At 41.4% G+C, this 144,179-nt stretch overlaps 1 protein-coding gene across 2 annotated transcripts; it reads right to left on the bottom strand.

Moving 5' to 3' along the window:
* Positions 1-25,442: 25,442 nt before the first annotated feature.
* Positions 25,443-117,568, bottom strand: UACA (uveal autoantigen with coiled-coil domains and ankyrin repeats). Of its 2 annotated transcripts, none has more exons than XM_045810809.2 (17): positions 117,339-117,568; positions 66,565-66,698; positions 62,414-62,502; positions 58,924-58,988; positions 58,066-58,123; positions 54,360-54,430; positions 54,150-54,256; positions 51,510-51,691; positions 50,366-50,403; positions 47,615-47,683; positions 44,871-44,978; positions 44,289-44,321; positions 43,678-43,776; positions 32,596-35,334; positions 30,651-30,803; positions 28,722-28,787; positions 25,443-25,662 (listed from the first exon to the last, which is right to left on the bottom strand). In XM_045810809.2, the coding sequence occupies exons 1-17, from the start codon at positions 117,417-117,419 to the stop codon at positions 25,591-25,593; spliced, it is 4,164 nt and encodes a 1,387-aa protein (XP_045666765.2). In that variant the 5' UTR covers positions 117,420-117,568; the 3' UTR covers positions 25,443-25,590. The 2 variants fall into 2 exon arrangements, with proteins under 2 accessions (XP_045666765.2, XP_045666763.2); XM_045810807.2 differs by lacking the exon at positions 117,339-117,568 and adding an exon at positions 68,889-69,401.
* Positions 117,569-144,179: the final 26,611 nt, after the last annotated feature.

The raw sequence follows: 144,179 nt of genomic DNA, 5'->3' as shown, positions 1-144,179 counted from the left end.
GTCTTACCGTTTTTGTCAAACCCCAGTGTCATTGTTAGGGGGGCAAGCTTATTCCCCAGTTGTGTCTCGTTCCACATGGAGGATGTAACACTTTGTAACACTTTGGCCTCAGTCAGATTGGTGAGGAAGACGAAAGAAAGTGGACACATGAAGTCGAGCCTCTTCTGCCCTTTCTCTTGGGAACAGGTTGTTCCGAGGAAGCACATCATCTGCTATGTTCCTCCAAGAGCAAAATTTTGCAAGCTAATGCTTCTGGGTGGGTACGTCCATCAAAATCTGAGGTTCGGGATTAGAAAGCCTAAATAGCAGACTCACCATTAATAAAGGATCTACGTTGATGTTTATCTGCCTTATTCTCTTGTCTGTTTTCTCAGTATGTTCTGAAACTAGGGTAGGGTGGGAGGGTGCTACTTACTAGGTTCTCTTGAGCCCAGTAGATATACCCATTCTCTCCCGGAAGTAAACCATCCATCCTTTGTCTAAAAAGAAAATATTCTCATGTTCTCAAGCATTCCAGAGAGACTGTGGCTCTTCCGAATTGATTCACTGGTTCAGGGGTGCATGACACAATGCGTCCTGGGCAAGTTTGTCCACCTCATGGATCAGTTCATCGTGGGTTTTTGTCACCATTGATTGTGGAACAACTTCGTAGGATGCTCGAATCCAGAAAAGAATTTCAACAAAAGGAGTCTTAGTTGTGATAAGAAAGGTCAAAAATGAAGAAGGGGGCAGTGGAAAGGTGGGTACGTTGAGAGCATCTCTAATGAAAGAACAAGGTCTTGAGTCCCCAGTGAGGCACGACAGGCCAGAACCGAGCTCAAATTCCACCTTTGTGACTTTGAGCAGACACTCGGCCTCTCTGAGTCCCCGGTCTGTCTGGGGTGGTGAAAACAGAGACAGATGATGCCCGTCTCAAAAAGGCTATTAAATGAAGGTGACTTTGGGAAGTCTGAAATGTAGTGAATACACAGTAATGGTAAGTTTCTTTTTTCTTCCAGGAAAACCAACTGCCCCACATTTTCTTGATGGCCTTAGGAAGTCGTGGGGGAAGATTCTCGATGATACCGAGAACTGGAGAAATAGGAAAGTTAACAAAAACAAACAACTAACACAGAACGACAGAGTTTCGAGAAGGAATGACTCGGGCAAGCATCTCACGTAGGTACAACTTCCCGCTCTGCCAGAGGGCTCCCCTAACTGTAATTTGATTTGAGCCTGGCAATCGCTCTGGGAAACCGATGGGGCAAATACAGCCAGGTCCCTGGGAAGAGTGAGGAAATGAATGGTAAGCAATTAGATGGGATGGCTCACGACATTTAAGTGTCCACCGTCGTACTTTTCTTCTGTGGTACCTTCTAGGTGTCTGGGTTGCTCTGATTCCGCCCACGTGCGTATATGGCACTTGTCAGTGTGCAAGTCCCACATGGATTTTCTCACCTAGTTCTCACGATGAGGATTTCTGGACGCTTCACAGAGGAAGAGCCCAACGCCTCAGAGAGGTCAAGCAGCCCTCTAGAGATCACACGCTCATGCAGAGGCTAAACTCGGCCCTTCTGACATGTCCGGGGCTCACGGGCTCCTGGATTTTAACCACACGGAGGACATCAAGGGCCATGGCAGTGGGGTGGGAGTGCCGTGCATGCGTGCGTGGCCCGGCCCTCGTGGTCACAGCGACTGGCATAGCCAGCACTCTGCCCTGGGTCATTTCATGTGATCTGCAGCCGTGCTGTGATTTATCGATGGCTTTTAGTCCCCCCTAGGATGGCATGAAAATAATCAGATGAATAATGAGCTTGGGAAGACGTGTGAGCCAGCTCCCACAGAAGGGAATTCCACGCGGGGATCCTGCGTGGGGCTGCACAAGACGATGGATGTTTCTGTGGAAGGCTGGCCCTCATTTGCTCTTCTGGTCGCCCGTTGCTCCTCTCTGCAGACACAGAGAGGCTTGAGAGGGAATAGTTCTGGCATCTCCCTATTCTGGGAGTGGAGACGAGATGAGCATTGATGGGCGCGGGGATGACAGCACAAAACCTCATTCTGGCAAGAGGAGGCTACATTTAACCCCAAGGAAGCTGTCAGGCAGGCCGTCCCCCGAGGTGTCCGAGTGCCTACGTAGCCGCAGGTATGATCACGAGCCACGGCGCTTTCCTGGTGGTGCAGCCGAGTCCTTCACATACCTACTGCTGAATCACAGACCGTCCCAAAACTTCAGATTTAAACAGTGATTTTCTAGCTGACAATTCTATGGGCCAGCTTTGAGGTGGCTCAGAAGAGAAAGCGTATTTCTACTCCATGGGGTGCTGGATGCGGTGGCCCGACAGGGGTTGGAGGATCCAATGTGACCCCATTCATGCGTCTGGGGCCATGGTGCTGGCTCTCAGGGGGGTGCCTCTGTTCCCCTCCACATAGCCTCCCTCTAGCACGATGGCCTGGACTTGTTTATACAGCAGCTGCATTCCAAGCACCAAAAAAAGTGAATAGGCAAGTCCACATTGGCTTGGACTCGGAAGTCCCAGAAGGTCACTTGATCAAAGCAAGACAAGACATGGAGCCAGCTCCAATTCCTGGGGGAAGAGATGGTCTGCATCTCTGCATGAAGGGGCAACAAGGTCTCTGCAAAGGGGTGAGGACATGAGGGGCGGAATTCACTGGGAGCCACCGGGAGGCAGCCTCTAAGATGGAGTCTAGTGAGTGAACAGGATACTGATCTGGTGGGATCCACACCAGTGGGAGGCACAGGAAGGAAGCAGAAGGGAGCCAAGTGAGAAGCTGCAATCAAGTCCACAGGAAGCCGTGAAGCTAGAATGGCCCAACACAGCTGTCCCCAGGCCATCCGAGATGCCAGCATTTCATACCCTCACATCAAAGGTTGTGGGCACCATGGAAAGGGGCATGACCCAGGGCAAGGCAGTTTCTAAAGGGGCTGACCCCTAAAGGCTGCCTCCCCATGGGCTCCCTGCAGCTGGGAGCAGGCCCTGCAATGAAGGGGGGTCTGGGCAGCCATCATGGTGTCCACCATGTTCTACCATGCTTGCCTTCCCTAAGAATCTAGCTCTCTCCCAAGCTCCCATCTCCTTGAGCTTTCCACACCATCACCACCCTGAAGACAAAGCAAGATGCCTTGGATTCTCCTTGACACCTGGTGTCAAGGTCCTGGTCTACCTCTTCAACCTCCCCCTCCCTCCCTGCCCAGCCTCTCCTTCCCGTCCCACCTGGTATAGCTCCTAACCTGGGAGACCCGGTTTCCTCCCTTCCGCCCCTTCCCCTGCAGAACTAGTCTTGCCCTGAGACTCCTCTGCTCAAAGCCCTGCCTTGATCCCCGTTGCCTCAAGACCAGACCCCCTGGCTTCTGGAAGTAGCTCTAGGGGCTTCTGCCTTCACTCTCCTCCCTGACTGTGGGAGGCTGCTTACACTCTCTCGCCTCAGGGTCACTGCATGAGTTGTCCCACCTGTCTTGTGCTCCTTTCTTACTCACTTTTCCCATTCCCCTCTGCTCAGTCTTCTGCTAATCCTTTGCCCCTGGCAGCCTCCCAGAGCTCCCAAGCCCACCTAATGTGGACAAATGGCCTTCCTCCGGTTCCTTTGGCCCCACCATTCCCCTATCCCAGCATGCTGCACACAGATGCAGGGACACGTCCTCTCCCACTAGACAGAGAGCTCCACAGGGATGCCCGAGCTCCCTGCATCCCAAGCATGTTGCAGTGGCCCAGTCACGTCTTCTCTGGACTATGAAGGGGCAAGAAGAAGAAGAGAAAAGGGGTCTGCACCGAGGTCCTGAGTTAGACAATCCTCAGGAGATGAATGCCCTCAAGGGAGGAAAGAGCTGCTCTGGAGAATGGGCCTGGCCTACAGCCTGCGCCCGGCCCCAGTGGGAAGAGGCTGGCAGCCATATTTGCTCATCATGGCCATCTCTAGTTGGCTCTTAGCAAGCCCAGGGGAAAAGGCATTTCTCTCTGTCCTGATTTCTGCATGTCCATTCAGGAAAGGACTCAGAGTGGCCTTCCTTGAGTGTTCACACCATGACTAATCCTTGGGGCCCCCAAATTCTGATAGGTTGAGCCCAGTCAGATGACCGCCCCTAGCTGGGGAGGGGGTGGACAGAGTGCCCTCCTCAGATGCAAGTTTGGTCCAGGTGACGGGGGCCTGGAGGGCACCCGCAGGAGCTGACAGGCTGTGGAGGGCACCACTTCCTTTAAGGACAATATCCAGATCTCCACTCCCTCCTTCCTGGGCTTTTCTACCCTGGCAGAGTCTTTGACATTTCCATCCATGGGATAAAAAGCACAGCCTGTCTTCTTCCCACCCCAGAATAACACTGCCAACACAAGGCAAGAAAGCTGCCCATCATTTCTTGGGCTTACACTGTGAGCCAAACCCTGTCCAACGCTTTTTATGAAGATTGTTATCCTCATTTCCCAAGTCAGGTAACTGAGGCTCAGAGAATTTAAGCGGCTTGTCCAAAGTATTAGTATACGGCAAATCTGGGATTTGAAACCAAGTTCTGGTTCCTGTGAACACCTGGGTCTCTGCCCGAGAGCCAGACAGGGCAGTCCGGGAGCACCAGCGCTCCTGCCTCCCAAAGCAGCCCCCACCGCAGAAGGATGGGGCTCTGTGAATAGAACACCAAGTTCCTATTTCTAACTTCTGTGATTCACACTGCCTTGTACAAATACAGGACTAAGAGGGGACTGGCGGGCTATCTTATTTAACTACCTCCATGTGTGTTTAATTTTATTTTATGGGCCCTCAGGGCTCTGGTTTTAAGATCCATCCATGTTTCTAAGTGAACATCTGGTCTGTTGCTTTTCCATGCTTCTCGGCGTGCCTCCACCCCGGCTCCCTGCCCACGGCTACAGAGGTGGACTTCCAGATCCCAGCTCGCTCCGCAAACGACACTGTCAGCACCCACGGCCATGGCTCTGTTTTTTTAAAGGTGAGAAAAAGAAAAGGGCCAAGGAGTGGGGAGAGGCTGGCAGCCAAATGCATCCATCGTGGGCATCTCTAGTTAGCTCTTAGCAAGTCTGGGTTGAGGGGGGGGAGGGAGAGGGCATCTCTCTCCTAATCTCTGCATATCCGTTCAGGAAGGACTCAGAGTGGCCTTGCTTGGGTGTTCACACCCATGATTAGTCCCCAGGGCTGGGGCTTCCTGAGTTGGGTCACGGGACCTCCCCTGCTTTGGGATGGGTGGAGCTGTTCTTCACCTCCCTACAGAGGACAGATGGGATGGGGAAGGGACACTTCGTTCTTCCAAGAAAAAAGGAATTTTGGCAAAGGAAAACAGCAGGAGTCCTCACAGGGACTCAGGATCACTCCCAGGCTGGGACACCAGGTGCCGATCGATCATAGGGGCAGAGCCCTCTGTGGGGGCAGGCGCTGTGGGACTCCCTCTAAGGAGCTGGGGGGGTGAGTGCACATGGGTGGCCCGATGCTGCCGCTCCCTGCAGTGTGCTTCCACACAGGGGCTCGGGAGCCCCCGAATGCCTCTCTGCTCCCTGTGAAGTGCTGAGCAGGGAGCAGCAGGGCCCCCTCACTTCCTACACACCCCCTCTCCACCCCAGTCCAGCGCAGAGGGAGAAGGTGGGACCTCGCGGACCAGCCTCCGCCCATTCGCGCAGAAGCAGGTGCAGGGGCTCTGCGAATCTCCCGCCACGCTAGGCAGCTTGGCTCTCCACTCTGCTGAGCACCGAGTCCGATCCTCGCTGGTGGCTTAAAGTGGAGGAACGACACCCTGCTTCCATGGACTTATTTCTGATCCACAAAGCTACCCACGACCACCGAGGACCAGAATCCGGTGCATCGACAGCCCAGCTTCCTCTCCTTCTGTGTGGCCGCTCTGGGGGTATCCTCCAGGGCCTCCCAGGGCTCCCCACGGGGACTGAGCCGTCACTGCCCAAGTGCACACGTGCATGGTAGCTCAGGCTCTAGAAGCTTCCTTCCCCCCACCCCTTGCCTCGCTTCCCCGCTCCCCTGCCTGCCTTTCCCAGGATTGCTTTCCAAAAAAAACCACTTTCGCTCAAATCCTTCCCTCGGGGTCTCTGCCTGGAGGGACTCCAACTAAGGTAATGTGATAACCAAGAAAGTAGATCTGGAAAGAAACCTGGACGCAAAGTAGCAGAGCGGATAATCCTACAGGCTTCGGAGTCAGACAGTCTCTGTTTGAATCTGCCTCTACGAGTGTATAAACATTTAATATTAAAATGAGTGTTATTTGAGGAAGTGGATTTCAGAACAGAGCTGGAAACTCGAGGAACAGGAAGGTATGGGAGGCTTTTACAAATTCTGAGAAAACACAAATAATCCATTCCTCAGAGGCAACTCCAGAAAGGCTCTGGTTTCCCAGGATGTTGGGGTGGGGGGGTGGGGGGCAGGTGTTTAAAAGGACAAAGAGTCGAAGGAGCCGCCATGGCAAAGCAGAGAGAAGAGGCTCCCACCCCAAGCCCGAGCGGCTGGCACTGGAAGGCCAAACCCCAGAATGCGCTGTGACTTGCTAACAGCCCAGGGACGATAGAGAGGCTGTAGTTCATGTCTGTCCCAAAGGAACTGGAGAAGGGGGAAGGGACAAGCCCATGCCTGTGGCAGAGTGGGCTCCGCATGGGTGACGGGGAGAAAGCAGACCTGCTAAACTCACCTTTCACTCCTGTCTTTCCTATCAAGGCAACCGTTTTAAAAACTCTGTGAAGACAGAGTTAAGAGAAATCAACGCTCAGTAAAGCGCCTGCAGGCGTGGGGGCTCGGTAGGGTCACAGGCGTGGGGGCTCGGTAGGGTCACAGGCTGGTAGATGCTGTAAGGGAGGCTGGCTTGGGCTCTGCGGCCCACCAGCAATCAGGTGCTGAGGGCAGGTGGGCACGTGGTAACTAGGAGGGGGCCGCAGCGCTCTGTCCTTAGTCCCCGCATGCTCTGCAAGAAGCGTAAGGAAGATTCCAAGGGCAGTGCTTGTCACATCAACGGCTCTAAACCAGCATTCTCTCCCCAGGACTTGTAAGGTCTGGAGGCCATATATGGTTGTCACAACTGAGGTGTGTGGGGGGGAGGGAGGTGCATTGACATCTAGTGAACAGAGGCCAGGGAGGCTTGACTCCCCACAAGGCACAGGACAGCCCCCTAACAACAAAGAATTCTCTGTCCCAACACGCCAGTAGTGCCAAGATGGAGAGAGCTGGCTCTGGACGGGTGGTTGTTGAATGAATGAGTGAGCCGTTGAGTGCCCACCGCGGGCACTGGCACTGCACAGATGACCAGGACGCAGGCTCTCTGCTCGATAGCTTAGCCTCCGGTACAGGAGATAGAGGCCAGTGGCTGCTCACCGTGTGAAATGTGCGTTCACGGAGGGGCTATGAGAACAGAGATACAAGAACCACCAACCCCACCAGAGCCAAGACACCACGTGAGCTGGGCTTTGAAAGAGGAATAGAAGTGTGTCCAGGACACAAGGCGGAGCTGAAGGTTGGACGGAGGCCGTGAACACGCCTCTCTGCTGGGGACACCACAAGCAAGCCAGTGGGACTGGGGTGCTCTTGGGGAGGAATGGGTGGAGGCAGGGCAGGGGACACCAAATGCCATGGTAAGGCCCCTAGATGGAGTCATGCAGGTGCAGGGTTCAAGAAAGCTGTGAAGCAGATGACATCACGAGTAGATCGATCTTTTTAAAGTAAGAATATATGTATTGTCTCTTCAATTAAAACAAAAACTTCTTCCCTTATGTAAAGAATTACTGTAGCATTAATCTTATTCATAAATGCACTATGATGACCAAAACACGGTGGAATATACTAGAATCTTCTAGAACACACCAAAACATTGCCCCATCCATCCCCATCAACCCTTCCCTTTGCCCTGTATATGTGCCAGATTTTTTTAAGTGTACAATTCAATAATTTTTAGTGAATTTATAGGAGTGTGTGACATGACCATAATCCTGTATTAGAACATTTCTATCACCTCAAAGAGTCCCACGTGTGCATTAGTAGTCAATCCCCATTGCCACCCCCAGTCCCAGGCAACCACTACTCTGCTTTCTGTTGCTGTATTTTCACCATTCTCGACACTTCCTATAATGGAATCATATAATCTGTGGTCTTTCGCCTCTGACTTCTTCCATTCAGCGTTGTGTTTTGAGGTTCATCGTGTGGGAACACGGATCGGCAGTCTGTTCCTTTTTATTGCTGAATGATATTCCAGTCAGATGTCTATGTAAAAGATGATGCCGATTGAGTGAAAGACGGGGAGGAGGAGGAAGAACTGAGAAGCCGGGGACCCACTAGCAGACCGCTGTGGTTGTTTAGGTCGTAGACAAAGGAGGTCTGAGCCGCAGGGTGGCAGTGGGCCTGGAGAGAGGGAGGGACTGGAGGCCACAGGGACTGGAGGCCGGGTGGGCAAGGGGAGAAGTCTGGAGGCTGAGAAAGGGGCCGAGTGAGCTGATAGCACTCCAGGCAGATTCACAGCTGGCTGAGATGCTGGGGTGTGCAAGGACCAATCAGCCCTGAGGACCCTCCGGGGACCCGCTGAGAAGCTGGATCCTTAGGCCAGTGGGATGAAGACGCGGAGAACATGTCTGTCAACTGTGCTGATGACTCAAAGCCATGAGGGACAGCAAACGTGGGATGCCCCAATTCAAAAAATCTTGGCAGGCTCAAATGATGAGCCATGTCAGAATCTGGGCAGGTCTTCGGTGAGACCTAAAAACGCTGGTGGACTGTGGTTTTCTAGATCCTTGTCTGTCTTCCTGGGATGCTGGGAGCTTTGCAAGCACAGGATGGGGTCTGAAGGGGCAAAGGGGGGATCCTGAGAAACTGACCCCAGGAGCTTGCTCTTCTCAGCTTCCTACGGGACCAGGAGCCCCTTTGCTCCAGCAAGAGGGTCTGTGGCTGCCTGAAAGTCCCCAGGTCCCCGAGGTCCCCAAGTGTCAGGCGACTGCTTTCCTCCGTCCGACAAGCCTGGCGTGCCACTCCATGGGGTGTTGGGAAGATAGAGACCTCAAGTCTCTTCTTGCTGCTCTTTACTTGTGTGTTTCTCCCAATAAAGTCTGTCCCTTAACCCTTCCTGTGTTGTGTGCGGGAATTTATCCCAAGCCCCGGTACACAACAGGTGGCCAGCAAAGCCGCAATAGCGTGACAAGAGTGATTTCTTCATTTTGTATCATCCGTGCCGGCAGAGTGCTGGCCCGTGCTAAGAGTTTGATAGACAGCTGAGGGGCACGTGAGCGCACGCACCACCTGCCTTAAACGGAGTCGGTTCCCCTTTCCAAGGAGCAAGCAGGGATCCTAGCGCTACCATCTAGTCACTGAGCCCTAATTCTTGAAAACCGGAAATTCCGATGACGTGTACTGTCATTTTTTAACTACAGAAGGAGCATCTGCTCTCCAAGGCAGATTTAGAAACTATAAACCATATTAACTTTTTGATTAATTTCTTTCTCCCTCAATATAGAATGTATGTTCAGAATATTCCTCCATTCATGCCTGTACGTAGTGTGCCTACACACAGCCCACAGATCTTTACTACATAATTGGGTCAACAGCATCTTCAGTTTCAACTGAACATATTTCTGTCATTAAAACTCTTCGGAAATACCTTTTATAGTCAGGGCAGTATGTTCCACTGCACGTAGGTTACCTGATTTGCTGGTGCATCCCCCTCTCACTGCCCCTGTAGGTTGCCTCTGGGTCTGGGGACTGGCTTCGGGGATCCCTGAGCCTGTGTTCCCCATGTGGGGCTCAGGAGTCCTTCCCCGGCTACCTGCTTCTCTCCCCTTTGCCCTGCCCGCTCTCCTTACCTGCAAACGCCCCTCTTCCAGTTACCTTGCTCAGACTCCACGAGCAGCCCCCCCACCCCCACCCTGCGCCCCACCGCAGGGCCACGTCACCTGGGTTCCCATGTTCTCCCCACCAGCTGGTTTCCAGAACTGCACCTCTCCACCAGTCCTGGAGGCCATGCTGGTTGTTCCTGGCTCTCTCCTGCCCTCTCCTGCCCGCTTGCGACAGGTCTGGCAGCGGGCTTAACTCCCACAGTGCAGGAACGAACTGGGAAAGGACAGGCCCAGCCAACATGACGACATTTGACATATTTCATTGTAAAGTCCCAAACTTACTTCGTTCTCAGTTATCTGCATATTCACACTACAAGAGGCCTGATCTCATGGCCTCTGAAAATAGTCCCAAAGGCTTTACTTGGTAATAAGCCCAGGAAGAATCAATAATGGAGTTTGGTTGTCAAAAAATAGAAGGTGACTGCCATTTCCAGCCAGGAAATGGCCTTTCTTTTTGGCTCAGGACCAACAGGGGGATGTCATGGGAAGGCGGTTTCAGGTCAAAATAAGGAAAAAGCTTTGTAATGGGAGTTGTCCTCCAATGAAATGGACTGGCAGTAAGTGGCCCAGAGCTGGTGATGTTTAAGGGAAGATGGGATTCCCTAGGCCTCCAAAATTTTATTGCTACCCCCACACACTCATCACACACACTCTGTAAGTGACTAAGAGAGAGAGAGAACACTCAAACATCTGTGGAAAGTGTGAGCTCTGGTGAACCTTCATTAAGCAGCCCATGCCCTGGAGTCACTGGGGCCCAGAGGCCTTCCAAGACCAAGTGAGGTCCCAGCTGTTCCCCCGAGGCCCGTCCAGAGCAAACCCCAGGCAGGCTTTGCACCAGCTGCTTGGCAGAGTGGGCGCCTCCGGTCTCATTCACTAGGACAATCATGGGGCAGGGTGGGGCACCGTGTCCTCCACTCACCCTGGCCCTGGCAAGCAGAGCTCACAGGCCCCACGTCCCCTCCCCGTCGGCTCCGGGATGCTTGGCGGCTGTCACAGCACAGGCTGTGCTCGAAGCCACGGCGACTCCAAGAGACATGTGCCTGTCGTTCATTCAACGCACATTTCCTTCCTCTAGGCCTGTTGTATAGGACCGTCTGCCAGGTGGTCCCGCAGTGCCTGAGAGGACGGCTCCATTTCCCTTGCGGAGTGGGATCAAGAGAGCAAAATCTTGGAGGGCCGAGGCAGAGGGTGTGTGAAAGACTCTATCTGCCAGGTTAAAAAAAGAGCATGTGCAAAAGCAGGGAGGCGGGCTTGGGACAGGTTGTTGGGAAAGAAAGCATTCAATATGGCGAGTGGCTGCCTGGCTGGGGCCGAGGTGGGCAAGACGTGAGGCTGGAGGGGCAGACGGGGCTCTCAATGAGAACAGCCGTGCTAACGAACTTGGATGGCAATCTGAAGGCCACGGGGAGCCCCTGACAGCAGTATGAAAAGCCTGAAGAATTCAAGGACTCTGAGGTGAGTGGTTCCTTCTAAGGGTGAAGGACTATCTGCAAGGATGAAAAGCTTTGATCCCTACATTCTCCCTTTTTTTTTAAAAAAGTAGGCTCCATGCCCAGGGGGGCTTGAACTCATGACCCTGAGATCAAGACCTGAGCTGAGATCAAGAGTTGGACACTTAACCAACTGAACCACCCAGGCGCCCCAATCCCTACATTCCCGAACTCCTGGGCTCAGCTCACCAGCAGTGACCAACCGGAGACATCATACAGCGCCGAATGGAGAGGGTGATGCTTTGTTCTCACTGAAACACATTTGGGTTTGCTTCCTCTGCCCATGGTGCTTCTGCCCGCATAGCCATCCTGACACTCACCTTCTACACGGACTTCATATCAAAGACCACCGCGATCGCTTCCAAGGAACTCATTTTTCTGCAAAATTAGAAAATTGGTTGATGGTCTTCCTTCGTTAGTTTTTACCATGTACCAAATCATCCAGGGGCCGTTGGCCTAACAGAAAGGTGTGGTCACCTACTGAAAACTCCAGTTCCAGCATCGTTGGAGACACAGCACCTTTGAGGTGCAGGTGCTGATCCACAGTATGCAAGACATATATCTGTGTCTTGAACCAGGACTGATGCACGGTGCCCAGGACCAAGCAGTGGATACGGAACCAGCGATGCTGGTCAGTATCACATTGGTACTGACCTAGTCACAGAATGGTTGCTTCCCACCCCTCTCACGCAGAGCGCTTTTGGTGGAAAGCTTTCAGTCTTGAAGGAAGAATGCTTCCATCAGGAGACAAAACATGGCTTCGAATACTTGGCCATTTCACCTCCTCATGCTACCCTGGTGGTGTAACCGAGCTACTGCCTAATGCAGGAGGAGAAAAGGAAATTTGGATCAGAGAAGATTCCACGGGACTCCCCTTGACACTGTTAGGATCAGTGGTCAAAACGAACGGCAACCACAGCCAGTGGTAGGATTGTGGTATTTGCCCATTTCCTTAGAGTAAAAACTCCTACCGTGGCCGATTTCGAACTATCAATATGACATTACCGCATTAGGAATGTGTAAGTGGGAAAAGACGAACAGTAGTGCACCATTAGATGGCAATTCTACCACGTATATGAAAGATAGAAATGACCCCTGAAGGATGGGGAGTCATCAAATAATTAGAAAGTGAAGAGTCTGGGGTATTTATTACGTTGTTTTTAACATTATTTAATTGTGATTTTATATAATTTAATTCTTAATAATGGCCCTTTTTAACAAGTGATCCCCTCCATTGCTGAAAACTTACCAGTCTACTCTCACAAGGCAGGACAAGGTAAATCCAGCATGCCGCTGATAAGCAATTCCCTAGAAAAACGGTCATTAGCCTCAGACCCCTCGGGAATGGAAGTCTGGATCACCTTCCTGGTTAAATAATCCAAGCAAGGCTCTGGCTGAAGGCACAGGGAATCTTAAATATTGTGGAGGAGAAAAGTCACAAACACCAACTCTGGCCTTGGGTCCATTTGCAAAAACTAAGGCTAGAGTGGGTACCCATTTTTTCTTCCAGTCCACGTATGCATGTGGGTTGTAATTCATTTCCTTGTCTTTGCTCCATTGTCCCCAGCTGGGTAGTTAACTCTACAGGTTAGTCTCTAGGTCAGGTCAACAGCAGGGGAACAGCAGGCTACCCTAGATGGTAAAGGAGAGAGAGAGAGGGTATACTCCTCCATCATTGGTATTCCTTCCAGATCAGGACGATGAAACAGGAATCAACCAAGTTGGGGGGGGGGGGAACTTTAGAATCATTGCACCCGTTCTAGAATTCCTTCCTGCTGCAGAATCCAGAATCGTTCCTTTGGTATTTAAGCTGGAGCTGACACCTGTCCCAAATGGCACCATATGGCAGCCAGGACCTGGACCCAGGTGAGTCATGCAGTGGGGAGGGGGGGGGGGTTGCTCACAATTGCCACCCAGCCAACTGCTACCTCGCCTGTTACGTAATTTGTTTCCCAGTTTGTTTCCCGTCATGCAGCTCGCATCTTATATGGCTTGACTTTGCTTGGAAAATGTATTTACATTGAGTATACAATAGTATACATAGTAATTACATAGTATTACCACAGGGTAATGGTATCGGACACCAAAGGGAAGTTAGCGGATACTCGTGTTCTGCTTGTTTGATTTTTGGCTTCCCAGAATTTGAGCCCATTTCTAGAATTGGGAAATTCCACCCTATGAATCTTAGACTGAGACGGTGCTGATGACGCCCAGAACCCACTTTCCAGTCTCCCTCCCATTTCGCACAGGCAGGTGCAGACAGGACCAGGCACTTAGTGATAATGACAGTGGCATCTACACTGAACCAATTCTACAACATGGTTTGGCAGCATAGGCTTTGCACTTTGTCTTTCCCTCTTTCCAGTGATTCTATGAGCTTCCTTATATATATATATATATATATATATATACACACACATATATTTTCAATAAATTATGTTTATTCTTCAATCAGGCAACTGGTCTTGTAACTAAAATTCTTGGTGGAAAAATTTCAAAAAAATAAAAAATTAAAATAAATAAATAAATAAATAAAATCCTTGGTGGATACTATATACAGAATTTCTAAGGGGAAGTAGCAGAATCGCGTTCTAACTCTCGGACTAGTGGCCCAGGATGTAGGGCCACCCCCCAACAGAGTTCTGGGTCGAAGTGGAATGATGAGCCACTTTGAGCTACTGTGGAATCTTTTTTGAATGAGTCCGCTTCCAGCATCAATTTGCTACTTCCCTTGGTGAGCTCTGTGAACTCTCTGGCTTTAACCTCTCCTTCTTTCATATGGCTTGTCTCCCAGCCACAAATGTAGAGGCGGGAGAGAAGCTCTTATATCCGCAGCGGCATGCTTCTCCCCTCTCTTAGTTAATGCACACGGACTGACTGCGTAACACCAGTGGTGAGGGGTTCATAGACATGCATGCAAGCACATGTACAGCTCAACCACACAGTGTCAGAAAAAGCAACCTGAAATCCACAATTCAGAGAAAACAGTAAGAGCATGATTGGTCCAAATGCCAAGACAAACCAACAATTGCTCCAGGAATAGAACCTCATAAAACTTTAATGCTGAGAAGTACTTTTGTAATAATCAAAGCATCTCTTTTCCATTCAGGTCTAGATACTGGAGTTAAGGTATTTATCCAAGGTCATATCAATCATCAGGAGTGTACCCAGTACCCAGCACCAAATCTTACTTATATCTGTACATTTCACAAAACTGTCTACATTTTCATCATTGAATGTGTTAGATATTACCTAATGTGGGGGCACCTGGGTGGCACAGCGGTTAAGCGTCTGCCTTTGGCTCAGGGCGTGATCCCGGCATTGTGGGATCGAGCCCCACATCAGGCTCCTCTGCTGTGAGCCTGCTTCCTCCTCTTCCACTCCCCCTGCTTGTGTTCCCTCTCTCGCTGGCTATCTCTGTCGAATAAATAAATAAAATCTTTAAAAAAAAAAAAGATATTACCTAATGTGGTCACACACACACTGACACAGTGTCCAGTCGGATGGAGAGACTTTCTACACAAAGGCAAGCCCAACTTGCAACTGAGCCCACTAATCTTTTAAAGACACCCCTCACTTAATTTACAGTTAATTTCTCTCCCAGGACATGAAACTCTCCTTCTACAAAGTGCTGTTTTAGAAGGTTCTCAGCAGGCTTTGCACTTTGGAAATTTTACTGGGCTAGGTTTTCCACCACGGGCCCTGGTCCTCCTGCTGACCGTCATAGCCATGGCAAAAATTGGGCCATCCAAGCTCTTGAATACATCCCAATCCCAGCACAGAAGAGAAAGGATTGATATGGACCAATGTTTTCAATGTAACACAAAAACGACAGAAAAGGCCCTTTGATTCACCCAGGTCCTAAGGGCGCTGTCCTCTGGATTAGAGAAGTACTTGGCGGGGGGCGGGGGGGGGTGGAGAAAACCCTAACAGACTAGTTTTCCTTTGGCCTTTAGAAAGCTCAGAGTTGATTTTGCAGGCTAAGTGTAGTTATGATATGAGGACTTTACTCCTACCTTTATCTGAACCCTCGATTTCCTCATATAATTACTTTTACTGTCATATGTTTCCGTAAGTCATTGCTTCCTTTTCTGAAGAACAAAGTGAATTTGTTTTTATGATTTTAACATTGTGAAATAATCACAGAGTCACCAAAAGTTTTAAAGATACAGAGAGGTTTGCTCACTGTTTACTAGTTTCCTCCAGCAGTTACACTTTATGTAAATAAAGTATCCAGCCCAGGAACTTGATGCTGGTACAATGTGTGTATAGTTCCAGCCAGGTTATCCTGTGTGTAGACCTGTGTAACTATGTAACTTCCACTGAGGTCAACACCCAGAACATTCCACCCTCACAGAGACCTCCTTTGTGCCATACCTTTCTAATCACTTCCCCACTCCTAACCCCAAGCCCTGGCAACTGCTATTCTGTTCTCCATTGCTGTAATTTCGTCATTCTGAGAATATTATATAAGTGGGTTCATGCAGTATGGGAAAGTGAATATATTATTGAAGTACATTTATTTGTTCACTCATCTCTTCTTCTCTAGATCATTTTCATTTGCTATTTTATTCATACATTCACTTCTTCAAGTGGAAATTCTGGGCTGAGGCAGCCACTGCTGGAGAAATTCAAAGTATTCTGAGTACCCCTAAGTCCCATAGTTTATAATTTGGTTTAGGAGATAAAAGCCAGTAAAACGGATGTTGGACTTCTGGCTTCCAAAACTGTAAGAGAAAAAACTTCTGGGTTTTTTTTTTTTTTTAAGATTTTATTTGACAGAGAGAGAGAGAGTGAACACAAGCAGGGGGTGCAGCAGAGGGAGAGGGAGAAGCAGGCTCCCCGCTGAGCAGGGAGCCCAATGTGGGGCTTGATCCCAGGACCCTGAGATCACAACCTGAGCTGAAGGCAGACGCTTCCTCGACTGAGCCCCCAGGCGCCCCAATTTCTGTTGTTTTAAGCCACTGCACTCACATTAATTTGTTACAGCAGCCCTAGCAAACTGATACCTGCCCCATCGACTAGCACAGAGCCTTCCGGATACATGGCAAGTACTCAAGAAATGTTTTACGAACATCTTGAGTTCAGAATAAAAGGAGAGACTCTTCCAGGGGCACCTGGGTGGTTCAGTTGGGTAAGCGTCTGCCTTCAGCTCAGGTCATGATCTCAGGGTCCTAGGATTGAGTCCTGCATCGGGCTCCCTGCTCAGCGAGTAGCCTGCTTCTCCCTCTCCCTCTGCCCTTCTCCCTGCCTGTGCTCTCTCTCTCTCTCTCTCAAATAAATAAATAAAATCTTAAAAAAAAAAAAAAAAGGAAAGACTCTTCCAAAAAACAGGGATTCCTGGGAGTCTTCATGGATATAGGGTTGTTCCTTGAAGAATTAGGTGAATGAATTATAATGGCAAGAAATAGAGTAGGAGATCATTTCAAGTGGTGGGATAAAATGGGCAAAGCAAGGAGGCAGGCGAGTCCAGGACGATGAGGGCAATGACATGGGCCCAGTTTAGCTGGGATAGAAGATACAGATGCCCTGGCTCCCTCATTTGCCAGCCCATGTATGGGTTTTCGTTTGCTTTCCTCCAATATGATCAATTCTACCAATGTGGGAAACGTGTACAGATTCTCCTTCGAAGACTGCACGTAAGCAGGGGTATTCTGTGGTGTACTATAGAAATCCAAACAAGTCCCCTTGACTCCCCTGCAAGGAGGCTATTTGGAACCTAGTAGGATAGAAAGAAACTTTTCCCTCCTCTGGGAACTGGCTCTCTAAATTACCGACCAACTGTTTATGATTGTTTAGCTAGCGTACGGTAATGGTTCTAAGGCACAAAGTCCATTCATCAGCTTCGTGTGGATGTGGTAATTTACATAGCAAACCGAGAGACTTGTCCTCTGTCTCCGAGGACCCTAATACTCACTTCACTCCCGGCATCCAAGAAGAAAATATAGTCAATCCTATTTTATCCAGTATTCCGCTCAGACTCTGTTAATGAGCATGTCAGTGTATCTGCAGCATAATGGTAATTAGTGTGTGGTGTGGCTGATGACCCTGAGATACCATAAGGTCTTGACAGGCCTTATGAATTCTCAAAGTCAAAATCAAATTACTTCAATACGATCACTTATTTACAAGAATTCTGCATTAACCAGAACATTCCATTCCCTGCCCACATTAAAGAACAGAGTTTTCCATAATGGCAATCCCCAGCTGATAGGTTCCCCCAAATCCCTGCTTATTTACCCAAGATTGTCTTCTTTTTCCCCTCCAAGAGCAATTGCAGAAAGATCTGGAACTTGAGGGAACATATAGATTCTGAAGAGGAGGTAAGAGGTAGACCAACGGAACAGAACAAAGAGTTAAAAAAACCAGCCCCAGATAGGAATTTAGCACATTCCCAAGGTGGCATGAGAAATCAGTAGCGAAAACACAAATTATTGCATTGAAGATAAAAGATAATTAAATTAATCAAACTGGATAGTAATATAAACAATAATTAAACTGAATCTCTACCTCACGTGATTCCGTACAACGAATTCCGAGTGGATTATTTGTTTAATATAACCAATGATACCATAAAAGCACTAGATAAAATGTGTAGCTATATGTTGGCAAAGATGTTTAAGGCATGACCCCAAGGCCAAAACCACAAAAGATGGCCAAATCTGTACACAAAATTTAAACTTCTGAATGGGAGAAAAAACAAAGTTAAAGCACAACTGACAAAATTTAAGCGAAAAAATTGTCAACCTACACAGCAAAGAGTTAACAGCTTTTTGTAGGTGATCCTTTCATTAGCTACAGGGGTTAAAAGCAATTGCTGCCTACACGGTCCAATTCAACTAAGCACTCAACCCTAGGCTCTTAAGATGAGGGTAAGAAGCCTATTTATTGAATTCCCTGGACAAGGAAGAAGTTGACCCCCTAAAAATCCTGTATCATTATTTTTCTACAGCACCGTCTTCCTTGGACTGGATGCATACAATGGTATTAGAAAAGATACTTTACCAAAGCATTAACAATATTTATATCTGGGTTTGGGGCGAATTATGTTCTCCTTTTTCCTGACTGTATTTTCTATGTTTCTAAATTGAATATACTTTGCTTTGGAGATAAGGGGGGAAAGTTTATATCGGCTCAAGTTCTTAATTGCAAGAAACAGAAACCAATCTTGGCTGTTTTAACCAAACAGGGGATTTATTATTTATTATGAATGTACTAGGTAGCTCACTGAATTATAGAGAAGGCGGGAGACCAGACTTGGGCCCAAGCAGGCAGAAAGCTTCCAAATCATACTCCAAAGTCTGTCTGGGGAGAACTAAGCAGCTGTCCCAACCAAGCAATAGATGCTAATCTTTGGGCCACCTCCATCTCTGCACCAGGAACTTGATCTTGGAGCGAACCCAACTGTCCCTGCTACTAGAAAGGCATCACCTCTGCCTCTTACTGTCACTTACTGCCCCAAAGTCAAGGGCACAGTTAGCAAAATGACCTGGCCTGGGTCATGTGCCTCCATCCCGAGATGTCATGGTAAAGCAAATATCTGGCATTTTTAGCCTCTCTAGTGGGTGGACATCTCTTCTCTTCATCTCATTAAGGCTCATGAGACAGACAATTCCCTAAACATAGAAAGACAGTTCATAGGCTGGGTGGTCAAGAGAACAGTAAATGTCCACTTCTTAATATGCTTTAAAGAAGAGATTTTCATCTAAAATACAGGGGACTCTGTGAAAAGAAGTAATAGTTTAGAGGGAATTGTGAAGATGGGGCGAGCATAATTCAAGCAAGGATGAAGGCCTCTTCCACCTACTACAAATTCTCTTCCTCTCCCCTTAAAATGTGATTTCTCCTTAATTTTATTATTCCCCAGAAATTCTCTAATTAGTACATTACTGGGAGTTAAGCATGCTTTTTTAAAGTAAAAAATTCATTTACAATAGTTACCCGGTTATCAATAATGTACAAAGTGTGAATTAATTTGATCATACTGTTTTTTAATACCTGCCTCAAAAACTGGCCCCGTTTCCTATCTTGGAACGGAGGGGAGGCAGATGAAAAGAAACAGGAGCACGCAGCAGGCCTGGATGAGGGGGGGTGCCGAAGGAGGACTTAGGGTATGGTGACAGCAGAGGAGGCCTGAAGGGACACAGGGAATAAATGCAGAGGGAGCAGAAAGGAAAGCAAAAAATACCGGAGACACACTTCTACTTTAGAAATTTGCTTGCAACACCCGGGGATCAAGAATAAGACGAGAGGAAAAAATCTTCATGGATTCAAATGGACCCCAAATGTGGGCTATTATTGCTGACTCAGTCCTCTCACAGGCTACAGACTATTCCAAACTAAAAAGGTTATCCCAAACCAGCTTCCGTTTCTTATAGTCCGGTCTGATGGAAGCACTTAGTAAGACGTGCTGTCCATCCCACCGCGTGGGACCCGGAGGGCACGCACACTCTGCTTTGAGAGGAACACCTCGGGCTGTGCTGGCCCCGTGGGGGGAAAGGCCGGCCGGCTTGAGGACCAGGGCCACGGTGCTCTTTGGAACGGGTGCTGTGCCTCATATCCGTGATGCTCAGCCCTTGCGCCCGCTGCTGGGAAGTTGAGTCACACTGAGGCCAGCTCCAGAAAAACGAGTTGCACATTATGGTGTCTCTGAAATGTTTTCTGGATCCCGAGCTGCTGCTTATTTTTTTCCTCTCCTTTTGGTATTCACCATCCCCCTTCTCCTCTCCCATATTAAGGAAAACATTGCAAGCCACCTTAATTTCCTTTTTGTAATGAGGCAGGGCAAAAATAATAAATATGCATATTGACATTTGCTTGGGAACCTCGAATGTAAATGCAAGGCACCCGCTCTTTATTCTGGTTAGACATCAGATCACAATTAAATCTTCCTCAAATTCTCTGTCGTCCTGGTAACTGCTCTCTACTTAGAACATGAGGGCGAGATTACCCAAAAGGGTCTGGAAGGGGAGCAAGAGCTTATTAAGAAGAGTTCTTTCCGGTGCTCAGAGCCACACAAGCCGTGCCGGCATGGTGGCGTGGCGTCGCAGAAAAGCCCCCCTGCAGGTTATCCCGATCGCTGTGATGTATGTGGGCTCTGCCGCCGTGAAGTAGTTATGTACATTATAATAACAAGATTGGCTATGGCACACCAAAAATATTGACAATGAATAGTATTTTGGATAATCACAGATTGCAAATCCTCTTAAACGCATTCAACTCTAACAGATATATTTAGACTTCGATGAACAGTAGCTGGAGGAATTTCTTAAAGTGTCAATTGGTGTGAATGAATAAAGATGGTTTTCAAGGAGCCATATTGCTTAGGGATTAAGGCCAACTGGAACAATTCACTTAAAAAAAAAAAGTCTCCAAGCTCAAGAGAGCAGCTCCCCTTTATTCGACTGAGGCATGTAAGTTTCAGTCCTCAGGACTGGCGCTGGCGGCCCCACCATGATGGTTCAGCCCTCGCCATTTGCACAGAGAAGAGGTTTTAATTGTGCATAAATGGGAACGCACAGCTCCTGTGAGACAATGTTTGCAGCAAGGAGGAGGAAAACAAATTCTAAGTAGCAGTCATTTTTATTTTGGCTTAACAGATTTTAGCAGGAAGACTCTGAATATGAATCGGCTTCATTTTTAAATCCTGAAGACAATTTCTGAAGCAGCCCATAAGGTGCCACTTTAGTCTGAGGCAATTAAAAAAAGCCTAGAATAGCAAGGAAGAAAAATTGCACCATTTGTTTGGACATTGCAAGAGGGAAAAGTTACAAATTATATGAACTCCATTCCTACATCCTCCCTACATCTATTTGCTTTGATACTCTTCCTGGGCTTTTGGAGGTGGGAATGGGACAAGAGGCATGGCAAGAAGAGTGAGAAAGCTATATAATGCTTAGGATACTGCTTATCATGTTCTAATTGCCATAATGCGAAGGTGTTACAAGCACTTAATAAAAAGGACAGCGCAGACTTTCTCCCCATAGGCCAGTGGGTCTTCTCAAGGGTCGATCCCCTCTTTGATAATTTGTGCATCAATAAAAAAAAAAGTAAACACTTTTCAGAAGTAACTTCTTTTTTTTTTTTTTCTCCTTTCATGGTCCTTAAGGACCACCAGAAAAGGCATTTTCGAACTTAAATTCTTTACGATCTAGAACGACCTGGAAACTACTGGAAATGTAGTTTCTCAAAGTGAAATACCAAGACAGGGTGCCCAGGTACTTGGATTTCCTGCAAGACCCACTTTTAAAGTGGCCTTTACAAGCTTCTTGTACCCTCTAAGAAAGCCACTTAATGAGGAACAAAACTGATTAGTATAAAATCAGACTGGATCTGTATAGTAGCTGTTCACAATGTGGAAAACCACTCTTTTTTCATGGCTTATTTTCTTTTAAAATGTATGCCCTTTTCCCATCCTTAATGCGTTCTGTATGTATGAAACAAATACTCTTCGCAGCGGGACCTGGATTCGGAGGCCTCAGAACCCAATAAAAGAGTCCTGTAGCTTAATGGTCCTTAAATGCTCGACATCTTTGTCACTTAACGTAAAATCCATCTGATCTAATAGCCGTGACTGAATTATAGATATATAATTTTTTTTCTATTAAATGTTAATCTTCTGACTTGGCAGAGCAATAGAAGCTCTAAATTATTAAGAAGGCAATAACCTCTCTAAACTCTTTCCTGAATTCAGAATATTCCCAGGACTGCTATCTTGAAAAACAAATAGCAAAGCTGTTTAAAATATAAAAATCAGGCCCATTCAGTACAACAATTTGATGCCAAATATCAATTATAACGGGCATTGTTTTTATTGCTGTCTCTCCTAGTATTTCATGGAGTCGAACGTATGTATGTATGGAGGTGAACACGCAGATACAGACACACACACACAACTACTGGGGAAGCAATCCTCCCAAGTCTTGGCTCTTTCTCATTTACATATGACATTTGTGTAACCTTCCCTTTTTGGTTGAATCCATTCACCACCGATGTTTGTTGATGCGGGCATAAATAATGAACTTGCCCTCCAATGCGTAAGTCATGCCCATGACCAATTATGTTCACCGGGAGCGCTCTCGGTGCCCAGGGAGCTTCCCCGGAATGCCACCACTGCTGCAGTGCCTGGTTTTGTTTTGTTTTAATCTCTACCATCACAACTCTTGTGAGCCAGAGGCACCTACATGTGACCAGAGACAGAAGCCGCGCTAAGACGCAGGTCACTATTTCCCTGGAGAGGTCCGATCTAGGCAGAACTTCCAACAACAAAGTCTAAGATCCAGTGTAGTTGGGGATATCCCTGAATGAAAGGGAGCAGAGATGCCCATTTTCCATGTTGTATTTTGTACATCATATATTTTACAGTGCCGTTTTTTCCCTCCTTTCTGAAACGCAGTCATTGCTGAAGAGCACTCACAACATGTAGCAGCCAGGAGCGAGGCCCAGGCTCTTCCTTCTCTGGCAGGCGTGTGCCGCCATATTTTTGCATGCTCAACACAGGCAAGCGTCTTTCCATCCTTATTCTGGTGCCAGAGGTACTGCCATTACTTCGACGTACAGAACTCGCCAGAAGAAAAAAGACCACGTGAGAGTGCAGAGTCCAGTGATGAGGAGACTGAAGAGGCAGTAAGGAGGAGTTGTCTTGCACTGTGTGACGTGGGTGTCGAGAGAAGCTTCCGGCCACGGCCACCTATGATTTCGCTTCAGTGTGAGCGGGCACCAACACACCTCGTCATCATGGGTACCAAAAATGAACCTGAAACTCTTCCCTCTTCTACTCTGAAACACGTACACCAAGAACAGACACCTCCAGGTAGGTAAGAAGCATGCGTACAAACGTTTTTAGGTGCTTGTTCGAGGAAAGCTGGTAACACTGGGGGAAAAGCGCTCATGTTCTGAAGCAGCAAGACTCCTAAAGCAGCAAAGATCCGACGTGTAAGAGAGTTTTAAACCACAGAACATTTGGCTAGGGTCAAGAGCAAAGGCTGAAATAAAGAGCAAGCCATCAGAAAGATTAAGCTACATTCATCTGGAGTTTTAGAACAGCGCGGGTATAGCTAGTGAATAAAGTCACTGTAATATTAAAATTTAAGATCTTCATTGAGTGAATATTCAGTTTTAATAGTTCTTTATAACGCGGACCCTCTGGCAAAAAGAATGAGCTTTCCCGATGAAGCAGGAATGGTAAGAATAACATGGAACAGTGGACGAGTAATAAAGCTTTCAACAAAGGAACGCACCCCAGTAGGAGTCTGGTGGTTCTTTCAGAGAGCACTCACGTTTCAGACACAACTCATCCTCCTTCAGACGTCCTAGTTTTTCTGAACACAGAACAGCAGAGGGACCAGCATCACCCACTCGGTATATTCCACTTGTTTACTATGTAAGAAGCTTTAGCCTTCAGGGTTATAAATGCGATCTCTGCCTCTGATATCAAAAGGTGGGTGAATGCGACAATGGGATTAATTCAAGGAGGTTACTTGCTCCTCCACTCTATGTGGCTGACTGAAAATGGGCAACATCATCCGTACACCGGACCCCATCATTCTCTACACCGAATTCTCCGAAGTGGTACATGGCATAAATGACTTTGTATATCTTTTACGAGGGTGTGCAAAACAACAGTCCACATTTTATTGGTGATTGAAGACAAAGTAAGGTACACATGAGGTTCCCCTCCCACTTCTATTAGGGAAAATACAACACTGAAATGTGAGTATTCAGTAAAGAACATTCTCTACTTCAGAGCTTCAAAGGAGACCTAAATAAAACTCATGAAACTCATGCCAAAGGACATTAAATATAAAAATTAAAGGAATCCAAATATTGCTCATGTAAACTATCTAAAGAATTAAAAATAAATCCAATTCTGACTTTTCACTGTTGTTTCACACTGAAGAAATGTGATGGTTCCTGGAGGGAGAAGCTACTTTGATGGCTCTTTGTCCTTGCTATTATACAAAATTGGGACCAAAAAAATCTGGTTCGGGGGTTCCTGGCTGGCATAGTCGGTGGAGCATGCACTCTCGATCTTGGGGTTGTAAGTTCGAGCCCCACGTTGGGCACAAAAAAAAAAAAAATCTGATTCCGGATGCTCAAAGATTATTGCTAAGACACATTTTGCAATTCAAAGAAAACTTGGAGGAATTCATTTTTCAGTTTATTTGCTAACAGTCAAATTAGTAATCTTCAATCTGAATGGTAAACAAAATATTAATAAAAATAGCAAAACATATAAACTCTCCTTAATGAGATGTGGTTAAAAAAAATGGGTTACAATAGAGTATACTAAAACATGGCCAATTTTATTACTTCCTTGTGATCTACAATCTTATAGTTTATTATTGCACTTTCGTCTAAAACATGAAAAATCTGTTTTCTAAAATCAGTTCTCTAATTTTGCATGAAAACTGCATTTCACATTATTAATTTCATTAGTGCAATTTTCCTATAAATAAGTACCAAGCATTTGGAGGATGTGTGTATAATGACTGATTACTATAGTAGCAAATGTCAAAGTAATTGCTTAAAAAAGCCTAAAATTTTTGACACTTTGCAAAATCTAGTATGCCATTTGTCATAGTTCTCTAAATACTATGGCGAGAGAAATCACCACAAGTGAAAATTAAGAGACTATTGTGGATATTATGAGGCCATGTTAATATAAATTCCTGATACATTCTACCCTTGCCTGTTTTTAATCTAAATGTAATCTAGCACTTTATGAAAAGAAACGTATTTAAAGGGGCATAAAAGTTACTCGTGTAAGAAGAAAAAAATCTGTACCTCTAAAAGAAGTCAAAGGCACTCATGAAGTTACTGCAATAAAAACGCAGCTTGGCCAGCCAAGTTACGACGCATTCCTCAACATCACATTCGGTCTCGCGGCTCAACTGAAGACCTGAAGGATCTTTTGATCTACTTACCAAATTAATTTCCCTGAAAGAAATCTTTAAACAATTATTTCATATGGACCTACGAAAGTGTGTTATGTTTTATTAGGGATGCAACAGCTTAAAAATACGTGGCCCAACCAAGGCAGCGTTAGGCTGTTTGCCGAACTGTAAAATTACCATATATAGAATGTAAGATTTGAACTGATATGGAAAAACTCAGTAACATAACCATCTAATTAAAAAAAAAAAACTTGCCGATGAAACAAAATATACTTTATTTCAATTATACTAGCACAAGGCGGCCCCGGAGGCCACGGAAGGCCACGGAAGGCCATGGAGTGGCACAGGGAACGCTGAGCACCAGCAGCTAAAGCACACACCGGCGGGCCGGGACTGCGCTCAGCACACGAGCCCCTGCCGCATCTGTATGATCTGGAGTAAGGCCGCCTGCACATCTTCGTCCATGTGACCCTTGAGGAAAAGAAGAAAGGCAGACGTACTTCATGTCATCTTCATTTACACAAGAATTCTAAAGACCAAGGCTTCAAAACAGGGCCTAAGTGGCTGCGATTCACCAATGCTAAAGCCTCATCATTGCCACGATATTCTAAAGGACTTACTGGAAAGGAGGGCAGAGCTGTGTGATGGAAAGAAAGAAAGTCAGCTTACATGTAGTACAGACCAGCTGCTCTCAACACTTACTATCAGAAGATGGACGGACAAACTCTTTTTCAATAATGGCTCAGATAATAGGAGCAACGTGAGTTATAGTTGAGCAAAGTCAATTACAAGTTAATTTTTTTCCTGCTCCTGCTGAGAAATGTTTTTTGTTAATTAGAAAAGTAATTAATGAAAAAGACCCCATACTTATATTCTTATCCTAAGTAGGATAGCATGTATGATTTTGCAACTTGCCCTGTCACCTAATGTCGCCGAGTCTTTCCCCAGCTGTCTGACAGCCATTGATGGTGCTGCCCACCTTTACGAGCAGACTCCTAGAGAAGAAACTGCCCAGGCTCAACTGCTAATTTTGCTAAGCACTACAAAACTTCCCTCTACAGGTATTGTCCCAATTTACACTCCCACCAACAGGGTATATATGCCGATTTCTCAGACACCTTGGCCAACACTAAGACGGTCATCTTGTTTAATACTAGCCAATCCCATAGGTGGAAAATGGTACCTCCTTGTTTATTTGCATTTCCCCGTTACTGAGGAGGCTGAGATCTTTTTATATGAATGTTAGCCATTTATATTTAGGAAGAAACACTGAACTTAAAAAGATGGCAAGAGGTTGATTAAATGCGAGTCAATATGGTAGGCTTACAACACCCTCTTCCCCTTTTTCTTTGCTTGAACACTTGAATAGGTTTCAGCATAACGCTTCCTATTAATATAAAAAGTTATGCTTCCAAAATCTGTTTCTATAACAGCAGGATGTTTAAATTTCAAACATTAGCCATAGTTGACTAAACTGAATTTCTTAGTTAACTTTACGATGCCAGAAGGCAAGCCTATTTCAGATGCCAGTTGCTTTTGTTATGTTTCATTAGGAGTCAGTAGAATTTCAACTTGCGGAAGTATACATCAGACAAAGTTGAAGGCTCTGCCGTGTCTTTCGGCGAGAGCATGCTCCTCCTCCTCTGGCCAATATCAGACCTGAATGAGTGTCTCATCCTTTCGAACTTCTCTACCATTTCCCTCCTAAAGTTCCCATTCTGCTGTCCATCAACTATCTTCTCTAACAACTGCAATATATAGGTGACCCTTGAACAACAGGAGTTCAAACCATGGGTCCACACAGACACAGAGTTTTTTTTTATTAATACCATATGGTACTATACATGTATTTTCTCTTATGATTTTAATAACATAAGCTGACTTTATTGTAAGAATACAGCACATAATAAATATATAACAAATATAACATACCAAATGTGTTAATCGACTAGTTATTATATATTATTATTATTATATATTATATTATATTATTATATTACTGGTGAGGCTTCCAGTCAACAATAGACTATTAGTAGTCGAGTTTTTGGGGAAATCAAAAGTTATACGCAGATGCAGATTTTTCGACCATGCAGGGTCAGCACCCCTGCCTCTCACTATTCAAGGGGTCAACTGTACTTTCAAATCCTGGCTCGTCTTCTAGCTCCTCAAAGGAAAGTAGCCAATCATACCATTCATTCTTTTCCATTTGTTTCCCACTCATCTCCTATAGAAAAGGAAGGCTTTTTGATTTTAAGAATTTGACACTGTGGGTGCGCCTGGGTGGCACAGCGGTTAAGTGTCTGCCTTCGGCTCAGGGCGTGATCCCGGCGTTACGGGATCAAGCCCCACATCAGGCTCCTCTGCTGGGAGCCTGCTTCTTCCTCTCCCACTCCCCCTGCTTGTGTTCCCTCTCTCACTGGCTGTCTCTATCTCTGTCGAATAAATAAAATCTTAAAAAAAAAAAAAAGAATTTGACACTGTGAAGTTTCTTCCTTTTTATTATTTTAGCTAGTTCCTTTTATTAAAAATGACCTTCTTGGATGCTTTCTCTCATCTCAATACCTTTAAAAAAAACCAAAAAACAAAAAACAGTGTGGGCTGACACTTCCAATCCTAAACAAGTCCTATTATATCTCACCTGCCATTCTAACATTGTCTCTTTTAATCCATCTTCCTGAAAAATCTATCCTGAGAATTGTGGAGATGCTGATCATAGGGTTTCTACAGAGCATTAAGTATGGTATTTTCATATGCTAAACATTTTCTTCGTGTGATTTTTCTAAAAAAAGCTTTCTCATTATACCCCCAAAGAAGGGAATTCTTGATCTTATGCTTCATTGAGTTTAAGCCTCAATAAATAAATATTATTGATAATCTCCCAACCGAACCAATTTTTTTTTCTTACATTCTTACAATTTTCTGCACACCTTGTCATTTTTGCACTTTTATAGTATTTCCTACATTTCAAAGAAATACTCCTGAGAAACAGTGAAGTCCTTTCCACTCTTTTTAGCTGACAGCCAGGTATGGATGTCAAGGCATTATCTCCAGCTAGCAGTACCATTAACATGGGCTGCCATCGTTATGTTGCCAAACCGTCTAGAAAATGAGTGACAAGCAGATGGAGAGAACACTAAATTTAAGATGTTGTGTTACCATAGAGCTTTGTAAATTTCTCTGGGAGATACACAAGCCATGATTAAAAGAAACACAATTATTTTTAAATAAGCATATGGGATACAACTACTTTACACATCAATGACTTTCACATAAATTTACTTGAAAATAAAAAATGGTCTTCTCTAAAATGGGGATTAAGAAGTGCAGCTGTGTTGAGCACCAGGTGATGTATGGAAGTGTTGAATCACCGTATTGTACGTCTGAAACTAATACAGTTCTGTATGTTAAATATACTGGAATTTTTAAAAAATAAAATTGAAAGTATCTTTGAAGGAAAATAAAAAGAGTAAACTGAAATCTTTTCCAAAGGAGGAAGAGTTTTTGGGGTTTTTTGTTTTTGTTTTTTTTACCTGTGCAGCACTAAGAAGATGTGTCCGATAAATTGCAATCACCTCTTGGTGCTGTCTGTCGGCGTCCTAGAAATGTGGAAAGGTGGACAGATCAGAGTATCAGCATTGCCGTTTTCAAACACATGGAGGCCTGTGGCAACGCCACCTTCAGGCTTGATGCTACACAACGGTACTGTGCTCCCGCCACACCTTGTAACAAACCACCTTGGACCCACCCCATGCAACACTTCATAGCACAACAGTAGTATAAACGTCCCTCTCAATGTGTGGGAACATGCCTAGTGAAAGCAATGGCACTTGTCCTGGGTACCATGAGATTACTGCCTTCGTTCACGTCTAATGCCACGAGATCATCCAGACACTTACCGACGTCTACTTTGGATTATTGCAAAAGCTTCCTATCTTGTCTCCCTGCCTCTAGATTTTATTTCCTCTCATACTTCTGAGATTAAGATAGCTCTTTGCTCATATCACTTTTGGCTCAGAAACCTTGGGAGAAACTTCATTCCATATAAAAGAGAATCCAAACTCATCCGCTTGCTTCTTAACAGGTTTGGCAGTTCCGCCACAAATACAGCTCCTACAACCAGCCCGGCTGATCAGCTTCTCACGGCCCCATGGGTATCTGCCTCTTGCATTCCACCTCCACCCTTTCCTTCCTACGATTTCCCTTGCCTGGAAGATTCTCTGTGTTCCATTCACCTACCAAAACATCATCTACCCTACAGGGTCAGGCCAAGGTGTTCCCTTCCTCTTTAACTAGCTCCCACCACCACACTAGTGATCCTTCCTTCCTGTGAATTCATAATCACTTAGAATCTGGGATCGTATTCTCAATTCTATATTTGATATTTTTGGTCTTATTATTTACTTTTCGTGGATCTGGATTTTGCCTAACTACCCAGAACTCCCTGGGACAAAAACTTTGTACTCTCTTGATCCCTGACAGTGTTTAGCACAGTGTCATGAACATAATAAATAATAAACCAGTATTTCCAATTATTGAAGGGACTACCATATCCTTTTGATAAGATCCAAATCAATAATTTGTCATCATTAATTTGTAGGCCAGGGGTATTAATAAAATGAACCCTTAAAAAACAGCTTTCTTCTATTCAAAATCAACTCCTAACCAATTCCTATAAAATCGGAAATTATTAGCAACAATTTACATTTGAGTAGGATATGTTTTCTTTAGCATTTCCATGCCCGTTATGTTACCTCATCTGATTAAAAAAGCAAACAAATAAGTAATCAGTTCTCATTAGCCTACTTTACAGATAAAGAGGCCAAGGATTAAGAGGAATGTCCCATGTAACTCGCTTTTAAGTGGCAGAGTGTAGAACTGGGCTCCCGTCTTCAGTTTCCCAATCCAGTTGCTTTAACATAGAAAGGAGATACATATACGCATATAGGATACCTATATATGGATATATTTATTTCCAGATGTTTTCTTTTAATATATAGGTATAAAGCCAGAGGGATGCCTACCTTTATTTGTAAGTATAAAGTATAAAATACTGTATTAAACGAAAACCTCCTTTAGTTGAGTAGACCAATATTTTAGTGAATGTGCTGCAGTTACGAAGATACCAGATTTGGAGTCAGCCAGTCCCAGGATTAAATTCCAGCTGCATGTCGCTAGGCATCAGGGATTTTCATCTTTGTTTCCTTAAGAGTTAAGCGGGGGAATAAAACCTTGTAGGGCCGTGATGAAGATCAAGGTCAAAGGACGTGAAGCATTCAGGATTGTGCCTGGCGTAGCGAAGGCACCGAATACACCGCTAGTACAAGGAACTTGGAGCAAACGCGATTACCCTCCTGGACCTGAGCACAGCGACACATTAATGTGATTTCTAAATACACGTTCGCCCACTACCGTGAACCCGCACACAGGGGCACGCCGGCCTCCGGGTGCGGGGTACTCACAGCCAGCTGCCGCTGCAGGGACTTCACTTGCTGCTGCAGGCTGTCGATCAGCGGGCTCTGCCTCCTGCTGGGACCCCCGCTCGGCACCGTGAGCTGTGAAAGGCCACTGAGTGCCTGCTTCAGTCTTTCCACGTCATTAAGCAGTTCTGTTATCTTATAAAGAGAGAAAAAAGGAATGGGAAAACCCTCTATTATTCCCTTACTAGATTCTAACGAACACCTTCACACAAAAATCACTCCTTGAGGCATACAACTTATCTTTACAGACCAGAAAATTGACGTGCGAATATCGTCAAGATTTTTATCAACAGTATATGCAATATATAAGTTCTTTCATCAAATTCCTCCCGGTAAATTCCTTACAAAAGCATTACCAAATTGAGAATAAACGTATATCCTAAGATTTGAGTGTGACCTCAGTCTCTTTAGTCTTAGATGATATTTAAGTACTTATGAAAGTCTACAGATTACCTTCTAGGTCGTTTGAAGCATAGGAACTTATGGGGCATTGCCTCCAACAAAGTTTGAAAGGACAGCATGGCGCGTGGAAGTCTAGCATTAACTTATGTGCCTGGTTCGTGTCAAGAATATATGATTTTAGACTACTTTGTCTTTAAAAGGGAAAAATAATCAGGAGGCTGTTCGGACTAGTGGAGAGAGCAAAAGCTTTGTTTAAAATCATCCTGATCCGTTATTTATTATGTGAGGTTGGTTAATCTCCTTTCTTTTTCTGAGCTTTAGTTCCTCTATCAGTGAAAGGGCTAAGCTCTTTCGTAGTTAAGAAAATCAAATGCAATTATAAATGTATGCCTGGTATGTAGTATATGTTCAATAAGCGGCAACAATTTTAAGTAGTTATTAATAACTTGCCATTATAATTACACTCTATTATGTTCGTAACCACCTTCTGAGTAAGTGGAGGGCATTTAAATTCTGGGCCGTATGAGCAGATGGGTCATGTTATTAGCACTTGCACTTCTCCACTGAGGAGGGCTAGGAACGTGTCTGCTCTTAGAACTCCCCCGAACTGACCAGAGCACGTGGCATATAAAACGCATTCAAGAATTATTTATTGAACTGATAAAAATACACCCAACCTTCCTGACTTCTCGTCTTCATAGTACACACTTTATGCCAACTATCAGTTTCAAAAATATTGTTGGGCGCCTAGTCTGTAAATTATATCATGAGAATGAATGAAAAGAAAAGGTAAGTTACAAACCTGAGCTTACTGGCTGGTTGAGCAGCTCAGCCACACGACTCTGAGACAGCCATCTAGACATTTGAAATGGATGGCGGCACTAACGGAGACATGCATTTTGGGAGAGGAACAGTTTCCTGGAGGCTAGATTGGACAGTGAAGGCTTCGGGAAGGAGGATACGTGTTGAAGCGGGCATGAAGGAACATACAGGACTTAACTCGGAAGGCAGGAGGGGGAGGGCATTCTGGGTGAGGAGACCAGTCTGTGGAAAGATATGAGGACACAGTGTGCAAGGAATTGGGGGGGCTTGGTTACTGGTATGGGTGAGCGCCAAGACCAAGTCTAGGATGCTCCCCCGTGTCCTTCGTTTCCTGCAGCCCCAAAACGGCTTTCTTTCTCCTCTCTCTCATCACCCTTCCGGTACCCTAAAACCCACTGGACTGACCATTCACTTATGAGGCAAGTGAACGTTGAGTCTCCCCATCTTTCCTCAATTCTTGGCTATACCAGTTGAGGAAACCGAAGGAGAAAGGCTTTTGTTTGTAGGACTTTCTTTTTTTTTTTTCAATCCTGAATTTCTTTGCCCACCGGCAGTCTAACTGCAAAGGTGGCATTTAGTGGTCACATAGTCAATGCTTCTGTAGCCCTGTCCTGTGGGAGGCTGTGGTAAAGGGCCCTGTCCACTCCGGCAGCCCTGCTCTGGGGCTTCCAACGGCAAACCATGCAGACTGCTCGGTGCCTACCTTATTATCTTTCGCTTCAATTTGTTTGGCGGACTCCTGTATTCTCTTCTGTAACTCTGTGATTGTTGTTAAGGACTTATCACACCGCTCCTGCTGATCCTTGATTTCTTGCTCTATGCTGAAATGCAGTAATTCCTTCTCGTCCTTGGCAGACAGGTGCTTCTTTTGGGCATGCAGCACCTCCTCACAGGCTTCTTCATACTTTCTATTCAGATTGGCCAGCTTTTCATTTAGGTTGGAAATCTGGCCCTCCAAATCACTTTTTGTTGCTTTATATTTAGACAAATCGACTACTTCTCTCGTCTCTAGTTTTTTTAATGCTTGTTTTGTGTTCTGAACTTCAGACTGGAGTTTGGAGACCTCTTCGGTTTTGTTCTGGCTTTCTTCTTCCTTTTCCCTCAGGCTGGCCTTTATGATGCCCACTTCCTTCTCGAATGCTTCCTTAATCCGCAAATGCTCTGCCAGGGGCACCGAAGAGTTCTTTTGGTTCTCCAACTTCTGATGCAGTTTAGCCACTGTCTGCTGCTCTTTCTCATAACACTTCTGCTTATTCTTCAGTTCTTCCTTCAGATGCTCAATAGTGCCATTAAGAGATTTTTTCAGGGCCTCGACCTGTTCCAATGGGACATGCTGCTTTTGCAGAAGGGTCTGGGCTGCAAGAAGCTCAGAAGTCCGTCTGGCATTTTCGTCAACCAGCTTCTCCTTCTCGGTCTTCACCTCCGTGTATTTCTCTAACAGGTCTTTCAACTGTTTGTTTAGCTCCTCTGCTTTCCTGTTTAGTGCTCTCTCCGTGTCATGAGAGTTCTCAAGGAGAACATTCTTATCCTTCAAATCCTTCTGAAGAGTGCAAATCTCCTTCTTCAACTTGTCATTCTCTTGCTTGCACTGCTTGGCCTCTTCCTCCCTGACTTGGTATTTTTGTGTCTGCTCTGATAACTGTTCTTTTAGTTCTTTCTCTGTTGCTTTAAATTTTCTCTCACACTCTTCGAAGCTGATGATTGGAGCATATTTGAGCTTAATGCATTCCTGTATCGTGTCAAGTTCCTTCTTCTGGGCTTCAATCTCGGCATGCAGTGTCACAATCTCCTCCTGGCCCTTTTTGTAGTTAGCCAGAATTTCCGCACTGTTATCCTGTACCCTCTTCATGTTCTGGTTTATGGTACTCATCTTCTCCTCGTGCTCTCGGAGGCTGATGTACTCAGCTTTCATTTGGCTCTGAGTGTTTTCCAGGTTTCTCCTGAGGATTTCATTCTCAGCTTTTGTTTTTACAAATTCCTGATTAAGATCTTCGAATTTTTTCTTCGCATCTAGTAATTCTCTGTTGGCCTTATCCAGTGTGCCACTCAATGCGGTTTTTACCTCCTCGTGGGTTTTAGCCGGCACATACTGGGTACTCAGGGTCTTTTTCAAGTTAGTGTTTTCAGACACGAGTGCATTTATTCTCTCTCGGTCTTCACCGCACTTCTTATTCAGTTCAGACAGCTGTCGTTTGAGGTCAGCGACGCTGGATTTCAGAGCCATGACCTCTTTTTGGTGTTTCTCAGGAGGCACGAACACAGTTTCCAGGCGGCTAACGTTCTTACTTAAACTGTCATTTTCCATCATCAGTTTCTCCATTTCCAGCTTCTTGTCTGCGTATTTTTGTGTTACATCTAAAAGCTGTTTCTTCAGCCCATCGACAGTGACGTCATGTGACTTTTTCATCTCTTCGCTGACTTGAAGAGGAACATAATGACTTTTCATTTCACTTGTTAAGTCCTGTACTTGCTGGTTGAGGAGCTTATTATCCAGATAAACCTTTTCCACGTCCCTCTGCAACGTCTGATTTTTTGACGTCAGTTCGGTGACCTTCTTCATGAGTTCCCCTGCTCTCTGCTCCAGTCTGCTCTTGAGCTGCTCGTGTTCCTCTGGCTTGACGTGCTGAGCAAGCTTGGCCTTACAATTCTCAAGCTCTCTCTTTAACTGTCTGATTTCACCAAGTGATTTTTCATACTCTCTTTCCGTCTCTCCTATTTTTTTCACCTTCTCGTTTACTTCACTCGATAATAAGCTCTTCAGGCTTTCAAATTTTTCTGTCGGAACTGAAAGGGCCAGCTTTGCTAAGAGTTCTTTTACCTGGCCTTCCGCCTCGGCGACCCTCCTTCCCTTCTTGTCTCGCTCCGTTTCACACGTACTGAGTTCCTTCTGCAATCGCTTATTCTCTTCCACCAGCTTGCCTTCGTCCCTCCTAAACTGTTCTACTAACAGTTCGTTTTGTTTGATTTGGTTTCGCAATTTTCCCACTTCTGCTGACACGCCCTCGTATTTCGCTTTCATGTCCTTCAACTGGTCCTTCAGCTCCTCCGTTAGCCTGTGGCTCCCTGTGGCTGCTTCGCTTGTCAGGTGCTCTTTAAGGGCAAGAAAGTGTGTCTGCATTTGTTTTACTTTACCTTCGGACTCATACATTCTCTTCTGCACATCTTTCAGTGCGTCTTCTAACTGCTTTATCTGCTCGTCCGAATCCTCCTTGATGCGTTCACATTCTAGCGCTAAGGCTTTGCACTCGGCCACCTTGTGCGCCAGCTCGTTCTGGAGCTTGAGGCGGTCTTGTTTCGCGGATTCGCAGAAAGTTCTCATGGCTTCTAACTCTTTCTTTAAAATGTCACTTTCGGAATATGAGGTTTGATTGGTTAACGACAGCTCCAGTGGTCTTAACACGGACCTGCTCTGCATGTGGGCTGGCACCCCTGGGGAAGTACACTGAAAAGGGAAACAAAAAAGGTACTCATCACAAAAGCCTAAAGAAGACGTTGGCTTATCTGCTAAACTTATAAAGTTCCCACATCATCAGCAATCAAGGGGTTTTCAGACTAGCATATTAGAAAACTACAGTAGTGATTTTTGAGGCTAGAAAAGCCATTCTGGGTATGATTCCCTTCACATGTTCTCAAGCAGTGATGCTTAGAGAGTCTGTTCACTTTACGTGTATTTCTGGCAGAACAAAGAAAGAAAATAGATGTGGCCTCTGAGGACTACTTCTTCTTCCTTTCCCCATTCACAGTAACTACCCACAAGTGATATCAACTTTATCAAAACACATTTATTATTTCTATGCTTTATGGCATATTATGTGCTTAGAACTTCCAATTCCAAAGAAAGTCATCGGAACACTTAAATCAAAACAAGTGCTGCAATTTTAAATCTGCAAATTATTTCACAGAATGATACATTAAGTAATTCTAATAAGATATATAATTTCTGAATATCCTCGTTAACTCCAATGTAATGTTCTTAAAACTATAAAAATACCACCAAAATAAACAGCTAGTATGAGTTGTCAAGAGAATATTAGTTAAAACTCACAAAGATGAAACAAGTTTTCTTCTCTCAAGTAGGATGAACTAGAACTTAGAATATGATCTAAGTACAAAATTTGATTGACAACTTACTCCCTTCACTAAGTGTTGACACAAAAAAGAAGTATAATTAACCTTCTCATGAAATAGTTCATAAACAGAACATATAATCATGAAAGATTAAATGTGATTATTTTATTTTTTCCCATACAGCCTATTAGAGTAAGGGCTCTTTACAGCTACTAACTCATTGATAAAAGCCATGTGCTGTGCACACATTCCGCTATTTTAATAGGCGGGTTTTACTGTTGTTCAGTTAAATCTATACTGCCTTCCTCAGGATCAAGAAGAAGAAAATTAAAAACATAGAATAATTTCCCAGCCTCACTCTGCTTCTAAATTACCTTTCAATTTACCAGTGATCTTTAGACTAAAACTGCGATAATTTACCAATTATTTACTCATCTTTACAATGTTCATACTTGTTTTATTACAAATATTTATCTAATCTTAAATACTTTTCAGATAATATCCATTTCCTCAACTTAGAATCTTGTAAGTTTCCAGCTTGAAGTGATTTTTTAAAAAAAGATTTTATTTATTTATTTGACAGAGAGAAAGAGAGAGAGCACAAGCAGGGGGAACGGCAGGCAGGCTCCCCTCAGAGCAGGGAGCCCAACACAGGGCTTGATCCCAGGACCCTGGGATCATAACCTGAGAGCTGAAGGCAGATGTTTAACCAACTGAGCCATCCAGGCACCCCTCCAGTTAAAGTGATCTTAAGACATCACGAAGACTAACTCATTCTGCCTATAAATGACAGAATGTAAAAAAGCCTTTAAAAGCCCAAATATGTATCACTTCAGTCCATGGGAGGTGCTAAAAATGCAAACTTGTATCTATTGGAAAGTAAAGGTCAGAAGCAGATGAACAAGTAAATCGGCCAACACTACCTCTTGGAAGCTTTCCTTATTTTGAGGTGAATTTCCAACACATAGAATATGTATTTGAATACAAGGAAAAATACATTTCAAAGCCAAAAAAATTACTTCTGAATTATTCGTAACCTGTCTTCCCCTCTATATGGGCAAATATGAAGAGCTGACCAAATGCTGTTAATAAATACAGGCTTACTCTCAAAGACAATGAACTTGTAATTCAAATCTCTAATTTAAGCTACTGTCATCGAAAACACTCTAGAGGGCACCAGAAACAGTAATATCTGCTTTCATTAAACTCAGAATACCAACAACTTTTCTTTGATAATGAAAACCTTATTCAATGTATATGTACTTATCACTGTTTTCCTCTTTTTTAAAAAGGCACGAATATTTTTAATAAATATTTTTTAATTAAAAAACAGAATTACCTGTGAATCTGCCATGTACGTTTGACCCTGTTTGAGAAGCATATCTTCTTTTCCTACATAAATCCAAATTAATGATATCTTAACTTAAATACCCATACCAAAGTAGGCTAAGAATTGATTTGGTGTTACTATCTCTCCTCTATTTTTCAAACAGAAGAATGAGTTACGACATAAAATTATCCTTGTTCTAAAATATCCCTGTCTTTCCTTATTATTTCTATAGACGTCAGGGAAGTATCTATATTCTTCTGAATAGATACTAAGTTGGTTTTTAGAAATATATAAGATGGTTAGACTACATAAGCTACATGATTATTATAAAATATGTATCTTACAATCAGTCAAAATAAAAGTGGTGTTCTTTATAATTTATGGGATAAATATTACTATTGTACTTAGCTCGAGGATAATTTAATACTTACAGGAAGCAAAAAATGGATTTTCTAGAGGAATTATTTAGAATTAGCAAACAATCCATAAAAGTTAATATTAATTACAGTCTTAAGATAACTAAGACATAAGTATCTATGTAACTTCAAATTTTAAACTGCCTCCCAGCATTGAGACTATATCCAAAGATTTCTCCAAATCAAAAAACCATGTTATGTTTCTTTTCATAAAAAACAAGCTCCAAATCTCACAAGATAAATGCCGACTAATCAACAAGGCAAGTTTGGTAGCTCATATAAGATACAACTTAGAAATACAGGTGCCTAGGGAATATCAGAGCCTCGGCATTGCCAGATTTTAGGTTAGAGGCTACAGTAGTATCTTCACTTCCTCCTGTGTCGTGTGTTCAGGTATAACACAGAAGTAGTTGAAGCCGAGCGGCAAGAATGTCATATACAGTTAGACAAAATAACTAGGTATAAACATTCTTCCGTGTTTGAACTGGGTGAACGGTAATGATAACCTATGCTTTTGTACTTCCGGTTACTGATATGACTTCCTGATCCTAAATGATCGCTCTGAAATCAGAAGCATAAATATATGACGAATATTGCTTCATTTTGTTAAATTCTGTATCTATTTTGATCCAATCATTAAAGCCACATTTGCAACATTCCTTGTTTCTCCTGAGTATGATTCTACTTGAAACCACAGAAAGACACCGCACTAGCGACAATTAGAGAGACCAGTTGGGAATAAACTACTTCACTAAACATTTTAATAAAAGCAGCCAAGCGTTTCAAGGAAAAACTTTACTGCTCAAAAGAAAAAAAAAAAAAAAAGTGAGCCCCACATGAACTGAAACAACATTCGATGCACATTCTTTGCTGCTTCTTTACCTCAAAAGGAAGAAAACGTCTTCCCTATCAAATGCAATCCCTATTAAAACACCAACAGCATTGTTCACAGAATAGAACCAATAATAGTACGATTTGAATGGAACCACAAAGAGCCCAAATAGCCCAAGCAATCTTGAAAAAGAAGAACAAAGCTGGATGTATCACAATCCCAGATTTCAAGGTACACTACAAAGCTGTAGTAATCAAAACGGTACAGTAATGGCAGAAAAAAAGACACAGACATCAATAGAACAGAACAGAGAGCCCAGAAATAAGCCCATGCTTATACAGTCAATTAATTTATGACGAAGGAGGCAAGAGTATACAATGGAGAAAAGACAGTTTCTCTTCAACAAATCATGTTGGGAAAACTGGACAGATAAATGCAAAAGAATGAAACTGGACCACTTTCTTACACTATACACAAAAATAAACTCAGAATGGATCAAAGACCTAAACCTGACATGTGAAACTGTAAAACTGGTAGAAAAAAATAGGCCATAATCTCTTTTGACATTGGCCATAGAAATACTTTTCTAGATAGGTCTCTTCTGGCAAAGGAAACAAAAGCAAAAATAAATTGCTGGAACCACATCAAAATAAAAATCCTTTGCACAACAAAGGAAACCATATAAAGGCCACCTAGTGAATGGGAAAAGCTATCTGTAAATCACATATCTGATAAGGAATTAATATCCAAAATATAGGAAGAACTTACACACACTCCTAAAAAATAATCCAATTAAAAAATAGGCAGAGGACCTGAACAGACATTTCTCCAAAGAAGACATACAGATGGCCAATAAACTCATGAAAAGACACTCAACATCACCAATCATCACGGAAATGCAATTGAAATCACAATGAGATACCACTTCACACCTGTTATAATGGCTAGTATGAAAAAGACAAGAAAAAACAAGTGTTGGCAAGAATGTGGAGAAAAAGGAACCCTGTGCACTGCTGGTACGAATGTAAATTGGTGCATCCAATGTAGAAAACCGTATGGAGGTTCCTTTTTTTTTTTTTTTTAAAGATTTTATTTATTTATTCGACAGAGATAGAGACAGCCAGCGAGAGAGGGAACACAAGCAGGGGGAGTGGGAGAGGAAGAAGCAGGCTCATAGTGGAGGAGCCTGATGTGGGGCTCGATCCCACAACGCCGGGATCATGCCCTGAGTCGAAGGCAGACGCTTAACTGCTGTGCCACCCAGGCGCCCCAGTATGGAGGTTCCTTGAAAAATTAATAGAAATACCATATGACCCAGTAACTCCACTACAGGGCAATTTTCTCGAAGTAAACAAAAACACTAATTCAAAAAGATAATATGCACCCCTATGTTTATAGCAGCATGATTTATAATAGCCAAGATATGGGAGCAACCCAAGCGTCCATCCATAGATGAACGGACAAAGAAGATGTGGTGAACGTACACTCACGCTGGCCATAAGAAAGGATGAGATCTTACCATTTGCAAAACATGGCTGGACCTCAAGGATATAATGCTAAGTGAAGTGACTCAGACAGAGAAAGACAAATACTATATGATTTCACTCATATGTGAAATCCCAAAACAAAACAAATGAACACACAAACAAAAAGCAGAAACAGACCCATAAATCCAAAGAATCATTTTATGGAGGAGAGGAGGTAGGAGAATGGGCAAAACAGATGAAGAAGAGTGGGAGACACAGGCTTCTAGTTACGGAATGACTGTCGTGGGGATAAAAGGTAGAGTATAAGGAATACAGTCAGTGGTACTGTGATAACACTGTATGGTGACGGGGGAGCTACACTTACGGTGAGCACGGCATAACAGATAGAGTTGTCAAATTCCCATGGAGTATGCCTGGAACTAATGTCACATTGTATGTCAAATATTTTCAATTTTTAAAAGAAGATGTGCAGATGTAGTTGTTTGTGTATATGCGCTAACATATACATAACATATACATGTACTAACATATACATAACATGTACTAACATATACATAACATAACATGTTTGTGTATTAGTACTAACAGCTACGTGTCAAACTCACGGAGGTGACCACAATAAAAATGGTCCACAGTTCTGTAACTGAATGAATTCCACCTCCACTAATCCGTAGTTCCCCCAGGGTACAGAAAATGTCTGTAAACTTGGTTAAGGTCTTCGTTCTATGTAATATTTAATACTAGAGTTTGCAATAGCTGCTAAATGGGCTTCTACATGTATGGGTTGGGGGAGGCCTACACACAGAAGGAGTTCATAAAACTTAGTTTGGGTGTATTACCTTTACTTGATTACTCAAATAAAAATGGACAGATGAGTTGTGACATAAGATTAGCTTCATTCTAAAGTACATTTTCCCCCATATTTTTCCTATAAACAAAAGGGAACCGCCTACATATTATATATTACACATAATGCAGCATTTCTTTTTTTTTTTTTTTTTTTTTTTTTTTTTTTTTAAAGATTTTATTTATTTGACAGAGATAGAGACAGCCAGTGAGAGAGGAAACACAAGCAGGGGGAGTGGGAGAGGAAGAAGCAGGCTCATAGTGGAGGAGCCTGATGTGGGGCTCGATCCCAGGGATCCGGGATCACGCCCTGAGCCGAAGGCAGACGCTCAACCGCTGTGCCACCCAGGCGCCCCTATAATGCAGCATTTCTGTTGGCAGTTTATGAGGAATTTTTAGCATGTGAGATGACACAGTAGTAGGTACTCAATATTTATAAATAATGCATTCTTAGTTTTTAATGGCTGCTTTCATCAATATTGGGCCACCTGTAAAGTACACCCTCTAATTTTCTTCTTGAAAGTAAAAAACTCATTTCTAGTATAAAAATCCATCCAAATGAATACATATCGACTAGAGAAAATGTCTTCGTTAGACTACGGGAAGAAAGCTACAAAACAATATTCCCGCGTGTTGAATGGGTATGCACACAAGCTATGCACAAAGGAAGTGGTGAAAGGAGATCAGTCAGGGGCTAAGAGGGCTGGCATTATGGGTGTGCTTATTTTCTGCCTTTAGTTTAACTACGTTTCCTCAGGTTCCTAAAATAAATGTGTTGTTTTTATAAGAAAAAACGCGTTAGGGGCGCCTGGGTAGCGCAGTCTTTAAGCGTCTGCCTTCGGCTCAGGGCGTGATCCCGGTGTTCTGGGATCGAGCCCCACATTGGGCTCCTCCGCTGGGAGCCTGCTTCTTCCTCTCCCACTCCCCCTGCTTGTGTTCCCTCTCTCGCTGGCTGTCTCTCTCTATCAAATAAATAAATAATCTTTAAAAAAAAAAGAAAAAGAAAAAAACGCGTTATTTTTCTACAATATATTATAGCCTCATTGAAAGTTATGGACTTGGCTCCAAGTTTGTCGAAAGCTACGGAAAAACATGTTATTCCTAAGATGTGAGAGTCCACTCTTAGAAGAAAAGTAATACATAAATACTACCCAATTACAGGTTCCGACTGTGATGGATATTTCAAAAATCCCATATACACATCTGTATTTTCTCATTCGAGCTATTCTGAGCATAGAACCAGTCAGACCGCCTGGGTTCAAGTTCTGGCTCTGCCACTTCCTATTTATAGAGCCGCTCCGGGTAGACTGCTCTGTGCCTCAGTCTCCTCACTTACAGAGTGGAGGTAAGAGTAGGACCCACCACACAGAGTTGATGTGCTGATGAAGTGCGTGTATAGTACAGGCCTGTTTCTTGGCACGTGGGCAGTGCTACAAAATGTTAGCTATTACTGGTTTCACTACGAACCTTAAAAACAAACACCTTCAAGTGTGAAAGACAGAAGCCACTCTACTCGTTCATTACTTTATAAGCCTGTATTTCTGCATAAGCTTCAGAATTCAGTCATATCAGCCCAAACATGCATCCAGGCGTAACTCACCGCAGTGAAGTATAAGACTGTGAAGTATACGGTGCAGCAAATGTCTGCATATGTACATCTCGAGTCACCACAACCCAGATCAAGACAGACAACATTCCCAGCACCCTCAGAAGCTTCTTCATGCCCCTGGTCGGTAACCCCTCACCAAAGGGTGGCCTCTACTCTGACCTCGATCCCCACAGATTAGTCATGTCTGATTCCGAATTTTGTAAAAGGGAAATCATGCAATATAGACTCTGTGTCTGATTTCTTTCACGCAACATTACATCTGTGAGATTCCTCCCATGTCTTTACGTTCCTTCACAGCTGAGCGTGTTTTTCATCTCCAAAGAAAAGAATTGCTTTTGTTACGTGCTTTGGAGTTATAGTCCCCAGGAAAGATAAAAGATCCACACTGAATCAGCCACCTTATTCAATGGCACCAGTGATGAACCACATTGATAAAATACATATGATGGCCTTGCAAAACAAACGTCTGCAGGTGAAAGTCAAGACAGTGATTACCGGCTGGGCTGGAAGTGTGGGTTGTGACAGGAAACAAGTGTCAGGAGGCTTCCAGGTACTGGGGAAGCTCTATTCCTTGACCTTGGTGTGTCTGACTTGTGAAAATTCTTCAATGTACACACTTTAACATGTGCACTTTATAATACACTGTATTTCAATAAAAACTTTCTAAAAAATACCATGACTTTGGAAAAACTAAGAGCTAACGGGCCCAACCAAAGCTGAGTATATGAACGGAGCCTTACTGACACACTACTCCCAACCAAGTGTTGTAATTAATGCATATTAATGCGTAGATACACAACACCCTTTCTGAGATAATCCTGGAAATACACTATTCATTTATGACACTTTGTTCTTTTCACCATCATAAACATTGCAAATTTACTGGTACGAGTGTGAAGTTTTGTAAAGGTAAAGACGGACAAAGAGGAAAGCCGAGGAAGAGAAATGGGTATGGAAGAGAATGCTAGGCCCACGTGGGTCAGTTTCAGTGGTCTCGTTTAACCTTTGCAACCGCTCTGTGGAAAAAAGGACGATCACCCCAATTCTGCAAAAGCGGCAGCAAGCTCAGAGGCTACATAAACTGCCGAGATCACACAATAAAGAAGAAAGCGCTCCTTCAAATTCAAGTCTGACCCCAAGCTCCTTACCACTGCCCATTATATGTTATATGAAATAACTTATTGAAGCTTTCTATACCTCAAAATATTTAAATCTATTTTTCAGAGTCTCAATAGTTCTTAGGCTTTCTTCGTGTTGCTTTTCTTTAGCCGCCAAAAGGGACTTCAGCTTTTCTTTCTGAAATGGAAAGGAATAAATACAGAGCAAAATCACTCCGTGCTTGCAACCGGGTTAAAAACGTGTTTCAGAAAACACGTGAATTAAAATGACTTCGATTTTTTTAGTATTTTTAACTACTAGTAGAGTTGAAAATTTCTACAAATATACTAATAAAATATATAATATATACAAACAATTCTATGAAAAATTCTCATTTCTGTCATTTGTTTCAAATCTTATTATTTTCAGACATTTTATTTACAATGTTTAGAATTTAATATCTTTTCGTTAAAAGTTTCACAGAAAATGAGGCATTCAGAGGCAATAACAACAAAATGCTTATGATAACCCATGCTACTGTACTTAAACTGTATTTTTATAGTCACATATAGGTCTTGTTTCTCCCTTTAAGCAATAACCAGGAATCGAATCCTCGTCCCCATCTCAACTCGGGACTCAAACCTCAACTGCAATATCATATTCAATTTACGTAACATTTTAGAGCTTTAAAGTACAATTTATCATCCTACCTCACTTTCCAGATCGTCAGCAACCATTACTTCCTAAATTTAAAAAGAAGAAGAAATGTATTTTCATTATTCAAAGCGGATTTTTTAAAGGCATGAGCTCAGTGAATATCTTTGTAAAAGGCTGGCACGTATCTTTAAGAATGGGAACAAGGATGTAAGGAGAAAATGTCTCTGGATGACTAATTCTGTGGTCTGGGCTGTCACTCATTCTTCTCACTCACCAGGTTCAGAAGCACTTGGATTCTTCTGAGAACCCATCCATTATCAACTCCTACCTACTCCTCTTCCTCACATCTTTCATCTACTCCTTTCTCTCCAATCCCACAGCCCCAACTATACAGTTCAGCGCTTTGCTATTACCATACACCCACAGTATTCTCTGTTCTTACATGTGACACTGAAAGTTTCATGTGAAGATCCCAGGAAGATAGGACTTTCCTCAAGGACAATGACCTGGTTGTATCTACTTTGGCATCTAGCACCATGACTTGATGTGGCAGGTGATCATTAACTATTGTTATCAATGATGATTACTGGTAGTAAAACATTTTTTAATTTTTTTATATTATGTAGATTATTTACCTCATTCAGTTGTAGTTGTAAACCATTGACTTTATCCAGTAATATTCTCTGTTCTTGCTGAATTTTTCTCAACCTCTCTTTCAAATCTTCATTTTCAATCTCCAGATCCTTAAATAGTAAAGGTAACAAGTGCCAGACCAGCCTTAAAAGAGCAATTCTTACGGAAGAAATTTTTAAAAGCAGTTTGCTATCATGTACAGATATAGACATATATAAAACAGCGTTAAGTCCAAAGACACAATAGTTTCAATGACATTTCAATGACTTAAAATTTATAGATCAAAAATAATAAAAGGCATACTCGTTTCATTGTGCTTTGCTTTGTTATGCTTCGCAAATACTGTGTTTTTTACAAATTGAAGGTTTGCAGCAACCCTGCATCGAGCCAGTCTATCGGCACCATTTCTCCACCAGCATTCACTTATTTTGTGTCTCTGAGAGTTCCATTTGGTAACTATCACAATACTTGAAACTTTTTTTTATTATTATTCTATTTGTTATGGTGATCTGCGGTCAGTGATCCTTGATGACTCTACTGTAATTGTCTTGGGGCACCATGAAGTGCGCCCATCTAAGATGGCAAACTTAACCAGTAAGTGCTGGGTGCTCTACCCACTGGGCTCTACCCACTGGGCGTTCCCCCATCCCTCTCCCTCTCCTCAGGCCCCCCTATTCCCTGAGACACAACAGCACTGAAATCAGACCAATTACAAACTCTACAATAGCCTCTAAGTGTTCAAGGGAAAGGAAGAGTCACACATCTCTCACCTTAAATCGAAAGCTAAAAATGATTAAGCTTAGTGAAGAAGGCAGGTCAGAAGCAAAAAAAAAAAAGCCAAGAGCTAGGCCTCTTGTACCAGACAGCCAAGTTGTGAATGCAAAGGAAAAGTTCTTGAAGGAAATTAGAAGTGCTACTCCAGTGATCGCATGAATGATAAGAAAGCAAAACAGACTTATGGCTGATATGGAGAAAGTTTAAGTGGTCTAGATAGAAGATCAAACCAACCACGACCACGACATTCCCTTAAGCCAAAGCCTAATCCACAGCAAGGCCCTAACTCTCTTCTATGAATTCTACGAGGGCTGCTAACACAACATCCATTCTGCAGCCCGTGGATTAAGAAGTAATTTCAACTTTCAAGGCTAATTATTTAAGAAATACATTTTATATGGCCGCCTTGATGGAGATTCTTCTGATGGATCTGAGCAAAGGAAATTGGAAATCTTCTGGAAATGATTCACCATTCTAGATGCCATTAAGAACATCTGTGATTAATGGGACGAGGTCAAAATACCAACATTAATAAGAGTTTGGAGGAAGTGCATTCCAACCCTCATGGATGACTCTGAGAGGTTCAAGGCTTCAGTGGAGGAAGTTAACCACAGATGTGGTGGGAACAGCAAGAGATCTGGAATTAGCAGTGGAGCCTGCAGATGGGGCTGAATTGCTGCGATCTCATGATAAAACTAATGACTGAGGAGTTGCTTTTTATGGATGAGCAAAGGAAGTGGTTTCTTGAGATGGAATCTACTTCTGGTGAAGATACTATTAAGATGATTGAAATGGCGACAAAAGATTTAGAATAGGACATAAACTTCGTTGACAGGGCGGCAATGGTGTTTGAGAGGACTGGCTCCAATCGTGAAAGGAGTTCTACTGTGGGGAAAATGCTATCAAACAGCATGCTACCAAGAAAACTTTTGTTAAAGGAAGAGTTCATCAATGTGGCAAACTTCCTTGCTGTCTTATTTTAAGAAATTGCCACAGCCTCCCCAACCTTCAACAACTCACCACCCTCATCAGTCAGCAGCCATCAACATCATGGCAAGACCCCCCGCCCAGTAAAAAGATGACAACTCACTGAAAACTCTAATGATGGCTAGCATTTTTTAGCAATATTTTTCAATTTTTTAATTTTTTCTTTTCTTTTTAAAAAAATATTTATTTAAGTAATCTGTACACCCAACGTGGGGCTCGAACTCACCACCCCGAGATCAAGAGTCACATGCTCTTCTGACTGAGTCAGCCAGGCACCCCAGCAATAACGTATTTTTAAATTAAGGTATATACGTTGGGTTTTTTTAGATACGAAGCATTTAAGGCTTCAATTTAGGGCTAGAGTTCACTTTCTTAACACTACATAGTAAACTATAAAAGCCCAAACAAAATGCTTTTGTCTTATCATATGGAAAACAGCTATACAACTTATATTTTAATGGTGTTTCAGTCATAAAATAAACCATTTAATTATGGAAACTTCCTCCAACATAATCCACATAATAATTATTTTTTGAACACTTTGATGAACATAAAATGTTGTATGGTTAAACAAAATGATTCTTCTTCATCAAAATAAAAAAATACATTAAACTAAACATTTATTTACATTAATAACCATCATTTTCATCACAATACTTAAGTTTTCTAAAATGAATACAAATTTAGAACTTATGGCCCAAAACAGATATATTTAAATCAAAAAGTTATATAAAGTTGTTAAATTATTTGCTTCCTAATACATATTAAAACAATACTTTCTGTAAGATAATATGACCCAAACATTCGTATCAAAAGTCAATTCTTTTAGAAGGGATTGGGCAAGAAAACAGAATCACAAAACATAGCAGGCTGCCCTTCCTTCCCCTGTTCATTTCTCCCACAATTCATGCTCCTCTTTCCACCTGACCCCACCACAAACAACACAGCAATTCTTTACAAAGATACCATTTTTTTTTCTTTTTACCTGAATGTTTCGATGCTCCCTCTGACTTGATTTCATATTTACTTCTTCTAGCATGTATGGCAAATTTCGCTTTGGTGAAACAGAAGAGAACACAGGTTAGCAAGTATGAAAATACAGATAAGTACATTTTCCTCAGTAGGAAATATCCTACTGGAATAGCCAATTAGCGAGGTACAGCTTATCCAGCATGAAAGTTTGCTGTAATATAACACAAGGGGGCAGTGTTTGCACTGAAAACTCCAAGTGGAAAGCATCTTTAAGAATACAGGTTTTTTTAAATAAATCAAGTATGATTTATTTTAAAATACGAAGACATAATAAAATTTAAAATCCTAACTGTTAAGGATTTGTTTTTACTGAAGTTACCAACATTTAAAAAGTAGAATTTGTACTAGACACAAAACTAAAGTTGCACTGTAAGGCATCCTTGACCATTCCCAAAGGAACAATCTAGTACTTAAAAAGGAGGGGGAGTTATACTAATGTTGAAAAGAAGTATGGGAAGTATTTATTTCTTTAAGCACTGATAAAATATCAAAGGGTGTGGAAGATTTGCTTTAATAAAAACATAACACAAGTATTAAATAGATAGCATATAACCTTTTTTTGGCCCAAACTGACATTTAAATCTACCTAATAATTTAGAAAGCTATGGTCTTTCTTTTGGGGGGGGGGGAAGCTAATGCTTTAATTTTCTAAGAAATTTTTTTTGTGTTTTGTATTATTTGTTGAGTCTTGTTTAACCAAGTGTTTTAACTATCATTCTAATGAGTTTGGGTTTAGAGTTAGAGGGACAAGGTCCCACTAGGAAGATAGGCCATACCACGACTTGGCCCATACTACATTTCTAGCCTCATTCCTTCCAGCAAAGCACTGTTCTTTGTGTGAGATCTGACCCACTGGCTCATTCTACCTTCATCCCCGCCTTCCCTGCAGAGGGTCCTTCATCTTCTGGCAGCTGCTTACCTCACCCGCCTCTCCTCCTCGGTCATGAGCACATCGCTCCTCCATGCTGACCTTCTACTGCCCCATGGGTGTGTTAAACATACTCCTGCATCAGGGGGTTGGCCCCTGCCCTTCCCTCTGCCAGCTAAGGCTTCTCCTATAGAGCCCCGTGGCTCCCTTCTCACATTCTTCACACCTCTGCTCAAATGTCACTTCCTGAGAGAGGCCTTGGCTGACCATGCCATCTAAAATAGCTTCCCGCCTTCTCTCCTCTTCATCCCCTAATCCTGTTCCACTTTTCTTCAAAGCAGATGTTATGATACTAAGTACTAGCATTTGCTCATTGCTCATTTCTCTCACCAGGCTGGGAGCAACGTGAGACGGGAACTTTGCTCACTATGACTTCCCAGCACCTAGAACAGTAATTGGCATATAGTAGGTGCCCCACAGAGGTCTGTTAAGCAAACAATTGAATAAGGCTTATTTTTAAAACTCTACTGTAGTTTTCCTGATAACAGGGACTCTATGTCCCTTAGCAGAGGAACAAATCCTATCTGCAACAGCTATTTTAAAATGTATTCAACAAAGAATGCAAATACCGAGTTTTACTGTTCCTAGCAGAATATTAACTCCATGTATTCATTTAGGTAACTCCTAGAGCACTCAGCAGAATACCATTCCCACATTAATATTCAATAATTATTTTAAATATCTATATATTTCAGGAATCACTTTTCTCTGCTCCCGTATAAGACAGCTGTACAGACGTAACACAGTACGTTTCTCCACCCCACTCTACTCCCACTGAGGTCATCTGAGGAACGGGAGAGAAGGTGGAAACAGCTGTTCCCAAGAGAAAGGTAAAGTGATGGCAGACAGAACCCATGCATGAATGTAACACTTAGTTCTGATGGACTGGAGAGGAAAACATGCTTTCATATAGCTTTCAGATTCCGGAGAGAGAAGAATGATGCGCAGAGAGAATGATGATCAGAATTTCTCAGAAGGTACCTGATTACTCTCCTCAGGGTTTGGAAGGGCTCAGGTGCCTCTCCCTAGAGAAAAGCGGAAAGCCTGGAAGGGAAGAGCCAACAGAAGAGGAAGGCTGCCTACACTAGCTCCTGAGCAAGATGGTGACAGTGGGGTAAACCAGCCCCACTTACGCTCACCTGAAGAGATTAGGGGAAAACAAGAAGACATTTACTGAGACTGGGACACAAAACCAGGGTTACATAGTGATTTGGTAATAAAATTAGGGCAATGTATGAATTCTTTCATATATTGTGTTTTTTTCAAAGTCCTCTTTAAATATCAACAAGGCAAAAAAAAAGTACAAAGAAAGCAAAATATTAACAGTGGTCTTGAAATCATAATATATAATCAGTTTTGAATTCTGTTTTCTTCCTTTCTTAAGGCACCAGAAGAATTTTCCCGTAACAGTAAACATTTCAAGCTAAGGTTTATGTTTATGATCTGCTAGACTAAAATTCATCATTTAAGAATCTCAACAAGGTACAATATCCCATATTTTAAGGGCTGGAGGCTCAAGGCCAGCAATCAGGAGGCTACATATTTCCCACTGGATACATTCACTGTGTCATTGTCATTGAGATCCACTGTCTCAAGCTCAGTGATGGCATCAAAGCCTCAGGATCTTAATACCTGGGTTCTACATGGACATGATTAACTGAGCAGAGAGAACAGCATGTACTTAAACTTGACAGTTATGTATAATCATTAACCAGTAAACACTTTACTGAAATTGCACCATATATAGAATTTTTAAAAATTAAAATTAAGACTTACCTGCTGTAAAGATGGTCCTTTCTTCCAAAGTTCTCTCCCTAAAGATTTAAAGAGAGAGAAAGAGACGAGAAAGGAGAACAGTAAAACAGCAGGTTACCTCGGGTAGATTACAGATTATGAATTCCCTAACTATACAATTGAGTCATTAAAGAAATCAGTTTTAAAGTTCCCTCTAAAGCTTACTACTTTGCGGTTAAAATGACAGTGACCTAATTTTACCTATTAAACTGCAAAATTATTTTTTTTTTGTTATGACTACATCCAGGTGGCTAATATTCAGTGTTAGGAAGGGGAGGTAGTTGCAAAATACAAAATTTGAAACACTCCTCAAATGGAAGGCAATTTGTCAATATGTATCAAAAGCTTAAAGAAATGGGTATATCCTGATATATACGATTCAATTTCTAGGAATTGATCCTAACACTATGATAAAAATATGCCAAAATATTTACGCATAACAACAGTCACTAAATCGCTATATTAGCAAAAACTGCAAACAACTTAAATGGCATGTACAGAAAATGGCTTAATTCAATTAAGCTTAAATATATGGAATTTTATGCATTAATAAAAATCATACTTATAGACAAATTGTTTATCTATGAGGGAAAACCCTTCAAAATGAATTATGCAAAAAGTAATCTGCAGCTTACTACGAGTGACCTCAATTTCCCTCATATGGAAAAGACTGGAAGGATATTTCTCTTTAATAAACACAGAAAAATACTTGATACAGGTATTTGATAAATAATGGTTGAACATTTTATATACATGTTCAAACAATGATTCTTTCTTTAAAATTTTGTACGTATAAAAAAGCTAAGTGCTACGAGCCCTCCTCATCAAAAAGAAACATATACATTAGTAAAACGCACTTGATTGGGCTCTTTCTCCTCATTCTTTAACCTAGGCCATAGTACAGTAGGGTTCACGTGATAAACTAGCCAACATACGCAACAGGCACTGCCGCACAGCAAGTGACTGCCGTAACGCAAATAGGCAAAGCCGTGGCACGGAGGGAGACACACCACTGATGTGCAGCATTAAGGAATGCTTTGCTCCTTACAAACTGCAGTTCCACCCTCCGAGTCTTTAAAAGCTGCTCTTTATTAAGCTAGACTTTTCTAGCTACTTTGCTACCTACCTTTGTTGGTATTTTCTGACGCAGTCTTCAATAAAGTCAGAATGTCCAGATTGTCCCCAATTCTTGCGTAGTAAGAGCTATCATGGCCCAGGGCATCCAGCAGGCTCACATCAGCACCATTTTTAAGTAAGACTTCTACGGCGTCTTTACAACCATACTCACAACCCAGCATGAGAGCCGTTCTAGGAGGGAAGAAAGAAGTTTAAAAGACCCCGAGAAAGACCTAAGAAAATATTTCAGAAACCTTCCAGAAGCCCCCTTCTTAAAGAAGAGATACTACTTTAAAAAGTCATACGTGTTATACAGATTTTACTTCCTATTTTTATCTTACATTTTAACTTCACATCTATAAAAACATCTGCTTTCTGTTTTAGTTTGCAGAGCTAAAAACCTTGCACTACTTACATACGTGTGTTCCTTCTACTACCAAACGAACCTCCTTTATGCCAGCTCTTCTATGTTCTACAAGTAAATTACCACGAAAATCTTCCACCACTGATACTGTCGCCGCATCTGCTCAAAACCTACGGCTATAAACCCAAACTATTCAAGGCCCTTGAACTGAACCTCACCCTGCAAACCTCTTTGATGAACTCCTACTCCAAAACAAGAATCAGATTCCAGTTCTGATCCCTCTCCTTAAAAGAGCTTTCCTTCTCCTAACTGGAGACCTTCACATCTTCACACTTAATTTTAAAACCTGCCTCCTCGATAAACCTTCCTTCATTATCCCCGTTATCATGGACCACTGGTTCACTCTGCCTTGACAAGATCATCGTGCACTGAAACACTTAGTACAAACAGCAGTAATGCAATTAAACAACTGAATCATCATGGAAATTTAGAAGGACGCTTGAAATTATTTTGTCCCACTCCTATTTTTATTGCTGAGGAAACCAAAAAATTGCTCATGAAATGAAGTGAGTTATCCTAGATCTAACATTGTCTTTGACTGTGAATATTAGATTTCATAAGAAACGGAGTCTTGCTTTTACTCTATGTATATCCTATTTCTCTTTTCTACTCCCCAGTAGTTGCTGGAATACAATTTTATATACACCAGGCACCATCAACAAAGTTTTTTTATTAGGGAAAAAATATTATAGATAAGACAAGAAAAAAATACAGAGTCTTAATTTCTTTTTAATTTCTTCTTAAATTTAAGATTTTAATTTATTTTTTTAAAAACATTTATTTGAGAGAAAGCATGAGCTGGGTGGAACGGGGTACAGAGGGAGAGGGAGAAAGAGTCTTCAACAGACGCCATGCTACAGACTCCATGCTGGGCACGGAGCCGGAGACAGGGCTCCATCTCATGACCCTGGGATCACAGCCTGAGCTGAAACCAAGAGTCAGACACTTAACCAACTGCGCCATCCAGGCGCCCCAAATTTTAATCTATTTTTAAGACCATCTGCTCCCTAGCCTATTTAATACACATTGCCCTACCTCATCGTGTGTGTGTGTGTGTGTGTGTGTGTGTGTGTGTGTGTGTGTGGAAATTCCAAAGTGCTTGGGAAAATATAAGATCTATAAAAAAAAAAAAAATAGGGCATTATACATGGATCAACCAGATGATCCCTCTCTGATCCTAAACTTTATTTTTAAACCCAATTTTCTTAGTCATGCTTGGAACCAGATTATAGCATCTGCAAAAACAAAGTAATGCAAAAAAGCCACTTCCTTAATAATCACATTAATGACTTAATTGCTTAAGAATTTCATCCTTTGAGAGGTCTGAACAATAAAAGCAAGCAGAGCTATAAAATCCGACATCTAAAGACTTTTGCTATACCTATCTACTTCCAGTGAACTACAAAAAAATAGGATACATGTTTAGAAGAATAAAATTAACTGAAAAGACGAACAGTTTTACTAGTAATCATTTACAAAATGCCAAAAATTTGTTATGAATTATAATGCTCCAACTAGGGAATGGGATGTATTTCAGATACGTCACTGTCTAAAACACTGGGACCATGAACATGAGAATTACAACGGCAGTGCCACGATACACTGGACCTAGAGGACGAAAGGGGAAGAGTTACAGACTCAAAGTATTCGTGCGCATCAACTAAAATGACATCGAACACGTAAGCAAAGATAAACACAGGAACCTCAAGGTGTGGAAATGAACTTGGTTTCAGAGAAGGAGATAGCACTATGCCCGGGCAGGGTAAGGAGAGCGAACACATTGAGAAAGTCTATATGGAAAAACGTCAGGCTCCAGGACACCCAAGAATCTTTACTCTCAAAAAATTCACTAACAAAGCAGACTGTAGGTGCAATGTTTTATTGTTCTCCCTCATTATCTTATCTGAGCCCATTTTTCATTAAAGATTGTTTTAAAACTTTAAAATAAACAACTGGGATAGAATTCCTCTTCTTTGGTTTTCTGACCTGAACACAGGCTCTAATCACTGCTTGTGTTCCACTTTACCCTGTCATCTCCCCCTATTTCCCTCTTTTTCCTTCATCAGACTCTGGGGAAAAAAGAGAGAAAAAAAAAAAAAAGAAGTGGGTGCTAATTCCAAGGAAAGAGAGACCCAAAGGGGGATGGAAAGGACAAGTCACAGCTACGGAGTTTCAGAGTCACTGTGAATCCAGCTGGTGTCTGCGGAGCTGTGATAAAAGAATTACCTGTTTTGTTTGTCTCTGGAATTAATCTCCGCCCCTCTATCTATCAGCAGTTGACATATCGTTGGCCTACACATCTGAGTAGCCAGAACCAGGGGTGTCCGCCCATCCTAACCAACAAGAGAAATAGAACAGCATGAAGACAACAAATCTCCCAAAACATGCAAGTTAGAACACGTGAGTTGAAGTGACAATAAACATACACGGACTCACCACGTCTTTGGCATTCACGGAGGCCCCGTGGTCACAAAGCAGCTGTATGCTGGAAGGACAGTCTGCCATGGCTTTGAGGAACAAAGAAAAATGATAAATGGTGAACATCTGTTGGTAAGACACATGGTGCTTTGCTACATCCATATAAGGCATAAGTTCTTCAATTTCTGAACTACCAAGCTTCACATTGTCCACTCTCAGCTTAGCATTATAAGCACCCATTTCAGAAAATGGGTTAGACCGGAGCATTTTATAAATGTTGTATAATTTACTGGGACCAACGAATACTGTCACCCTTGCAGAAGATAATATACTGCTACCCTAAGTGTAAACACAGATATAAAAATCAAATTAAAATTTTCTACTTATAATATATTCTTAAATGTGGCTACAACTGACCTGAACCTTGAGGGATTAGCTCAATTTTTTTTTTTTTTAATGAATCATACTCAGGTCTTTATAGAAGAGTCACAGTAAAAAAGGTTTGACTCGTATAATTCATATTTCCTTTTAAAATCAGAGATTGTAATGTCTGCCTTTGACGATGCAAAGCAGGGTCATTTTGCTGAAAACTGTATTATAAAACCACACACTGCTTCTTCTCCAACCAACACTAGAGTTCATATTTGTATCAGGAAACAAATTATAGTTAACATCATAAAATAGGACTGGGCTTCAACTCACCATGAGTTTTTATTAAAACTTTTTATATTATTATTATTAATAAATATTCCTCGTATTTATTATGAGTCGAGACTAGATTATTAGCCACAAAAAGTACTGACAGAGTCAGCATTTTTGTGTGTGTGTGTGAAATTCCACAGAATAAAACCAAATACACATAAGAAAATCAAGTAAATTTTCATTTCTGCTGTTTTTAATCCAGCAAGTCTTTTATATAAAATATAGAATCAGTCTTTAAAAAAAAGATAAACTGAAACAACACATTAATTCAGGAATTGTAAAACTAACAACCACTCAGGGCCAATTAAAAATAAGAACGAAAAAATGTAAAGCATAATAAATTCCAGAGCTACAATATATTGAACCAGTAAAGTCGGTATTAAAGGTGTTACGGTGGAGAGTGGCAGCTGTCACCCAACTGTGATCACCCTTTTTTCCACAGTAATAGGGGGCTGTGCTGGGCACATGGGGACTCCCCTGGAGACCACAGTTCCCAGACTCCCTTGCATGCAGGCATGACCACGTGCATTCGATCTCACCAGTGGAATGTGACAGGAGTGATGTGTGCTACCTTCTGACTTTAGGGCTTAAAAGAGTGGTTTATACATTCCTCCACCATCTTTCCCCTTCCTGTTAGCAGGAAAACGGAAGTGCTTGCTATCAGCTTCAGCCTTAAAGATGAGGATAACACCCTAGGCAATGGAGGAAGGGAAAAATGGAAGAAAGCTGGGTCCCTGAATGAACAGGGAACAGAGCCACAAGCCCATCTGAACATCGGGATTATGACATGAAAGAAAGCAAGCCTGTGGGGTGTTTTAAGCCAGTGTCATTTTATAGTCTTTGTCACAGCAGCCCAGCCTTATCCCTAACCGAGATAAAACCGCTATCAGGAGTTAGGTGCTGTTACAATAAATACCTAAATCGTATGGCACTGGCTTAGCAGTTGGGGACTAGGCAGTGACTAAACATATTTCAGGCTAGAAATCTCGCGATTTTTCTCATGCTGTGGCAAACATTTGAAAGCGCTACCACCCATGATCATTTAGAAGGTGGACCACATGACGATGGAGCCTTTCGAGGTGAAACAATAGAAGAGAGCCAAAATTTTAGTGCACATTGGCAGCTGGTTACTTTTCTAAGGTATGGTAAGAAAGAGATGGGGTCAAGCAAAAATCAGCCAGTTTATGTACCGAGATGAAAGGGAATAGACAGTGTCTAAATATTTGGGACCTCAGAGATGTGGAGAAGAGACAGAGAATAGTCAAACAGCAAGATATAACACTATTGTTGGTCACAACTTTTCTCAAGGAACTCCCACTAAGGAGAAAAAAAAAAATCTGGTCTTGGAATAAATAAACATCATGATAAGGATATTATAATCCCATTCAAGAGTATTATTTCAGACGGCTGTGAGGTGGCAGCCGTTAAATGAGGCAGTCATGACTCTACAAATAAGGACAAGAACTAAAGCAGGGATAAGAACTTCATGTCCAGAAAATAACTTTGGAGACGGACAAATGGAAATGGCTGGGGCAACAAATAAACCAGAAAGCCAACCAAGGTTTTATGGGAACTGTACTACTCCAAGTCCCAGAGGGCCAGTCTGCTAACACTCATGATTGTTCCAGCCCTTAAGCTGCCTCTAAGAGGACATGCTCTCCACCATGCAATTTATCTGTGACCCCAGAGAATGACAGACAAGTAAGAACCTCCCAGAAGTCAGAGGTAGGGCCCACAGAGAACAACGGATAAGGCATTTCTCCTCAAAACCAAAAACCACATAGGGATGGATCATTGTGAGGCTCAAATGATAATGTATATGAAAATGCTCTGCAAATACCACCACTTTCTACAAAAATAAAAGAAAAAATACCTTGTGTAAAAAATGAAATCATCCTAAGAGCACATAAGACATAAAAAGGAAAAAGCTGAAATAAATTAAGATAGCAAGTTTGAAGAAATGTGTGGTACATTGCATTTTTAACACAGGCCACTTCCACCTACTGCAGATATTACACAAACACGACAAGAGAGGCTAGCTACTTTTCTTTACTTTGGCTTTCCAGTAAATTGCAGGAATGTCAGACTTAGAGGAGTCAGGCCAGAGGTCAGACTGTGGTACATTCCAAAAATACTTAATACCTAACTTTTGTCTTTAAGACACCTAAAGAATAATGCAGATAAACTTAAGATACACAAGTATGATTAATAACATCTGTGAAATTACTAGTATAAACCTTTTTTTAAAATACAGCCCATTACAGTGATAATGAAATTTAGCACCGAGGCCTAAACCAACAGCTACCACCACCATTAATTAAGAAATTACTACATGCCAGGCACGATTTATAATTTAATTATAACCACTTATTGCAGTAGTATTCACTTTATTTTGCAGATGAGCAAAATGGTGTTCCGACATGTTAATTAGGTAAATGTAGTTGTTTTTTTTTTTTTTTAAGATTTTATTTATTTATTTGACAGAGATAGAGACAGCCAGCGAGAGAGGGAACACAAGCAGGGGGAGTGGGAGAGGAAGAAGCAAGCTGCTAGTGGAAGAGCCTGATGTGGGGCTCGATCCCAGAACACCGGGATCACGCCCTGAGCCGAAGGCAGACGCTTAACCGCTGTGCCACCCAGGCGCCCCGGTAAATGTAGTTTTTAAGAAAAAAATCATCTTCCTATTTCTCCTACCAAATCCCCCCTCCACACACACACACACACACACACACCACACATGCACACACAGTCACACGGTGCTCGGAGCTTGCTTGAGAGCAGAAGCATGTTTATTTATCTTTGGACTTTCAGTATCTAGCAAACCAGCCTGTCAATGTTGGCTGAATGAATCTTTTTAAGCTGTACGATCAAATAAATTTCATGTTCGTGTAAACAAAAACTTCATACTATTCTCTTTCTCCAGGAATTATACGAATATATGCATATTAAAGCTTGGAGATTAACTTAAATGCCTAGCGTTTTCAACAACTACTGGCTCTGTCCGAGCGAAGCCCTCACTTACCTGCGTCGTGAAGTGCAGTTCTTCCCTGCAGATCTACATTTTCGGTGGGACAATTGTACTGTTAAAACACAGAAACTTAGTCAACTGGGAGAGTTTTACTTTAAAGTTAAACATCCAGACTCAAATGAACAGCTGTTATTTAATCTTAAAATATTCCATTTATCAAAAAACCTAAGGACTACTAGACAAGCCACTAAATATTTTGACATGAAACAAATATAATAACATTATACTGTAAATTCAAGTGTTTCACCAAACAGGAAAACATATGATACGTTATAATAGCATGGGATGTAGGAACTGTTATTGTTTGGGGTTTTTTCTCACCAAGAGTTAAAATTTGAACAACCGAATCAGGAGAAACAAATGAGTTCTGCTGTGAAACTTCGTGGTAACAATGTTTATGGAAATGGAGGACTGGACCCTTTAACTGAAAACTTTCTTCAGCCCGCTAGTTCAAGGAATTTTGTGGCTGCCTGACTACAAGTTTAACTAATGGTATTGATACCACATAGTCTAAGTGACTGATGTTTATATAGAAATATACAGCTCCTATGCTATATCACTTTATGTCATAGACCAGACGACAGAAAATTCCAGTCTCCAGCTAATGTCAACAGGAAGGTCAAGCCTTTGTTATTTATTTTTAATACACTGAGTTATGCGATTCACTTCCCTCAGAGTTTTTGCTTTTTATTGTTCACATTCTTTCACAAATGATGGAAAAGAAATTACGTAAGCTAACGGTCAAAATTAACCTACTACTTTCTTTGATCTTGAATTCCAAAAACACACTGAAAACACATCTATTATTTGCAGTCAAAATAGTGAAGCCAAAGTATTAACCACTTTTACTACCTGTAGAAGTTTTTGTAGACACAATGCATGCCCATACTTCGCAGCCAGGTGAAGAGCATTTCTTCCTATTAAAATAAATAAGATATACATGAAGGCTTCTTTTCTTCACAAGTGAATTTTCCATAGAAATGTGATTCATTTTTTCAAGATTAGTTGACAAGATACTTAATTTGTAAGCATGCTTTCACTCAGATTGATATTTTAGTAAGAGATAATGTATACACCAAAACAACGAAGATGGGAAGAAAAATTAAACCTACAAACCCATAAAGAGCAAGAACTTTGTCTTACTCACCACTGTATCTCCAATACCTAGAGTGGTGCCTGGGACAGAGCCAGTAATTAAAGGTAGCCAGGAAAGACAGGAGGGAGGGAGAGGAAGAGAAGGAGAAAAAGAGAATGGGAATAGGAGAGCAAGAAAGATACCTAGATTTCTCATAATATTTCTGAACAGGCAAGTGTGGACACTAAAATACAGGAAGTTAAGATACCTAAGTCAAAAAACTAATTTTCAACTAAAATTCAAAGTTCACTAGGACTGTGTCTCTGAAAATCAGACAACTTGTTCAAATATGATGTGTATTAAAATGTGCCATTTTAAAGGAAACAAATCATCTGAAGGGTTAAGTCTGAATACTAAAAAGGTAAAGCTGCAGACAACATTCTACCTCCAAACATGATTTCTCCGAATTATATTTCTTTACGCATACATCTCATTGGATGGTGAAAGATAAAAGGGTTTTACCAGGCCATTCCATCTTCCAATCTTTCGTGCTCTTAACTTTCCTCTCACTTCACAAACCTCTCAAAAACTGATCTGACTTCACCGGCAGACCCTTTGGCTAGAAGAGAAGTCATTTGTGTTCCGTTCATCCTAGATGAAGGAATACACTAACTTCAACACTTTCAACCCTCACTCAGTTTTATGTGAGTTTAGATAAGTGGATTAAGTTTTCCTGGGTCTGATCACTTCTGTGTACTGACTAACCAGTTCTAGAACAAACAGCAGTGAGTCCAGGTCTTTAAACAGGTACAGATACAACATCTTCATCCATACCTAAACATCCTCTAGTTACAAATAAGTCAGATGTGATGATTTCAAATTTCAATTTGTTACTGTTAATGGACAAGTTTCCTAGACTTATTTTACACTGTGAAGAGTGACAAGGAAAACTATCATTTAGGGATGCCTGGCTGGCTCAGTTGGTTAAGCAACTGCTTTCGGCTCAGGTCATGATCCCCAGGTCCTGGGATCGAGCCCCGTATCGGGCTCCCTGCTCAGTGGGGAACCTGCTTCTCCTTCTCCCTCTGCGGCTCCCCCTGCTTGTGCTCTCCTGCTCTCTCTCTGTCAAATAAATAAATTAAAAAAAAAAAAAAAGCAAGAAAGCAAGAAAGCAAGAAAGAAAACTATCATTTATATGGAAAGTAAGAGAGAGTATGGAGTAGGATGGTAGGGACAGTCCCTAGTGTTCAATACAATGGGTCACACAAAAATGTCAGGTCGGGTATTTCCTTAGCCAAACCCAAATCCAGCCACTTGAGATAATGTAGTTAAAAAAAAATTTAAGGAAACATCAAATCTAAAGCACAACACTATGAATTACACCCAAGGTGCCTACCTGGTAAGACCTAGGTCATAAACACCTCAAAACCGAAACCACAATTACTGGAAATATGGTTATTTTCAATATACTTCTGTACTGCTAGCAAATAAAGGAGTTAAAATAAAATACATAATTTTTAAATCAAGCTATTATTGAATATTCACATCTGGATTATAACAGACACTATTACATCAAATAAGACAAGGTCCTTGTGCTCAGGAAAGCACAACTCTAAAGACAAAAATAGTAAAACTGGGTAAATACAAATATAACTAAACAACAGCAAAAACAAAAGACAAAGAGTTTGAGCAGAGTATGTCAGGATGCAGCATACAAAATGATGTCTGCTGAGCCTGGGAAAGCATTTAAGCTTGATCTGCACTGAAGGAGGGAGGGCAAAAGTCACTAGATTGGCCACTAGGCAAAAATATCCAGAGTAGAAAGAACACAGACAAAAAAAAAAGATAGATACATGTTTAAATTAGAGTCAGAACAATAAATAAACGAAGTCTAAAGAGCTCTAAAGAGGTATATGGTTAGCCCAAAATTTCTATAAATATTCTTCTACAGCGATGGAATGCTTTTGTAAGTAATTAACATATTCCTTTTTTTTTTTTTTTTAAGATTTTATTTATTTATTTGTCAGAGAAAGAGAGAGAGACACAAGCAGGGGGAGCCGAGGGAGAAGCAGGCTCCCCACTGAGCAAGGAGCCCAATGTGGGACTCGATCCCAGGACCCTGAGATCATGACCTGAGTGGAAGGCAGATGCTTAACCAACTGAACCACCCAGGTGTCCCAGTAATTAACATAGTCTTTTGTTCGTCATTCAAAGGTGACAGAGTTTGGTCTTCAATTTAAAATTTGATGTATCTTTAGGTAAAGATTCTCCTCACTGAGATCTCTCTTTTCCTCTGCCTCCCTTCCATTTCTAAACACAGTGCTGGTTTAACTGTAATGTGTTTATTGTCTCTCTATGGAATCACAGGATACAATTGTTAAGGGAATTCTGGTTCTAGGGCATCCCTACATTTAATTAACAAAGTAGACCTGCAGAGAAATAAGCTGTCAAGAGAACTGAGAACGGTTATCCTGAGAAAACTAGCACACACACTGAAATGGTCTATCTGGTGCTGTGCAGACAAACTTACGCTGTACAATTTTAAAAGACAGACATGGGTACAACTCAGTTTAAGCAGAAGGCATAGTAAGAAACCGACTTAAAATTGCCTACAAGAAGTAATTTTTTTAAAAACCTAGATAACCAAATACAGAACAGGTCTCCTTGCGGTTAAGGACACAGACTCCAGCCGCAGCGCATCCACTGAAGGACCCGCGGCCGGTTACTGAATGGCTGGCTCCGTGCCTCGCAGCCTCGCTGGGATGGCGTGAGGACACAGTGAGTCAGTATGTGTGAAGTGCTCAGCAGAGCCGCACGTGTCGCGTCAGCTCTTCTTGCTATGATCACGCTTGGTAGTGCTGTTGTTACGAGGCAGTTAGCCCCCCATCGCAAGAAATGTCCAACCAAATCTCGAATGACCTCATGACAGCAAGGATTCATAGAGTCCAGAGGATATGAGTATAACCGTAAATGGCCCCTAATGGTTCTTCCAACTCTGAGATTTTAGGATCCTGTAAAGTTACCAAGACCACCACTGGACCTCAGTCTCCAAACGCTCATCAGTTCGGCGACCCTGTCTCCTAAATGCCCTGTACTTTAACCTCTCCAAGACCAACGACGATACCGCAGAAGTAAACTTTTTTTCAACTATTTAAAAACAGAAAATTGAGGACGTCTCTCTGGAAATCACATTTCGGTCTGAAGAACGTTAGCAGGGGACAAGGCTTGTCCTCTCTGTTTTATAACTGACTATGGCGGCAAACGTACCGGCAGTGTCGGTGGTTGTAATATCAACTCCATGTACAAGGATGGCGTTCAAGCATTCAAGATTCCCCTTGGAGGCCACAACATGGAAGCTAAACAAAAAGAAAATATGTGTCATGCCATAGAAACTATGAAACATCGACTTGAATGTTACGCTAATGTCACCTTTTATTCAACACACACACACACACACACACACACACACACAATTTTGAAAGCTACATAAAACATCTATATATTTTCTACCAGAAAAAAGAAACCTATCCCTTATTACTGAAACACTAATTTTAACCCAAATTTACATAAGGAGCCAATACGCTCTAGAAATACCTCCTCAGAACTAACGGAATACTCCCATGTTCACTAGTCTTAATAACAGAAAACGTATACCATAATACCATTAACTCTACAGCTTATTACTACTCGGTAGTGCAGGCACTGGTGCTGGGGACTTGATAAATGCACTGAAAAATTTCTATCAGATCATTTTGCTTCGTTTCAAGTACACTGAAACGGGAAAAACAGATGAAGTTATAGCAGAATGCTAAGGCCAAACACAGATCAACACTTATCCCTTCTCTTCAGAATTACCAAATTAAACCTCACATAGAAAAGCCTTCGAAATAACAAACTAAGCTACACTTGGAAAGTCGTAAAAGAGCTGGTGTCATCGTCCCCCAAAGCAGCCACAACTACCACCTAATTCTTCCCTTTGTTCATAGACCTGTACAAGGGGGTGAAGTTTTCCACACACAGCCCTGACAAGCTTCCTAATAAGGCAAGGAAAGCCTGCTTAAAAATCTGACTTTAAGCCATCAGGTATTCCAGATGCAAGAGAAAATATCCCATTGTTTCTTGGATCATCTAACACTTTATTAATCAACAAACATTTACAGAAATATTTTGTGTGTAAGAATGGACAGTGACTGACTGACTCTACTTCACCAAATCCAAACTGGTAAGTGAGACAGTAGGGCTTGCTGACAAAGGATGCTGACCTCAGGTCAAAATACAACTGAGCCCTAACCACGTACAACAAGCACTGTGAAGATGCCAGGAGGTAAAGGAAGTGCCAGCGCTCCGCAAGGGGCCTGGACAGAGACAAACTCCGCATCACACTCTCAGGAGCGGTCTTCCCTGACCACCCCATTTACAATTTTTACATTTCCCCATTCCCTGAAACCTTAGTACTCTGACTTCCCCAATCCCTGCCATTATTATTCTATATAGAACTATATATTTTTGAATATGATATATAAATTCAAGATTTCTTTTCTTTATAGTCTACCACTCTCTTCCCACTCAACTATAAACTCAGTGAAAGCAGCGATTTTTGTCTGTTTTGCTTCCTATTATATTCCCAGACCAATTTACGCAGACAGATGATGGGCCCTCAAATATTTGAATAATTGAATGCTTAGAGACAAAATCTGGAGATAGGTTGCAAATTCATTTCCAGATATTACAACACTTGGCCATGTATCTCTACTAGAATTATGATGGATGTAAATGCAAACAAGAGACAAAGCACTACTAAGTAAAATAAAGGAGGTTTGTGTATAATTTGAATTCAAGAAACAGAGATCCTTCTAATAAAAGGAATATAATGTTAATAGGAATCAAGTAAGTTCTTCTTACAGTGGAATTAAATTGCTGTAAGGCTAAGGGTATCAATCTCTGCAACACCGAAGTAGGGAATTATACTATGCAAAGCACCGTTGGAACCTTTTGAGAAACAGTAATTTCCTTCAAGCAAAGGTTTTTAGTCTCCCAACAATCTTGGAGGGAACATTTTTTGTTTGCTTGTTTCCCTTTCTTAGCTCAAAAAATCTGGAAGGCTTCTTTCTTCAAAATAAATCAGCATTATGCTAATGGTGTAGTAAGGGGCAGAAATCACAACAAATCTACAATGCATTATTAATGCGGATGTGCTATGAATAGTGGACTTCGGAAGGAAGATATATCGATCACTGAAGTGTATGCAAAGAGTCGGAAAGGAAATCTGAAAAATTACTTTATAGAAATACTCTTTTTCAATTTAAAAAGTCAACCTTGTCTTTTTTTAAACAAGACGTGTGTTTGTGCTTCCATAAGAAATCCAGGTAATATGGACAACCTCTGACGACGAGAAAAGCTGCATAAACTCTAAGACACATGTTGGAAGGCATCGGTGAGCTAAAAAGACAGTGAAAAATAACTAGGCCAGGATGCAGGGAGGGACAGAGGCCCAGAGAGGTGAGCTTAGTATTTGAAGCCATTTTTTGCCCAGGAACATTTGTCGATTCCAGAGCAAACAGCCGGGAGGCCAAACACCACTTCTGACAGCCTGAGGGGATGGGGAGACAGGAATTGGTATCGGCTTTCGGCAGTGGGGATTCCTGGTGAAATCTGCCCCATTTTGCTTTGGCAATGGGCTGTTCCCCAGGAGAGAGGTGGACAGGAAGAAAACAAATCCTTCAGTGACTTTGGCTAGGCTTCAAATATTTCATTTTTGAAACTGGATCGAGGTCAAGAAGCACATGTTACTGTCTTAAATTTCAAAACTAAAAGAAACCCAAAAAGTCATTCGAAATAAAATTATTTTTGTAAGTACAGCTAATACAGAAAGTGTATTTGTAACATGTCCTATACTTGACTAAATATGAAATGCTTTAATTCAGAAAGAATACAGTTTTGTGTGTGATTAGCAAAAGGAAAATATTTTATCTCATGAATTCTAAAAGAATGCTATTTCCTACAGTGAAAACCTCAGAGACTAACACTACTCATGTATTTCACAAACGGCAGTTCATAGTTCATCCAGTTACACCAGATTTTTTTTAACTGACCATTAATACAAATAATTTCACTCAAAACTGAACCTCAGATTGAAAAAAATATGAACAGAAACTCAAGCAATCATTCATTCGAAACATTCAAAGCATGGATGGGCAGAACTGAAGAAATAAGGTTTCACTGACGATTTCCTTCATCCTCTAACATCTTGAAGTTTGGGAAAAAAAGAAATACGAAAAAAGAAATCACTTTTAGATATTAAATTTTCAATGCTTATAGTGTGAGCCCTATAAATGGCTCAGAATTTACCAAAATGGGACTCAAAATAAGCAATGTTTCTGTAGCTATCAAATTGCATACTAGATAAAACTGAAACAGTATTAAAAAGTGGAACTTTTCAAACTTTATTGGTATTAAGAACGACTTGACTTTTACGTCTTGCTTTGTTATTTTTCCTATACTTGAATATTTAAGCATCCTAAGGTAGTGATCAGCATCAAACATTAACTAACTATCCACTTCCTAATATTCATTTCTATATTTAGTATCTGGTTTCCACTTATAATATTCTAAACAAACTCATGCGAGGCTGAGAGGAACTTTAGGAAATGAGACTTTTCACCTCTAACTTTGGAAGGTTTCCCGGATAAGGTCTTCACTGCTATAATTATAGAGGGCAGTAACAGAATGTACACCTACCCTTAAACCCAGCCTCAACAGGAAGGGAAGGGAAGAAGTTGGGGAGGGCTGGGAGAAAAGCTAAGCATGGAAACAAGCCAGTAGTCCTCGGTGACCCAAAAACCAAAGGATGGAATCACGACCTGTGCCTCCCTAAGCCACACTAAGTGGCCTCCCTTTCTGTTCCGAACAGTCTCACTTAAAATAATGACCCAAATATAAAAATGGATTGGGAGTTGAGAAAAGTCAGTGTAATTTATAGAGAACTCTTCCAATTCAGAAAACTTGGGTTCACATCCCAGCTCTGTGACTTTTCACACGATTAGACCAAGTTATTTAACCTCTGTAGACTTTTTCCTACTGCTTTTAGAGGCCCCTTGCGAGGATCAACTACCATAAGGAATATCAAAAAGCTGATAAACAAAATTGCACCAAATAACCCAGGCTACGGTTTGCCATGGCGCCTGAACTACTAGACCACTGGGTGGTACTTTAGTATTCTCTCTAGCTTGAAAATCTTTCACACTGAGAACAGTTATTAGCCCATAAAGTTTGAAAGCAATGTTTGAAAGATTTTATAGTGTGGGTTTTGATAAAGGCTTTTTAAATTGATACGCTGACAGCCACAATTCACCAATTTCACGTGTGTCCCAAGGGTCTACCCAAATTCCCTTGAGGTAATTATCATCAGTAATACTTACGCAGATCTGCCTTCCACATCTAGTTTGCCTGGATTGATGCCCTTTTTAGCAAGGATTGAGGAAACTTTTTCTACATCTCCCCTCTCCGCAGCTTTCATCAATCGGTCATCATATTTGTTCCAATCTGCTGCATGCTACAAAAAGGAAAAAAAAATAAACATGGCCTACTCTATATACTATATTAGTAAGACTTTCTCAAGAAGGAAGGAAAAGAGAAAGGAGAACAATACTATATAATACATCACTCAATCTCCATTGCATCCCACATTTGCTTCTTCCTGCTGTGCTAACTTCATGAAAAGAACCTCTCCAAAACACATGACATTCAAGAAATATTTTAAGTTCTACTTTTGAGAAAAAGCATGTTTCTCATGTTCTCTGCAGTGGAGCAAAGAAAGGAAATTAATAATTGTTGAACACCCACCCTGTGCCAGGCGTGAATTACTCAAATGACCCCAGTAAACTAAAATTATCATCCCCATTTAACAGATGAGAAAAGTCAAGACTCCAGGGACATTAAAAGACCTGGGTGGTCAAACCCAACCAAGACTTCTCAGGACTTCCAAAATCTGTGTGCTTCTCCTGGTCTCTAACTCCTGCTTTCAGAGTTGGCTCTGGTTACCTATCTCCCAAGACTTTAGATGCAGTGGAATTTTGCACACAATTTAAGACACCCCCCGCACACACACACACATAGCTTATTTAAAAGCTACTGTTGGAAATATATTTATGGAGGCAAATTAGACACATACACAAATTTACATATACTCTTGTCTCTGTCTCAACAGAGAAAGCAATTCATTAAGCTTATATATTAAGATAAAAAGAAACTTCTACATAGAAAAAACAAAAAGACTCTAAAGTATTAACTATTTTAAAATCCTAAGACAATAGGATTAGAGATGACTTTCATTTTCTTCCTTCTTTTTTACATTCAACATATATTGTTTTTGTTTAAAAAAGATTTTTGATTTTAACAAAAACTCAGTACATGCATATAAGAGGAAGATCAAAGGCAATTTTTTGAACAGGAGGATGTATCACATGATACACATTTTAATTGTATCAAGGTTATTTTTTAACTTTAGAGAAAATGTATGCAAGACATTCTGAGGCCAATAACTTAGTTTTTTTTCTTAGTAGGCAGAAATGTAGAGCCCAGAACTAAAATACATACTATTTAACCAAGTAAGGTTTTAGCCTTTTAAAATATTATACAGTAAACTTATTGCTAAATTCTGTACTAAGCCCAGTACTATTTCTAGAACAAAGAAAGATGTCCCTATTTTTCACTGAAACTGACAAAGCAATTCCTGTGTCCACAAATAGCATAACAAATATCTGAGAGAGAAAAAAATGAATCTCTTATATGAAGCATATCCTCTGTCTGATCAGTGGGATTACTTTATATTACCTATCCCCTTCAAACAGCAACACAAAACACCAATTTTCTAGCAAAGTAAGCCAGTGTCTTCCTTAAATACTTGAAGTGAAAATAAGCATGAAAACTGAATATGAAAAAAGATAAATACATTAAAATTTTAACCTACTCCTGAAAAGCAGTGTTTCAGTGGACTCTGTTTCAAGTATCTACACAGGCTTCAGCACCGTTGTCTCCAAATTCGTTAAATTTGGAGATCAGCCCACTTCCTCCTAAAGCTCCAATTGTCAACTCTGAGACTAGCCCTATTTACTGGCTCGAAGTCTCAACTACATTTTAGGCATTCCCCCTTCTGTAACTTTAAAACAAACAGTTTACAGACTCTAAATTGGGGAGTGGTAGTAGATGTAGGCTTAAGAGACTTGTGTTTTGAAAAATGCCTTAGGGATTAAGTCATGTTTAGCACACAGATAGATACTTGCTCGAAATTGATTAGTTTATCCTTGCAGTTAAAACAATCTCAACTTTATTTCCCAGTAAACTGCCAGCTGGAGAAAGAAGCTCTTTAAAACACACACAAAAAAAACCTATAAAATCCTAAAGTAAGGCTTTTTAGAAGATAATTAAACATGATCCAAGTCTCATATCATCATGGGATTTTTCAGTTCCACTTCACCAAGCACCGTTTTCCATCCCGGTCCACTGTCAGTTAACAGAAATACTGCTCAATTACTAGGATTCTATTATGTGCTTGTTAAACCCAGAAAAAGAAACGAGAACTGTTGTTTGCTATCACTAACCCCAATCTGCTCATCAAATACATCAGAAAGAATAGAAGACAAAGAGACCAAAAATTCATCAAACAGCAGTACATTTTACAAGAATACAGTTCAGAAAGCCTAACCGAGAGTCCTTTGTGACACTGGACAGCAGGGATACCTACTCTGTTCTTGGGAGCACAAGAAAACCAACAGTTCATCATAGACAGGATTTAGTGTCTGGTTGCCAGCAGCAAACTACTTCGCATTAAGTTACAAATCTCTGTGGCTCACAAAGCACGCCCTCAGACAAACTCCTAACCACTGAATCAATCGTCCCTCTCTTCACAAATCTTCCTGTTCCACAATCTTCATGCTGGGCTACACTTAGCTTGGATCTCTAACGATATTTTCTTCGTCTTCGGGATCCTTCTCCGCCTTCATAACGCTTGAAAATTATCTTCTTTGCTGAGCAGCACTGGATTAAGAGCAGCCCCAAGTCAGGTACCGTAACTCCTATTTCTTATTGTTTAGAAGCGGTCTTTCCATGAAGCTGTCCCTTTTAGGGACTCCACTGGAAAATCTGAACAGCCCTCTACATCCTGCTGTCTCAACACTGCAACACAGACGCTGCCGTGCGTGATAAAACTGTCCACCTCCGAATCCTCCCGTAAACAGTGGCGAGACGGCCTCCCATTGGTCAGGTTCTATTTTAGATTCCATAGGCCTTGACAGCTGAGTGATAGAAAGGGGCAGCTAAGAATATACTGTAAATGCATGCTTCTCCTCTGAGTAATAAATTTCAGGTCTACTGGGGACAAATGACTCAAACACATTGTAAAACGTGCTTATTATACATTGAGCGACATTATGACAACACTGTTCAGAGGAGAATTTGGCTATTCCACAAGACAAAGTTTAAAACCAGTTTCAGTCTTAGAATCTATCATGATGTTATAATTGCCTTGATAAACAGAATATAAAATTCTATTTTAAACAAATGTGTCACACTTTAATTTAACACACACATACACACACACACACACACACACACACACAGTAACGTTTTCAAATTTTCTCCATTTTCCTTCATACCCTTATCAGGCTCACTGCACACAACCAGGTTTCAGTTTACAACTGCTGCCAGTCTGTCTCCTAACATGTGAAATGAGAAGAGCCAGAGGCACTGCCAAGACACTAAATAGACTGCATTATGATGAATACTTTCGAAAAATTTTAAATTTATCTCTGTACTCTTAATTTCTAAGTTTAGCACCCTGCCTGAAATGACAAGTAAATATTTTATCAGTCGAAAATCAAATTATCTGGATTCAGGAATTACCAAAAAATAAACAGATTAAATTAAAGGAGGCAAATGCATATTGAACACGGGGCTAGACTGTAAATACAACTCCATCTGGGGACAAAGCAGACTACTCTACATTCTTTATGACATTTAACAGTACTTGTACCAACATTCCTTACGTTATCAAGGAAAACAACAAACATCTGCAAGTTCCAGGCTGTTTTTTACCTTCTGTTACCACAATGGCATGCCAGTGATTTATACGTCCTCCAAAAAGGCAAATTTGGGAAAACTTTCATGGCAACGCAAAACGTTTCAACACAAGTGTTTAGAGAAAGGAGGTAACTGCTATACTACAGATCACGCGGCCAGTTAAAAATTGTCACGAGCTTATTCAAGCAATCCGCTTCCTAGCAACTTTAAAATATTAGGCACATATTCTAATTATAAAATATGTAAGTTCATACACCATAATGTATTATTTTTGAGACAATTATTTTTTCCCCAAATCACATTAGACATCACAGTGGATTCTTGGCTAGACCCTGAGACTGCACCCACTCTATTTCATCCTTCTTCAGAGGAAATCTGGGATGAAACTCAGGCCCTGTCCTTTGGTTAACAAAGCAAGCACATTCTTTCTAGAAATAGGACTGCAGAGGCAAAGGAAGTAAAAAGGAGGAAATCTGTAACAAGTACTAAAACCATGTAAGGAACTGTCCACACTAAGGCTCAGGAAGACAGGATTTATGTGCCCTCCTCTACTGCGGACATCCTGAGCCTCTCCGTCCTCCCTCCTTCCCAGCTATTTCTCAAAGGCTCTAAGTCCCACCTTTGCCGTCCCCCATGCCTGTAGATTCTTCTCTCACTTTCTCAAAAGGCACTTCCTCAGGGGGGCTTCTCAAACCTTGTATCTAAGCAACCCCAGCCTTGCTCTACTCCTACCACCTTTTTTTTTTTTTTTTTTTTTTAAAGTAAGCTCTTCACCCAATTTGGGCTTGAACTCAGTTTGGGCTTGAACTGCATGCTCTACTGACTGAGCCAGCTAGGTGTTCCTATTCTACTACTCGTAACTTTCCTGCCCTGTTTTACTTTTCTTCATAATAGCCATCAGTATCTGCCATCATTTGTTTATTTATTAGCTTACTGCCTATGTCTGCTTTTTGCTTCAAAAAGAATCAAAATAATCAGGGGGCTGACTGAATTCAACAGCACATTATAAGGATCACAAACCATGACCAAGTGGGGTTTATTCCTGGAATGCAAGGATGGCTCAATATATGAAAACTGATCAGTGGACTACACCACATTAACAGAATTAAGGACAAAAATCACATGAGCATCTCAATCGATGTAGAAAAAGCATTAGACAAGATTTGAACATCTTTCATGATAAAAATATTCAACAAACTGCAAATAGAAGGAAACTGCCTGAACGTAATAAGGGCCATACATGAAAAGCACACAGCTGACAATATACTCAGTGGTGAAAGAGGAAAGGTTTTCCTCTAAGATCAGGAATAAGATGAAGATGCCCATTCTTGCCACTTTTATTCAGCACAGTATTGGAAGTCCCAGCCAGAGCAATTAGGCAAAAAAAAAAAAAAAAAAAAAAAAGGTAATTTTATAAAAACTCGAAAGGAAGTAAAATTACCTCTGTAGATTGCATGATCTTATACGTACAAAAAAACCCGAAAAATTCCACAAGAAAAAGAGCTGTTAGGAGAAACAAATCCAGCAAAGTTTCAAGATACAAAATCAACATATAAAAAATCAACCATGCTTCTTTTTTTTTTTTTTTTTTTTTAAGATTTTATTTATTTATTTGACAGAGAGAGACAGCCAGCGAGAGAGGGAACACAGCAGGGGGAGTGGGAGAGGAAGAAGCAGGCTCATAGCGGAGGAGCCTGATGTGGGACTCGATCCCGGTACGCCAGGATCACGCCCTGAGCCGAAGGCAGACGCTTTAACGACTGCGCTACCCAGGCGCCCAAAATCAACCATGCTTCTATGCACTAACAATGAACAATCCAAAAATGAATTAAGACAACATTTCCACTTACAATAACATCAAAAAGAACACAATAATTTGGGGCACCTGGGTGGCTCAGTCTGGTAAGCATCTACCTTCAGCTCAGGTCATGATCCCGGGGTCCCGGAATTGAGCCCCACATCAAGCTCCCTGCTCAGCGAGGAGCCTCTCCCTTTCCCTCTGCCACTCCCCCTGCCTGTGCTCTCTTGCACACTTGCTCTCTCTCTCTCTCTCTCAAATAAATAAAAATCTTTTAAAAAAAGAATACAGTAATTAAAAATAAACTTAATCAAGGAGGTGACAGATCTATACACTGAAAAACTACAAAACATTACTGAGAGAATCTAGAGAAGGCACATATAAATGGAAAGGCAGTGTTCATGGCTTGGAAGACTTAATATTGTTAAGATATCAATACTACCCAGAGCAATCTACAGATTAAACATAATCCTTGTCAAAATTCCAATGGCTTTTTTTTTTTTTTTTCAGAAATAGAAAACCACATCCTAAAATTCATATTGAATCTCAAGGGAACCCAACTAGCCAAAGAACCTTGAAAAATAAAACAAAGTTGGAGGTCTCACACTTAACAATTTCAAAACGTATTATAAAGCTACAGTAATCAAAACAGTGTGGTACTGGCATAAAGAGAGATATATAGATCAATGAAATAAAATAAAGATCTACTGAAATAAGTCCTCATGTATGTTGTCAAATTATCTTCAACATGGGTGCTAAGGCTACTCAATGGGGAAAGGAGAGTCTCTTCAACTTATGGTACCGGGGAAACTGGACATCCACCTGCAAAATAAAGAAGTTGGGCCCCTTATCTTACACCATATACAAAAATTAACTTAAATGATTAAGACCTAAATTTAAGATGTAACCACAAAGCTCTTAAAAGAAATTATAGAGAGGAAGCTTCTTGACATTGGATTTGACATTTTTTTCTGAGATATGACACCAAAAGCACAGGCAACAAAAGGAAAAACAGACAAGTGGGATTACATTGAACTTAAAAACTTCTGCACATCAAAAAAACAAAACAAAAACAAAAACGTCTTTACACCAAAGGACACAGTCAACAGAGTGCAAGGACAACCTATGGAATGGGACAAGATATTTGCAAATTATATTAGATACAGGGCTAATATGCAGAATATATGAAGAACTTCTATAACTCTATAACTTCTATAACTAAAAAGAAACAACCCAATTAAAAACGAGCAAATGAGTTGAACAGACATTTCTCCAAGGATAAAACACAGATGACCAGCAAGCATATAAAAAGATGCTCAACATGATTAATCATTAGAGAAATGCAAATCAAAATCATGAGGTATCACTTCACATTCATTAGCATGACTATCAAAAAAAACAGAAAAGTATAAGTGTTGCCAAAGATGTAGAGAAACTGGAACCCTTGTGCACTGCTGGTGGAAACAAAAAATGGGGCAGCTACTACGGAAAACAGGATGACATTTCCTCAAAAAATTAAAAATAAAAAATAATTAAAAATAGAACTACAATATGATTAAAGCAGGGTCTCAAAGAGGGATCTATACACCCATGTTCATAACAGCATTATTCACAATAGCCAAGGTGTGGAAGTAACACAAATGTCCATCGATAAATGAACGGATAAACAAAATAGGGTATATACGTGCAAGGGAATATTATTCAGCCATAAAATGGAAGGAAATCCTGTCATATGCTACGAAATGGATGAATCTTGAGGAAATGATGCTAAGTGAAATAAACCAGTCCCCCAAAAGACAAATACTATACAATTTCACTCATATGAGATATCTGAAGTAGTCAAATCATAAAGTAAAGTGGTAAAGAAAGTAAAATGGTGGTAACCAGGGGCTGGAGGAAGAGGGACATGAGGAGTTACTGTTTAATGGGTATAGATTTGCAAGATGAAAAAATTCTGGTGACCAGTTACACAACAACGTGAATATATTTAACACTACTGAACTGTACACTTAAAAGTGGTTAAGATGGTAAATTGTACATGCTTTTTATCACAATTAAAAATAAAAATAATAGAGGCACCTGGGTGGCTCAGTTGGTTAAGGGTCTGCCTTCGGCTCAGGTTATGATCCCAGGGTCCTGGGATCAAGCCCCATGTCGGGCTCTCTGCCTAGCAGGAGCCTGCTTCTCCTTCTCCCTGCTCTCCCCCTGCTTGTACTCTCTCTCTCTGTCAAATAAATAAATAAAATCTTTTTTAAAAAATTAAAATAATTAAAATAAAATAAAAATAAAATGAAAGAAATGCAGTCTCTCACAATAATATTAACATGATTAATAATTTAAAAAAACAAGACAGTGAGGGTATAGATGAAACAAGATTAGCTATAGGTTATTGACTGTTCAAGCTGAGTTATAGGTTCACCAGGATTCATTATACTAAACTACTTTCTCAACTTCTGTATATTTCATGCACTTTTGATACATGGTCCAATAAATCTGGTTGGTGTATAAATTTGTAAACTATATTACATTATATTGCTTATCACCAATGCCCTTCACAGACTCATTAATATGGCAGGAAATGCAACACATCCTTTCTACTCAATCCTCTCTGGATTAAAATTAAGGTATTAACATTTCAACATATCTTGGTGAGTCCACAGGCATATACTAACAAGATAAACCCTGTGATATCAAACAAAAGCACTCTAAAAAGAAGCAGTAAGTTTTTTACGGAGCACTAATGTTTACTGGATATTATAACAAATACCTTTCTAAAGTCAGGGACTGCCGTCTTTTGAAAAAAAAATATTCATCAAACTCAGAATGGAGCAAGCCAAAGTATGTACAGTAAATGTCAAAATACAGTTGTTTCTAGAGAATAAATAGAACATTCTAACACAAGTAGTTATTTTGCTTTCTAGACCTAACGGGATGATAACTTTAAACTCCAAATCAACGTAAAGAAAGTCACTTAAAAGTTTTGACAGTGACTCCCTCATACTAACATGAAACTAACTATAAATTCATAACTTTTTTGAAAATTATGAAATGTTTAAAAATGTTATAAAAGTAATACATGTTCAGTGTAGCCAATCCATAATACATTTCAGTTTGTATGTTAAAACAGAGAACCTACGTATAATTCCACTATGCAGAAAGACCATTATTAAAAATGTTATATATTAATCTCTAATCTCTATTCTAAAAAAGATCTAATCCAGATTTGTTTTAAACCTACATGAGTCCAACAGTTGCTTTATTTACTCAATATTTAGCATACAAGGTCTCCTGAGAAGAAATTTATAGATGCAAATAAATAAGGACACTTTAAAATATATGCAAATCCATATAAAATACTTGTATTTAAGAGGTAGACTCAAAAGATTATAGCTAAAATGACTAATGGCCAGTTTTAACCTAAAGGCAATTTTTTATTTATTATCCCAAAGAGAAATATACAGGATAACAGTAAAACTTTCATAGAAAATTGCTTAAAACCAAGAGGAGTCAAAATATCTAATTATTTAACAAAAATATCTAATTAACAGATCTTAATAATTTTGGTGTCATGGACTCCTTTAAGAATCTGATGGAAGCAATGGATCCCCCATTAAGAATTATTTATAAGCACATATTCAGAAAAATTCACATTTATTTTCAGAGAGTTCACCGATCTCTACAAATATGGAGTCCATGAACCCCAAAATAAAAAAAAAAATTAACATGAAGAGAAGTAGCAAGACAGTTTTGTCTTTTATACAAGGTTTATAAAACAAGTACTGAAGAACTGCCACAGGACTGGATAACTGAGTTGTTCAATAAAAATTTACCGAGCATCTATGTCTAAAGGGATATAAATACTTCACTCAACTTTCAAATATGTATGATCATTTGATATGTGCCATGCTACATGCTGGGTGTTGGGTATACCATAGGGAGGAGACAGACATGAGGCCTGGTCTCAGGCAGTTCACAGAAATAAACCCAGTCACTTTCTTATTGATCTCACAGTGTAAAAAGACAGAAAAATATGTATGTAAACATGCATATAATCGTAATACCTGTGATAATACCACAATAGTTATGTGTAAGTTATAGAAGTAGCTCAAAAGAGAAAAATCAGAAAAGTTTTATAGAAAAAAATAACCATCTACTGAAAATCACCAGGTTTGAAATAGCACCACAAATTAGGAAAATACCAACTCAACTTGCAGCTCTTTATGGTTTATAAAGCACTTCATATTCATGACTGTCAATTAAAATCCATACACGATTGACTCACACACACACAACCCAGGTTTCTCTAAGCTCCAGGCCCATGTATTCAAATACTTTCCTGACAATTCCTCAGGGTCTTAAAACTAAAGCATGTTCTTCCTCCTGAAATCTGATCCTATTCCAAGTTGTGGTAACACAGCAAATGATGCCATGATCTATTGTACAAGACAGAAATCTAGAAATCAGTCTTGACTGATAGCTTTCTCTCCTTGGTCCTCCATCACCAAATCCTGGTGATTTCACATCCCCATTATTGCTCAAATTCCACAGCTCATCTCCATGTTCACCATCATTACCCTACTTCTAGTGAGCAGACCACAGCGATGAATGGTCTGGCCATATTCATTCCAACCTTTCCCTATATTCTCCACACTGTAGCCAGAGTGGCTTTTCTAAAATGGAAACCTAGTCCTATCACTACCACTAGCACTCCCTTCCGTATACCCTGCCCCACCCCACTTAAGATCCTTAAGCACTTTTCTATTCCTGTAGGACAAAGACAGAATTCCTTAACAGAGCCTATAAATCCCTGAATAGTGTTGCCCCCGTGCAACCTCCTCACCTCATCACGTGAAACGTAACACTGCTTTTCATGTTATATATGCAGATACTGAGTCACTAGGAGATAATGGCATTTTGTCCACTATAATTAGTTGCAGAATGATTGAAGAATCCTATTATTACAACTTCTAGTCCAGTGCTTTCCACTAATTATGCTATTTCCACTTCTCTAATCATCTGAAAATAAATCTTTGATGTAAAAATACAAGTGTATTTGAAAATTTTAAGCATAAGCTTGGATGTCCTTTATAGCAAAAAAGGATGAAAACTTCCACATTTGCATATCTAAACTTTTATGAAGCACCTACTACATGTCACGCATGGCACTAGGGAGACAGCAGCGAATAAACCAGCCTAAGTCTCTCTTCTTTTAAAAAAACCACTTTATTGAAGTATGATTGACATGCCAAAAGCTGTGCATATTTAATGCATAAACTCAATGAGTTTGGGGATAAGTATACACCCATAAAACCATCACAACCATCAAGGCCATAAACTACCAGAGGCTCTTTTCTAATGGAATTTGATGCTCTAATAGGATAAGACCTGGTAAACAATTAAGGAAAACAAGAGACTATCAGGTGAGAACAGGGAAGCAGATGGAATGGAATGCTGGGGATATATTAGAGTGGATAGACTGGGTAACCCCAAAGTTCTGAAAAGGTGATATTGATGACAGGATCTAAATGAAAAGTAACAGCCAGCCTGTGAGAATTTCCATTTCAGATGGAGGGAACAACTGGTGAAAGGAGTTTAGCATGTTCAGAAGAAGGCCAATACGGTTGACATATAATGAGCAAGCAGGATCACAGAATGAGATGAGGGAGCGGAGGGCAGGTACCACCAGACCTAAAAGTGGGAGTCCCCAGTTGTGTCTTAACGTTTTTCAAGTGAGATTTCTTTAAGGACTAAGACAATTCTTTTTCATAGGGTTCTTTTGGACACTTTAGAATCAAGACTAAAAAAAAAAAAAGTTCATCCCAACGTACTATTTTTTTCATTTCCAAGAATTTATTTTAAAAATAACCAGCAGAATCTCAACTTGCCTTGAAATGTTATAAGATTAACCAATTATTTTAGCATAATCGATATTATAATCTACCTCACCCATATCAGACCTAGAAACCTGAACAAACCTGGCAATGAACTACACTAAAAAGTCCACCGTAGAAGGAAAACGGCACCTCCAAAAATGGGATTTCACAATCACATCCACAAGATAAAGCTCTTCAAATAACAAGAACACAGGGGCAACTAAATAAAGTCTTCCCCAGGGGGAAAAAGAATCCTAAATATAAACTAAACAACATGTACGTTTAGGCAAACGGCCCTAAATATCTAATTGAAACAAAGAACAGGCACTGGATAGTACTCTGCAATTGTCAACAGTCCCCATTCCAACCAAGACAAGCCCTGCCGCGGCTGAAAACTGAGCGAACAGCACAGAGCAAAGCTCACGAAGCATAAACATTCCTTGCAGATTAGGCTGCACAATTAAGAACTGTTCTACAGTTCACTGGATTGGTGATAATTAAAAATATTTCCCCCATTCCATGCAGTCCAAAGGTTATTTATTCCCCCCTCTTATATAACAGCAAATTCGAGCTTACGTAATAGAAGAGCAAAGAAGAACGTTAAAATAAACCAGAAAAACAAAAGCTGCACATCCAGCTTGTCTATCCCTGGCCCCGGACCCTCTTCCCTTTCTCATTTTCTTTATCCTTATTTCATTATGCCCCATCCGCTTTTCTTTATCTCTCAAGCCTTCCACTGTACAACTGGAAGTATGTAGGTATGACTCAGGGAAACAAACAGAGGAAAGGGAAAATTATAAGCCATCGAGCAGGTTTCTGACCAAGACAATAACAAGCTAAATCCTTCTTGAATGGAATTTCTCTACATAAAAAATGGACCAAAAAGGTAATAATAGTTATTATTATTACTATTTAAATAATAAATCTAACATCTTCAGGACCAAAGGTAGCTATGAAATCTGAAGGGAAAAAAAAAAAAACTTTAAAGAACTGGAATCGGAAAGACTCAGAAAGTACTGCTTTCATGAGATTTCCTGACTACCTGGTTTGAGCCTATTCTAGTCTGTTGTATAGACAGCCCTCCCTACTGCAGGGGCTTCTTAACAAATTCCTATAACAAGTTCCTATAACAAATGTTCCTTTACTAAAACTTGTCTAGGCACCCAAAGAGTTTATGAAGAATAGAGACAGGATATCACCTCTCCAATTTTAATAAGTATCATTCGTTTTGTAATATTATTTATTTCACCCTTCCTCATTAGCAGAAGCATTAAATTCCAAAGTAAATACAGATCTTAAACACAATAAATGACAATGTTTATCATATAAGGATAGAGCTCTCATGCCGTAGAAGTAAGATTTAGAATGTTAAGCAATTGGTTATTTGGGAAAAATAAACTTTGTCCCTAGAAAATGTTATAGAAAAATGTATTCAAATGAGAGTTCTTCAAGTGCCTAAATGCCATGAGTGAAATTATTTAAGTATGAAGATTAAAACTGAGGAAGGTCTATTATGCCTACTACCCAAACCTACACACACCAATGAACGGAGTAATACTTCTGGTGAGTTTTAACAAATATTTTTGCCAATGTCTGAGATAGAGAGGTGGACAGATAGATAGATCTCAAAACAGGACAGATTTAGGAAGCATTCTGTGTTTATTCCTAACAAAGTCAAGAGCAAAACAGATACACTTATAAAAAAGCCTCTGATGAGGTTTGACCGCAATGAAAAATAAGAGCTATTTTTGTTCCTTTGGCTTTCTATTTTTTCTTGGCTTTGCAAGGAAACATTGGCTAAACAAAAATATGTTGCAAGTACTCAAAAGATTCTTCAAGAATTAACTGATACAAACCTTACACTACAGGCCAATATTTTTAAAATCTAAAACAAGAAATATAAACACACAGAGGGTTATAGGAAAATGTATGTTTTTGTAAACACATCAGAAGTTAATTGCTTTTCTTTTTACTTACTGAATGAATAATACAGTTCTACACAAAAGTATAACTCTTCATTCACAGGGATTTTACATAGGATATCCTTCCTTTGAGTCTTAATATACGTCTCCCATGTTAAAAATATATAGCCAAGGTAATAATTACTCTCGTAATACTTACATTTATAATAAAAAGCACATTTAAAATAAAGATTCAATTTCAAAACTGTTTCAGAAATACTTCTTAGTGCTTTATATATACATAATTGTTAAACTCTAAGAACTCAAGTCATACTGTTATTTCTATTGTTATTTCTTCCCAAGCGGGGCATAAAAAAACTAAGCAATTTACAGTGGTAAACTGTGCAGCCACTATTCATTCCCTTTTTTTTTTTTTAAGATTTATTTATTTATTTATTTATTTATTTATTTATTTGACAGAGAAAGAGAGAGGACAAGCAGGGGGAGCAGGAGAGGGAGATGCAGACTCCCTGCTGAGTGGGGAGCCCAATGTGGGGCTCAATCCCAGGACCCTGGGATCATGACCTGAGCCGAAGGCAGACGCTTCACTGACTGAGCCACCGAGGCACCCCCCACCACTATTCATTCCTTTCACTCCTATAACACCATCCCTTTGCCATGTGACTCTGCCATGCTTCCCATCAAGAGATGGGATTTATTTCTTCATCCCTTAAATCTGACCTGGACTTGTAAATTATTTTGACAAACAGAATGTGGCAGAAGACCTTGTAGGACTTCTGATCTAGGTCTCAAGAGACCTTGTAGCTCCCCATCTTGGCACACTACCAGCACAGCGTGAACAAGCTAGCCTCCTAGAGCACCAGAGATCTTGAGAGAGAAGGATCCCAATCGCCCAACCATGACAGCCAGCAGTGCTGGCTAGCATAATATGCCAGATATATCAGTATGGCCATTTTAGACCAACCAACCCGTAGAGGAGCTACCAAATGACAGCAGCCACATGAGTAACCCCAGACAACACCAGCAGAACAACCACGCAACAGAGCCCAGCTCAAAGTATTGACCCATGCAGTCAGCAGCAAATAAAACAGCTGTTCTTTTAAGCCACTCAATTTAAACCAAGGACTGTCTGAAGCCATGGCCTAGACTCTCTCCACTAACCATAAAGCTGCAATTTACTCTTTGGTTTGGAAACAAATACACCTTATAGTCTAATTCAATTTTATTGCTATTATACAAAAGCAATCAAATTGAGAAATAATAGTTTATTTTTCTATACATTACCATAAAAGGGGGGATAAAAAATAAAAATAAAAAAATAAAAAATAAAAAAGGGAATGAGTTGAGCACACTAATATACCTTTTTACCATCTTAAAAGAAAATAGGTACACTGAAATCTGTAATTATAATAATATGAAACTGATAAAATTTTATAGAAAAAGTACTTTCCATTCCCAAAGATACCACGAGTATTCATTTAAAATTAACAGCATTCATATGCATTTTATCCACAAAAACTGAATTCTATGTGTGACTCAAAGAAAATCTGAATAGCTATGCAATAAAATTAAGAAACCATTAATTTCTAAGAATCTAATAAAATTTGTGACTTTAAACAATAAAATATTGCTACTGTACTGTTTAATGAGTATATACTTATCCTTCAATGGAGACAGTGCACTAGGAGTAGGCCATGACAAAGCAAGAACCACAAGATCCTTTTCTATATATTAAAGGTTAGCAAACATTTTCTGTAGAGGGCTAGACAGTAAATATTTTTAGAATTGGCAGGCCATGTGGTCTCTATTTTAACTACTCAACTCAGCCACTGTGAAATGAAAACAGCCATAGACAATATATAAAGAATAAGCATGGCTGTGTTCCAATAAAACTTTATTTATAAAAACAGGCAGTGGGCCATAGTCTGCCAAGCCCTGTTTTAGGTGCTCAATTATCTTTAGCCAAAGCATACTGAGTTTATTAGTATGATCAAGCTAATTCGTTTGTGCTTTACAATGAGACCTATGAGAGAGTACTCTGTGTTCATATTCTACTATCTGCAAAATAGTACTACATATATATGACAGTAAATTCTGTATCACCTTGGCTCAGCTATGGTGCCCAGTGTTTTGTCAAACACGAATCCAGATGTTGCCAGGAAGGTATTCTGTAGATGTGACTGACACCTAAAATATGCTGACTTGAGTTAAAGGAGATTACCCTTGATAACGAAGATAGGCTTCATCCAATCACTTTAAGACCTTAGGAGCGGGGCGCCTGGGTGGCACAGCAGTTAAGCGTCTGCCTTCGGCTCAGGGCGTGATCCCGGCATTGTGGGATCGAGCCCCACATCAGGCTCTTCCGCTATGAGCCTGCTTCTTTCTCTCCCACTCCCCCTGCTTGTGTTCCCTCTCTCGCTGGCTGTCTCTATCTCTGTCGAATAAATAAATAAATAAAATCTTAAAAAAAAAAAAAACCTTAGGAGCAAAAACTGAAGATTCCCTGACAAGAAGTAATTCTGTCTTATGACTGTCACACAGAAATCCAGCCTGAGCTCTAGCCTACTGGCCTGCCTTACAAATTTCGGATTTTCTAGCCCCCACAATTGTGTAAGCCAATTCATTACAGTAAATAAAGGATCTCTCATAGATAGATAGATATAGATATATAAATATATACCTCTTACTAGCTCTATTTCTCTGGAGAACCCAGATACAGTAAATTAAGGTAATATACCACTAAATTTAGAAAAAGAATATATATATACACACATACACACACACATACATATATACACACACACATATATATACACATATATATAGATTTTTTTTGTGCATCATCCAAAACTGTGATAAAGTTGTGGTAGACTGTATTATTATTATTACTATTATTATTATTTGAGACTATTCATTCCTGTTTCCTTGTAAGATTATTATTATACACACACATATATTTATATATCTCCACATGTGGATGTGTGATTTGTGTATTCTCTCATAGGGAAAGAATAGCCATCCTTAGATTATTGATTTGGGGCTCACCCATGAGATATGACTCGGCCAAGAGAATGTGAACAGATGTGACACACATCCCATCTAAGCAAAACCTTGAAGCAACCGTCCAGATTTGTGCCAGTCTTCTTGCTTCAGTCAAGAGACCAGCGTATCTCCTATAAGGGCTTTTCCTTTAGCCTTGGTTCTAGAGGGGAGCCACAGGCTGCTTCTACAGCACATGTCTACATGTCTACATGGTCTACAACACATAGTAGGAAATGAAAGTTTGTTATTCTGAGAAGCCACTGCAATTCGAAGTAATTACTACAATAAAGCTGAACACCGCAAACATTGCCACCAGAAGCAGGGTGTGACCTTAACAACCTACCACCACCAAAAATAATAAAAAATACGTGATGTGGGCTTTAAAACTGGGTGATGGACAGCAAGGAAACTGTTATTAGAGGTTGGAAAAACAGCGAACCGTATCATGTAGTGGTAAATAAAACTCTTAACATGTAAAAAATGAGATAACTTGGTGAAAAGACTGGACTTGTGATTGGCATCTGAAGTGAGTGGGGACAGTCTTGTGGGACTGAGCCCTTAACCTGTGGGGTGTGAGCTAACTCTGGGTAGTCGGTATCAGGATTAAGCTGAACTGCAGGACACCGGGTTGGTTCTCACAGAGAACTAGGGAATCGCTTGGTGTGGAAAAACACACACACACTTGAAGTACAAAAGAACCATTCAGTGAATAGTGAGTAAAGGAAACAAGTGTTTTCCTTTCACCCAGTAAACCCTTTCAATGAAACAAAATGGCTCAGAGGGGGACTCCCCACAGGAAGAGACTATGGATGTGGTCCCACAGAAGCCTATTAAGCTCAAGGGTTCTGTACTGAAGTCTAGAGAAAAATGCGTATGCCAAAGAATCAAGGATATAGTAATTAGCACATGGATCTGACTCAACCAAATAGTTAAAAAGACATAAGGCAACTTCCAAAACAACCCCCAGCCTGGGTTTAGAGTCTGTTACTCTTCTAGATCATATTTGGGTCCCCAGGTTTCTACAGGCAAGAAGCAGGCCAGGAAAGCCGTTCAACCCTTACCTCATTCCCCAGTCAACAAGAGCGTGCCCTCCAATACTCGATTCAAATATGGACAACAATGATATATTAAAGGAAACATCTCACGAAGGGCACAGCCAAGAGCCATGGAAAACACTGGACTAGGGAGCTACACAGAGGAGTATAACCAGGGCCAAATCAAGGAACATCCCCCAGTGCCAAGAAAACGAGCCCTCCTTACATTTACCCAAAAAGATTTTTACAATTAATCGTCAGGAATCAGTGACTGCTGGGTGCCTCCATCCTTCCCACTTCTTTACAGGGATGTTTACTGTCGATATCCTATCCCTGTTCCATCACTGTACATTGGAAATTCGGAGGGTAGAAGGTAACTGGTCTCTGGATCAAGAAAATCTTGGAGAGGATGTGGAGAAAGGGGATCCCTCCTACACTGTTGGTGGGAATGCAAGTTGGTACAGCCACTTTGGAAAACAGTGTGGAGGTCCCTTAAAAAGTTAAACATTGAGCTACCCTATGATCCAGCAATTGCACTACCAGGTATTTACCCCAATGATACAGACGTTGTGAAGAGAAGGGCCATATGTACCCCAATGTTCATAGCAGCATTGTCCACAATAGCTAAATCGTGGAAGGAGCCAAGATGCCCTTCAACAGATGACTGGATTAAGAAGATGTGGTCCATATATACAATGGAATATTACTCAGCCATCAAAAAGAATGATTTCTCAACATTTGCTGCAACATGGACGGCACTGGAGGAGATAATGCTAAGCGAAATAAGTCAAGCAGAGAAAGACAATTATCATACGGTTTCACTCATTTATGGAACATAAGAACTAGGAAGATCAGAAGGAGAAAAAGGGAAGAAGAAAGGGGGGTAAACAGAAGGGGGAATGAACCATGAGAGACTATGGACTCTGGGAAACAAACTGAGGGCTTCGGCGGGGGGCGGGGAATGGGATAGGCTGGTGATGGGTATTAAGGAGGGCACGTATTGCATGGTGCACTGGGTGTTATACGCAAGTAATGAATCATGGAACTTTACATCAAAAACTAGGGATGTTGGGGTGCCTGGGTGGCACAGCGGTTAAGCGTCTGCCTTCGGCTCAGGGCGTGATCCCGGCGTTATGGGATCGAGCCCCACATCAGGCTCCTCCGCTATGAGCCTGCTTCTTCCTCTCCCACTCCCCCTGCTTGTGTTCCCTCTCTCGCTGGCTGTCTCTATCTCTGTCGAATAAATGAATAAAATCTTAAAAAAAAAAAAAGAAACTAGGGATGTACTGTATAGTGACTAACATAATATAATAAAAAATATTATTAAAAAAACATTTAAAAAATCTATATACGTAAAAGACATACAAATTCTAATGAGGTTCTAGACTTCAAAAGTAATGTGACTGAGGGGGCGCCTGGGTGGCACAGCGGTTAAGCGTCTGCCTTCGTCTCAGGGCGTGATGCCGGCGTTAAGGGATCGAGCCCCACATCAGGCTCCTCCGCTATGAGCCTGCTTCTTCCTCTCCCACTCCCCCTGCTTGTGTTCCCTCTCTCGCTGGCTGTCTCTATCTTTGTCAAATAAATAAAATCTTTAAAAAAAAAAAAAAGTAATGTGACTGAAAGAAATTCTTGAGGCATTTCCCTTGACAAAGGGAAAAATATATTTTGTAAGCAGAAGAGAAGAAAGTTGGCATTTGTGACAAAGACAAATTGTTACTGTTCACTATTTACCACCGCCATCCTTGGAAGAGGCTTCCACATTCCTGCCTCTGATTTAGAACTTGCTTATACTTCCAGTGGGAAGAGTATTTGTCCCTATGCACTACTCAGCCCAGCCACGTGACATGCTTTGGCAGTCATGACGCACTGCACACCTGAGCAGAAGCTTTAAGAGCCATCAAGAGTTTCAGTCAACCCTCTGAGTTCTCACCACCATGCAAATGGCAGGTCTGGACAGAGACTGGTCCTTCGGTCTGGGTCTTATAATGAAAACGTGCGGAGTAGAGCCACTGTACAGGTGGCTCAAAGTCTATGTGTAACGTACTATTGTTATAAACCACCAAGATTTGTGAGTTGTTTCTGCAGCAAAGTTGATTAGTACAGAAACTGAATGAAACAAAAGGGAAAGAATTATGTGATGCATGGCTATTATTCTGATAGCTGACTATAGTGTGAGATGCCTATGATTGTAGGTGAGTACAGTTCATGATGGATCAATGTTTCTACGGCACCTATTGGTATGGGTAAATATGGATTCTATAGAGGATAAATCAGTTCAATTTAGTTGCTGGAAGTGAGGTTGTGGCAAAAATAAAACTAAGGTTGCAAACCTGATAAATTAACATTTATTGTTAATAATAAACACTGCAGGGGCGCCTGGGTGGCGCAATCGTTAAGCGTCTGCCTTCGGCTCAGGGCGTGGTCCCGGCATTATGGGATCGAGCCCCACATCAGGCTCCTCTGCTATGAGCCTGCTTCTTCCTCTCCCACTCCCCCTGCTTGTGTTCCCTCTCTCGCTGGCTGTCTCTATCTCTGTCAGATAAATGAATAAAATCTTTAATTAATAAATAAATAAATAAACAAACAAACAAACAAACACACACTTCACATAGTCCTCAACTCAAAAAAGGCTTTCACTACCATCTTCGTTCCCCATATAAAGCAAAAGAAACCTAGGGAGGTTCAGTAACTTGCAACATTAAATAACTACTAAGTGGCAGAATTAAAATTCAAATTCCAAGACTAACAAATTTTAAGCTTCAATTAAAGGAACAGATTATTTAGTAATCATTCCACTGAAGTGGTAACTTGATTTTATACTATTCACCAATTCTATAAGATAGATGCAAGAGAAAGCGGATACCATAAACTCAGCTCTCAATCTGAATCCTACTAAACAAATATATTATTCATAATGAATTTTCTGTTATACTCCACAATATTCTTATTAATGTGACAACCAGGAATCTAAAACAATATAATTTTTATTTCTACATTTTCTTACATTTAAGCCATAGTAAAGACTTTATTTATTTACATGACAGGGAGAGAGAGCACAAGTAGGCAGAGAGGCAGGCAGAGGGAGAAGGAGAAGCAGGCTCTCCACTGAGCAGTGAGCCCAACTCAGGGCTCCATCCCAGGACCCTGGGATCATGATCTGAGCCAAAGGCTGACGCTTAACCAACTGAGCCACCCAGGTGCCCCTGAATTTTAAAGATTCAGATAAGTGATGGCCTAAATTTACCTTGTCAATACGAAAAAGACTTCCCAAGTCTATTAATAATGCATTAAAATGATGGGTGATGCATCTTAGACTAAAAGAACAAACACTTTAAAAACCATTTATAGCCCTTACACTACTCACATAAACCACAAATAAGTTATTTTTTTACTATATAATACATGTTCATGTAGAAAAATCAGACAAGACTAATATGTATGTACAAAAAAAGGTAGAAAAGAAGAAAAGATAACTTAGCAAAACCACTGCTAAGATAGAACAATAACTTTGTATTTTTCTTGTCTTTCCATACTTCTCAATACCTAGATACACATTTACTTTTAAAATCAAAATGAGAACATATTATATACATATTTCATATAAACAATTATTCTTAATAGGAGTTCAATAGAATTGCTTATGAATGCATACTTCTAACTTGGAGAATTCCAGAACTTTATTCAAGTATCAATCTTTCTTGCTCCATCTGCTGGCAACTAAGAGAAGCTTTTTTTCTTTCAATTAGGTGTGAAAAATCAAAGGAAAAGAAGCATTACTTTATCATTATTAAAAACATCGTTAAAAACCTGTCTGAACGTACAATTTGGCCAGAAAGTGTACAGTGGACAATTTCTGAGTGAATTCCTATTAGCCAACCATCAGTGGCTAGCATCAGAAAACCCTGCGCTGAGTTCCCAGCTTGATCACTTATTTGCTAATGACCTTGGTCAAATTACTTAAACCTTCTGAGCTTCCGTATGCTCATCTGTAAAAGATCAACCACCCCACTAGTAAGAAGAATTAGAGTTAATACATTTATACCTTGGGTACACTCCAAAGTACTGACACAGAATAAGTGCAAGATAAATGGCAGTTAAGTATTACTACTGCTACTAACTTCTACTATCACCACCAAGGTGCTGAGCTATGGTTAGAAAGTGTAAGTACTAAAGAATTCGAATAGGTCTACTTTCACAATATAAACTTACTGTACTTGACACTTTTTAAAAACTTCCTATTGCTCTCAAGATCAAAATCCTTAACATGATCTCAAAAGTTCTTCATGGTCTGGCCCTTATTGACCTTTGAAGTATAATCTTGAAGTTGGATACTCTCTCTCCCGCCCTCCAATCTCTTCTCAGAGGGAAGTTCTTCAGAAGTACCGAGTTCCCTCACAGGGTACCTGAGAACACCCTTCCCTTCCTCTGTGCTACTTAGCAATAACCTGGTCTTTTAGATCTCAGCTCAGCTTTTTCAAAGACACTTTCTCTGACTTCCCAGGGCAAGTCAGGCCTTCCCTGTTACATATTCTGGAATGCCTCTCCTTCATAGAGCTTATTACGTAGAGTGGTAGCTTTATGATGACGTGTGTTAGCGTTGTAATAAGGTCTCCCCCATTCGTCTGTCTACATGTTCCTCAAGAGCAAGGAGTACACTGCGTCCCCACAACCTAGCCACTTCTCTGCATGAAGTAGGAATTAAGTTATCTGTTGAGTGACTAAATAAACTGAAATTAACAAATACCGAAATTAAAGAATTCTTTCTAAACCTAACTACTTCAGATAGAAGGTGACCATATAAATAATATTTATGGTTATCTGGCTTTGTATTGCTTCTCAGGCTAACTGATAGAAAATACACATACACAGGGCGCCTGGGTGGCACAGCGGTTAAGCGTCTGCCTTCGGCTCAGGGCATGATCCCGGCGTTATGGGATCGAGCCCCACATCAGGCTCCTCTGCTGGGAGCCTGCTTCTTCCTCTCCCACTCCCCCTGCTTGTGTTCCCTCTCTCGCTGGCTGTCTCTGTCAAATAAATAAATAAAATCTTTAAAAAAAAAAAAAAAAGAAAATATACATACAGTCAGAAACAGTTGCGTCCTTCAAAGAGAGGAATCTTTAAGCACGCAGAAATCTAATATATGACAGTCCTTTAACACTTTCAATTCAAATTTTTAAAAATTTTAATGTGTGTGTGTTTGTTTTTTTTAAGAACTATCCAACTGAAAATGTGTCTGAAACTGTTTCATACTGTATTAGGAGTTTCACTATTCAAGGAAACTTGTGGTAAATGAACTAGTAGAGCTAACAATAACCAGCTAAAAGGTGTGCTTCGTGGTTTCTTTGGGAAGTACGGATACCGCACTATTTTAAACCAAGGTGTATCTACCATTGCCTTAAAGACTTTGACGCCTGGGGCGCCTGGGTGGCTCAGTTGGTTAAGCGTCTGCTTTTGGCTCAGCTCATGATCTCAGGGTCCTGGGATCGAGCCCAGCTTTGGGCTCCCTGCTTGGCGGGAGCCTGCTTCTCCCTCTCCCTCTGCCTGCCGCTCCTCCTGCTTGTGCTCACGCACACGCTCTCTCTCTCAGATAAATAAATAAAATCTTTAAAACACACACACACACACACACAAAACAACGCTTAAAAAAAAAAGAAAGTTTGACCCCTTTACAGATTAAACTCTTTCTTTATATAGTAAGTATTCCCAAGTATTTATGGTAAATTTTGGCCTCAAATGGCTTTTCACCATTCATTTACACCAAGCCAGAAAATAAAATCTGGAAAGCCCAAACCAAAGAAAGCAACAAGATTTGGAATACATCTCTCAGACTAAAATCTTTATTTGATAAGATTTATTTAGTGAAAATTAATAAAGGGAAGCCTCACTAAAATAGAGTCAGGAAGCCAGAAGGGGAGCCGCTCCTCGGACCCAACAAGAAAACGCACTTGGCGCATTAGTACTACTAGCTACTACCTCAGCAGGAGCAAGAAAAGTTTTCCTCGGGTCCCAGCCAAGGAGAGACTGTCACAACTTAGCCAATGAAAAGCCGCGATACTTCAAACTCCACTTTACTCCAATGGACTTGTTTTTTGTAACAGCCCTTCTACCTGCCCCCACCCCTTTCCTTTATGAAAGAGTGTTCCTCTCCTCGGTTCTCAGGACTTCCCTATGGTTTTGCAACAGTTTGCTTACCCTGAAATGTAATTCTCTGCTATTCTCAAATAAACTCATTTTTGCTGGTAAAATAACTGGCAGTTTTGCTTTTATTTTATTTATTTGACAGAGAGAGAGCCCACGCAGGGGGAGCAGCAGGCAGAGGAAGAAGGAGAAGCAGGCTCCTCCCTGAGCGAGGAAGCCGGATGAGGGACTCGATCCCAGGACTCTGGGATCATGACCTGAGCCCAAGGTAGACGCTTAAATGACCGAGCTACCCAGGTGCCCCTGGCAGTTTTATTTTTAAGGTTAACATTATGACAGATGTTCGCACATCCTATAACTGCAAAACAGCAATAGTTATTTTCTTCCCCATAAACTGCATTATATGTAGAAAATCCAGAAATTAATTTCTTCCCTTGTTATATTAAAGGAAATTAAATTTTAAAATATGTCTCAGATTTATAATAGAATCAAGACCTCAGGGAATCATCAAGTCCAGGAATGGTAAAACTTGGTGTATCTGCGGCCACTCCCCTGGCGAATACGGATAAATCGATCTTACCACTCCTTTTGACCAAGAATGTGCCCAGGCCTCCCTGGTCTCCGAGGACAAAGCAGCAGTCAATAACCTAAGAACAGCACAGTCATTTTAATTGTCACAGGGAGCATCTGCTGCTAAGGGTTGTGAAAGGAGGTAGGCAACCACTTCAGGCAAACCTTCGTCCCTCCTGTTTAGAAAGGAAATCTGTTCCACTTTCACGGTGTCCTTCGTTCCAACCTTAAGGAGCACCTCTCAAGATAGAGCTCTTACTTCTCCACAGTCCCCAAGGAGGTGGAGGGACTGTGACAGCATAATATATTTCCTTCGTTATCACTGAACCGAGAGTGGGGGCACAGCTGAAGTACCTGTAAACGTGCTTGAATGAGAGCAGAGATGCGCTGATAACGAAGGTTTTCAGCAATTCTGGCACTGACCATGCAGGAACAATCCAATATGGAGAAGACATCTAGTCATCAAAACACCATGGCTTTACACATCTGCATCCTCCCATTCATCCCCAGTGTTCTAATTCGACAAGTAAGCTTCTGGTAAACTAGCTTCCAGATTAGGGAGAGACTGGATGGAAGTAACCAGACCACGGGCAGCTATTTAGTTCTCCTTATACATTAATAAGATGACACCTAACACCACAGTGAACTTGCGGTGTAACTCAGCATCTCTGAATCCAATCAAGACTGAGTTTCTGCTTCAACAAGGCTAGGTGAATTTATCAAGATGACAAAAGACCTTCACCTTGCAACAGCAACTGAGTCTCCCCTAAAAAAACTTTTTTTTTTTAATGATTTTTTTATTATATTATGTTAGTCACCATACAGTACATCCCCGGTTTCCGATGTAAGGCTCGATGATTCATTAGTTGCGTATAACACCCAGTGCACCATGCAATACGTGCCCTCCTTACTACCCATCACCAGTCTATCCCGTTCCCCCACCCCCCTCCCCTCTGAAGCCCTCAGTTTGTTTCTCAGAGTCCATAGTCTCTCATGCTTCATTCCCCCTTCTGATTACCCCCCCTTTCTTTATCCCTTTCTTCCCCTACTGATCATCCTAGTTCTTATGTTCCATAGATGAGAGAAATCATATGATAGTTGTCTTTCTCTGCTTGACTTATTTCACTTAGCATTATCTCCTCCAGTGCCATCCACGTTGCAGCAAATGTTGAGAACTCGTTCTTTCTGATAGCTGAGTAATATTCCATTGTATGTATGGACCACAATTTCTTAATCCAGTCATCTGTTGAAGGGCATCTCGGCTCCTTCCACGATTTAGCTATTGTGGACATTGCTGCTATGAACATTGGGGTGCATATGGCCCTTCTCTTTACTACGTCTGTATCTTTGGGGTAAACACCCAGTAGTGCAATGGCTGGATCATAGGGTAGCTCAATTTTTAACTTTTTAAGGGACCTCCACACTGTTTTCCAGAGTGGCTGTACCAACTTGCATTCCCACCAACAGTGTAAGAGGGATCCCCTTTCTCCACATCCTCTCCAACATTTGTTGTTTCTTGCCTTGTCTATTTTTGCCATTCTAACTGGCGTAAGGTGGTATCTCAGTGTGGTTTTGATTTGAATTTCCTTGATGGCTGATTTTGAACATTTTTTCATGTGTCTGTCCCCTAACAAAACTTTTAATTCAAACTTTTACAAGGTACAGAATATATTAGAAGCACAGAGGAAAACTGTAAAAACTATAAGCAATATTTACTTTCTCATTTAGTTTAGAAGTTTCTTTGCTGTTCTTTTCATAAGGATAAACTAAATCTCTATGTTTTTAAAATACATAGTCCCTACACAGTTTCTTCCAATTATTCTCATTTCACTTGGCTTTACTTTAATTTTCTTCTGAACTAGAAATAAGATCACAGAGCTCAGTACATTGAAAAGGCATGCAAACTGTAATCAAAGTTGTAAAACCACAATTTTAAGAAGTAAACACTCAAAAAAAAAAAAAAAAAAGGAAGGAAATAACCAAGGAGTTAACAGCTATGGAATGTGGGATTAGAGAAGACTTTTGTTTTCCCCTGTATTTTCTAAATTTTCTATAATGAATATTATTCTGTTCAGGCTTCTTATCTTAGAAGAAACACCCATTCAGTTGCCTTAAGAAAAACAGGATTTATCATAAAGATACACAAAGAGCCACAAGGGAAATCTCACAGAAAACAAATAATGGGAACCGCAATTGAACTGAGCCCAAGTCTGGAGCTAGAGGGTGGCCCGAAAGTCACCTGCCTTCTAGAAACCTCCTGAAGAGAAGAATTAGAGCTGCCACCAAAGCTCTGCCATGGACACTGACCAAGTGTGAGACCAAGTGATCTAAACACGCTCACCCTCAGTCAGGGACATTCTTTGCTTCCATCTTAAACTCTGAAACTCTGAATTTCTTTCACTTTATGTGTAGGCTGTGGTTGAGGTACAAAGTTAGGAAAACAGGCAGCTTTTGCTTAAGGATTAAGCTAATGGATTTTAGATTAAGAATTATACATACACACGGTTTCTAGAATGATCCAATAGTACAGGTAAAGTCTCCTTCCTGTTCCCTGGCATTATGGGGGTGAGGGGAATAGTAATCTATAAAAGGAAAATTTACATTTATGTTTCTAAAAATCATAAAAATATCATTTAACGAAGCACAATATTGATAAAGTTTTTCCTCATTTTATTACATAAACAATTATTGTATAACAACTAGAAAGGGCACATAATCAAAACAAACAGGTTCCTTCAAAATTATTTGATATCATTTCACACAGAAACAGAAAGCACTCTAAAACTGATTGCTTCGACTTTAAATACTTTTCTCAACTCTACTGTCCACAGAGCAGATACTTATACTGACAACCTATTTATAAATTATCTGAGATACTTCATCATTATAGAAATATTTCAAGTCCTATTATACTTTCCATTTGTCCTGCTCAGGTTTAAGTGGCTAAAATAAAAAGAATTGTTGAAAGTGTTCTCAAAAACTAAAAACATCAAATAAACATAAGGTAGTAACGCTTAATATTTTAAAATTATTGAATACCTTCAAAGTGTTCTAGAACTTCTACTGGGCATTGGCAGTTATCTCAGATGGTGGTTTTCAAACCTTTTAAACTTCAGAAATTTTCTTCAAAGAAGCCCAGAAACGAACAAAGAATGAGGAGCTGCTCTGTTTGAAGGTATGGTCCCTTTACAGCCTCTATTTCTTCCTTTGTCCCTACACCACTGAAGATCCTTCAGAGGGCAGCTCAGAGCATAGCAGGCAAATGATCTGCATTAAATGTGTGTGTTTATTCAAAACGCAGATAGCCACCATTCCAAACCTTCTAAATTCATCTCTTCAAGTGCAGTCCAGGAATGTCTGAGAACCCCGTATTGCTGAACTCCTTAATCACAGTTTATTTTTAGGAGTCTAGTGAAGAATTTGGCATATATTTTTCTAATTAAAAAATAATCTCCAGGGACGCCCAGGGGGCTCAGTTGGTTAAGCATCTGTCTTCCGGCTCAGGTCATGATCCCGCGTCCTGGGATCAAGTCCTGCATGGGGCTCCTTGCTCAGCAGGAATCCTGCCTGCTTTTCCCTCTGCCTGCCACTTCCACTGCTTGAGCTTCCTCTTTCTCTGACAAATACATGAATAAAATCTTTAAAAAACAAAAACAAGGGGCGCCTGGGTGGCACAGCGGTTAAGCGGCTGCCTTCGGCTCAGGGCGTGATCCCGGCGTTATGGGATCGAGCCCCACGTCAGGCTCCTCTGCTGTGAGCCTGCTTCTTCCTCTCCCACTCCCCCTGCTTGTGTTCCCTCTCTCACTGGCTGTCTCTATCTCTGTCAAATAAATAAATAAAAACAAAATAAAATAAAATAAAAAATAAAAAAATAAAAAATAAACAAAAACTCCGCTACTCAAGCAGGGATTATTCTAATGAACCATCCTCCAACTTGCTTTTTTCACGTAATAAATATATTTTGGACATCCTGACAAGCCTAATGATAATTTCTAATGATTTATAATTTTCCATGATCAGAGAAAACAAAGATTTTTAAAAAGGAGTAAATAACAAATGCTTTAGTTTTACTATCTTTGTTACTTCAGGTATTCTAAGTTGATTTTAGAATTTAGGGGGCGCCTGGGTGGTTCAGGGTCCTGGGATCAAGCCCCACATCCAGCTCCCTGCTCAGCAGGGAGTCTGCCTCTCACTCTCCTTCTGCCTGCCACTGCTCCTGCTTATGCTCTCTCTCTCTGTCAAATAAATAAATAAAATCTTTAAAAAAAAATTTAATGCTGCGTGGGTTATAATACTAATATTGTACTGCCAGATACCTTTACGGGAAACACCTCTGGTTTGGGGTTTGGAAGAAAGTGCCAAATTTCTAAATCAGTTAATTTTCATGTTTGAAAAATATTTAACAACTATTAAAAGCAGTTTTGAATGTTTCACATTCTATTTTACATCATTCAAATAACAGCTGTCTATGAAGATAATTTAAATTTGGCATGGAGTAATAAGTAGTTTCCATATTCATTAGGATGCTTTAAGTGTTTTGTTTTTATTTTTTTAAGATTGTATTTATTTATTTGACACAGAGAGAGAGAGAGAGAGCACAAGCAGAGAGAGCAGCAAGCAGAGGGAGAGGGAAAAATAGACCTCCCGCTGGGCGGGTAGCCCGATGCAAAACTTGATCCCAGAACCCTGAGATCATGACCTGAACTGAAGGCAGATGCTTAACCGACTGAGCCACCCAGGCACCCCAAGTATTTTGTTTTTATAGTCAAATTCTTACTTACAGCAAACTATTCTAAAAATTATATTTTATTATACAAATGGCAATAAAATATTTTGTACTGATTTTAGTAGAATGGCAACATAATCAACAGACCTTCAAGTAATACTTTCTATACTTGAGAAATGGAGCTTCAATATCTTTATTGTCAATATCTTTACTGATCTGCTTTATTATCATCTCTACCATCATCTTAATTATCTTTATCATCATCTTAACAGAGGGACAGTACTTATTTATATTGATGTGATTATTCTTTTATTTATTTAGAGAGAGAGGGGTTTTCAAGCAGGGGAAAGGGGAGAGGATGAGGGAGAGAGAGAAACTCAAGCAGACTCTGCTCTGAGTGTGGAGCCCAACTCGGGGCTTAATCCCACGACCCTTAGATCATGACCTGAGCCAAAATCAAAAGTCAGACGCTCAACTGACTGAGTCACCCAGGCGCCCCTTGGGGTGATTATTCTAATTGTAGTTAATAAATGCTTACACTTGTAACCTTTTGGCTGATGCTGACAGAGCACACAACCTTTGCTAATGGCAGGGCTAGGCACTGTGTGTCACAAGAGTTTCAGCTCACCGGTTCCCAAACGTTGTTGAGTGATACTCTTAGGTCTTGTGAGAGGTATCTCACAATGGTATCTCCTAGACATTGTATTATTTCCCTGAATTTCGAGGATGTGGAAAATGTTTTATAATGAGCAGATCTGGGATCCAGGATAGCTGTGGTGCTTTAAAATCATTACTCTTCAGAGCTGGTAGACTAATTGGAATCAGTGGCTCTCCTACGTGTCTGAGGCCGAATGTCGCGGAAGACTGTCCCTTTTGAATGTAGCAGTACGCTATTTGAGAACCATTCCTATTACTGTTAACAGATTAAGAAGAGTGAGATGTTTCATACAGAGTCTTATAAATGTCTACATTAGAGAAGAAAAACGGTGTTTTTCTTGAGGTCAAAATCTTAAATTTTATGTTAGAGTACTTCTAGTCAGTTTTATTTGGTTTTTAATTTGCAGAGTATTTCTTCTATAGTTAAAAACACTTGTTAGTCTATTTGCTTATATGTATTTATAAAATATAATAATTTTGTTATATAGAAGATGTCTGGATCTTTTAAAGGAATATCTTTTGTACCTCAATCACAGCCTTTTACTCAAAAAAAAAAAAAAAAAAAAATTGCCATAGCCCACAGTCCTTAAACAGAGAACTGAGCCACATTTAGAGGCCAACTACTACAAATAAATAATTTGCTTAGGCTTTTCCAATAACACAGATAATAACAGAGCCTCACACATGCAATTTCCCTTCTCATACCCTTCCTGAACTTATCATTAATGTGTTCGGGAAATTAAATAGACCAAGGAGTACATTATTCTAATAGAACAATTTTTTTAAATTGCATTATTTCTCAAGTGACAGTACGTGGAAGATGCAAAGAAAGTTTTAAAACAGTCTCGTATAAAATTAATTTAGATTGATCAATGGCAAGAAGACCTATTATAGATTATATTTTTTCTAGTGTCTGCATCCTGGACTGGATTACGATAATCTACTAATTGGTCTCCTCACTTCCACCCTTGTCCCCTGCTCCCCACGGTTATTCTCCACTACAACAGTCAGAATTGTTTTTAAAATAAGTCAGATCATGTCACTCCTTTACTTAAAACCCTCCAGTAGTTTATATTCTTGTCACAAATATGGAACCTAAAAGTAAAAATTAGGAAGCAATCAAACAAACCCAATATACGGGATGTTCTGTAAACAAGCAGACAAAAAAAAACCCGGCCTGCTGAACTCTTTAGATTGGAATCCAAATATAACCCAAAACCGTTACCCAAACGTGATCCAGACCCCAAGAGATCACTGATTTAATCTCTTTCCACTTTCTCCCCTTTGCTCACGTGACTCCAATCTCAATGGCTTTCCTGTTTTTAAAACATGAAGACAACAAAGACAATCCCATATCAAGGCTTTTTTTTAACAAGCCTTCCCTCCGCCTGGAATTATTAATAATTAGACAAAAAAAGCAAAAATGCCCATTCCCCCACAAAAGCATTACTATATCATAATGTATCCGTTTTCTATTGCTGCCAAACCAAACACAGTGATTGTAAATAGCTACCATTTACTATTGCTCACCAGTCTACAGGTCAACCGGGCAGTTCTGCTGTGCTGGGCCAGACTGAGTAATCCCAGGACTGTGCACGCGTCTACTACCAACCGTCAAAGTTGGTTGGGGGCCGGCTGGTCTGGGAGAGCCTCTTTCCCATGTCTGGTGATTGGCTTGCTGACAGCTGGGGTAACAGGAGCAACTGCTAACTAGCAGTCTGGCATGGGCTTGTTCACAAGAGAGAACAGAAGCATGAGAGATCTTTTGAGATCCAGGCTTAACATCATTTCCAACACTTTCTATTCTCCAAAGTAAAGCACAGCCTAGAGTCAAGAGCTAAGAAAACAGTCACACTGTAGACCGTGGATACAAGGAAGGGTAGAGAATGGGGTCATTTTTTTAGTCCATCTACCAAATACCGTGATATGAGCACTTTTTAAAAAATCCTGGCTCACCTAAGATGGAGGAATAATGGCGAATGCAAAGGATGACATAAACTATACTTTATGACTTGGCACTACTGACATTTTGAACCACAAAAGCGTTTGTAGCGGAGGGGCTGTCCCCTGCATTACAGGAGGGTTAGCAGCCTCCCTGGCATCTACCCACTAGACATCAGTAGTACCCCCCAAGTCGTGACAACCAAAAATGTCTCCAGACATTGCCAAATGTGCCCAAAAAAACAGATCTGCCTGCAGTTGAGAACCACTGCGATAAAGAGATGAATTAAGGTAAAGATAATTTGGTCTTATTCCTGCCAATATAAACTAATTTTGCTTTAAAAGGCTATTCAAATGATTCTAAAATGCAAACTTTATAGATATGTAAGATGTATACCAACTTCCCAACGGGCTACATAGTAACCATTCAGAAGTCCATTGATGATAGATTCCTGCTAATTTATATAATTTAACCAAAAATTTTACCATCTTGTTGAAGTCAACATGAAAGATAATTGAAAAGAAGTTAAACTAAATTAATACTCCAGAATTTGGTATGTAGTGCATCTCTAAGCCCCAGGATGATTCTTATAAGAAGTATTTCTTTGAAGACCAATCAATCAATCGTGTTGCTTCTCTCTCAACCTCCAAATATAAAATTCTGTCTCAGGACTAGGTTTCATGTCTACTCCTCTTTTCTTCCCATTTCATGACAATGGCAATTTACCTCCCAATTCCACCTCTCAATCCAACGCCAGTTACAGATGTAAAACACACCACAGAAAGCTTCTGCAATAAATTACAGGAATAGAGAATGTTAATTTAAAAAGTAAGCACAAATCAGAATATTGCCTCGACAATTAAAAAAGAAACAAACCCAAACAACATATTAGAAAAGCTAGCAGTCAGTCATGAAATACTTACTGTTCTAAACTGTTTTCACGATACTTACATTGCTAAAATGATATATATAAATCAAACTACTTCGCATAAAAAACCTTATGAATCAACTGAATACTCTTTTAATGTATAAATCTGTGATAGCATTGACCAAGTCAAATCATATATACAAGAACCAACCAAGTCGTATATACAAGAACCATATATACAAGAACCTCATTGTAGATTCTCTGGGCAAAAGAGAAGAGTTTCTCCTTCAGAGAAAAGAAAAGAAAATAGAGTAACTTGCTAATCCAATGATGCATCAATGAGCAAAGCCCGGACCAGGGTTTGGGGAGAGATCTGCTTACAGTACCAGTTTAAGGAGAGACTCGTCCTCAGGGCCAGGAAATGAGCCAAAAATATGAGGCAAGAGCCTGCTGTTTTAATCTCACCTCCAGTCCAGCAGGAACTGCACTTAGCAGGAAACAGCACCCTGATTCTCACATCCGCAAGGTCTGTCCTGTACTCAGCCCTGACACTTACGCCCTACTCGCATCTACATCCCCTCAAAGAACCACAGAGTCTGCTTAGCCTGTTTAGAATGATGATACCAAACAGGGACAGGGGAACTCAGCAGGAAGGGTCACCTACACGCACACAATCGAACCACTTAAACATTTTGAAATTATGAAGGTAGAAAAGTCAGGCATTCCAGGAAGTTTCCAGAACTGTCCTTTATAAAGTTGGCCTGGTATTTTAAAGTGGTTTATAAGGACGCCAGGGTGGCTCATTTGGTTAATCGTCTGCCTTCAGCTCAGGTCATGATCCCAGGGTGCTGGGATGGAGTCCCCAGTAGGCTCCTTGCTCAGCTCAGTGGGGAGTCTGCTTCTCCCTCTATCTGCAGCTCCCCCTGCTTGTGCACACTCTCTCTCTCTGATAAATAAATAAAATCTTTTTAAAAATAATAAAAATAAAACACAATAAAGTAAAAGTGGTTGGGGGTGTCCCTGCTCAGCGGGGAGCCTGCTTCTCCCTCTCGCTCTGCCTTTCCCCCCTGCTCATGCTGCTCATGCTGGCTCTCTCCCTCAAATAAATAAATAAAATCTTTAAAAAAAATTAAAAATTGAAGTGGTTTATAATATTTAACCATGTGTATTCACACTTTAAACTGAAATGTTATCATTTTCATCATTTTTTCCAAGTATTGCCATTTAATTGAATCGGTGTTATCACCCAGGAACAATAAAAAGCCAATAGTATCCTACGGGGTTAGCAAAGCTAGTTTTAAGAAATCAGTATGATTCAAGAATAACTTAGAGGATAGGGTTTCACCTTCATGATGCAACCGTCCTCTTTGAGGAGGATCGACCCTGCTAAGCAGTCAGGAGCAGACACAGGAAAGTTTATCTTACAGGGCAGAACCAACAACAACAAAAACTCTCCAGGATAGCCTCATTGTGTTAACTGAGACACTTCATTTGTCTTAGGAGTACACCCAAACACACCACACCCAAAAGTCTTGTTAATGGGTCCTAAGTGTAGTTCCTTCCTCTTTTGTGACTCATCCTTTCCCACGCCCTCAGAACAGTTCCACAGCAGGAATGTAATTAGATCTAAGCAATTAAGAAAACTGCTGTTCTTCCTCAGTGTGTGTATAGAAACGCTCTGATCAATAAGGGTTTAACTTACAGGACTCCTTGCAATAAATAACGCTTTAACTTTAATAAGGCTACAGGACCTTTGGTTTGAAGACAAATATTAATAAGCGGGAGTACTTTCACATCATTATTTTTTTTTTAATTGTATTTATTTATTTGACAGAGAGAGCGAGCAAGAGAGCACGAGAGAGCGCAGCCACACAAGCAGGGCGAGCGGCAGAGGGAGAGGGAGAAGCAGGCTCCCCGCTGATCAGACAGCCTGACAGGGGTTCGATCCCAGGACCCTGGGATCATGACCTGAGCCAAAAGCAGACGCTTCAACAACTGAGCCATCCAGGCGCCCCTCACATCTTTATTCTAAAGGCCATACACAACAGCTTTAAAATCTATCTTTCCAGTGGTCACTCCTAGACCTCTACTCAGAAATTCTTCAGAAAACTGCAGGCCTGTGCATTTTCCTCGTCAATACAAGAAGGGCCAGCAAAAGCTATTTCCCAGCAAAAAAGTGGTAAGTGTTAGGAAATACAGGGGGTTTAGTTAATTACCTACAGGTTCTTGCTACCAATGAGCTTCATGATAGTCGATAATTAAGCAAAATTAAGGGGAATATTTGGAAGTTTTTCACATGTAACACTTACCTGCAAGAGTCTTTCAGGCCTGTGAATTTGCATGTTCCCAATAATAAATTCCCAAATAAAATTAAGTTCCTAGTTTTGCATAAATAGGTTTATTATAAATTCTACTAATATAAATCTATTTTAGTTATAAAAAGTAACCTGACAAAAAATGGAAAATAAAAGTGTCATAATCCATAACGATGATCATCTTTGTATATCCCCACTACTCTCTTCCCAAGTGACTGTTTTCTATGATTATTATCAGGTTGTAACTACATTTTTTTATTCTGATTTCTTCACTTATAAGAATTCCATCTCTTCCACAGAACTTCTTCATATGGTTGCAAAACAGTTTTGCATATTAGTTTTCTACTGCTGTGTAAAAATTCAGTACAAACTTAGAGGCTTTAAAACAATACTTATTAGTTCACAGTTGTGTAGGTTAGAAGTCCACATGGGATCAACTGGGTTCTTTGTTTAGGGTCTCGCAAATCAAGGTGCCAACCAGGCCAACCAGGCCCAGCTCCTACCTGGGGATGAATCTGCTTCCAGGCTCATTCAGGTGGTTGGTGGAATTCAGTTCCCTACAGCTCCCGGACCACGGCACCTGTTTCCTTGCTGGCTGTGGGACCAAAGCCTCTCTCTCTCACAGCTCCTTAAGGCCACTGGCATTCCTTCTCCCACGGGCCATACACCCTCAAGCCAGCAATGACATAACAAGCCCTCTTGTCCTTCAAACCTCTCTGGCTTTCAGTTCTGCTCTGAGTCAGGGAAAAATCTGTTTTTAAAGGATTCATGTGATTAGAATAGGTCCACTTGGATAATCTCCTTTATTGGCTAACTCAAAGTCAAGTGATTTACAACCTTAAATTACATCTGCAGGGGCGCCTGGGTGGCTCAGTCGTTAAGCGTCTGACTTGACTTCGGCTCAGGGCGTGATCCCAGAGTCCTGGGATTGAGCCCCACATCAGGCTCCTCAGCTGGGAGCCTGCTTCTTCTTCTCCCACTCCCCCTGCTTGTGTTCCCTCTCTCGCTGGCTGTCTCTCTCTGTTCAATAAATAAATAAAATCTTAAAAAAAAATAAAAATAAAATTACATCTGCAAAATCTCTTTTGCCATGTAGCAACATAATCATGGGCATGTTACCTCATCATAGTCGAAGTCCTGCGGGAGAGGGGATCCTGGGTGGTCATTTTTAGAATTCTGTGTACCACACCTTTGCATCACAAAAGAAACTGTACTTCCAACTGTGCATTGTGGCTGAAAAGCTTGAAGGTAATTTTGCCACTGGAGCAGAAAAACTTTAGGATCCTTTCCAATTCTAAAATGTGAAAAATCGAATATTTAAATCCATTAAAGAAATAAAGTGTAAGGTTATTTTAAAACTTGGTAAGAAAATAAAATAATATGAATTTTTAAATTGGTTAAATAAAAAAGATAGCTGAAGTTTCTCCTGGTTTAAAATCTGTTTTTGCAAAATTGTCAACTTTAGGGGGGGCAATTTTCTAGTCACAATAAGAGGCTGAACATTTAGGAAATAATGAACCATAAAAATGGAAATAAAGGTTTATGCCACTCATGTGACAAATCATAATGCCTAGGGAAACGAGAAGCAAAGAACTCTGAAACCAGTGGCAATTTCTATAACACAAAACTCCAGTTTGATTCTAGATATAAAGATCAGAAAGGAGGTAAATGAGCCAAATGAAAAACCAGCTCATATACAGATTATTCCACCCAAAGTTCATTAAAAACTAGGACTAAGGATACAGCTAAGGACCAGGCTGAGAGTGTCTTCTCAGGAGGGAGTCAGCTAACTGACTTTGGTATAAGATGGTTCCCATCCCCGACACACAAATCTAGGAGGAGGAAGAAGGGGAAAAGAGGAGGAGGTAGTGGAGGAGAAAGAGGAAGAACAAGACGGCGAAGAAGGGAAGAGGGAGAAGAGGAAGAAAAAGGAAGAGACAGGCAGGCATGCAGGCAGGAAGGAAAAAGAAAAGAACCTTGCATATAGTTGGTGCTAAATAAATATTTGTTGAATGCAAGTACAATGTGACAGACCATAAATATGTTTGGTAGCCTTCAGAAAATTCACCCCTCTAGCCAGAGAAAAGAAGTCTTTCTAAATCTCAGCTACTCTTGGGCTAAAAATTACCCACAGCCTGCCACTAGGCTGACACTGGACCCAAGGTGGGGCACTCTGGATAACTCTGAGAGTCACAAGAAAATGAGAGCAGGCAATAAAAGTGTTACGACAAAATAAGAAAAAAAAAAAAAACTCTGTTAAATATTGGTGGAACTGAATTTTGCTGAAACTTTTAATCTCAGAGTAATTATAACTGACACAGTGGCAAATATACAAGTTGACAGACTGTCCCTCAACAGAATTCCAAAGACTGGTTTCCAGCAAAATAAGTCAGGATTCTGCCTATTGGTACTAACCGGTAGAAAGAACACATCGATAGCTGTGAATGACACCAATGGAATGAGACGCTCCTAACAGCCAGAAATCTGAAACACTAGCCATAGCTTCAACGCTTACCGAATGCACAGGTGTCATGTTTTCCACAGGCTGCAAGGTTCTCATTCATTGGGCTACTCTCCAATGAAAGTTGGTGGGGAAAAATACGCATTTTGTAACCATACAAAGATTTTTCCCTCTCAAGTGTGTTTTTATTAAGCTAACCAACTCAAAACTCCTTTGTGCAAAAACAGAAGTTGTACTCTTCTTATTCTCCACTCATGCAATTAACAGGAAAAGCAATTCAAATTAGAATTCAGAAGATCTTTCCACTCCACAAATAAACAATAAAGGTGACGCTTCACGTCCTCAAGATGTGAGCAATGTCTTCTGTATTTTCCGAACTGGATCGGTACGACTTTAGGTACGCCTGACAAAAACTAACGTATGTTTTAACTGACAGATAATAACCACTGCTTAAATTTCTATTTGTATTGTTCTACAACTTCCAAAATGGTTCATACCTAAAATCACTGGTAGGGTAGAAAGGCAAGTAAAATTATCCCCATCTTATAAGAAAAAGACTCGAAACTTACAAGTAATTTGCCCAATGTCACAGAGCTTTTCAATAGCAGTGCCTGGACTCAAACCAAGCTTTTTCTGACATCTTGTTATTCCTACCTTTTGCCTATAGAATATCTCTACTTGAATGGTATGGACCCTAAAATGAAAGATGCTTCTAGGGTGCCCGGGTGGCTCAGTGGTTGTCTGCCTTTGGCTCAGGTCACGATCCCAGGGTCCTCGGATCCCAGCGAGCCCTGCATCAGGCTCCCTGCTCAGCGGGGAGCCCCTTCTCCCTCTGCCCCACCCCACGCACCCACCTGCTGTCAAATAAATAAAATCTTTAAAAAAAAAGAAAAGAAAAGAAAGATGCTTCTAAAATTGCACACCATTTTCCTTCTACTTACACAAGGAAAAAATCATAGAATAATTTATGTCAAAGCACTGATTTTTATAAAAATTCTTATGAAATAGACCAATATAAGAAACCCAAAGCTACAAGAAATACAAAAAAAAAAAAAATGGCCATGTATCTAATATTCTAAACTAGAATATTTATTTAGTAGTCAAATAAAATATTGGACACGTTAGTAATTTACATGTTCACATAAGCTATTTGAGTATTTCAATAACCTACTGTCCATCCAAAAATGGTATGTTCTTAAATATAATTCCAGGTGATAGTTAAGCTTAGAGAAAAGGAAATAAAGAAAAACTCCAAATAATCTTGAATATACACTGAATTTTGTGTTTACATTCCATAGGCAACACAGGGCCTGGGATACAGTTATACTTAAAGAATATATGATTTTTTTAAAATGTGCATTCTCAAATTTTAATGACTGCATAATTATTTAAGAATTTCAACAAATTTCCATTCTTCGCTATAAAGGGAAGTTTAAAAAAAAATCATTCCACAAACAGGAAAGTTATTACTTAGCAGAATACTGAAATTGAGCATTTCTCAAAGTATGGTCTATTCACCGCGTATACTGTATACACCTCACTGGCACAAAGACAGTCTACTGGGAGCTCCTTCTAAGGTTCCAGGTCATTCAGGATCAGCCTGCAAGCAGGGACAGATATAGCAGTGGGGCCTGGAGCTATGGAGAGAGAAGTAAGAGAAGCCCAACGTAAGAAAAATAAGACAAGTTTCAACAGGAGGAGCCAGCACCAAAGCCCTGATCCCTGGCTCAATCTAGAGACCACACAGGCAGAGCACAAGTACTCACACACTGCCTGCAGCCACGTCCTTGCACACCAACCTCCTCTTCCCACCTGCCCCCACCCCTGTATTACCGCTCCTTCCCTAGAGATGCTCATCTTTAAGAGATAATTTCTACACCCCAGAGGACCATTAAGACCCCCTTTTCTTCCTGCCCTTCATCCAGTTTCCTTCTAAATAAATATACTGATATTTCAGTGTTTTTTAAGCGAATCATTTTAAAAGAATATTAACCATTAGCAGGAACATTTCAAGAATGTGACAAAAACCATCAAAATAATGCATTAATATTACTAAATTTGAGAGATAGTAGTATCATGTACAATGTAAGATAAAGGAGTCTAAAGAATTGGAAAACATTATTTCTTCCAATTTTGCTTCAACGTCATAAGTCATATAACGCCTACGTTTCCTTATCTATGAATAAAAGTTACAGTTCAAAATATCACTATTATATTGTAGATAAGTAGGATGTCTTATTCTTTTTTTTTTTTAAAGATTTTATTTATTTATTTGACAGAGAGAGACAGCCAGCGAGAGAGGGAACACAAGCAGGGGGAATGAGAGAGGAAGAAGCAGGCTCCTAGCGGAGGAGCCTGATGTGGGGCTCGATCCCAGAGCACTGGGATCACGCCCTGAGCTGAAGGCAGACGCTTAACGACTGCGCCACCCAGGCGCCCCAGGATGTCTTATTCTTAAGTGATGGATGCTACAGTCTTTAAAGGTAAAATATAATATCTACAATATACTTTCAAAAGGCTCAATGAAAAATGTGGGTATATTTTCTATCTTTATACACATATACATATAGAGAGAACGAATGCAGCAGAATGCTAACTTCTGAATCTAGGTAGTGAGCAGGCAGATCCTAGTTCACTGTGCTATTCTCATTTTATATTTCAATTTTTCATAATAAACGTTGGAGAAAACAGATGAGATATGTGCTCAGAATCTGTGCTTATAATGATTATTAGCATCGTAAGTTAAACTTTCAAAACTATTTTTGCAGACATCATCATCAGAACATTGAACTATGCATCCAAACCGGCTGTGTATCAAGTGCACGTTAAAACAATGCTAGCTCACTAGCATACAAGACGCAGGAGGTGTTCTAGCACACGATTACCTCCAGTCAGGGACTGCGCCTCCCGCACACTGCATCACACCCAGGGGGCTTAGGGGGCTCGCTCAGGGCCAGCAAGCAGGAGCTCTTACCTACTGACCATGCGTGACTTTGACAAGTTACAACTTCTCTGGGGCACGGATACCAGTTTATCTCACGGTGCCCTCCTCTCCACCCCTGCAGAACGATTCCGGCCCTCACGAATTCCTGCCTGAACTATGGCAGCAGCCTCATAACCATCCATCTGCTGCCCAGCTAGAGCTCTTCAACATCCTGAACACAGCTACCAAGTAATCCAGCCAAAACACATTTGATCCTGTGATTCCCAACCTCTGAATACGCAGGACAAAGTCCAACACTCTGAAAATATGGATTATTTTAAGCCATTCCAGATTTAGCCCCAACCTCCCCACATGCCTATCTCCTACTCAGTCCCCTTGCCTATTATTCTAGGGTTCACCAAAGCTAAGCTGACAAACCAACTGCCCTCTCCCCCAACTCCTGACTCCATTCCATGCCTTTGCTCTTGCTGTTCCCTTGGAGAGCAATTTCATCTTTTCCTGGATCACATAAGCAACTGCTTAATGGGTACAGGGTTTCCGTCTCGGGTGATGAGAATGTTCTAGAACTAGACAGAGATGGTAGTTACACAACATTGTGAACTTACTATGTCACTGAACTATTCACTTTAAAATGATTAATTTTAGGTGTGCCTGGGTGGCTCAGTTAAGCGTCTGCCTTCGGCTCAGGTAATGATCCCAGGGACCTGGGATGGAGTCCCATGTTGGGCCCCTTGCTCGGTGGGGAATCTGCTTCTCCCTCTCTCTCTGCCCCTCCCCAATGCTCGTGCTCTCTCTCTCAAATAATCATTTTCTTAAAAATAAAATAAAATAAAATAAAATAAAATAAAATAAAATAAAATAAAATGATTAATTTTATGTTATGTGAATCTCACCTCAACTTTTTAAAAAAACAGCAACAGCAGCTCATCCTGTTTAAAAAAAAAAACAAAAACACCTTCGCCAACTCCTCAGCACCAGACTGGATCAGCACTGAGAACACTCCCCTGTCGCAGCAGCTACGACTCTGTATTACCTGTTTATAGAACTCCCCCACCATACTTTGAGCCTCTTACCTTCCTATCATCTCACTCCCTTTGCTTAGCCTAGGCCTTCAAGAAACATTTTTTTTTTTAAATATGAAAAACAGAGACACCTCTTGGGGCAAGAGGCGAGAGCAGATAGCCTTTTCAAGCTCTAGATCTAAAAGCCTACAAGGGCATGTGTTAATTGGAAAGGAAAAGATCAGGAAAGACTGCTGTTCATCTGGTTATGAAGGATAAAAATGGAAAGACCCTTGGTGAGATTTTTCAGTTAGTAATAATGAGAACTAACATTTACTGAGTTCTTAACTATAATTATTAATCCCATTTTCCAAATGAGGAAACAAATATATTTCAGTAACTTGCCTAAGGTCACAAAGGGGCAGCAAGACTCACACGCTGCCCTGCCTCCATACTGCCCCAGGCACGGCTGCAAGAGCTAGGAATGGACATTCTTTGGCCCACAATTTGGTTTTTCTAAGGCTGAGAAAACACTCCATTTTCCACATTTCTCTACTTAGCCACTGCCACAATGTTGTTTCTATTTCATAAAGTGCTTTTTTAAATATAAAATGTTAATTTTTAAGAAGAATCCAACCATTAAAAAAAAAGAGATGAATCATAAAAAGATCTCTCATTAAAAACATCTCTCACATGTAAATTAGCCAAGTGTTCATGGGCTCTTCCTCCCTCACAGAGGTGAAAAAATCAGTGCGTAGTGCCCTCACTAGAAACCAACTACACTAGGCTTCCCCACTGGATGCTCATTTTCAAAGTACCCCAAACCTCTGTACAGGGTAAGTACCCTGCAAATGAGAAAATCATGGAATAACAAAACCAAGCTGGAAGAAGAACTAAAAAACTCACTTTTTTAGTTTAGAAAGTATGATGCACATGTCCTTCCCCTCTTCCCTCTCTTAAATAATGTCCCAATCTGGTTTAAAAAAAAAAAATGAACCAAAAGTCACTGAGATTGAAAAAAATAATTATTTGTGCACCTGAACGGGAAAACCTTACCACAGAGGTAATGTCAAATCTTGACAACATATCAATAAGGAAAACATACCCCCCCCAAAAAAAGTATATACCCTATGGTCCACACTTGTACATATGCATCTCCAGACTGTAAGCCCACAATTTTCAGTTCTACTGGATTCTCAGCACTTGTTTCACCCATACATCCTCCTAAATATTTAAAACCAAGAATGGCAGGATAATATGTTGGGCAAATACACACACATGCAAAAGCAAAAAGGGAAAGGGGATAAGAATATCACAGATAATATGACAAAGTAGAATTCAAGACAAAAGCTGAATGGGACAAATTAAAGACTTTTTTACCACTAGTTACACTCCACAGTGAATATAAAATAGCCAACAGTCTTAATGTATCAATTATCACAAAATTTAGTACATAAAACAAAAACTGGAATATAAGGGAAGGTGTCAGCAACATAGCTATAGTGAGACACACACTACTCTCAAAGCTACAATAAATCGAGTAGTAAAAATAAAGTGGTAAAGCCCTTAAAGATCAATATGAACAAGGCATCAAAAGGAAAAAATGGTCAAAGAACAGAGTTTCTAAAATAAGACGTGAACGTGGCAATAAGCATAGAAATATGTCCACACTCCCTAGAAATCAAAAACACAGATTAAAGCTATATCTTGTTAAAGCTATTTTTTTTCACAATCAAGTTGACAAATATGTTCTAAATCATATTACTGGATCATATTCCATTTCCATACTACTAAAAGGCATAGTGAATCCAACAATTTTACACACTGCTGGAAAGAACACAAATTGGTTTTGAGACTTAACATAAAAGGCCTTCCTTCCCCTAAACACCCTTCCCTCCAATTTTCTTTGGTATATGGCTCAAGATACAATGCCATAGTTTTAAATTTGAAATTCCATCAGTTGACAATAGTTAAAAACACGGGTTCCAGAGTTAGGCTACCCAATCTTCACTTATCAGCTATGACACTTTAAGCAAGTAAATTATTTACCATTGTCTGTAAAATGATGGCAATGGTACCCACTTCTTAGGGTTGCTGTGAATCAGAGTAAGTAAGCTAAGGTAAAGCACTTGGAACAATGCTGGGGCATACATGCTCAAAAAATACTGGCTATTGACACTTGGATTTCTTATAAGTAATTTCTTTATAAGTAATTTACTAGCATTTGCTTAGTATTCCTATGGGACATTCACATCTGCTCAAATCATTTCAAATACTTATAATTTTAAATATGAGGGTTATTAGAATCAAATATGATTCAAAAAATTATACATATATCATTACTGCGGCACCAAGGTAATTAAATGCTGATTGAACCACAAAGAGGCAATCTGGAAACTTTAAAAAGAGCATAAGCAGTGGTTTATGGCATGGAATGATGACTTGTTTTTTTCTTTATCTTCAACTGTATTTTGGTTTCTACCCTGAACATGTATGACCTTTATGGGGGGGGTAGATTTTTAAAACAATAAACAGCCGTTATCTTGACTGGTTCAGTCATACACTTACTCTCTCTCAAGGGCACTTAGCAGGTCTGATTCCATTATATAATTACAGCTCATCATATCTTTTGCCAGGGCTTTAATAACTCAATTATATCAGTTCATCTTTTGCACATCATTTCGGAGACTCTACCATTCGGAAATAAATTAGTCAATGTTGGTAACATTCAAGATTTCTGAGGATAACAAAAGTCCAAAAGACAAAACCATTTTTGTGACAACAATCAGGTAAATTTACTCTTGTATTTTTGTGTTATATATTTAAGCCTAGAAGAGAAGCTATATAAAGCTTTTAATTATTTTATGATTTAGGAAAATGAGGCAATAAGCGTATATTATCCCACCTTTCTATTTACAATTTCAGTAAGTGAATTTCAATCATTTTTTGGCAAATTAAATTCCCTACAGAAATCAATTTGACTGCTCTTGCATAAATAAGCTCGGGCAGGTGGAAATTTTCAACCATTTGTTATATTCCTTAGGTGCCAGGACAAATGTTTGCACGGTTACTAACAGGATACTTAAGTCCTCCATTATGACAGAGATGAAACACATGAGTTATAATGTTTAAATCTAAAATTCTTGGATGTAGATTTCTTCACCAAGCATTCGACTGTAAATTAAACAGGGCTGGTAAGAATAAAATGTTGCTGGCTATTAGCTAATTCTGGGGAGAAAGGGAAAAGAGGGGTGAACTTGTTACCTCACTGACAGAATAACTTCCTTAGATGAAACTTTACCTACTCTAGTCAGAAATCTCTCTGAACAAGGACTTAAACCTGTCGAGGAATCCAAATTCTTAATTCAGGTTAAAAAGACGAAAAGGAAAAGCCTTCCTTTAATATTTACCCCTACGTGCCCCCTCCAGCTCCTTACTCTGACTGCAATTCTCATCCATACCTCAGCTGCACCAGCCCCCATCATAACACCCAAAGTGCCCTTCCAAACCTGGTGCTCCCTAAGAGTACTCTGTAATTTCACAGCTCCACACCACCGCGCTTGCTGTTCTCCAGCCTGGAAAGCCCTTCCAACTGTCTACCTGGCCCGGTCTCAACTTCACCTTCCTGCCTCCTCCCTGACCCCACCCTACACATCTGTGCCTACGCGGCACTTTACACACACGGCTATCAATGGCTTTTAACATAAGGTATTACTATTTTTTCTTAGCTCTCTTAAAAATCTGAAGGCTGTGACTAGATTTTCTTATTACAGAAATTTTAGAACATATACAAAATACAATAGCATCACAAAAAGTACATACAGTAGTATTACGAACCAGCCAACTACAACAATTCATGACCAATCCTATTTCCACCATACCCCCTACTCACTTCTACCCACTCACTCACAGATTATTTGGAAACAAGTCCCAGATTTCACATCATTTCACCTGTAAATAGTATACTCTTGTTTCTCTGAAAGGTAAAAAAGCTTTGCAAATATAACTACATTGCTACCACTGTGACATTTAAATCTTTTTTAGATAATTCCACAAAGCCATCATATATCCAGGTGGTGTTTATATTTCCTCAACTGTCATAAACTACTATTTTTATTATTTTTTTAGAGATTTTATTTATTTATTAGAAAGAGAGAGAGAGCGCACAAGCAGCGGGAGGGGCAGAGGGGAAGGAGCAGAGGGAGAGGGAAAAGCAGATCCCCCCTGAGCGTCGAGCCTGATGCGGGGCTCAATCCCAGGACGCTGAGATCATGACCTGAGCGGATCAGATGCTTAACCGACTAAGCCACCCAGGCGCCCCTATTTTTATTATTAATCAAGGTCTACATGAAGTCTATCATTACAATTGGTTAATATTTCTCCTGAATCTCTTTTAATCTCCAGATTTCTCCTCCATTTTTTTCTTCTTATAATTTATTTTTGAAGAAACTAGGCCTTTTGTTCTAAGAGTGTCCCATGATCATAATTACATCCACTGCATGTCCATGTTCCTCCATCCCTGTATTTTCTGTTAAATGGAGGTAAGATCCAGAAGCCTATCATATTCAGGTTTGTTTCTTTTGGCAAGACTATTCATAGGCAGTAATGGATATTTCCATCAGGAGATAAATTACATCTGGTTTTCTTTCTTCTTGAGACATTAGTAGCCAATGATAATCACTGTCTTTGCCTAGATCCATCAATTCATTAGGAGATGTAAAATTGTGATATACTAATTCCGTCTCCCTTCTTCCTCTATTAGCTGGGATAAAACACCTTGTAAAAAAGAGGAACTTCTCTCATCAAATATTTGGTTAGCCTGAGGAAAAGCATAATACCTCTTTGTCTTTGTTTTCTGGTTCTTAAAAGAATACATCAGCTCCTTAGCAGTCTCCAAAAGTGACAACTTTCTCCTTTTTTTGTAATCATTATTATGAATTCACAGATTTAAAGATTTTGGTACAATGTGATATTATCCTTATTGATGATGGAACTGTCCCATCGCAGGTCAAGCGGGAACCTCTTAAAGTTGGCCCCTGAGTCCTAATCTTCGACAGCCTCCTTGCTTTCTAGGGGAACAAAGGATTCCAGGCTCAACGTGCACATTTTCTGCTTCCAACTTGGAATTACCTATTTCTTCACAAAGGATCTAATTATTAATTCATTTTTAAGTCTAACGTACGTGTTCCATAAATGTTTCCAAATTAAATAAGATAACTGCTTACCAAGGTCCAATTCCTGAACTAATAATTTTAAATTTGAAAATAAAGACATACAACCACTATTCCACTCTTATTAAAAGAATTTAAATTGTTAACTCCTCATTTAAGTTCTTGGACCCGTTGTGTACCAAAAGATGTACCAATGCAACTCAACCATTTGCTTTGGTATTATAATAAAATTCAGCAATTCAAATCACCATGATGAGCTGGGGTTGACATCAAAAGTATAAATACAGGGCTTCTTTACTGGGATCTTCCTTCAAGAACCACAAGAAATACAATGCAGGGATAACTCTAGGAAACTGTCAGAATAAAACTAAATTAAACATTTTTAATCAAAGGTTGGCATCTTTAATGAAACTGAGTAAACAGTGCTCAATTAAGTATCATGAGTTTAAATGTAACAATGTGTGATCTTAATTATTTACATTAACCCAAAATTGCTATAATAATATTAACATCTTTTCAAACATACTCCAAATTCTCAGAGGAAAACACAAAACCCTCATTTTCGAAAACACAACTGAGACAAAATGTAATCCTTCATGCTTTCTAAACACATCAAACTTTAAAAAAAAAAAAAAAAGATTTATTTGAGATAGAATCTCACTTAGCGGGGAGCCCAATGCAGGGCTCCATCTCACGACCCTGAGGTCATAACCCTGAGATCATGACCTGAGCCGAAATCAAGAGTTGGACATTTAACCAACTAAGCCATTCAGGCACCCCAAACATCTCAAACTTCTGTTCTTAGTGGGAACCAACAGAATTTTTTTGAAGATATTTTTCAGTTGCTATATTTGTAACTTTAAATGTTTTTAGAAATACCAGTATTTTTTCAGGGTCCTGAGACATTAACAAGATGCTTTAGAACATATCTGGTAGCTCATTTATAGAATTCATTGTTCCAAAATCAGAGTAGCCTAGAGAAATGGCAGCAAAAACAACCAGAGCCTCCCATATCAGAGATAGCTTTAACGATCAAGCATTTACTCTACTACAAATGTTAGGTGTACGTACAGTTTAGTGGAACCCCCTTCCAAAATGTCTGCTTACAGTATTTGTTTGCAGTACATCCACTAGTTCTTGAAATATAGCCCCTTAATTTTAATTACTCAATTCTCCTAGTCTGAACTAGGTGAAAATGGAATAGCCTATTCTCACAGTACATATAATTGTATACATAATTGTATGTATAATTGCACATATAATTGACTAGATTTGAAATGGCATTTACAGTCATTTAATTATCCCTTTCAGAAATCTGAAGCTCCAATTTAGTGATTAAGATAAATGTCAACAACAAAAATAGTCTTATTTTATGATTAAAAGAGGCAGCTATCTCCAGATTCAGCTAGTACAGGACAAACTCTCAACTGTATTTTACCCACAGTTTATAATTATGAACTACATTTATGTGTATGTGTATAAACATAACCTCTGTTGAGTGAACTCTAAGCTCACTGGCATATTTATAACCATGGTACTATTCAGAATATTTTAAATGATTTTTTTCTACATATAATATAGCATGTTAAGATTCTGTATTTCACATACTATAAAATATTTATATACCTCAGTCTATTGCTAATGCATCCCTTTCAGATACATAAGCTTAAGTAAGAAAAAATATTTATGAAATAAACATTTAAGATTTTTTTCCTCAAATCAAAGTTGTGCAGACCATAGTGTGATTATTTCTATAATTAAAATGACTGCTTTAAGATTCAAATTAAGTAATCATCGGGGAGAAAAAAAGAAAGCAAGATATATGTCCCTTACCTTACACCGGAATAAATTTTATATGGATCAAACATTTAACTTAAATGTTAAAAAATGAAGCAAATTAAAAAACTAAAAGAAACGAGGTGCAATTTTTTTCTTTTTGTTTAATATTGCAGAGTAGAAAGGCCAAGATATAATGTAAACCAACCGAAAAGTTACAAAAGGGTGATAAATTCAATTGCATAAAAATAACCACTTTCTGCAGACCAAAAGCCACCATAAACAAAGTTGTAAAACAAATAACCAATTAAGAAAACATAATTATTCATATTAAAATGAGTAATTTCCTTGATATAGCGTACATACAAATGAATTTTAAAAAATCAACAACCCAATAGAAAAATGGAAAGGATAAACTGTTCATGAAAAAAAAGAACATGCAGTGGGCTCTGAAAATAAAAGCATAGAAAAAGTGATATGACGAAGGAAATTAAACAACATTCGTCAGTATTACAAATGCACCGTATCTTGAACCCAGCAATTCCACTTTTAGGAACTGATGCTACAAGCGTACACGTACACACACACACACACACACAAACTTCGAATACACACAGGCGTATTCATCATTGCATATTACAGCAAGGATCTGAAGGGAGATGCTCTGAATGGGCCTAATTACAGTTTTAAAAAAAGGATACAGAACAAGTACAGTGTGCTACCATTCTCATAAAGGGTGAACATTTATATTCATATTTGCTCGTATATGCTAAACGCTCTCTGGAGGGACATGCAAGCAACTGGTAACACCAACAATACATACGCATGTGACCAAATCCGACATGAGGGATTATGGTATAGATCCAAAGCAAAAGGAACCTACTTCTCCTGTACATTCATTTTATTCTATCTTGGTTTGGTTTTACTAGTCATCAACTCAATTATTTTCATTTAAATATTTTACAAAATTTATTCTAATAGTTAACGTAAACAGAGATGTTCATGTTTTCTAAGCAGACAGGTTCTACCTTTTATACTATGTATTTCTCTTTATTTTTATGCTATTTTAAGAAAAAGAATGCTCGGGGCGCCTGGGTGGCACAGCGGTTAAGCATATGTCTTTGGCTCAGGGCGTGATCCCGGTGTTATGGGATCGAGCCCCACATCAGGCTCCTTTGCTATGAGCCTGCTTCTTCCTCTCCCACTCCCCCTGCTTGTGTTCCCTCTCTCGCTGGCTGTCTCTATCTCTGTCAAATAAATAAATAAAATCTTAAAAAAATAGCAAAAAACTATTTAAAAAAAAAAAGAATGCTCAGTTTAGTAAGTGCTAAGATTTAAGTTCAGAGAGATGCACCTCGCGTTCCAAACGTATAAAATGCAAACTGGCATGCTGTTAATAGCAATAACGATTAAATACTATGCATTTCTAGAAGAGAAAACAGGATAAAATTAAAGTATAAAAAACCTCCAAGTGGAATGTGGATCTGTAGTGCAAGTAAAAAAAAAAAATGGGAAAATACAGCAAATAAATATAAAAAAGCTATCTTTGATAAAGCTTAAACACAACCTGCACTACAAAAAAGCTGAATCTTTAACTCAACTACAGTGACCTCCGACATCACTGAACGACAGACATGTCAATTATTATCTAAAAAACAACGTGAAACAAAGTAATCTCTCCGCGCTTAGAAAATAATTTCACGCTTTATTAAACAACATCAAATCATCAAATATCTATAGCTTTCCTTTTTTTATTGGAAATTAAAGAGCCTAGTTTTGCCACAATTTCCTGTTAAGTCTAAGTAAAATCACCCCAGAAACAGGCGGAGGAAAGCCACAATTCTGAATTAACTCATAACCAAAAGCAGATTAATAGTATTCTCATAATAAGCATATATAATCGTTTGGTAAAATTTGTGCAAAATCATAAAGGTCCTTTTTAATACTCCAAATGGGCAACTGGGCAGTTTGAGCATCCCATCTCATTTAGGTTTCCGACTCGTCACGACTTTTTAAGTAACATTTAAGAATATAGAAGGCTGATGATATTGCCATTCTTCTGACTCGCCAAATTATCTAAATCCCCAGCATCTGTAGTCAGGCTGTTTCTCAAGATTTCTGATCTCCGGCCAACTCAAGAGAGGCCCTTGAGTGCTTCTTAGCGTGCACACGGAGGCCGGGCTGCAGATGAACACCGAATGCCTGTCCCACACGGATCTGCCCCACAGGTGAAACTCGGCCCCACAGTTTCACCACCGCTTCCAGGATCACCACCCACGGGGCTTTGTGTGCATCGACGCCCGATTCCGTCCGCCTCCCTCAGAAATCAAATTTTCCCGGTGATACAGCGACGGCAGCCAGCATACGATGCCCCCCCCAACCCCCGCCCCGCCAGCCTCCGAGTCGAACCCACGGAGGGTGCGGAGAGCCGCGAGCCGGCGCGGGGTCCGCTGCCCAGCCCACCCGGACTGCGGGGTGCGATTCCCCCATCCGGCCCCCGCCAGCCCGGCCCGACAGAGCGCGAGTGGGGAGCCGGGCCAATCCCCGGCGAGAGGAAGGGCCAGGGTCGCCGGGCGTAGGGGGGAACCCAGAAAGCCGGGATGGAGGAGGGGGCCCATTTAATCCCGCAGCGCCCGGGTTTCTCCCAGGAGCTCGGAGAGCTGGAGGTGAGGGGTGGGTGCTGCGCCGGGCCGGCGACCGGGAGGGTCCCAGGGTCTCCGCGCCGACGCCCAGCCCCAGCGAGGAGTCCCCAGGCCAACGGAGTGGGACGGCTGAGGGAAGGCTGAGGAGGGCGGCGCGCGCTTCCGAGCACAGGACCCCGGGGCTCTCGGGAGGGCAGCGCAGGCAGCGCGGGACGCGCAGGGGCCGCGGGACTCACCGCGCTGGCAGTGGCGGCGGCGCCAGACGACGCGGGGCCGGACGCGTCCTGCCTCCTCAGGCGGGACTTCAGGCTCTTCATGGCCAATTCTTCGCAGCTCGGCTCCCAGCGGCGCAGCGCAATCGTGCCGCGCGCAAACCTTCAAGTGTGAGGGCTGCAAGCGCTCGGGGAGGCAGAGGAGGCGGCGCCGGCGGTCCCGGCCCCACCTGCCACCTGGGGGCTCCCGGCTGCCCACCGCTCGCGGGCCTGCGGCGGGGCTCCCCTCTCTCAGCCAATCCTGCAGCGGCCCTCGAGGAGGTGGGGCCGACTCCGGCCAATCGGAATCCGGGAAGAGGGCGGGACTTCCCTTTCAAACTTAATAACACCCTTCCTCTCCCCGCAGGAGGAAAAAGTTTGGAAGTTCGGCTGGGCGGGTGGCGGAGGTGTGCGCCGCGGCTGGGACGGAGGCGAGAGCTAGGCTCCGGGCCACCGGCGCCAGCCAACTTTAGTGATGGGAGTCTCAGGTCTAAAGAGAGCATGGGGTCCAGCCAAAGCCGGCTCTCATCTTGGCCGAACCCAACTCCCCTCCTACCCACGTGCTCTTTCCCAAGTTAAGTTCCTTTCCTTCCCTCTGGTCCCAGGAAGGACACAAAACAGCTTTCAACTTCCCTTCCATCCGCCGCATGTTTTACTACACAAATCCCAGTGCCGGAAAACAATACGCATCAAAAGCTCCAGAAACAAACAACAGCCTCTAAGGAATAAGGCGCTGGCACTACAGAAGAACATACAGCTAAGAACAGACTTTGAAAAACATTACAGTTAATGTTAGATCATCAATAATTGTTTGATGAGTGAAGAACCCGCTGCTTTGGAAAAAAAGAGATTGGCCGGCGGGGAGAGCATCAATAAAATACAGTGGTAAAGACAGTGGTTAGAAAAGGAGAGACAAAATTTTTGAAAAACAGAAATAAATATACCTGGAGCCCTTTGTGCTGTGCCAAAGACAAAAGAGGAAACAAGGTCTAGCGCTTTCCATATGATTACATTTGCTATACTTCTTGCTTTCGCGCCTGATCTTCCCTCTCTGCTGTAGGATTCCCTACTTAATGTACTGAATTAATTCGTATGCCTCAAAAAAAAAAATAGTGTGGTTCTTTAAATGAGAATCTAGCCTTTCAATAATATTATTTCAGCTAAAAGTTTATATATTAATTCAGATAGTAATATATTTCTTGGTTCTTAGCTATAATTATCCCCCCCCAAAAGATTACTTAACTAATATCTATTAGATGCCTTTAACAGCAGTCTGTGCAAATATCACCTCATTTTGTTTAATCATCACAACTCTTCAGACAATCCAATCCATTCATTCATTCGTTCAACCTGCAATATGTTTAAGGAATACTCTACACTACTAGTTACCAGAGGAAAAAATGATAACCGTAATATGTCCTTTGCATCCAGGAAGCTTACAATCTAGTGAGTAAGACAAACAATAAAACAGGTAATATCACTAAGGTATGCAGAGTTTGCCTCAGTTGCTAGGAGACAACATAGATAGCCAAGTTCTCCAGTCTAAGGGATTCGAGGAAGACCTGATGGAAGAAGCAAAGCCTAATTTGATACTTTAACTTACTTTTTAAAAAAACGACTCACATAGCCAATGATATAAAAAGTTGTCAAAGGAAAACATATGATGGCCTTTTCCTCAATAAATTTTTTCATTTTCTGTAGAAATAAATTAAAGCTAATTAATTAATTTATCCTGCCCAGAAAGTTGGATTAATGAGAATCATTTAAACGAAGGATGAAGAAACAGGCAGGTGAGCAACACCCAATAATTTGCTTTTAACATAACATCTTCAAAAGTCTTCGCTGTAGTCAGTTTTTCACAGCAAAATATTTATTCTAGCATGCACCCATTTGAAAAGACAAACAGTCCATGTTTCTGACTAACAATGGATTCTCTTTGTCTGAAAGGTCAGTTGCTTTCTTTGGAGGTTCCTTAGAGTAACTCAAGGTTTTATTTAAATACTGTAAATGGGGCACCTGGGTGGCTTCGTCAGTTAAACGACCAACTCTTGATTTCTGTTTGGGTTGTGGGATCCAGGCCGGTATGGGGCTCCACGCATAGCAGGAAGTCTACTTCTCTCCCCCTCTGTTTGCCCCTCCCCCTACTCGTGCTTGCTCTCTTTCTCTAAAAAAAATTTTTCAGAACTTTCTTGGAGAGGCAGCATTCAAAGACTGTGTTAGCCCTTAACGAACTACTTGAGAAAATTATTACATTTTGTCTTGATTAGTTCTATGGAAGGAAATTTTCTTGACTCCTCCTCCTTCCTCAAGATCCACAGCCCTTCAGGGTTTGGCGGCTCTTTATAGTGTCTGTAGACAGCTGTGTCTCTGGCCTCACCTATCACTACAGAGCCAAAATCATCCCATCTCTGGATATTACACAAGTTTCCCAACCAGTCACCCAACCTCCAGTCTCATCTTTCCCATCACCAGTGAATTACCGGTCATCATCAAAAGTCTTAGAAAATATTCCTCCCTTGCTCAAAAACTTTCAGCAGGTAATGAATAAAATCTAACTCCTTTACTTGGCATTTAAGGCTCTACAACACGGACTCAACCCTGTTCTCCAGCTGGCGATCCAAACAAATTAGTCTCCCGGCCATTCCTCAAACATGGGTCATGCCTTTCAATTTCCACATCTTTATGAGGCCTCCTCCAGTCATTTTCTATCTACATTCATCTCACCAAATCCTACTGCCTCCAGGAAGGATTGGAAGAGGGCACAAGGGGGCTTCTAAAGAACTGTACTAGTCCACCTGGTTACATAACTAGAGTGCTGCTTATGTAACTAGTGTATTCAGTTTGTGAAAATTCAGTTAGCCTATCGTCTTTATATGTACACATTTATGTGTGTATGTTATAGTTTAATAAAAGGGTCTCTTTACTCATCAATCTGTTCCAAGTGCCCTCCTCTCTAATAGAGCTTTCTCTGATCACTCCACTGAAAGTAATGTCTCCATGTTCCAAATGGCTAAATTGTACATCTCATAGGATACTAACCGTAAGCTCTGAACAAGCATTATTTCTCTACTAGACTTTGAACTCCTTAAAACGAGGGAATAACCGATACATGTTTGAATTCCCTTCAATCTGAGCATGTAGTAAGTGCTCAGTAAATATTTCTGAATGAATCGATGCATTCTTTCCGAGTGAATTATGGTTGTTTGTTCCATGTATTCCTGTGACTCAGGACTGGTACTCCCCCTGTCGTGAGTACTGGCTATCTTCTGTAGCATCCAAGTTCTCACAGCCCTGGTAACTGGCTTCTTTTATGTTGTTACTGCATAAAGTCAAGGAATCAGACAGAGCCACAAGTCCAGCTTGCGTCAGTTTCCGAAAATGTCGGGCAAGTTATTTTTATGAACTGTCTGCATGATGTCCCCACAGTGTCTGTGTCCAGTGGCCTTTATGGATTTTTCCAGGCTAGAAACTTGATAGCTGATGTCTGCTTATTCCCATTTGAGAACAGCTAAGTAAATAGCAGTGGTTTGAATACGGAGTAGGGCTTTTTATATTGATCTGGAAGCCCCCCACATGAAGTAAAGTCACTATTATTAGCATTCGGCCAGACAGGTTTGGTTTGGTTTTGCTAACTATTATCACCATCATTTATTTTTATCTTCCCCGCAGAGCAAAAGGCACTTATCAAACCTACATGAATTTTTATTTGGTGCCATACTGAACCTATATGAAAGTTTTTGCTTTGCTTATGTATTATAATTTATGAAACTAGGAAGGGAAATGAATTTTAAAAATTATTTTAATAGGTTATACCTGCACAATGTAAAGAAATCTCAAATAATACAAAAGGACAAAGTTAGTCTCCTTACCACCTCTATCCCTTGGCCCCTGTTGTCAAGGAACTTAGGTTCTAGACTGGGGAACAAAGCTAAATTGAAGAACAACTACTTAGGGACCTGTAGAGTAGGATCGCAGATACAGATGGTATTCAGGGAAGGAAAAGAGCAGGAAATAAGTGTTCGTGAAGGGATGGTACCCAAGGTTGGATGGAGCGTCAGTGAGTGCACACAGGCGAGAAGGAACACCAGGGGGTAAGAGGACACCAAGGGGACCGGCCAGAGTAGCTAAGAGAGCGTAGTCAGGAGATGCTCACTGTTAATAATCTGATGATAATGGCAACAAAATGACAAAGACCACTCCTCAGAAGAAGAATAAGAAACTAACACACGAAATCAGAAACATACACATAAAGAGATCCCTTTTGAAACAAAGATCTTCCAGACAAGCTCACGTTGTGAACTTCATGTCCGATGACTTCCCTCTTCAGTTTTAGAGCTTGCTGCCGCTCCTGGTAGCCCATAGGACCTGGCCGGCAAAGCCCGCCAATAATTCCTTGGAGGGAACCATTCATTGTCTCCCAGCTCAGATGCCAAGGCGATAGCTGTCAGAGCCACGTGTGGCCACAGGGTCACGAGGAGCGGCACCCCCAGCCACAACTCCTACTGCAGCCCCAGGAATGTGAGGCCTGAGGCAGTTCTCACACCCTCGGCTCTTGCCACATTCAAAACTAAAACACATTGCGTTAGAGCTTTTAAAAAGTAAATAGGTCATCTTTGACACTCATTTAAAAACCATCTGCATTTCCAGTGAGCTCTCCAATACCTCCACTCTGGAAAAGTAGAGTGGGAAGAAAAGTGGGAAGAAGGGATAGCTTCTGCCCCATAGACACTTGTGTGAGTTTTCTTAGTTACTCAGCTCAACAACTTCTAGGGATGTCAGTCCCTCTCAAAGAACCTTCCCTGGTTTGTCCCGTGGAGAGTTGTTTCGTGCTCTGCTCTAGGGAGCTTAAGCCTGCTAGCTATCTCCCAAAGACGGCTGCTTTCCGTCTATCTCTCCGTCCTCCGTGGCCTTTACAAACTGCTTTCCACCTGGGACACATCAAGTGTGCCCTTGGTTTCAATACTGAAAGAGGGAGCAAAAAAAAGGGAGGGGCATGGTCAGGAACTTCCTCCACGTAACAGAGCTTACACCTAAAAGCAGTTGAGATACTCAGTTATTTATCTTGGAATTCAGGTTTAACATATTTAAAAAAAAAAAAAAAGGACCAACCTGTTTCATTTGCTGAAAATGAACTTTTGTTATCAAGTCGTGACTATGCAAACTCTAGAAATACCATCGGCTTCACTGTAATGAGATCAGTGGCCCTGCGTGTGCATGGTTCAAAGGCAGAAGCTCTTGATTGCCTCTTTAAAACAGTCTTACTCATCCTGGAGTCCAGATAAATGGAAGGAATTTGGTTCAGGGATCAGTAACTGTCTGACTCCATAGTAAACTTTCCCGGACCTTGGAGTTTTCTTATCTTAGCTGGGATTACCAGGATATGCACGCACAATGAACCAAAAGACTGCCAAGATTCCAGCCCTCCTGAGTAAGTAGAGTACACAAGCTTCTCGTTTTTGAGTTGAAAATATGGCAAATAAAGAAGATCTCCATTGAATTTAAATGAAAGTTTTACTTGTCCTCCTTATAATTTCCCCTTCTGAATCTCCAGGGGGACTTTTAAAATTCTGGCAAGGTATTAGTAAATACTCTTCATTGAAAAACTACATTACTGGTAAATTACGTGACTAGTATATGCCACTACTTACTACGTGCCAAACTTTGCTCCTCATCCTAATGAAAGAACATTGCAGACAAAACAAGTCAAGGTAAATCTCATGTTCGAATGCACTTGGTAAATGGCCTGAGCTTTATGATGCACTTTTTTTTTTTTCGTAAGATTCCATTTATTTATTTGACAGAGAGCCAGCGAGCACAAGCAAGGGGAATGGAAGGCAGAGGGAGAAGGAGAGGCAGGCTCCCTGCAGGACTCAACCCCAGGACTCTGGGATCATGACCTCAGCCTAAGGCAGGTGCCCAACCAACTGAGCCCCACTAGCACCACCATAATGCACGTTTAACAATGATCATATTGTCACTTAAATGAAAATTACTGTTGACGATAGTGATTTAAATTATGACAAAAGGAAGGCTATAGGCAACATACTGGATATGTAGATGTTCTAACAAAGTCTAATGTAAACACAGTTTGTTATATATATTATATTTTATGTTATATAAGATTGCGTATGATATATTTTAATGTACCATTTGGAATTATTTCATAAAATATCTTTACAATTTAATATATCTTTATGTAAGTCCTGATTTTTATGTGAAAATTAAATCCATTTAAGTGTAGATAAAATGTGTATTTTAAAGGGTTAATCTTAAAAATTAGTTCCTTGCACAATACCATACAGGATTTATGAATGGGTGGATGAATGGATTTGGTTACCGAAAGACTCAGACTTTTGCTTTCTGGAAAACAGTAGCTGGCGAAAAAATTCTCCTGCGTGCCCCTTCTTGTAAAACTACTTGCATCAATGTTTAAATTATCATAAAAATGAAAATATAATTTGTATCAAACTGGTAAATAATATTTAATTACAATACTGATTTGAGAGAAAATATTTAATTAAGATACGATTCTTGTACACAACATCATTACTCCACATTGCATATAACCCATTAGGGCTGTTTTAAAAGCATACTTTTTTAGAGAGATTTGTCCACTGTTCCACCCTCATGGATAAGCCACGTATATATTCTTTATATCATCTATACTGGTTTAGAACAAGCATCAGAAGATATTCAGTAATAATTGATCAATGTATGTTTTTTCCTACTGCTGTTTTATGAATGCTCTTGCCACAAGCAAAAGATATAAAATAACTAATAAGTTAAAATACCAACACATTCTGGACTTCAAAAGAGTTACGTTTTAATTTTGCCATGCTAGGGAGAAGCACGTATATATTATGCTTCACAGACTTCAAAACCGGCCCAAACCTAAACAACAATTAAGAACAGTTCCTTTGAACCTTAAAGGGTGTGGTCCCTGAATTTGCCAAAGATCAAGGCACAGCGTTTTAAAGCGAAGCTAAAAGGCCTGTTTCTTCCATTACTGAGATGTGGCGCTCTGAGAGAATAATGAACTCCCAAGATCCATCAACTTCTTAGCTCATAACTCTGAAGTGACCCTCATCAAGCCAATAAATGCAAATAAGCCTGAAAGCCCTAACATCCAGAGGGCTGGGCTCTTATTAGGCAAGTAAACGCTAACCGAGGTACCTTGGGGAATTCCCAAATATGAATCAGAGCAGATCACCTGCTCACACTCCCACGTCAACACTTTCAGCCAGTCGTCTGTCGGTGGACATCGGGGTTCTTTCCATAGTTTGGCTATTGTGGATATTACTGTTATAAACATTGGGGATACAATGGAATACGACTCAGCCATCAAAAAATTAAATCTTACCATTTGCAGTGACTTGGATAGAACTAGAGGGTATTACGCTGAGCGAAATAAGTCAATCAAAGAAAGACAATTATCGTATGATTTCGCTCATATGTTGGAATTTAAGAAGCAAAACAGAGGAGCATAGGGGAAGGGAGGGAAAAATAAAATAAGATGAAATCAGAGAGGGAGACAAACCAGAACAGATTCTTAATCATAGGAAACAAACTGAGGGTTGCTGGAGGAGAGGAGGGTGGGGGGATGGAGTAACTAGGTGATGGATATTAAGGAGAGCATGTGATATACTGAGCACTGGGTGTTATATGATGAATCACTGAATTCTACCTCTGAAACTGATAATATACTCTATGCTAATTAATTGAATTTAAATAAAATTGAATTTAAAAAAAAGACTTATAGCCAGAAAGCCCTCATTCACTACCACACTATCCTGGCCAACACTATCCAGCCTCTGCAGGAATGTGAACACTTCAAAGTGCTTTTGCTTAAATCACACCTCTCCAGAAAGAAATTGAAGTGACTTTCAACAAATGTCATTACCATACCTCCCGTAACAAAAGCTGGAAATGAATCTGAGGAAGGGAGAATTTATGTTTACTGTTAGAACAACTATTTATTGCTGTCCTTGAGTCTGAAATTTGGCTTTCAGCTTCCTAAAAGCCGGTGCAAAACAAAACTGGGAACAATCAGCGACAGTGTTAATACTGGAAAAGGAAAAGGGGCAGCAAGTTCTCCATCGAGGTAAAGTTTTGTTGATGTTGCCTTCTACGCTAAATTTCTCACGTGGGTGTGGCTTTCCATGGAGGACAGTGAGCAATGTAGCAGACCAGCCACTCAACTATACTTACTATTGTAGTATTTAGAAATGCCTTTGTGGGTGTCCAGAATGTTCATTCATTCACACAGCAGTCGCTGGTTAGTCACAGGTGATGTGTGAGGCAGCCCTGGGGGAAACAGCGGGGGACAAGACAGACAAAGCACCTGCTTGCTCTCATGGAGCTGGATTCCAGCAAAAGCAGTGGGAAAGAGACAGAGTAAACAAATACGTAAGCAAGATAAATGCAGATAGTGGACGTAAGGAATGTGCTAGAGAACGAGATACCGTAGACTGGGTGCTCAAGGAAGTTCTTTCTGGATAGGTGAGTGAGCTAAGGTGGGAATGACGGAAAGGAGACTGCCAAGTCTAGATGTGGAAGCAGAACACTCCAGACAGATGAAAGAGCAAATACAAAAGCCCTAAGGGGACGTCCAACTTGGCAATGGTACAGGAGGGTAAGGAAGTCCAATGTGTCTGAAGCATAGTGGGAGAAGAATATGAGCCAGACCAGTTTGGAGAGGCAGCCTGGGGCCAACACGAGTAGGAATTACAGGCCAAAGTAAGGATTTTGGATTGTTTTCTTATAGGAAGCTAATTAAGTTTTTCTTTTCTTTTTTTAAAAATTATTTGTTTATTGTTGAGAGAAAGAGAGAGAGAGAGAGCATACGCATGCATGCATGTGCACAAGTGGGAGGAGGGGCAGAGGGAGAAGCAGACTCCCCACTGAGCAAGAAGCCTGATGCGGAACTCTATCCCAGGACTCTGGGATCATGACCTGAGCCAAAAGCAGACACGTAACCGACTGAGACGCCCAGGCGCCCTAATTAAGTTTTTCTAATAGGAAGCTAATTAGGCAGAGGATGATGGATCTTATTTATATACTGAAAAAAATCTTCCTGCTTCTAGGGAAAGAATTGGTCATCAATGCCTAAGAGGGAAGCAGGAGGGCATAAACAGGATTGGGATACAGACTAGAAATGAAAGTGACTAGCTGGTAGACTGGATATGGACGGGGAGACATCAAGCAACTAGATGGCTGGAGACACCGTTTACTGAGTGGGGATGACATTGGGAGCCATGTTTTGAAGGGAAAGCCAGGGGTTCTATTTTAATCATGCTGGTTGGAGCTGCCCATTGAGGAGCCAAGAAGGGAGATATTACATAGGTGCCCTAAAAAGCAAGAGTGAAACTCATTGGAGAGACGGGGTTAGAGACACAGCCTTGGGAATCATGGGCACGTACATGGAGCTTAAGGCCAACAGCCCAGATGAGATCTATTACGGAAGAAGAGGGCCAAGGGCCAAAATGTGGGTCCTATGACATTTAGAAAGCAAGCAGAGGAGAAGGCACTGCCTAGGAGATGGAGAAACGATGGCTAGAGGGCAGCCAGAAATCCAGAGCGTGGTGCTGCAACAGCCAGGGGTGAGTGGTTTTTCAAAGGCCCGCCCTGCGAAATAGCGCTGAAAGATGGACAAGCATGAAGACAGATGAGCGACCATTGGGTTTGGCATCATGGATGTCGCTAATGGCAAGACAGCTTCCATCGGTTTGGAGGAGAAAAGGCTGAGTAAACTGGATTCAAAGAGAATGGAAGGGAATGAGGGGGAGACTATGACCAATGTGGTGTGAAGGGGAGCAGAGAAATGGGGATAGTAGCTGGAGAGAGACAAGATCAGTGGAAGGCTTTGCATTTTAAGGTGGGAGCTACTAAAACTTTTTTGTAGGCTAGAAGGAGAAGGAGCCAGTCCAGGGGAAGGACTGAGGAAACAGAAGAGGGACATGTGTAGAAATTAAGCCCTTAAGAAGGTGAAAAAGGGTGTGATCCTTCAGCTAGGAGGTTGGACACGTCGTCTGTAGTAACACGAGCAAAGGCAAAAAATACAAGGTCAGATGCACGTAGGCTGGTATAGTTAGTGGAAAGTAAAGAAGAAGGTCTCCACTGGGTTGCTTCTGTTTTCTCACGAATTCTTATCATCGGTTAAAAAGAAGACGGGCAATAAGGAAACAGGGCTTTTGGATGTTTGAGGAGAAGAAGAAGGCATCAAGTAGCCAATATTTTTCAGTCTGACAGCTCTGAGATATCAACTTGGCCTGCAGACCTACGGAATCCCCCATGCGATTCTGAGAGTTTGATGATAATTTCTCAACTGATACCTTTCTACCAGCAAAGTGATCAGCTCACGTAGGGACCCCCAAGAGCTAAACTACCAAGCGCAAACACTGATTACTTTGTGTTCCTAAGCTATACAGGGATTGATCTAAATATTTGTTCACCAAAGCACCACATCTCACCCTTGTGTGTGTAGGTATCCCATAGCACAATATACTACTGCCACTGTGATAACACGGTAACTAAAAGTCTTTGGGATATTACCATGTGCCAAGCACTGTGCAGAGTTCTTTACGTGTGTTATTTCTTCTAATACTCCCCGTGAGTAAACGAGCAGTAAGCACCATTAATCCAGTTTTATGAATAATGATGCTGAAGCTTACGTAGGCTAAATTATACCAATATTAGAGAAGGGGCAGGACAGAGAGTCAGCAATTATGAATCACGCCATGTAGTTACAGATGGAGTCGTGTAAACAAGTGGAAAACCAAAGCCTAATAAGGGATTCACACTTGTCAATAACTTGCTTAGAGAAAAAAAACTATAAAGCCAAAACTTAAATAGAATGACCTGTAAATGATCAGCTATAGAAAGTTAAAATGCTTCAGAGAAAAAGTCCAAAACTAAAAATATGGGAATTTAGAAACCCCTGTTGATACCACAGAGTCTGTTGAAAAACAGATTCAACCAGTGGTATACTGGTAAAATGTCCTAGTAGCTGACTTTTTAGTGGTGGCCATTGTGGGAAAGCCTGGGTTATAGTAACCGCCAATTTCCATGTGTAAATGCTCTTCGCCATGGAGAGACGGCAATGTGACATCAACAGGCTCAAAAAAAACACTTCGAAATTGACCAGTCGGTTCTTGTGAGGTCGCTCCAGCACACGCCTGAGAGCAGCTAGTATGAATCCTTCTAGGACCATCAGAACTCGTGTTCCCTCAGGTAGGTCTAGCAAGGATAATAACGTTGAGATCTCAGAGCCTCAGTTGGTCCGAGATTATAGACCCCCCCCCCATGGGCCAAGTAAATGAAATAAAAAGGGAACTCCTCGAATTGTGCTGACTGCAGGGTATTTCTGGTATTAAGGTAAGAAACAGGTGTAACAGACCATCTTGTTTCAGTCTTTGCATTTGGTTTGTATCTTCTCTTTTTTCCAAAATATTGAAATGATTACGTGAATAAGACATAATCACGTCTAGAGATTCAGAGTGGTCATTTCCTGTGTTTCGACATGCCTATGGAACTGCAAGCCTGTGTTCTCAAACAGTAGTTATGTGGCTTCTTCAAGCAAGGGCCTGAGAAGCTGGGGTTGATTTATTGGATAATGTAAGTGACTGAGTTTTCTGAATGAAAAGAATTCTTACACAAGAGATTTAGCTTAATGCCACTTTAAACAAAGGATTCATTGACCTTCTGGTTTCAGGTTTAAGAATATGAATGGTCACGAAAGCGAAGCATTTATGAACTCATGGGTGATTGTCATGTGAACTTTCAGAATTATGTCTTTCCAATTTCGTTTCTGATTCAAGTCAGAACAAGCATGGTTTAGAGTGCCAGGTGGAAACAAGACTCTAAGGTAGAATCGGGCTTTCAGACGTGTTCCCCATAGGGTTTTTTTGTTTTGTTTTGTTTTTTGTTTTTAATGTCAGTGTTTCTGGTATTTGAAGGCATCAAAACCTTCAAAAGTCTAGTCAATGCTGTCCAAAATTGAGATTCTAGGTAAATATCTCATACAATAAGTGCATCATTAAAAATGGGGAGAATCAAGCAACATGAGAGCTCGTGGTTAAGAACATTCATTTGTTCGTTCATTCAATATTTACTGGGTGCCTTGTAAGTGCCAGACACAGTTTGGACTCCTCGAAACTGATCATTGTTCCTAAACGACAAAGATCCAGAAGTGACAAGTGCCAGTGTGGCCAGAACAGAATGAAATAAAGGTCGACAGAGAGAGAGAGGGCCTGAGGGATGGGAGGTGGAGCAGGGATCGAGGTCACCCAGTGCCTTCTACGATATTGTGAGAGCTTATGGCTCTTCAGAGCAATATGAGAAATCATACCGTGGTTTTGCAGTAGTCCAGGCAAGAGGCCAGGGTAGTAGCAGCAGAGAAGTGATCCCATTCTGGATATATCTTTTTTTTTTTTTAAGATGTTATTTATTTGTCAGAGAGAGAGAGCACAAGCAGGGGGAACGGCAGGCAGAGGGAGAAGCAGGCTCCCCACTGAGCAAGGAGCCCCACGTGGGACTGGATCCCAGGACTCCAGGATCATGACCTGAGCCGAAGGCAGACGCCCAACCAACTGAGCCACCCAGGCACCCCCGATTCTGGATATATTTTGAAGGTTGAACCAATAAAAATTCCTGATGGGTTGAGATGACAGGTAAGAGAGTCAGTTATAAATTTGCGTACCTGCAAGCTGTATACTGAGGAGAGGAAGGCTGTGGATGAAACAGGTTGTGGGGGTAGGGGTTAGGAAGATCGGGGGTCAGTGTTGGACATGTTTCATATGAGATGTCTATTACATATCCAAGTGGAGATGGCAGGTAGGAGGCTGGATGAATCTGGGATGGGGAGAGACACTTGGTGGTCGTCAGCACATGGCTAGCGTGAGACCATTGAGGTCACCAAAGAAGAAAATGCAGATAAAGAAAAGAAGGCCAAGGACACTCTAGGACACTCCAATACGAACACATTGGGAGAAGATAAGGAACAAAGGAGACAGATATGGAGAAGTGACATCCAGCGAAGAAGGAGAAAAACCAGAAGGGCGGGAGTCCCGCGTGAGGCAAAGCGCTTCCAGGAGGAGGGGTTGGTCAGCCGCCGCAATGCTGTTAACCAGTCCTACTACTAGGGACTGAAAACTACCATTAGATTTATAAGTAGTGGGTGGGGTGGTGGGTACAAAGGCCTGACTGCAGCGAATTTAGGAGGAAACCAAAGAATTGGAAGCTATAATAATCGATAATTCCTGCAAAGGGTTTCGGTGCAGGGAGGAGTAAAGAAATGGGGTGTGGCTGGTAGAGCCAATAAGATCAAGAGAAGTTTTTCTGAAACTGGAGAGATTAAGTTTCCGAATAAATTCTACGTACATGGCTCCATGTACACACGTCAGTCTTAGCCCTTTTTTAATTCTGGTCACATGTTTCTCTCCCCCAATAAATTGTACGTTTTTTGAAGATAGGGACGTTGTTTTATTCCACTTTATATGCCCATAGACTAACCCAGTATATTGGTTTACTATTGCTTTGATAACGAATACCACAAATTTAGTGGCTTAAGATAACACAGCTCTGGGGCGCCTGGGTGGCACAGCGGCTAAGCGCCTGCCTTCGGCTCAGGGCGTGATCCCGGCGTTCTGGGTTCGAGCCCCACATCAGGCTCCTCCGCTGTGAGCCTGCTTCTTCCTCTCCCACTCCCCCTGCTTGTGTTCCCTCTCTCGCTGGCTGTCTCTATCTCTGTCAAATAAATAAAATCTTTAAAAAAAAAAAAAGATAACACAGCTCTGTAAATTCGAGGTCTGACGCAGGTCTCACTGGGCTAGAATGGAGGTGTCCACAGAGTGTTCGTTTCCTTGCTTTTCCTAGCTTCTGGAAGCTGCCCTCATTCCTCGGTTGGTGGCCCCTTCCTCCATCTTCAAACCAGCATCATTGCAGCTCTCAGACCATTCTTCCACAGCCACATCTCCCTCTCACTCTGCAATCAGCTGGGAGATACTCTCTGATTTTAAAGAAGCATATAATTACAATGTCCCCACCCCCTGCGCCCCAACTATACAGGATAACATCTCCATTTCAAGGCTCTTAATTTAATCACATCTGCAAAGTCCCGTTAGCTACGTAACATAACATATTCACAGGTTCTGGGGATTAAGACGTGGTCATCCTGGAAGTCATTATTCTGCCCGTCACATCGAGTGACTGACACATAGATCAGAAATATTTGTAATACAGGGGCGCCTGGGTAGCGCAGTCGTTAAGCGTCTGCCTTCGGCTCAGGGCGTGATCCCGGCGTTCTGGGATCGAGGCCCACATCAGGCTCCTCCGCTGGGAGCCTGCTTCTTCCTCTCTCACTCGCCTGCTGTGTTCCCTCTCTCGCTGGCTGTCTCTCTGTCACATAAATAAATAAAATCTTTTTTTTAAAAAAAAGAAATATTTGTAATACAAACCTTATACAGTTTTCCTTTTGACATTTATCACACTGCATTATAAAGGCTTAAATTCCTCAAAAGCCGACAATGTCTACAAGAGCAGAAACTATATCGCTTTTGTCCTTCACTATATTCCCAACATGTAACACAGGGCAAGCAGTGGGTGCTTAATTAATATTTGTTGGTTGAATGAATAAGTGAGCAAACCCATTCTTTCATGTGAGCTGCTACAGGGGAAATCTCTTCTTTGGGTTTAGTGGATAATATGTGAACCTTTCCAAAGATACACGGCGCCTGCTCTGGGAGCAAGGTGTTTATCTTCCTTATGCTGTTACATCCGATCTAACAGGTTATGCATCATCTAGCTCTTTATAGACAACCTTTCTATATAAAATGGAAGTGTCCCAAGACAAACTTTTCTGCACCTCGCTTTTTTATTTGACCATGTCAGTCTTTCGGACAGCTGCTTAGGGTGCCATAAAATAGAAATGCAAGAACTTAGGAAACCTTTATAAATAGAGCCCTACCTCAGAGGGGAGGGGGGTGGGGGAATGGGATAGACCGGTGATGGGTAGTAAGGAGGGCACGTATTGCATGGTGCACTGGGTGTTATACACAACTAATGAATCATCGAGCCTTACATCGGAAACCAGGGATGTACTGTATGGTGACTAACATAATATAATAAAAAATCATTAAAAAAATAAAATAAAAATAAATAGAGCCCTAAGGTGGTGACTCGAATGGGGTCGAATTTTGGGCATCTGGAGCAGAGAGAATGTGACTGGTCCTGGATGGAAACGGACACGAAGGGCACCTGGAAGTCCAGATGGGCGTCATAGGCAAATCTTAAGGAACGCAATTGGGACAGGGTTGCAACAACCAGAAGGCAGCCAAAGAAATCTGGATGCGAGAAGAGAGAAGGCCAAGAGAGCAGAAGGAATGGGCATCCGGGGCTCTTTACAGCCTCACCACCCACTCGTACAGGTGCACCTTCCTCTGCTCCCTAAATGTCTCCACCCCTTGGAGCAGACGCACATCCTCTCCCTGCTCCCATCCCGCAGTGTGCACATTCCTGTACCTTTGCTCCCGCCCTCCTGCTTCCTGGCATGCACTGGAAACCATGGAGGACACCCTCCTGCCTGAGCCCTCACCTATCCAGGTATCTGGGTCACCTCGCCCAACTGGTATCCCTGTCACCTCTCTGAACGTTCTCCAGTCATTCCCCGGATCCCCTTTTGTATTCGTTCCCTAGGACTGCTGTAATGAGGACCACAAGCTTTGTGCTGGAAACAACAGAAATGTACTGTCTCACCGTTCTGGAGGCCGGAAGTTCAAAATCAAGGCATCAGCAGAGCCATGCTCCCTCTGAACCCTGTAAGGGAGACTCCTTCCTTGCGTCTTCTAGCTTCCAGCGTTTGCTGGCAATTCTTGGCTCTTCGGTGCATCACTCCAATCTCTGCTTCCCTTATCACGCGGCCATCTCCCTGTGTGTCTCTACGTTATCTTTTTTCCTGAGCATCTTCTCCTCGTGTATAGGATACAAGCCATATCAGATAAAGGGCCCAACTGCTCCAGTGTGACCTTGTCTTAATGTAACTAACTGCATCTTTCCAAACATGGTCACATTCACAAGCACCAGGGTTTGGGATTCGGACACATCTTTTGGGGGAGGACACAGTTCAACGTATAACATCCTCCTAGAAAACAGTGGTCCGTGGAGACCCCGTCAGAGTGCACAAGATCATCCTTTGAGGAAAGAGAAGAAAATATTCAAATTCTATTTCTATGTGATTTTTCTTTTAAAAAAGGAAGCAAGCCTGATTGCTGTTTAATCTGTGGACTGGTACTGATTGCTCCTATACTCTATCTGTTAGAGTCCCAGGCCCGGAGGGAATAGCAGGCTCTCCTGAGTGCAGACGGATTGACAGAAGTGCCCTTGACTCTTGTGTGATTTTGTTGTATTGTTACACACTGCAATTTACGCAATTCGAGATAACATCAGCGTGACTACTCTTATAAAAACAACACCCTTATGTAATAGAATCCTTACAATACTTGGTACTGAGATAAAGCACGACCATGGTGTCACTCCAAAATCCAACCAGACGATGAGGCTACACTTTATTTTACAAAGTTAAAGATGTTCCGATTTTGCTAACCTTTTCTGTGATGACAAATAACAGTGTGTCGTATGCTACCCAGCAAACATGGTTGGGAAAAAATGCAAGTCTGGGAGCTGAAACTAGAAAACCGCAGTAAAGCTGGGTCTTCCCTGGACGCAGGTGCTGGAAGAGAGCCACCCACTGGCAGAGAGGCATGGAGAAATCTGTCAGGGTCAGCGTGGTCATCAGGTGGGGAAAACGTAGTTCCAATGAAGAACTTTAACTTCATGCCCGGCCCCACACTATTTGGGGGCTTGAAACTATATTAATTGCATGAACCAAGCACCTTGAAGCGAAGAAACTGGCATGAACACTGTCCTTAAGCCACTTTCCACCGCTGGCAGAAGCAAACTAAAACCAACTTAGAGGGACACTCCCTCTCCCTAGGTCTGACATGATTCTTTCTATTATAGTTTTTTAATGAGTGAAATATTTGCATGGTTAAAACCTAGTCAAGAAGTTGTGGGAGTCCAGGTTAGAGGTTCTAGCCCATGGACTGGAGTGCGGTGCAAGCTAAGAGGTCGATTTAAAGATTTTGGAAGATCATCAATAACCTTTGAGGGCTGTTGTGGATGATGCTTAGGGGGGGAGAATGGAAAGATAAGAATGAGTTCCTGGTTTTTAACTTGCACACCTGGCTGAAATTATGTTGCCTTGTAGTAACGGGGCAAGCAGGAGCGGCAACAGCTTTGTGGGACGAGAAAGTTTGTTCAGCTTGGGGTATGTTGAGCTAACATTGCCTAGCATACATCCACAGCCAGCAGCAAAGAGACTGTTCCAGTCTGGAGCTGAAAGTAAAAATTCAGATGTTGCCAGCAGGTGTAAGTGGTGATCTGAGCCATAGGAATGGATAGGAAGGTCCAGGAACCGTGTAGAGTGATCCAAGCCTTAGCAAGAACCTGGGGAATGGCCGCTTTTAGGGGAGGAGTGGAGAAACACTGGCCAGCAGAGAGAGTTAGAAGGAAAGTCAGCCAAGTCTCGGGTCACAGAGGCCAAATGTCAGTAAATATTAAATGCAAGTGATAGTGACAAAAGTCAACAGCCACTTTCCCTCTGCCGTCCTCGCACAGGACATGGCTTGTCCAAACACTCTGGACACTTCTGAGCCACACCTCTGCCCAAACTGCGCTCATGAGAGAGCAAATAAACCCCAAGCACCCAGCACGGCTGTGTTTGCACAGTTGATCACAATTATTTGGGACATTTATTTGCTCTCCTTTTTTTTTGGCATGTCAATATTTCAATTAAACAATGTGCAGAGCAAAAGTGATTATCACAGCCGTGAATCCTCTATCCGAGCAAAAGCTCAGCTCATTGCTTTGAGAACCATGGGTTTCTCTCAATGATGGGCAAGGTCCGTATAATGATGTTTCCTCCAGCGAGGCCATATGGGATCCAGTGACCCAGAGGCCCCGCGTGCTGATCTCCCTGGTATCAGTCTGTGTGTGTGATACTTACTGGCCATTGGCTGGTTCAGCTCAGATACTAGGCTAGCAAATTTGGGGGCAGGGGACTTGTAGCCACATGTCGACCTATTGCCTTTGTACTTTCTGTGCGAATTTTGCCCACTGCTCGACATTCTTCTCAAATCTGGGTGCCATCACAAAGCTTTCCTGGACCATTCCAGCCTGTGGCTGTTTCTCTTCCCTCTGACCTTTTACCACACTTCGTCATTCACCTGGTTCTTCATGGCATTGGGCTTGAGACTAACTTCACCCTTGATCTTATTTCTTCTCTGAGTTATTTGCTGTTACTTGGAAGGATACTGAAGGCCCTGACAGCTTGGATCCATTGTCCTGGAAGCTCTGATGTACCAAATCCTTGGCATAGTTATTACTAATAACTAATCACTACTTATAGAATTGTGTATAACACACAGACATATTTATAACCATAAATAAACATAATTATGGCATGCTTAAAGTTTTAAGGTCAAAGGTCTTCCTACCCAAGACTGGTTGTTTTTTTGTTTTGTTTTGTTTTTGTTTTTCTGAAGCAATTCATTAATTATTGAGGAATAGAGGTGAGGAGAGCATAGAATGGGCTAAGATCATGTCTAAGCTAGGTACAATACAGATGATTTACTTATTTCATACATTTTAATGTTAAAATAGAATAAATCAAAGAATCATAGATAATAGAGTGATAATGTGCCAGTTATGGATTTGTTGTTTCTCATATGCAAATCTTTTTTTTAAAGATTTTATTTATTTATTTATTTATTTATTTATTTATTTATTTATTTGTCAGAGACAGAGAGAGAGTGCACAAGCAGCGGGAACAGCAGGCAGAGGGAGAAGCAGGCTCCCCGCTAAGCAAGGAGCCCGATGTGGGATTCGATCCCAGGACCCTGGGATCACGACCTGAGCCAAAGGCAGCTGCTTAACCAACTGAGCCTCTCAGGCATCCCTCATCTGCAAATCTGCCCTTCATTGCCCAGCCCGTGGTACTGGAGCTGGACCCTGAAGCTGTTTCTCTTTACCTGATGGCATGATGTTACGCTTTGTCAGTAGAAGGTTCTGGAAGGACTCCACAAAAGAGCAAGAGAAAGGGACTTCCCTCCTTGGTTCTGATGTGCCTTCTTCTCTTCTTACCCCTATGGCTTTCCCGTGGCCAGGGACAGAGGGTGGGGCACGCGCACCTCAAGCACGTTTCTGTGGCACCCCCGCAGGAAGCTTCTGTGGAGTTCCACAAGCACCCTCGCTGGCCTCCCAGCAAGACCGGTAGCACTCCCAGGGGCAGTTTCTCAACAAGTTCCTCTAGTGCCTGGTGGTTGATGACTCCTTGCCTGCCCGCCCAGCCCGTAACACCTCAGAGAATTTCTGTGCCAGTCACTGAGTGACAGCTACATGGTCAGCCTTGGGGGTGGGGACGCTCCAACGTGTCCCTTCCTCAGGTACTTGGCCTCAGCCCAAGGGTAAGCCCCAGGCTGCTCCTTCTGTGTGCTATTCCAGTACTCTTCCGAGTTCGCGTTACCCCTCAGTAACTAGTTCTCTGAGTTAATAATTCTTTATATGGCACTTTCCCTGTTCCAAATACTGTGTGGTTTCTGTCTCCTGACCGGATCCTGAATCACACAGATAGAAGGAAAGGGAAGCATTTCGTGTGACCCCCTTGCTTTATAGGTGATGAGATGGGGCCAGAGGTACAAGGAGGCGGATGCGAAAAGTAAGCGCTTTGTCCAAGTCCCACAGCTTGTGAGCAGAAGCAGAGGTGGGAGTCACAGCAGTGACCACGCTGTGCCCACCCGGCACACTGGATGGGCGGATGTGTGCCAAGTGAATGGATCAATGAATTAGGGCTCTGAGAGCAAGGCTTTGTTGGGGAAGGTCAGGAAAGAGAAAGCATGAAAGCCCAGAAATCTTTGATAGTGATAAAAAAAACATTATCAGTGAGATAAGGAAAGTACACAGGAGAGGCCAAGACCTCTTAGCAAAGAATTTGCCAGTTGCTTCACAATGGAATAGGTTCAACCGACAGCCTGACTTCAGTCCACAGATGGTCAGGGAATTGGGGGGGGGGGTAATTTCTTGAGGGCATTTGCCCTCCAGATTCCGGAGTCTTGAACCTCCTTGGCCAGAAGGCATGTGTGTCTGTGTGTCCCAGTGCCCACCCACCGACTTTTCAGATCACCCAGAGTGCCTAAATATTCACCAGATGGTGGCCGCTTCCCTGGCAGGGTCCCAACCTGATTGCTTTGTGGTGTCCTACAGGCAGACAGCTTTCTGTTGTGGGTGAAAGCTAATGGCAGTGAGAAAGGCCCGTCCAGAACTACCCCATCCCCCACCCAGGCTCACCAGATCCCTACAGTCCACGAAGCAATGGTTTGGGTTCTGTAATTAACAGTCTGTCTTTTACGAGGAAGGTTTTGGCATAGTGAGTGCCAATACACAGTCTCTTTGAAGCATTGGCCTGGGCCCAGGAGTAGCTTCTGATTTTTAATTAGGGCATGTTTAGATAGCAAGGGGAGAAGGGCCCGTCTAGCATTGTGATTAGAGTAAGAAGGTGGTGGGAAGGGTAAGCCTCAGTTACGCTTACTTTAGACAAGTTGGTGGGGTTTTTTGTTTGTTTGCTTTAAAGATATGGTTTATCTATTTGACAGAGAGAGAGAGAGAGAGAACAAGCAAGGGGAGCAGCAGACAGAGGGAGAGGGAGAAGCAGGCTCCTTGCTGAGTAGGAAGCCCTGCCCGGGGCTCGATCCCATGACTCTGGGGTCATGATCTGAGCCAAAGGCAGATGCTTCACTGACTGAACCGCCCAGGCGCCCCTAGGGAAGTTGTTTTGACAAGTTCAGTAAAAGGGAGGGGATTTCAGGGGTAGCAAGATAGAATAGAAAGAACACTAACCTTGAAGTCCAGAGGTCAAGTCCCACTGATGGTGGGAACTGGTTGTATGATTCTAGGCAAGTCACTTCACCGTGGGAGCCCCAATATTCTCACCTATGAAAGGTTGACCTAAATGACTTCTGGACCCCAGCAATAACATTCTAAGAGATTGTGGGATTCAGGGACTCCAGGAAGGAACTAGGAAAATACCTCTCCTCTTCATCCACTGCTCCCTTCAAGAAACTGACTCCTGTGTGTTTCAGAGTAAATGTTATTCTTTTTTAAAAATGAGGGTTTCACTTTGTACCTGTGTAAGAACAAATAACCAAAGTATTTTTCTTTTTCTTTTTTTTTTAAGATTTTATTTATTTATTTGACAGAGAGGGACACAGCCAGCGAGAGAGGGAACACAGCAGGGGAGTGGGAGAGGAAGAAGCAGGCTCCCAGCAGAGGAGCCCGATGCGGGGCTCGATCCCAGAATGCCGGGATCACGTCCTGAGCCGAAGGCAGACGCTTAATGACTGAGCCACCCAGGCGCCCCACCAAAGTATTTTTCTTATGCATTAATTCATTCAGTTCTTCTCTGAGCACCTTCCAGGGCTGAAGGAGGCAGCCAAGTCCTGATCATCGTTCAGTTCACACTCAAAGCTCTCCTCTACAAAGCTGTCCTGCTCACCAGCACACACCAACTCCTTCTTTTCTGTCTTCGTTGCACTTAGCGCCCATACAAGTCAGTGCATAATTAATCCTGTAACCTGTACAGTTCAGCCCTGAAAGTGCTGCTTGCTCTCAGAGCCTTAATTCATTAATTTGTTAATCCGTTCACAGAGACGTTTGCCATGTCTTTATAACTAGACTGTCAGATCTCAAGGCTAAGAAGTGGATTTTAGGCTTTGTATCTCCCAGAGTCAAGTTCAGCGTCCTGCTGTGGTTAGTCCTCCCTTAATGATGCCTAGCTGGCCTATTAGCATTATGGATGTACAAAGGCAGGTAAGAGGATAGTCTTGTCCTCCAGGAGGATTCAGTCCAACCGTGGGCTGTAGTCCAACCGGAAGACTTAGGTGACAATCATCCCTTGGTCTGTGATTCTTTGTATATAAATGAAATAGGTCAGTGGTTCCCAAACTTTGGACCTTGGTTCCCTCATAATCTATGGGTTATACTAAGCATCACAAATCCTTATATCTGTAAGATGATTCAGACACAACTCAGAAGGTACATACCTTATTTTTAAAATGTATATTGCAATTGCGGGACACCTAGGTGGCTCAGTTAGTTAAGTGTCTGCCTTCGGCTCAGGTCATGATCCCAGGGTCCTGGGATGAGTCCTGAATTGGGGTCCCTGCTCAGCAGGGAGTCTGCTTCTCTCTCTGACCGCTGCTTCCCCTGCTTGTTCTCTCTCTCTCTCTGATGAATCAATCAATCTATCAATCTTTTTTTTTTAAGATTTTATTTATTTATTTAACAGAGATAGGGACAGCCAGTGAGAGAGGGAACACAAGCAGGGGGAGTGGGAGAGGAAGAAGCAGGCTCATAGTAGAGGAGCCTGATGTGGGGCTCGAACCCAGAATGCTGGGATCACGCCCTGAGCCGAAGGCAGACGCTTAACCGCTGTGCCACCCAGGCACCTCTATCAATCAGTCTTTTAAAACATGTATATTGTGATTGCAAAACACATAGCCACTTAAAAGCCCAGGATGTCATGCTATCCGTCGGTCTTCATGAACTTTTAAAATTGTCATGTGGGTGTGTATACATTTTTTGAAGTGAAAAAGGAGAGATTATCCTACCTAAATAGGGTGGTTCAAACCACTGGCATAGACGGCCACAGCTTGGAAGAGAAAGTGGCTACTTGACCATAGGTGGGTCAAAGGATTTTTTTTTCTCCTGAAAGAGATGGGATTTGAAGTCAGCCGCAAATAACAATGAAGTTTTTAACACCAAGATCCTATCTAAGGTTAAGCCTATTTCAGGTGTCCTGATGTGTATGAAAGGGGAAAGGCCACAACACTCATACCCACGCGCTTTAATTCTCTCCGTGGCAGAGATGCACACCTCCCATTAAGTTACTTTAAGAGCATCTAGAAAATAGCAAAGACCCGAGAAACCGTTCACCCTCGTAATGAATACCAATCAGTCAGGAAACTCGGAAACTTACATTGTTAGAATTTTTAAAAGTGTGCCTTCTTAGCACTGTAGACAACTGCACAACGTCAGCCGCCCTCACAACTTAGGAGGGAAGCATATGCACGAGGAATCATGTATACAAGGGTTGTGCTAAGAACAGTGGCTTCTGTCTGCCTGCCAAGGCGGATGGAGATACGGGTATTAGTCCAAGATTTGCCAAGAAACAAGCTGTGAGTAGCTTCTGGGGCAAGCGAGGCTTTGATCTGATAAAGTGAGCGCTGGACCAGACAAACTTTTTTTATTTTTTTATTTTTTATTTTTCTTTTTCTTTCTTTTTTTTAAGATTTTATTTTATTTATGTGACAGAGAGAAAGACAGCCAGCAAGAAAGGGAACACAGGTAGGGGAGTGGGAAAGGAAGAAGCAGGCTCCCAGCGGAGAAGCCTGATGTGGGGCTCAATCCCAGGACCCCAGGATCACGCCCTGAGCTGAAGGCAGACGCTTAACGACTACACCACCCAGGCACCCCTGGACCAGACAAACTTTAAGATCTCTTTATTTTGGATAGTGGCTATGGTGGGCAGAGCAGAGCCATCTGCCCCCAGGGAAGCTGGAACTGCCACTGCTCAGCCCTCCGTCCCAGGAGAAATGGGCGAGGGAATCGCCCAGGGAGGTGAGCAGAGGAAAAGCAGATGGTGGCTTCCCAGATTAATCTGGAAAAAGTCCCCATAGGCTCTCCTTCCTATAACCTTTTGGTTAAAGTTGTTCTCTCTGCTAGAGGTGACACTTCACTCTTTCCCTTTCTGACCTCTCACTTTAGGCTAAAATTTGCCAGTGAATCTGATTTTTCTTCCTTCCTTCCTTCCTTCCTTCCTTCCTTCCTTCCTTCCTTCCTTCCCTCCTTTCATTCTTTCTTTCCTTCTTTGAATTTGGTTTCACTTACACCCAAATGCTGCCTATTCACTCCTCTTCTCTGCTGGGAGGAGATCATGTAAGATGGAAAACCTTTCAGCATGAAAGGTCACAATGCTTAAAAAGGTTCATAGCCTTTTATCTCATAATCCTACTTCTAGAAATTGATCTTAAGGAAGTAATTCTAAACCTCATTAAAGACCCAGGCGTAACAACGTTCCTCATCAAGTTGTATACTTTATAATTGCAAAAAATTGGAAGCACCCTCAGAATAAGGGAATGGCTAAGTAAGCCATAGTTTCTTGAAACCACAAAATACTGTGTGAACAAATGGTCTTTAAAAGTTTGACATAAAAAGTTGAAAACTGCAGAATGAGAAGTGGCGAAATGAGATACAAAATTGACTGTGTGGTGTAATTTCAACTCTGTAAACAAAAAATGAATTGGAAAATATTGAAAAGCTTTTATGATCATCAGGATAAAAATATAACTCAAATATGAAGAGATAAGACTGGGCAAAATATTACAAGGAAATCTCTTAGTGAAGGATATACAGATGTGATTTATTTTGTTTCCTATTTTTCTGCATTTTCCAATTTAGATATTATTTACATAAGCTAAGAAACAATTGTAAGGAAGCCCACAGTGCAGGAGACTCCAGCAGGACGACTATCCTGGGGCTCCCACACCACACCAACTCTCCACCCCCACTGGGGCCCAGCGCTCATTAGCAGCTCAGTGGCCTGAGGCCAGGCAGAGGGTGTTCTCCTGTGCTGGTCGCTAAATTTAGACTACAGGTGGCAGGAAGGACACAGGAGGAGGATAAAGATCTAAGGGGGTGGCTGCTTAGGATATCTCAGGAACCTAAATCTGGGTTGTGCTGTTGAGTGGAAACACCAGGTCCAAACATCTCAGCCAGCCACGGCTGCACGCGGTGTTCATCCTGAGAACTGGAGGTTATCACTTATCCCCACGCTTAGCCGCGCTTATCCCCACAAATGCCCAACCCACGCGTCACCGGCAGGAGTCAGTCGAGAGCAGAAGCCAATGGGACAGATGACCCGACTAGAGACTTGGGGATGTGCTCGGCCCCTTCCCTCCGTTGCTCCAAAAACTGACAGACTCCACCTGCTGGGAGGTCAGATTCCCAGCAGATTCCAAGCTGGACAAAACCCAGGGAATGCATGAGTTCTTTCCTCCATCTCAAACGTCCGGCATGGAGGTGAAGAGCGAGGGCTGAGGAGCGAGCTCTGTTTGCCTTCCAGCTCTTCCACCAACCGGCTGGGGGACCTTGGATAAGTTGCTTGATCGGTGGCTCAGTTTCCCCACTAGCTTTGAACCTAGGACCTGGCATACAGTTGGTGCTTGATAAAAGGTGTTGAATGAATGATAAGGAGTAAGATAGGGTGGGCCTTGTCAAGCAGTCCCCGGGGAAGGCTCACGGGGGCTTCCCCCCATTGGGAAGAGACATACAGTATGGTGTTGCTTGCCCTACCACACCCATACCCCACTTCCGACAGGTGAATTCCTTTCTGCCCATTCAGGCAACTTTTCTGGCTTCCCTCTTGGCAGGCAGGCACAATTTGACGACCCAGTCCACCATGAGGGATGACTCTGTCTTGTCTCCCGTATCACCATCTCGACTTCATTCGATATCTGTTCAAACACAAGTTAAAGAAATAGGTACTAAGTAGAGCGGAAACATAATAGATACAGAAGATCCAGTCCTTATCCTTACCATCAGGAGCCAGGGAGCTAACTGTGACCCAAAGTGCTAGTTGTAAAGGAGAAGCTGGGATCCAGCGCTCCCTGGGGGCCTTGGATCGTGCGCCGGGGAGGCTGATGGGAAGGGTACCGCAAGCCTTCACCTTTGCACGGATGCTGCGGGAGTAATGGCTACCCTGACAATTGAACGGGAGCTAAAGGGGGCCCCGCTGCAGAGGACTGGGTGAGAAAGGGAGAATCTGCCTGTTCTGGGGACAGAGTGAAGAGACATAGGGATAGAGAGAGGAGTCCCTTAATGTGGGCAGGAGAGTGCATGCAGTGGGGGGAAGAGGGGCTGGAGCCCTTGCCTGGGAGGGGAGGCTGGGATGGGAGTTTCCAAGCTCGTGGTGCAGAGATGAGGCTCAGAAACCAACAGTGGGCTGAGGTTGGTCTCGGAGCTGTCATAGGGTTAAACAGAGACACACCGCAAGACAGACCGTAGGTGCAGGGAGCAGAGGGCTTCTCGGTGAAAGAAGCGCAGGGCTCTCAAGAACTCGCAGGGAGAGCTTCCTCGGCTCAGGCAGAGAGGCGGTCAAGAGCTAGGCTGGGGGGAGCGTGCCCAGTGGCAGCTGGGGGTTGGTGGGGTAGTGGGAACTGTTTTTGCCCATCGGTCCCACAATCTCCCTTTCTCTAGCCATACTTGCATCTTCGTCTCAACCGTGATGTTATTGTATTATCTTTAAAAACGTGGAAAAGCCCCCCACCCCCCTTTCCCACCACCCCTACCCTATTACACTGCCTCTGGTCACACACAGTGGAGTCCAGGCTGGAGCCAAGTGTAACCAGCCCAGCCTACAAGGGTCAAGGGGGCCTCAGGGGACCTTAACCACTAAAGGAAAAATAGCACATCAAGGCATCCCCCAAGGGGCCGGCCAAGAGATGCCGAAGCCCACGCAAACTTCTCCAAGGGTCAAGAGGGGTGGAAGAGCTTCCCTTGAGTGGGCCTGAGGGGAAAGATAAACAAAAAGGAAAAGCAGCATCCAGAGGAGAGGAGGAGAGAGCAGAGGCCACCCCCAAATGCGGCCCGAATGTCTGAGTGCCCTGCGGCCCAGAACAGTTCATCCAGACCCTCTCACTCGTAGGGAATCTCTCCATGGCC

Source organism: Ursus americanus, chromosome 28, assembly GCF_024610735.1.
Source record: "Ursus americanus isolate L20-20 chromosome 28, mUrsAme1.1.p, whole genome shotgun sequence".
Taxonomy (NCBI): domain Eukaryota; kingdom Metazoa; phylum Chordata; class Mammalia; order Carnivora; family Ursidae; genus Ursus; species Ursus americanus.
This window is presented reverse-complemented; position numbering and strand designations above follow the sequence as displayed.

What these genes read in the sequence shown, in the direction of transcription:
- UACA (XM_045810809.2), bottom strand. Translation starts at nt 117,419, where the DNA reads ATGAAGAGCCTGAAGTCCCGCCTGAGGAGGCAGGACGCGTCCGGCCCC. An exon ending in GATGTGGAAGGCAGATCTGC is followed by an intron (nt 62,503 to 66,564) that starts GTAAGTATTACT and finishes CTTTTTGTTTAG; the next exon opens with CTTCCATGTTGTGGCCTCCA. An exon ending in TACAACTACAACTGAATGAG is followed by an intron (nt 44,322 to 44,870) that starts GTAAATAATCTA and finishes TTTTAAATTTAG; the next exon opens with GAAGTAATGGTTGCTGACGA.